This window comes from Aspergillus costaricaensis (assembly GCF_003184835.1).
Source record: "Aspergillus costaricaensis CBS 115574 unplaced genomic scaffold BO79scaffold_5, whole genome shotgun sequence".
Classification (NCBI taxonomy): Eukaryota; Fungi; Ascomycota; class Eurotiomycetes; order Eurotiales; family Aspergillaceae; genus Aspergillus; species Aspergillus costaricensis.
The window spans coordinates 526497-654882 of NW_020291805.1; the positions used below are offsets into that span (position 1 = coordinate 526497).

At 50.1% G+C, this 128386-nt stretch overlaps 43 protein-coding genes across 43 annotated transcripts in view; 23 read left to right on the forward strand and 20 right to left on the reverse strand.

Annotated features, from left to right (window-relative positions):
- The first annotated feature begins 5756 nt into the window (after positions 1-5756).
- BO79DRAFT_188990 (mitochondrial import receptor subunit) lies at positions 5757-7353 on the forward strand. The gene is made up of 3 exons (XM_025680625.1): positions 5757-5919; positions 6027-6165; positions 6243-7353. Exons 1-3 carry the CDS (start codon positions 5769-5771, stop codon positions 7297-7299), a joined length of 1347 nt encoding a protein of 448 aa, XP_025543104.1. The 5' UTR covers positions 5757-5768; the 3' UTR covers positions 7300-7353.
- Positions 7354-9320: 1967 nt separating this feature from the next.
- BO79DRAFT_207402 (uncharacterized protein) lies at positions 9321-9879 on the forward strand. Its single transcript, XM_025682165.1, has 2 exons — positions 9321-9424; positions 9493-9879. The coding sequence occupies exon 2, from the start codon at positions 9538-9540 to the stop codon at positions 9802-9804; it is 267 nt and encodes an 88-aa protein (XP_025543105.1). The 5' UTR covers positions 9321-9424; positions 9493-9537; the 3' UTR covers positions 9805-9879.
- Positions 9880-10795: 916 nt separating this feature from the next.
- On the reverse strand, positions 10796-12341 carry aspf4 (allergen Asp F4). Its single transcript, XM_025682166.1, has one exon. The coding sequence runs from the start codon at positions 12083-12085 to the stop codon at positions 11099-11101; it is 987 nt and encodes a 328-aa protein (XP_025543106.1). The 5' UTR covers positions 12086-12341; the 3' UTR covers positions 10796-11098.
- A 1989-nt stretch (positions 12342-14330) lies between these two features.
- BO79DRAFT_285238 (isocitrate lyase/PEP mutase family protein) lies at positions 14331-15731 on the reverse strand. The gene is made up of 2 exons (XM_025688336.1): positions 15464-15731; positions 14331-15404 (listed from the first exon to the last, which is right to left on the reverse strand). The coding sequence occupies exons 1-2, from the start codon at positions 15596-15598 to the stop codon at positions 14628-14630; spliced, it is 912 nt and encodes a 303-aa protein (XP_025543107.1). The 5' UTR covers positions 15599-15731; the 3' UTR covers positions 14331-14627.
- Positions 15732-16211: 480 nt separating this feature from the next.
- On the forward strand, positions 16212-17938 carry hosA (histone deacetylase HOS2). Its single transcript, XM_025682167.1, has one exon. The coding sequence runs from the start codon at positions 16341-16343 to the stop codon at positions 17793-17795; it is 1455 nt and encodes a 484-aa protein (XP_025543108.1). The 5' UTR covers positions 16212-16340; the 3' UTR covers positions 17796-17938.
- Positions 17939-18334: 396 nt separating this feature from the next.
- On the reverse strand, positions 18335-19816 carry ssuA (RNA polymerase II subunit A C-terminal domain phosphatase). The gene is made up of 2 exons (XM_025685267.1): positions 19726-19816; positions 18335-19521 (listed from the first exon to the last, which is right to left on the reverse strand). The coding sequence occupies exon 2, from the start codon at positions 19382-19384 to the stop codon at positions 18485-18487; it is 900 nt and encodes a 299-aa protein (XP_025543109.1). The 5' UTR covers positions 19385-19521; positions 19726-19816; the 3' UTR covers positions 18335-18484.
- A 166-nt stretch (positions 19817-19982) lies between these two features.
- On the forward strand, positions 19983-21037 carry BO79DRAFT_189004 (nicotinamidase; the record flags this gene model as incomplete). The annotated part of the gene is made up of 2 exons (XM_025680626.1): positions 19983-20318; positions 20375-21037. The coding sequence occupies exons 1-2, from the start codon at positions 20268-20270 to the stop codon at positions 21035-21037; spliced, it is 714 nt and encodes a 237-aa protein (XP_025543110.1). The 5' UTR covers positions 19983-20267.
- A 655-nt stretch (positions 21038-21692) lies between these two features.
- On the forward strand, positions 21693-23134 carry BO79DRAFT_167255 (GIG1 family protein). The gene is made up of 4 exons (XM_025679370.1): positions 21693-22158; positions 22216-22398; positions 22494-22678; positions 22772-23134. The coding sequence occupies exons 1-4, from the start codon at positions 21867-21869 to the stop codon at positions 22910-22912; spliced, it is 801 nt and encodes a 266-aa protein (XP_025543111.1). The 5' UTR covers positions 21693-21866; the 3' UTR covers positions 22913-23134.
- A 1083-nt stretch (positions 23135-24217) lies between these two features.
- On the forward strand, positions 24218-26021 carry BO79DRAFT_139015 (OSBP family protein; the record flags this gene model as incomplete). The annotated part of the gene is made up of 7 exons (XM_025678181.1): positions 24218-24332; positions 24436-24541; positions 24606-24716; positions 24784-25062; positions 25111-25360; positions 25409-25722; positions 25772-26021. 7 exons carry the CDS (start codon positions 24218-24220, stop codon positions 26019-26021), a joined length of 1425 nt encoding a protein of 474 aa, XP_025543112.1.
- Positions 26022-27316: 1295 nt separating this feature from the next.
- BO79DRAFT_243272 (putative DNA excision repair protein (Rad26L)) lies at positions 27317-30418 on the reverse strand (the record flags this gene model as incomplete). Its single annotated transcript, XM_025685268.1, has 2 exons — positions 27317-30240; positions 30304-30418. The coding sequence occupies 2 exons, from the start codon at positions 30416-30418 to the stop codon at positions 27317-27319; spliced, it is 3039 nt and encodes a 1012-aa protein (XP_025543113.1).
- Positions 30419-30615: 197 nt separating this feature from the next.
- On the forward strand, positions 30616-31790 carry BO79DRAFT_189014 (exosome non-catalytic core subunit SKI6). Its single transcript, XM_025680627.1, has 2 exons — positions 30616-31092; positions 31161-31790. The coding sequence occupies exons 1-2, from the start codon at positions 30794-30796 to the stop codon at positions 31669-31671; spliced, it is 810 nt and encodes a 269-aa protein (XP_025543114.1). The 5' UTR covers positions 30616-30793; the 3' UTR covers positions 31672-31790.
- A 634-nt stretch (positions 31791-32424) lies between these two features.
- Positions 32425-33341, forward strand: BO79DRAFT_277055 (high-affinity Cu transporter CTR3; the record flags this gene model as incomplete). The annotated part of the gene is made up of 2 exons (XM_025687793.1): positions 32425-32455; positions 32519-33341. 2 exons carry the CDS (start codon positions 32425-32427, stop codon positions 33064-33066), a joined length of 579 nt encoding a protein of 192 aa, XP_025543115.1. The 3' UTR covers positions 33067-33341.
- A 965-nt stretch (positions 33342-34306) lies between these two features.
- cyp4 (peptidyl-prolyl cis-trans isomerase) lies at positions 34307-35912 on the reverse strand. Its single transcript, XM_025679371.1, has 5 exons — positions 35826-35912; positions 35340-35559; positions 34939-35108; positions 34753-34859; positions 34307-34696 (listed from the first exon to the last, which is right to left on the reverse strand). The coding sequence occupies exons 2-5, from the start codon at positions 35533-35535 to the stop codon at positions 34510-34512; spliced, it is 660 nt and encodes a 219-aa protein (XP_025543116.1). The 5' UTR covers positions 35536-35559; positions 35826-35912; the 3' UTR covers positions 34307-34509.
- Positions 35913-36609: 697 nt separating this feature from the next.
- On the reverse strand, positions 36610-39881 carry BO79DRAFT_63545 (putative cell polarity protein). The gene is made up of 3 exons (XM_025689524.1): positions 38429-39881; positions 37277-38371; positions 36610-37224 (listed from the first exon to the last, which is right to left on the reverse strand). Exons 1-3 carry the CDS (start codon positions 39680-39682, stop codon positions 36826-36828), a joined length of 2748 nt encoding a protein of 915 aa, XP_025543117.1. The 5' UTR covers positions 39683-39881; the 3' UTR covers positions 36610-36825.
- A 2464-nt stretch (positions 39882-42345) lies between these two features.
- On the reverse strand, positions 42346-46208 carry hmg1 (HMG-CoA reductase). The gene is made up of 4 exons (XM_025689525.1): positions 45682-46208; positions 45242-45607; positions 42835-45182; positions 42346-42766 (listed from the first exon to the last, which is right to left on the reverse strand). The coding sequence occupies exons 1-4, from the start codon at positions 46021-46023 to the stop codon at positions 42427-42429; spliced, it is 3396 nt and encodes a 1131-aa protein (XP_025543118.1). The 5' UTR covers positions 46024-46208; the 3' UTR covers positions 42346-42426.
- Positions 46209-48267: 2059 nt separating this feature from the next.
- BO79DRAFT_285249 (uncharacterized protein) lies at positions 48268-48711 on the reverse strand (the record flags this gene model as incomplete). Its single annotated transcript, XM_025688337.1, has 1 exon — positions 48268-48711. The coding sequence occupies one exon, from the start codon at positions 48709-48711 to the stop codon at positions 48304-48306; it is 408 nt and encodes a 135-aa protein (XP_025543119.1). The 3' UTR covers positions 48268-48303.
- A 1247-nt stretch (positions 48712-49958) lies between these two features.
- Positions 49959-51017, forward strand: BO79DRAFT_189026 (uncharacterized protein; the record flags this gene model as incomplete). The annotated part of the gene is made up of 1 exon (XM_025680628.1): positions 49959-51017. One exon carries the CDS (start codon positions 49959-49961, stop codon positions 51015-51017), a length of 1059 nt encoding a protein of 352 aa, XP_025543120.1.
- A 1962-nt stretch (positions 51018-52979) lies between these two features.
- On the forward strand, positions 52980-54311 carry BO79DRAFT_139817 (adaptor protein NBP2; the record flags this gene model as incomplete). The annotated part of the gene is made up of 1 exon (XM_025678206.1): positions 52980-54311. The coding sequence occupies one exon, from the start codon at positions 52980-52982 to the stop codon at positions 54309-54311; it is 1332 nt and encodes a 443-aa protein (XP_025543121.1).
- A 945-nt stretch (positions 54312-55256) lies between these two features.
- Positions 55257-56360, forward strand: BO79DRAFT_235584 (glutathione S-transferase family protein; the record flags this gene model as incomplete). The annotated part of the gene is made up of 4 exons (XM_025684493.1): positions 55257-55375; positions 55436-55595; positions 55679-55939; positions 56017-56360. Exons 1-4 carry the CDS (start codon positions 55319-55321, stop codon positions 56358-56360), a joined length of 822 nt encoding a protein of 273 aa, XP_025543122.1. The 5' UTR covers positions 55257-55318.
- Positions 56361-56669: 309 nt separating this feature from the next.
- Positions 56670-58938, reverse strand: BO79DRAFT_167282 (ENTH-domain-containing protein). Its single transcript, XM_025679372.1, has 5 exons — positions 58774-58938; positions 58647-58678; positions 58466-58545; positions 58309-58390; positions 56670-58243 (listed from the first exon to the last, which is right to left on the reverse strand). Exons 1-5 carry the CDS (start codon positions 58853-58855, stop codon positions 56903-56905), a joined length of 1617 nt encoding a protein of 538 aa, XP_025543123.1. The 5' UTR covers positions 58856-58938; the 3' UTR covers positions 56670-56902.
- Positions 58939-59514: 576 nt separating this feature from the next.
- BO79DRAFT_139630 (putative Ras GTPase activating protein) lies at positions 59515-64799 on the reverse strand (the record flags this gene model as incomplete). Its single annotated transcript, XM_025678199.1, has 3 exons — positions 59515-60404; positions 60464-60742; positions 60794-64799. The coding sequence occupies 3 exons, from the start codon at positions 64797-64799 to the stop codon at positions 59515-59517; spliced, it is 5175 nt and encodes a 1724-aa protein (XP_025543124.1).
- Positions 64800-66327: 1528 nt separating this feature from the next.
- BO79DRAFT_189042 (DUF952 domain-containing protein) lies at positions 66328-67000 on the forward strand. The gene is made up of 2 exons (XM_025680629.1): positions 66328-66741; positions 66811-67000. The coding sequence occupies exons 1-2, from the start codon at positions 66457-66459 to the stop codon at positions 66925-66927; spliced, it is 402 nt and encodes a 133-aa protein (XP_025543125.1). The 5' UTR covers positions 66328-66456; the 3' UTR covers positions 66928-67000.
- Positions 67001-67131: 131 nt separating this feature from the next.
- Positions 67132-68428, reverse strand: BO79DRAFT_277061 (oxidoreductase, short-chain dehydrogenase/reductase family; the record flags this gene model as incomplete). Its single annotated transcript, XM_025687794.1, has 7 exons — positions 67132-67169; positions 67241-67395; positions 67453-67596; positions 67653-67817; positions 67876-68076; positions 68139-68258; positions 68358-68428. 7 exons carry the CDS (start codon positions 68426-68428, stop codon positions 67132-67134), a joined length of 894 nt encoding a protein of 297 aa, XP_025543126.1.
- A 1614-nt stretch (positions 68429-70042) lies between these two features.
- On the forward strand, positions 70043-72330 carry BO79DRAFT_207416 (putative IMP dehydrogenase). The gene is made up of 3 exons (XM_025682168.1): positions 70043-70348; positions 70417-70725; positions 70931-72330. The coding sequence occupies exons 1-3, from the start codon at positions 70162-70164 to the stop codon at positions 72070-72072; spliced, it is 1638 nt and encodes a 545-aa protein (XP_025543127.1). The 5' UTR covers positions 70043-70161; the 3' UTR covers positions 72073-72330.
- Positions 72331-72494: 164 nt separating this feature from the next.
- BO79DRAFT_243283 (NUDIX hydrolase) lies at positions 72495-73802 on the forward strand (the record flags this gene model as incomplete). Its single annotated transcript, XM_025685269.1, has 2 exons — positions 72495-72822; positions 72944-73802. Coding segments are annotated over exons 1-2 (1104 nt in total), but the record flags the coding sequence as incomplete, so codon positions are not given.
- A 672-nt stretch (positions 73803-74474) lies between these two features.
- On the forward strand, positions 74475-75123 carry rps21 (40S ribosomal protein eS21; the record flags this gene model as incomplete). Its single annotated transcript, XM_025683728.1, has 2 exons — positions 74475-74506; positions 74889-75123. The coding sequence occupies 2 exons, from the start codon at positions 74475-74477 to the stop codon at positions 75121-75123; spliced, it is 267 nt and encodes an 88-aa protein (XP_025543129.1).
- Positions 75124-75847: 724 nt separating this feature from the next.
- On the reverse strand, positions 75848-77741 carry BO79DRAFT_167299 (phenylalanine--tRNA ligase subunit alpha). The gene is made up of 2 exons (XM_025679373.1): positions 76208-77741; positions 75848-76151 (listed from the first exon to the last, which is right to left on the reverse strand). The coding sequence occupies exons 1-2, from the start codon at positions 77668-77670 to the stop codon at positions 76058-76060; spliced, it is 1557 nt and encodes a 518-aa protein (XP_025543130.1). The 5' UTR covers positions 77671-77741; the 3' UTR covers positions 75848-76057.
- Positions 77742-84001: 6260 nt separating this feature from the next.
- On the forward strand, positions 84002-88106 carry tcsC (putative two-component osmosensing histidine kinase (Bos1); the record flags this gene model as incomplete). Its single annotated transcript, XM_025683233.1, has 2 exons — positions 84002-88018; positions 88080-88106. The coding sequence occupies 2 exons, from the start codon at positions 84002-84004 to the stop codon at positions 88104-88106; spliced, it is 4044 nt and encodes a 1347-aa protein (XP_025543131.1).
- Positions 88107-89445: 1339 nt separating this feature from the next.
- On the reverse strand, positions 89446-90513 carry BO79DRAFT_277063 (uncharacterized protein; the record flags this gene model as incomplete). The annotated part of the gene is made up of 1 exon (XM_025687795.1): positions 89446-90513. One exon carries the CDS (start codon positions 90511-90513, stop codon positions 89446-89448), a length of 1068 nt encoding a protein of 355 aa, XP_025543132.1.
- A 593-nt stretch (positions 90514-91106) lies between these two features.
- BO79DRAFT_139344 (MCT family MFS transporter) lies at positions 91107-92411 on the reverse strand (the record flags this gene model as incomplete). The annotated part of the gene is made up of 2 exons (XM_025678190.1): positions 91107-91272; positions 91330-92411. The coding sequence occupies 2 exons, from the start codon at positions 92409-92411 to the stop codon at positions 91107-91109; spliced, it is 1248 nt and encodes a 415-aa protein (XP_025543133.1).
- Positions 92412-94259: 1848 nt separating this feature from the next.
- Positions 94260-95443, reverse strand: BO79DRAFT_277068 (uncharacterized protein; the record flags this gene model as incomplete). Its single annotated transcript, XM_025687796.1, has 3 exons — positions 95193-95443; positions 95051-95143; positions 94260-94994 (listed from the first exon to the last, which is right to left on the reverse strand). Exons 1-3 carry the CDS (start codon positions 95232-95234, stop codon positions 94260-94262), a joined length of 870 nt encoding a protein of 289 aa, XP_025543134.1. The 5' UTR covers positions 95235-95443.
- Positions 95444-97881: 2438 nt separating this feature from the next.
- Positions 97882-98491, forward strand: BO79DRAFT_251594 (uncharacterized protein; the record flags this gene model as incomplete). Its single annotated transcript, XM_025685865.1, has 2 exons — positions 97882-97940; positions 98008-98491. 2 exons carry the CDS (start codon positions 97882-97884, stop codon positions 98489-98491), a joined length of 543 nt encoding a protein of 180 aa, XP_025543135.1.
- A 47-nt stretch (positions 98492-98538) lies between these two features.
- Positions 98539-99881, reverse strand: BO79DRAFT_277071 (esterase/lipase family protein; the record flags this gene model as incomplete). Its single annotated transcript, XM_025687797.1, has 5 exons — positions 98539-98831; positions 98880-99042; positions 99099-99380; positions 99473-99773; positions 99829-99881. 5 exons carry the CDS (start codon positions 99879-99881, stop codon positions 98539-98541), a joined length of 1092 nt encoding a protein of 363 aa, XP_025543136.1.
- A 480-nt stretch (positions 99882-100361) lies between these two features.
- Positions 100362-100751, forward strand: BO79DRAFT_251596 (uncharacterized protein; the record flags this gene model as incomplete). Its single annotated transcript, XM_025685866.1, has 1 exon — positions 100362-100751. One exon carries the CDS (start codon positions 100362-100364, stop codon positions 100749-100751), a length of 390 nt encoding a protein of 129 aa, XP_025543137.1.
- Positions 100752-102883: 2132 nt separating this feature from the next.
- On the reverse strand, positions 102884-104956 carry BO79DRAFT_277072 (uncharacterized protein; the record flags this gene model as incomplete). The annotated part of the gene is made up of 4 exons (XM_025687798.1): positions 102884-104209; positions 104269-104617; positions 104665-104790; positions 104862-104956. The coding sequence occupies 4 exons, from the start codon at positions 104954-104956 to the stop codon at positions 102884-102886; spliced, it is 1896 nt and encodes a 631-aa protein (XP_025543138.1).
- A 2659-nt stretch (positions 104957-107615) lies between these two features.
- On the forward strand, positions 107616-108845 carry BO79DRAFT_225373 (P-loop containing nucleoside triphosphate hydrolase protein; the record flags this gene model as incomplete). The annotated part of the gene is made up of 5 exons (XM_025683729.1): positions 107616-107649; positions 107707-107889; positions 107964-107996; positions 108111-108257; positions 108325-108845. 5 exons carry the CDS (start codon positions 107616-107618, stop codon positions 108843-108845), a joined length of 918 nt encoding a protein of 305 aa, XP_025543139.1.
- A 1264-nt stretch (positions 108846-110109) lies between these two features.
- On the forward strand, positions 110110-112035 carry sxa2 (putative pheromone processing carboxypeptidase (Sxa2)). The gene is made up of 4 exons (XM_025688338.1): positions 110110-110361; positions 110412-110694; positions 110766-110992; positions 111059-112035. Exons 1-4 carry the CDS (start codon positions 110163-110165, stop codon positions 111943-111945), a joined length of 1596 nt encoding a protein of 531 aa, XP_025543140.1. The 5' UTR covers positions 110110-110162; the 3' UTR covers positions 111946-112035.
- An 881-nt stretch (positions 112036-112916) lies between these two features.
- Positions 112917-114828, reverse strand: BO79DRAFT_189064 (WD40 repeat domain-containing protein). Its single transcript, XM_025680630.1, has 4 exons — positions 114615-114828; positions 114390-114555; positions 113164-114299; positions 112917-113111 (listed from the first exon to the last, which is right to left on the reverse strand). The coding sequence occupies exons 1-3, from the start codon at positions 114650-114652 to the stop codon at positions 113172-113174; spliced, it is 1332 nt and encodes a 443-aa protein (XP_025543141.1). The 5' UTR covers positions 114653-114828; the 3' UTR covers positions 112917-113111; positions 113164-113171.
- Positions 114829-118595: 3767 nt separating this feature from the next.
- Positions 118596-121131, forward strand: BO79DRAFT_63717 (putative sugar transporter). The gene is made up of 7 exons (XM_025689527.1): positions 118596-119048; positions 119193-119292; positions 119350-119362; positions 119430-119647; positions 119700-119849; positions 119904-120337; positions 120398-121131. Exons 1-7 carry the CDS (start codon positions 118772-118774, stop codon positions 120961-120963), a joined length of 1758 nt encoding a protein of 585 aa, XP_025543142.1. The 5' UTR covers positions 118596-118771; the 3' UTR covers positions 120964-121131.
- Positions 121132-122120: 989 nt separating this feature from the next.
- On the reverse strand, positions 122121-122678 carry BO79DRAFT_63749 (uncharacterized protein). The gene has a single exon (XM_025689528.1). It carries the CDS (start codon positions 122554-122556, stop codon positions 122254-122256), a length of 303 nt encoding a protein of 100 aa, XP_025543143.1. The 5' UTR covers positions 122557-122678; the 3' UTR covers positions 122121-122253.
- A 123-nt stretch (positions 122679-122801) lies between these two features.
- On the reverse strand, positions 122802-125096 carry BO79DRAFT_214493 (serine/threonine-protein kinase; the record flags this gene model as incomplete). The annotated part of the gene is made up of 4 exons (XM_025683234.1): positions 122802-123969; positions 124031-124275; positions 124432-124482; positions 124659-125096. The coding sequence occupies 4 exons, from the start codon at positions 125094-125096 to the stop codon at positions 122802-122804; spliced, it is 1902 nt and encodes a 633-aa protein (XP_025543144.1).
- A 1434-nt stretch (positions 125097-126530) lies between these two features.
- On the forward strand, positions 126531-127082 carry BO79DRAFT_207426 (uncharacterized protein). Its single transcript, XM_025682169.1, has 2 exons — positions 126531-126555; positions 126614-127082. Exon 2 carries the CDS (start codon positions 126677-126679, stop codon positions 126938-126940), a length of 264 nt encoding a protein of 87 aa, XP_025543145.1. The 5' UTR covers positions 126531-126555; positions 126614-126676; the 3' UTR covers positions 126941-127082.
- Positions 127083-127771: 689 nt separating this feature from the next.
- The window catches only part of BO79DRAFT_63773 (uncharacterized protein), a 3273-nt gene continuing 2658 nt past the window's right edge, over positions 127772-128386 (forward strand). Inside the window, exon 1 of the mRNA XM_025689529.1 lies at positions 127772-128386. This exon is cut by the window's right edge and continues 2658 nt beyond it. Within this exon, the coding sequence (XP_025543146.1) occupies positions 128093-128386 (294 nt within the window). The 5' untranslated portion in view covers positions 127772-128092.

Consider the following 128386-nt stretch of genomic DNA (forward strand, 5'->3'; position numbering starts at 1 on the left):
TCAATTAGTTCTCTCAAGCTGCAGGGACGGACGGGAAGATGGCGAGCCAGTCAGTGACCATTAATTGGGTGTATGGTACATGTACGGAGTTATTAGGATATGTGTAATAAGTAATAAGTAATTATGAAATTGTGAAGTCTAATAGTTATTGATCAGGGATGATAGGAGGGCAGCCTTACAGCAAGCAACAGTAGCAAACCGCAACCTAACAGCCAAGACTAGGCAAGGGACATCAGCCACAATGAATGGAATGGATGGTTGTCAGCCGAGATGTCCGTCAAATGGAGGAGCCCGGAATTAGCAGATTCCAATCGCTTCCCGAGGCTCCCGTTCCTTGGGAAAAGGATAGATGGATGACAGACAGCTCCTTGAACTCAAACCGTTCAGGGCAGCACCCAAAAGTCTGAGAGCTCGGACAATACGAACGCAGGTACTTTTCCTATTCCTGACTTTCCTGCAAGGAGAAACGGGGTTTTCGTTGGCGGACGTAAACCCCGAAGATGAGATCCAATTGTGGGTGAGAGCGATGATGATCAACCCCTGAAACATCACTCCGGCGGCGGCCTGAGGACACGCCATCAAAGCTCTTTTCTTCTCAGTTTGTGTCTGTGTGGGTGTGTGTATCTTTAGGTTGCGGCTACCCCGTTGGCTGCGACAAACTTGCCGCCCTGTACAGATGAAACGACCTGTCATTCTTCCGTTATGATCGGATCACCACTGCCCTCCTTCCTTCCCTCCCTCCCTCCCTCCTGAACAAGGCTGTAAGGGAAGGAAAGAGAAGAATGTTTCTTCCAATCCCAATCATGGATCATGGCTCCTCAGCTGTCTACTGCCTGTCTCACCACTCTCAGCTATCCATGCTCGCAAAAAAGGACCGACTCACGGCTGAAACGGGAAGGCTGAAGGATGCAGGCGTCACTTGGGCTTGAGAACTACGGGATGTGTGGTGGCTTGGACAGGATGGATACAGGAAGAGGATAGGCCCGCAGGTCCCGACAATCTGGCTGGAGCTAGGATCTTCCCTCTTTTGGGGGGTGGGAAGGAAGTAAGTACATACAGGAGGAGGGTGTCTGTGTGGTGGTCGTGAGGAATCAAATCACACGCATCCGAGTTTCAGACGGGCAGCGCAACAGCCGCGCATTTGACTTCGGATCATCCTGGAGGGTTCCTTATCGAACTTGCTAGACCTTGTCCCCTCTGGTGCTCTTCTCACGCTCTTAGCTCTCTTTCCCCCCCTCAAAGGATCTACGAACTGGCACGTGTAGGCATGGCTGGACTAGCCCCTATCAAACGCAGCTGCACATACTCAGGGATGAGGTTGCCTGGACACCATCCTGGTCGGGATGCGGAGTAAGCGCATCCTCTAACGGTGGCATTGATCCCTTCGATTGAGTCATAGATAGTAATGTTAACTCACTCACCATTACAAAGTGGTTAACTCATGCTTCTTCGTCAGTGTCCTCGTCCTCCCCCATGGTAATTTACGTAACCAAGCGAAATGGCACTAGCGTTTAGCTACAGTTGTAGTCACATGGGCGGCGTCTCGCCCAGAGGATTTTCCGTTTTCTTTTCTTTGCTGAAAAAGATGGACTGTCTTGCCCAGAAAGCAAAATCGGGAATGGTGAGAAAAGAAGCCGCCAGAACGGGGTGTGTAGAGACGACTCCGTAGAGAGTCAAGATAGAGAGAGCGACCGCGAGAGCGAAAGAAAGAGAACGATAAACGCTGGAGTGGGTCAGGAATGCTTGCTTGCCTTGTTCAATTTCGTGTTCACTTGTTCCCTCTCATTTTTCGCTCTGTGTCTTTCGTTTGTTCTTGTTCTTGTTCTTGTTCCTCTTCTTTCCTTCGATCCTGTTTCTCCTTCACTGTGAACTAAGTAGACTAACTTTTTTCCCCTCCCATTTTCTTCCCGTCCATTTGTTCGGCTGTGACATTTTATCGCCCTTACAGACAACCCTTTGTTTCTGATTGAGACGCCCACCTAGCACCACCATCAGTCCACACCCCATCAAATAAGCTCCGATAATGCGCATGTTAATTAGACCTGCGGAACCCAAGAAAAAAAAGGGGGAGGCAAAAAGTCTCAGCGGTGAAGGCCAGTCCCCGGCCGGAGTGGGACAACAGGAGCTTCTAGAAAATTTCCCTGGGATTTCCCATTGGGGCCTCAACAGCAAAGGCATCCATCGAGAATCCATCTGGCAGCCCACCCGTACCGCACTAGTGTAAGGACGCGGTCAGATTCTGACGTAGTTCGTTTCCTCCTGTCCGGCCGGTGGAGCTCAGCTGTTTCCCGACAGGGGAAAGGGAAGTGGAAAAAAAAAAAAATTATGATTCTATAATTTATGATTTAATTTTAATTTTTTCTTTTTCCTTCTGATTATTCTGTCCCCATTATTATTTTTCATTATTATTATTCTACTTCTGGTTCAGCGCCAATCACCCCGGTTGGTCTTTTCTTCAAAAAATAAAAATAAAAATAAGGGCACAGAAAATTGAGGGAAGCTCTCAAGTATATATTAGACGCCCATCTGACCTCGTCTTCTTCAATCCTCTTGGTTTATTCAACTTCAATCCTCTCAAACAACTCGCGTGCTACACTACACTACATCAACCACCACACTACTATTACTACTACTTCATTCACACCACTACTACCATCACCACGCACACCACCCATTACCATCATCCACAACTACATCATCATCATGCCTTCCATCGGTGGCTCTACCTCTCAGTTCCCTCCTTGCCCTGGTCCCCCGCCAAAGGGTCCTCTTCCTCCGCTCCCCAAGTAAACACAACGGGCAATTCACTTGATATGAACTTGACGACCGACAGACTCAGCCGGTTCAACCACAGCTCTTCCCACCAACTCCGCCAGGAACAGTGACAATGTGGGCCGGTTCGAGTCTCTCATGACATGGGAGTTGCACCTTTCGGCATATGGTTATCACGATTTCGTTTTTGGGACATTACACTATGGCTCTGCTCCTTTCCACTTATACCTTTTATTCGCATTCCTCAACAACCTTCGATTCGCCATCTTTCGGACTTTTCGACTACCACCGCCACACGGAAGCCTCTCCTGGGCCGGTCTTTAATTCTCCATACTATTCTCCGGGACCACGCGCAGGCGCTCTCTGCTCCCAATCTACAATGACGTTTTGACATTGCGACATCGAATCGTTGCACTGCATCAGCTCACGCGGCTGTCGAGTGATCGGCAGATCCTATCGCACTGCAGGGGGGCCCGATTCGACAAGACTACTAGGGACCATGATGCTGTGACTCGCTATTGGTTCCCCACTCTCGGGCCATTTATCTCCAACCAGCCTTGTCAGCAACCGGACCCTGCAACACCAAGTGATGACGACAAGACTCGCGAGCATACGAGTTTCATGTGCAAGTTCGGGTATTGCTCATCGACCAACCCAATTGCAGCATGGATCGCACGATCCCCACCGATGTCAATGCGTTGTTCGGAAACCTTGGATTCCATTCGCACACGGGGTTCAACAATTACTTAATCCCTTTTATTTCCTTTTCCAGTCATGTGTACCATCTTGATTGTTATCATCCACATTTGGGATTTGAGCTTTATCTGAAATCGACGGCATGTATAATAGACTTAATATACCCAGCGGCATTTCGCATTCTTGGCTGCGCTTTGACATTGCTAATGAGACTATCAAATTCTTTGACCATTTACTTCCTATCTTGCAATCTTAAAACAACGCATACTGTAGTACTGTAAGCATCTCATGATAACTGCATTGCAGCATTGCATGGTGCATTGCTTGAGTAACCTGTGTGACCGCGGGGAACTCCCCCTCCCTAAAGAAGATCGACAGGAAGCACACACAGATACACAGGGCAACGTCCAGCAGCGGAGTAACAACAGCGCAGCCCAGCAGGGATTCTGAATCAATAGCGCTGCGATTCCCCCCTCCCCCTCTTGTAGTACGGAGAACCCCCATTCACCTTTAGCGTCAGTCCCAGTCCCTCTTTTGGCGCATGTACCGCACTGAATTGAGTAATCAGATAGCGGCATTTGACAAGATTATGACTCGATCATACGGTGATCCAAGCGAGGGGAAAAAAAGAAACACAAGTCTTCCGCCTCTCCCGCAATTCCTTATCAGTTGTACTGCAATATTGCTTTTTTTCTTACTTGATGCAATAGTTTCTGCGAGGTACGCACCCTGGCCTGCGCGGCCCGGGTGGCGCACCTGATACGACGGGCTCTACCGCAGGACTTAGTACTACTAAACAGGAACCGACTCGACTATCTATCTATCTATGCCAATAAGTGGTTATTGGTTGGATAGTTTGTGTGTCAAAGACCGGTTCTAAGGACCCCTCTTCCTCCTCTTCACCCTCCCACCCAACTTGTGGAATCTAATCTCGTAACCGCCAAGCAAACCACATGCCACCTGCATTGCATATGTAGGAAGCCAAGCGCATGCCATGGATGAATGGATAATTGGATGCGGGTAAGTAGCCTGACGATAAACAGAATGCTGATCAATGATAAGCTGATAATTTATTCCCTCTCTCTATAGGTAGATTACTATGTGTATGTATGTATGAGGTACTTACTATCTACATACCTCATCCGGTTCAAGGACCGGCCCACCTGTATGTGTGTGTCTGCCTAGTAGGACCGAGAAACCCGTGCCTTGATTGCCCGCTTTTCGATATAACGGGTATACGTGGCGGGGTGGAGGGTAGAGGTACGACCTAAGCTCCATAATCCTGCCCTGTTTCTGTTATTGTCTTCCACGTTCTCTGAACCTTAGATGGGTTTAGCACGAATGTCCGATCGCAGGTCAACTGACCCCGGATGTACCTGGAGCCCGTTATTACTATTTAGTTATTTTTATTTATTTTGCTCACCATTAACCCGTATTGTAAGCAGGGACTGAGCGTTAGTTCATTAGGCCGATGTCAAATCCCGGGATTGAACATGTCATGCCATGTGCTGGATTGGATGGCAGAGATGGATGCGGTAAAATTAAATCTTACTTTCTTGTTGTAGTTATGGCGCTAAGTGGGTGTCATTCAACTTCTGCAGACATCTCTTGATTAATTCTGCGGGAGCCGGTAGATACTACTACACCACTAACTACTAATTTGGTCGTTGACTACCTCTACTAGTAACGGAGTAGGTAGGTGTGGCTTGAGTATCGCATACACTCCTGTCAGTCAGTTTACTTGGCTGAATAGCTACCAACTAGCTAGCTAGTTATCTGACTACTTCCCTAGCTTCAAACTCCCAGGCCCTTCTCCTATCATCAATTACGATCGGGACGCGGATGCGAAGAAAATCACTCATACTTAGACCGATTAGTAGACTGATTACCTCGCCTAAAAGGAGGGGTTAATGACACAAAGTGAAACCAAAACCCCTATGGATTTAATTTACTCAATGCCATCTCAACATACCCGATGACCCTACTTTGCTGCTTGTACTGTATCTGTTGCACTGGCCAGTCGCACCAACCACTTACTAGATCAGGCAGGATGATATCTACGTCCTGGCATACGTGGGATCGATCCACATCATGCTTCTTTCTTCCCCGCTCTATATCGTGTATACTCCGTAGCAAGTAGATACTCCGAAAGATACGGAGTAGTTAGTTGATGCTGGAATGGTTGCCTGTCAGCCTCAGGCGACCAGTCTCGCCGCCCGGCGACGGAATCTCCACGTGATAGCACCGGTCCAACAACGCAACCTCCATCTGTCTGGCCATCGCCGCAACGACCGGAAAAGATGGTTCTGGAACTTCATATTTGGGGTCCGGCATTTTCATTGCCGTCTATTGATGCGCAATGTCTCGCCGCTATTACGTATCTGTCCCTGACCGTGCCCAAGGACGCCTGGGTGCTCGTCGCAAGCAGTGATCCTTCCGTGTCGCCGACTTGTATGTTTATCTGAGTGGTTTATTCTCCGAATGCTAGTTTCTGGAGGGCCCCTGCTCTACACTTGTGGGATTAATGACGCATTTGACTAATAAATACAATCTCATAGGCGAACTACCGGCTCTCAAAAATGGCTCAACATGGGTGAGCAGGTTCCGCAATATCGTCGATTACCTCCGTCAGTATTCGAACGGCGACTGGGACCTGGATCAGGGTCTCGATGGACTCGAAAAAGCAGATAACATTGCGTATGCTTTCCCACGTCCCAGTAATTTGAGATTATAATCCGTCAGGAGAAGAGATAGTTCTAACTGATCATTAACAGCTTCTCCGCCTTCCTTGAATCCCGCGCTCAATCCCTCCTCGACCTCTCCCTCTACGTCACCAGCCAAAACTACTACAACTGCACCTCTCCCTCCTACGGCGCCATCCTCCAATGGCCCAACCAATGGATCCTCCCCCCGAAACTTCACAGCGCCGCCAAAACCCGCACCGAACATCTCGGCCTCTCCTCCCTGGACATACAAGCCATCGAAGACCAACGGAAACGTGACCACTCCGCCGCCGTCGCAGCAGGCCAGATCCCCAAGAACCTCATCCCCCAGCCGCGCGACACCGTTTCATCCCTAATCGGCAAGACGGCGCAGCAGAACCAGTTCAAGCTGGAGGCGTTGACCGCGGAACTGTTCGAGCCGCTCGAGGAAATCCTCAACGGGAAGGGATACTTTCTGCACACCCGCGAGGACGGACCTACAAGCCTGGACTGTCTGGCGCTGGGATACCTGAGTCTGGCGCTTGTGCCGGAGCTACCTAACTCCTGGCTGAGGGATGCGATGCGCAGCAAGGCACCCCAGGTGACGGCGTATACGGAGCGAATGGTAAAGGAGATCTTCGGTGTGGTTGAGCTCGAACATGCTCTTCCTTCGGATGATACTAAGAGGTCACGATCATCGATCCTGCCATGGCAGGCACCGCAACGGGCCCGGTTGGCTACGATTGGAAGCACCCTTTACAATACCCTTGCGGATGCGACACCTATCTGGAAGGATATCCGCTTGAATAACCGGATGAAGGAGGCGATTGATGACAACGGGGAGCTGAGTGGGATTGAGCGTAGGACGATGTCGGCGTTTGCCGCCGCACAGTCGAAGGATGTGTGGTTGTCGGTTGGGTATGCGGTTGTGAGTGTTGCGGCGTTTGTTGGGTATCTTACGTTCCAACCGTCGATTCGGAAGGGTTGGACACAGACTGTTCAACCTGTACACGAGGAGGGAGAGTTCGAGGTGGTAGATGACGAGGAAGGTGAAGGGGAAGGGAAAAAGGAAGAGGAACTAGATCTTGAAATGGACGCGATGAAGGTTTTGCGTGATCTTGATCTATAGTGTTTATTAGATAGATTGTTTATTAAGAATTTCCCATCAAGGGTGATGTAAGAGTAGCCAAACAGTTTCTTCTGAGTCTTATATCAACATTTCCAGCGGAGTGTATTGTTTCCCTACTTCCTACATAGAATGTTTCTTGCTTGGTCTTGAACTTGCAAACTGCACCCATAGTTCTTCTATCTTGGATATAGATAAACATCGACAGATCGCACACGTCATAGGTAGGAATAAAATTATTTGGGGCACCCTAATCAACTTATAAAGGAAGTACAAGTGCGTATTACATACCTTCAATGTGTTCTTAATCCTTCAGTTACTTACCTGTGCTACTACCCTCAAATTCCACGACAAGATTAATAATGTTAGGACAGAACCAAATGCTAAATACGAAGTTCGTTTGACTATAAACCAGTGAAACAAACAGGAGGTAGTAAGGCTGCCACGTATAGTGTCCATAGATCCCAGGGAAGAACTTATGTAAACAGGATGATGTGGATGGAACAAAGAATGGAAGATACAGCAGAGTATTTTTCAAATACGACAAGATTCGAAGTATTTGTTATTCTCTGATACAGAGCAGTATTGCGAGAAACCTTGGGATTTATCTCCTTCTCCTACCTCCGACCTCCTACTACCTCTCACTCATTTGTATTATGAAAAGCCTTGCCCGTCTCCAGCGAGGTACGTGTTTGCGGAGCGCCCCAAGCCCACAATATACACTACTGCAGAGGCGTGCTTTCTTTCTGAGACAGGGATACTACTGTGCTCTGTTGACTGGAAAGGGATCCCTAACATGTGTGGAGGTATTGAAATAAATAGTTCCTCTTTGGTACATTCATATCAACATTGGACAGCACCAATACAAACTGAAGCCTCCTGATACAAAGCAGACAGACGCAAAAGTCGCCTAGTATAAGAACTTATTCATCTCACACCCAGTCCCACCCAACAAGATCTTAGACGCCTCAGCCGGTATATGCCCACTATCAACTCCAACACCGACACCCACACGCCCTGGGAAGAACGTTAGTATCCACCCATACCACAAGTATCGGCATCGGAAAGACAGCATAAAGAAAGAGAAGGGCTTTGATCTTCCTCAATCGGAGCTGGAATGGCTGATTCAGGATGACGCATTGCATCCGCACAATACAAGCCGCGACCATCGCCTGGAGAGCGAGGACATACGCCTGGCCAAAGGGAAGGCAGCGGACAGTTTGAGGGATCGGAGTGAGGTGCATTATTATGAGGTATATATTCGAGACGACCACCCCGCTGAACAGGGAGGTGATGATTTCTGCTGGGGAGATCATTGTTATGTAGGGGTGATAGAGGAGATTGGGAGGGACTGGCTCTTAAGAGATGAGAGAAGAATACCTGTGGGGTCCCTGTTATCCAAATATCTCGACTATCTAACTAGCGCTTGCTCGGGCCTCCAGCCTTACAGGGAATATGTTCCGGGTGCGAGCAGGGTGCATACTCGCGCCACTTGTCAGATGGTGGTATTTGGATGGTGAACATCAAGGTAGACATGTAACATTTACTAATCTATTGGGTGTTGGTTAGTGTCCCATTTCTATTGACAGTTGGATATATTGCGATGGTGAGATAGATGCCTTCTTCCACATACGTTACTGAATGTAGTCAAGGATGAAGGATAGATCTGCTGAAGGCTTAAGTTACCGAACCATCCATAAGGCACCATCGCACTGGGATGAAAGCGTTAGACTATTTGAGTTCCAGCTTGCTTCGACAAAGATATTCTCCCTGGTTGCACGCGCAGGTCTCTCAGCCTGCCTGCCTCATGTGAGCCCTGACTAGCGCTTCGGCGAACGGCTTTAGTGTGCAATGCAATACTACGCAGGTGAGACACTGGCAGGGTTAGATTCTCGCCTGCAGTCTGTATCAGGCCTAAACGTCTTGGCTAACGTCTGTGTGGGTAGGTGAGGGGCACAGTATCGCTACAGCAGTTTGATGATTGCAATTCATCGTCTCCTCACTAAGAAGTATAACACCCTGTAGGCAGGTCAAGCATCTGTCAAATTTGATTCTACCATCGTGTCTGGTGGATATGACCCAGTCACAGTGCAGGGTAAAGGAAATCACTTCCACAGTTCTCGTATAAGTAAGAGACAAGCAAGCACCATAACCATCTTCACTTACTTCATCAACTAACCTGCAGTGCCAACCCAGCTATAAACACCCTACTTCCTCCTCGACCGGCACTCATCCGCCGAAATGAAGCCCTCGGCATCCATCCCACTCCTCTTGACCATCTTATCTTCATTCTCATTGAGTGTGAATTCCTATCAAATCTTCGAATACCCGGAGTACCAATATATTAGCCCACAGCTCAATGCGCATCGACAACTACCGAACGCCGGGACGAACTTCACCGATAATGTGATAAAGTTCTGCTCCCACGACCAGGAATGTTTTGCTTTTGCAGCTTACCTCTATACTCAGCGTGGAATGCGCGAAGGAGGAAAGTGTCCGGGTCTTTGATTATGTCATTCGCAACTTGATCTTCAGATGGTTTAAGTGCTGTGCCGAGTATAGTTACAAACACCTGCTGCGATGGTAAATACATGCAAGTGTATAGCTGTAGTCTTTTTGTTCCTCGGGTTGAAATACAGGATATATGTTATATTGACCAACTTTGGACATGTTATCCTTCAGCTATGACAATCTGGTAGACGTGGAGCCGTGCCATCTTGCCTGTGAAGGAGATTCGTATGAAGATTAAATAGTAGTACATTCGACTCACCGGGAACAGCTTCCCAAGAGCATACCAGTCCTAATATTCTTATGCTAGACCTCCAGGACATACATACAATACGGACGTTAGAATAAAGTAAGTAAGTAAAGTAACCAAGCAGTGATCTCAACACCATACCTTGACCTTAAGCTAACCGGCGTTGAACCTGACAAATCGGCAATAACCTCCAAAACGTTGCAATGATTTTGCTTGGTAGTCAGTCATTTCAAGTAGTTAGTTGGGCTGTATACTTACTTAGCCAAGGTCAGCGAACTAGCTTATAGCTACTCCAGCTCCTATTTTTCAATGCCCAAGGGGTCTTCTATATCCATTGTGGAGTGTTACAATGCAGCTTTAGCACGGTTTAATCCCATACATGAAGAGAAAGGGGAATGGAAATGCTTATCAGTCTAGATGAATGTATTTTTGAGCTGATGAGCGGGTATAACTACTTAATAGATTGGATATAACTAAATACTAGGTAGTTATTACATTTCATGCTTAGAGTATGTTCGTTAGCTGTGAGGTGAACTCAGTTGTTATGGTTATTGTCATGTATCCATCTGATTGCAAGCCGGGTCTGGAATACTAGATAGGCATGGGGAAAGGTGTATAGATAAGGGAGATGGCTATTGCATAGCAAGATGCAGCTTACCAATCAGAGTAACAGTTGAGAGAATATGCAGAACTGAGGATACTATACAAGTTTAGATATAAAGTATAAATACTAATCATATGGTCACTTATGTAAAAACATGATTAAAGGATTGAAACTTAGAGTATAAAGTTACTCATAACTCAATAATCACGGTGGTATATGGATGTATGTACAATCGAACGTATCAAGCAAGCAGATCCTGGCAGCACGGCAAGGGTCGGACGTGCAATGTAACCCTCACTTCCAGCTGCGAGGGTCAGACCCCGAAGGACCCGGTGCAGGCCTGCACACACACAAAAACACCCTAACCCCAAGCCAAGTTTACCGAAGGGAATATTTGAAAAGAAATAAAGAAATCTGAACAAATTAATGACAAGACACATCTACTCGAAGTCGATGGTGACCTGGAGACGGACGGGGCCGGAGGCCAGGGAACCACCGATGCCATCGGCAGCAGCAAGGGCAGCCGTGTAGGCATTGATGACGCTGCTGGCCGACTTGGAGATACTGGAGCATCCACTGCCCTGGTGGTCGCAGATCTTCATACCCTGCACCTCCTGCTTGGAGTTCTGGGCCTGGATGGCAGACACGTCCCAGCCGGACCAGCCTTCGTTGCTAGTGTTACCGAAGTCGAATTCACCCCAGGTGCAGGAGTAACCGCCATACTCGTCGGTGGGGAGCTTGTCACCCTTGGCAGCACCCCAGCCACCCTGAGAGTCATCGTCGAAGGCAACGTAGCGAGAGGTACCGGGCTTGATGGTCAGGGTCAGAGCAGAGTTGCCGTACCAGCCGTTCAGACCTCCATCGGGTCCGATCTTGTTCCAGAAGACGACGGTCCAGTCGTCAGTCTCACTGCCGTCAATGCGGACGACGTGCTTGTACTGGCAGGCGTTCGAGGCGTCGACTTCGATGATGTTGCTACCCCAAGGGCTGCCGACATTGCCGGTGTAGTAGATGGCGTTGGTGGTGCGCTTGCTGACTGTGGACTTGCCAAAGCCGGCACGAGAGTAATCGCCGGACGAGAGGGTGTCGGTCCAGCTCGAGCAGGATCCACTAGCAGTGGCTGCGCCGGAAGAGCTGGAAGCAGAAGGAACCGCCGAGACGGAAGCAACGACGGAGGCGGCCACGGAGACAGTAGCGGCAGCTTCGACAGACACCTGAGTAGTGGCAGCCTCAGAGACGGTGGTAGCGGCGACACCGGACCACTCGTTGATCCAGGAGACCTTTTGACCGTCGATAGTAGCGACGACGACATCGCCGACGTCACGCTTGTCGTTGTGGTGGTGACGGCGTTCATGGCCGTGCAGGCGAGCAGTAGCGGAGCCAGCCGTCAGAGCGGCCAGCAGGAGCATGGAGTTCTTGAGCTGCATGATGTTGGGTTGATGAACAATGAACTGAATGGGTATCACAGGTGTTGTATTGGAACAAAGCAACCGGGTTCAGGGTACACGATTGATGAAAGAGAGTGAGTAGATTGGGAGTAATGAATGACGCGAGCAACACCAATAGGGACGCTCAGCCTTGAAACAAACACACACAAAGGAGTGAGATGTGTACCCGAGAAGGAGAGCAAAGCAGTTGCAGAGCAGAGAGGGAGAGAGAGAGGAAGAGGAAGGGAAGAGCCGGGGGGAAAGAGGAGATAATAATAAGAAAAGCCAGAGGGGGGGGAGGAGATGGAAAGGCCAGGCCCAGATCGTGGAAGGGGAGTTTCCCATTCAGTTCGTTACCATCGTTCCTTTCTTTCACTCTGCATGGGTTTTTCACTTTTTCCCGCATCAAACGGTCCTCTTCGTATCAAGTTGGACCTGTAATTGGATTTCATTAAATTAAAAGGGGGTCGATCAGGGGAGTCACTTGGCTTTGGGGGCGACTGATTGGTTGAAGACGAGCATCGGTTCCTGAGCTTGCCGTTCGAATGCTGCAACATGGCGTGTCATTGGTGGGATGAGCCCCCACTTGGGGTCTAAACCCAAATCCTTCTTTCGTCTGCAAATACAGAGTACAGCATAGTTACCTCGATATAGCATGGTTGGAACTCGATTTATTGACCCAGTAAACACAATAATTACCCACTTATATTCTACGTTCGGATAAGGTCCGACTGTTAGCATACCCATTTAGCAGGTAGTATAATGAATAACATCAACAGTCAATGGTAGATAGGATATGCTTTGTAGGTCGAGACTCGCAATCCCTGGAACCGCCCCGCCGATCGCGCCTGCCGTTGTACAATACCGTACGGTGCCTGGTACCTTACAGATGCACTCAGCACTTTGTGCTGCATCGTGTTCAGGTACACACTTCAACAAGTCTACACCGTCTCTTGAGTTAGTACTAGTGATGCTGAGAATCCCAGCATGTCAGCAATCCAGAGGAAGTGAATTCCGTGGATCTCATCGCCTAACGATCGATCAGTGGACGCCTCACGATAGGGCGGGGTTTGATTAGATGCATGGAATCCAGTTGGAATGCTGCCCGATCGCAAGAATCCGACAGAGTAAATCGCACTGCTTATTGATACGTCATTCGCACCATTATTCTGCTGTCCAATCTAATTTCACCCATGAACAAGTCACTTCAACTTCAGTCATTGTTGCTTGGTCGAATCCCGACCTTGCTGCCGGTTACCCAGGAACGAGCCAGCCCATCGCCACGTCAAGACCCACGTTGGACAGTGATTTGATCCGATGGACTGACAGTGGATGAATACAGGCCAGACCGTGAGATTGCACACCGTAAGACTGGAGCCTGCGTTCGGGTGGAAAGGCAAGGCAGGCAGTGACTTTTGCTCTCACTGCATCCACCTTGAATCGTTACGGTAATATTGGTATTTTGGTATAGCTTCAGGTAAAAAAGGGCTTGCAGGACCCCTAAGGGTCCGGCTGTTTTGCCCACCAAGTGACCCTGAATGCCACGGCTTAACCCCAATTTGACCCTGGCGCGGACCCTGATCAAGACCCCCAAAATCCAGGGACGGCGGCAAGCGGAATTCCAAACATCCTGCGCAGCCATGGTCAGCATCCCCAAACAACAACACCAACAATCGAGTTTTGCTGTCTGTATCGAAATCACTGGTCATCCCATGGACCATCTGGCCAGCGGGCCACTAGAGTTTAGCACAGCGACAACTCGGTAATCTTCAGCCCGTGTCCGAGTCCACCCCAACTGTCATTGCCTGTTGTTGGCCCGTGACCGGCAAGTCTGGGTAACGATAGTCGCTTAATCCACCGAGGGGGTGCGACCTGCCAAGTTCTGGCCACCGAAAACTGGCTGGACTATCGAACGTTGTCTTGGATTTTATGGGAACTAGCTCTTGCACTCATAGGAGAGCGTTGTTCTATACCTCTCTATCTATACTACTTTTTTCACATGTAAATAAATAGTGTTTCCCTGGGTCTCTGTCCCATGGATGCCGACGGAACCCCCTTCTCGGTTGGCAGGAATTGCTGACTTTCCAACAGTAAGCCACGTTCGGCCCTCAATATCAGCCGACCACTTCCTGGATGGGCTGAGAATCTCCTTTTCGGCCTGGGGGCCCTCTAAAATTAGAGGCCAGCTGCCCTGTTCGAGACGAGGAGCGGATACTATTCCTGTCGCGGAGAGCGACTCGTCAGCTTCAATTTGGGGCCCGATGATCCGGCGTGACTAAGCACCTCCTTTCGAATTCCGTGTCGTTGGCCTAATTAGGGTTAGACGATTGCCTATTCGGTGCTCAGTCAGCACCATTCAGTTGCAACAATCAGTCCTAAGTTACCTACATTCTCATTTTATGGCTATACCCTCGAGACGAACAGCCTCCATGTCTTACTGCTCTCCGGGATCAGATCAAATGAAATGTATTTACATCTATACAATTATATTCTAAGCCTCAAGTAGGCCCCAAGGTATGTACTGCGCAAAGAAATCATCAAACTACTTCAGGTCCACGCCTCCGTCGAAAGCAGCACCCCCCGCCTGCGCATCCACCTTCATGCTCTCATCCAATCCACACACACGGAAGAGCATCTGTGGTGTCATCTCCTTGTCCAACCCCGGGATGCCGTCCCTCTTCAGCTTCTCCATTGCGTCGCGCATCGCTGCAACGGCAGGTCCCAATGCCGCGAATGGGAAGATGATGATGCGGAAGCCCATCTCCTTGGCCTCGGCCGCTGAGATCGACGGCGTGGCCCCGTGCTCCACCATGTTCAGTAGCAACGGCCACCCCGCCAGGTCCTGAATCACTTGCCGGGCCATCTCCCTGGACGTGATTCCCTCGAGGAATCCTACGTCCGCGCCTGCATCGCGCGCGGCCCGCAGTCTTGCGACGCTCTCCTCATAGCCGTGGGTTTGAAGGGAATCCGTCCGGGCGATCACAACAATATCACTACCAATCCGCTGGCGGGCCTGCACTGCTGCCCGGATCCGTGTTACGTAGGTGTCCCTGTCCACGAGAATCTTGCCGGCAAGATGTCCGCAGCGCTTCGTCTGAACCTGGTCCTCGAGGTGGAAGGCGGCGACTCCAGACCGCGAGTATTGCTCGGTCGTGCGCGCGACCATGATGGGGCCGCCGTAGCCGGTATCAGCGTCGGCAATTACGGGAGTGCTAGGGGAGATGTTGGAGATCATTTCGGCGTTGGCGCGCATGTCGTTGAGAGTGCAGATGCCCAAGTCTGCTTGGCCGTGAACCGAGGCAGCGGTACCAGCACCGGTCTGTAAGGATTGATGAGCCGGTTGACCAGCATGTAAAGATAGTGACATTCGCCACTTACCATGTACAGAGCGTCGAAGCCCGCGGAAAGGGCGACACGAGCCGACAGTCCATCGTAGACCCCGGGGGCGACAATGAAGGAGTCAGGGTTCTCCAAAGCCCGTCGCAGGCTGGTAGCTGCAGTTACCATAGGCATGATGGCGGTTTGTAGAAGAAATGTCGGTTAAGAATGACAACGTTCTATGAAGTTATGAAGGGTGTACCGATGACGTTGAGACTCGTTGCTGTCGAGAGGTAGGTGCTGGTGACTTTATAGACTTGAACTCGCGTGGGCTGACAGTTATCGCCTCCCGCAATCGCTGCAAGTAGTGATTTATCTGTGATCTAGACGTCTTCTTTCGCCTCCGAGTCTGCGATGGAAGAAGAATTTAAAGGTGAAGCCATGGGAGCCCACCCGACATCGGCGGAGGTTAGGTAATCCCTCGGGGATGATTCGGGATTTGAGCATGACTCGGAAGTAGCCGATCCTGTCAAGTTTGCTGCAGATCGTTGAATCATCTATGCTACATAGTATGCGAATAGTTAATTATCACGAATTGGTGCTATCCTTTTAGATAGCTAAAAGTATTCTTCCGAGCCCTGTTACTATATCATATTCTTCCGTACTCCGTAGTGCTGAGCTTATATCGCGGGCTGCAGGGATTCCAATCCGTGGCCAACCAGCGCAGGTGATCGTCGGCTTTTTCTGCCGCGAACTCGAACTCCAAACTGCACTTCCGTTTCTCTTCGGCTCTTCTTCTCCCCGCCACGTCCATTTCGCCTCCACATCCGCTCTCCGCGCATGCCAGCATGATCTGAACTCTGACGCGCCTATTCTTCGTCTCCGATCGGTCCCCCTCGACTCTATTTCCTTACATAGCCCTCCGATATCGATCCTCATGGCCCGCTCCGCCATTGTCCAAGAATACGCCCCTCCGTCCTCCGCACCCACCTTCTCCGTCGACCGCAAAGTCACCCACGAACGCCAACAAAATGGCATCTCTCGCCCCAATGGATATCGCGTCTCCTGGCACGCCAATCCCGCCGTCGAACCACACCACTTTGGCCAGTCTCATCCCATGAAGCCATGGCGTCTGACCCTCACCAAGCAGCTGGTCATGGCCTACGGCATGCACCATGCGATGGACCTCTACCTGGCGCGCGCAGCCACCTACGAAGAGCTGGCCGACTTCCACAAATCAGACTACCTCGATTTCCTCAAGCAAGTCGTCCCGGGCGACATGGAGAACCCTGAACAGAGTGAAAACATCGCGCGCTTCAACTTCGGTGACGACTGCCCTATCTTCGACGGCCTCTACAACTACTGCTCCCTCTACGCCGGCGGCACCATCGACGCAGCCCGCAAGCTCTGCAACAACCAGTCGGAGATCGCAGTCAACTGGTCCGGTGGTCTACATCACGCCAAAAAGGCCGAAGCCAGCGGCTTCTGCTACATCAACGACATCGTCCTCGGTATCCTGCAGCTCCTCCGCCTGCACCCGCGCGTCATGTACATCGACATCGACGTCCACCACGGCGACGGCGTCGAGCAAGCCTTCTGGTCCACCGACCGCGTCCTTACCGTCTCTTTCCACAAATACGACAAGGATAACTTCTTCCCCGGCACCGGTGGCCTCGACAGCACAGGGCCCACCCATCCCCTCAACCCAGGCGCCCACCACTCCGTCAACGTCCCCCTCCACGACGGCATCGACGACGAATCCTACATCCAACTCTTCCGCGACGTCGTCGGCTCCTGCGTCGAAGTCTACCGCCCCGGCGCCATCGTCCTCCAATGCGGTGCCGACTCCCTCGGCTGCGACCGTCTCGGCTGCTTCAACCTGAACGTCGCCGCCCACGGCGCCTGCGTCGCCTTCGTCAAAACCTTCAACCTCCCACTCCTCGTCGTTGGCGGTGGCGGTTACACCCCGCGCAACGTCTCCCGCGCCTGGGCCCACGAAACCTCCATCCTCATCGACGCCCAAGATACCATCGACCCTCACATCCCCGAAACCGTCACCTTCCGCAACCACTTCGGCCCTGACTTCTCTCTCTTCCCACCCCTCTCGGAAATGCGCAAGCTCGAGAACAAGAACCCTCGCACTTACCTCGCCGGCTTGCTCCAATCCATCCGCGAACAACTCCGATATATCCAAGGTGCTCCGAGCGTGCAAATGAGCTTCATTCCTCCCGATATCCTCGGTCTTCGTGAAGATACAGAGAAGGAAATCGAAGAAGAAACGGCCATGATGGATGAGGAGCGCGAAGAACGATCTGGCGGTGGTAGTTTAGGAAAGTCGAGTCGACGGAGAGATTTGGAGAGAGGTGCTGGACAGCGGGGGGAGCTTTTCTGATACCCACCTTCATACCCTCTCTCTTTACTTTGGGTGTCTGTCTCGCATTTTCTTCGTCGGGTTTGTTTTTTGGAGTTGGTGGGGAACTGGAATCTATTGGGCCGGATGATGGCGTTGTCTTTTTTTTTTTTTTTTTTTTTTTTACCTTTGTCTAAAATTCATTATAATCGCGTCGTTTACTTGTATCTTTGGGTGGTGTGTGCTGCTTATAGAGAGTATACATTTGTATTGGAGGGGAGGAGGAAGGGGTGGTGGTATGATATTGTCCTGTATAATATATATGTTAGGCATATCTTTAGAAAGGAAAAGAAATATCAGGACATATCATGGGTATTTTTGTTTGGTCGTAATTGAATGATGTAAGTGGAGATATTCAAGATACTAAGTACTACTACCTTCTATCTCCAATTATTACTTTCGGGATGTCTTGCTTGTTGCCCAATCAGTCGAGAACGGGGGCGACGATCTAGAACTAGAAGCAGCAGGTAGACTACAAGGTGCAGGAAATAGTTATTACAAAGGAGGACAGATATTAAGTGGTTGAAGGTCATTGATAGTATTCAATTACTTTAAGGATGATGAAACATTATTTGCATCTGATATAGATCTAACAGATCTAGGATTCAATCATATCAAACCCGACGCCCCACTGAATGCATACGCATTGTCTAAACTCAAGCCTAAGCTGACTATAGCCAAGCGAGCGTCCACAAAGCCGGCAAATGAGGCCATTTCTCCTGCCACTCGGCAAGAATATCAGGCACGCGAGCATCGAAATTCCGTCTCGCCTCACCGACTCCATTTTCCCATCCATCGGCACCACTGGCCTTTCTCTCCTGCGAAGCAGCCTCATTTAACCGATTTGCTAGATCCAAGATAGCCTTGCCTCCTACTAGTGCCTCTTCATGATTATCCTTGATATCCACGTTGAAGACATGCACGGGACGGTTCAAAGGTGACCCCTTATTCATGAGATCGTCTACCACGGCATCCCAGCACCGCTCTTCACAGGTGATGATTACATCGACGACGCCGCCTTCAGTACCTAGGGCGCCCTTATCGCCCTTCGAGACGTGCTCGACGCGCGGCTGTCCCGGCACCCAGTCCTGGAAGCGCTCCGGGCCCCATTTCAGGTTACGGTTGCGCTCGAGCATGTTCAGGAGACCGTTGTTGCGGTACAGACGCTCGTCTTTGGAGAGCAGCTCGTCGTACATTTGGGAGTAGGAGGTTGTGTTGAAGTTGTAGACGTTGGGTTGGGTGATTGAGGGCCCGGGCAGGCGGACTAGAGAGCCCGTCCCGAAGGAGATTACAGGGAAGGGGCTCGACGCTGTGGAGAGCCGGAGGTGGGCTTCCATGGAGCGGTTTTGGTTGGAGGCACATACGGTGCAGAATCGGAGTTTATATGAGGAGGATGATAAGGACTCCGATTCTGCGACCGTGTTGTTGTTGGCCTCGTTTGGCGTGGAGGTGGGTTGAGGTTGGGTTGTTGTTGTTGGTGTACCCATGGCTTCTGGGGGTGGTGGGGGTGGAGGTGGAGGGGAGGGAGCGGTCGCAGTGCCTGCACTGGACAGTCGGGGGTCGTAGGCCATGATGATGAGTGTTATAGCCGCGTTTGGTGTGACCGTAGGTTAGGTTTAGGTGGTGTGTGATGAATTCGGTAAGTGATCGTTGGGGGGTATCAAGGAGGCTGGAAGGTGTGTTGTTCACTAGTTAGGCCCTGTAATGACTACTGACAATTAGAATCCGCGGCAGAAACAAATTCAATGGCAGTGACAAAGAAGTATAGTGTAAGGGGTGCAGGATTCAGTAAAAAGTTGCGTAATTAAGTTTGTCCGCATAATGTGCTAAGACAGCTCCAATATATAAAAGATTTCATCATGCTGCGGGAGGAATTGGGATTGGACTAGATGGATGCATTGCATATACATACCTTAGAAAAGCTTCGCATCATCTGCAATTCATTTACGCTGGTTCTACTGGGTGTGGGATGGATGTTGTTGATGAAGGGCCGCAGCCCTGAGTTGACAAGGTGAAGAAGTTTGCGTCGGCGGATTTCGCGCGCCTTTTGTGGTCATGTGCGCTGACTAAGCCGCGTGCTGCTCACTATGCCCGATTAGGACAGCTCGAGCATCTGGGCATTTCTCTTGACTGAGAGTCGGGCTTGGCTTTTGTTACTGCGGAGTGAATTGCATCCTATCTGAATTCCGAGGTTTGCTAGGCTGTTCGAGATGAGTACCAACATAGTATCTATCGACATGATCCTTCCCAGATGAATACTTCGTACCATCGAGCGGGGTCTAAGAACTAGTCCGGCCGTATGATACGATAGTAGCTGCCTACAGTTCCTCTCGCTTCCCTTAAAGCGACACTACCTACCTGTCTGCATACATATCGAACAAGACAGACCTAACCATTTCAAACGGTGCTCGAAACTGACAAAGACCACGTTAGCGTTAACAACCACCATCCAATATGAGAGCAGCCTTGATAGTTGTCGACATGCAGGAGGACTTCTGCCCTCCGGTCCGTACCCTCCCCATCCCTCAACCACACAACTCTGTACTAACGACTTCAACCAGAACGGCTCCCTCGCCGTCAACGAAGCCCGCACCCTCGCCCCAACAATCAACACCCTCCTCTCGAACCCAGGCTTCACCCTGCGCATCGCATCCCAAGACAGCCACCCACCGAACCACATCTCCTTTGCGCCGAACCACCCCCCACCCAACAACCTCCCCTTCGAGCACTTCATCGAGATGAGCAATCCCGCAACAGGCAAAGAAACCGAGACCAAGCCCCAACGGCTCTGGCCCGTCCACTGCGTAGAGGGCACCAAGGGTGCGGAAATCATCCCGGAAATCGACACCAAGAACATCGACCTCTACGTGCGAAAGGGCATGGATGCGCGAGTGGAGATGTACTCGGCGTTTGCGGATGCGTTTGGGAACCTCGATGCGGAGGTGAATCGGTCGTCGGTGGATGTGCATTTGAAGGGGGCGTTGGAGGAAAAGGGCATCACGGATGTGTTTTGTGTAGGTGTTGCTGGGGATTATTGTGTTAAGTGTACGGCGATTGATGCTGCGAGGGCTGGGCTGAGGAGTTATCTTGTTGAGGATGCGGTTAGTTGTGTTGATCCGGGGGTGGGGTGGGAGGAGGCCAAGAGGGAGTTGAGGGAGGCTGGGGTGCTGGTTGTTAGGTCGGATGGGCCGGAGGTTAGGGGGTTGTTAAGTGGGATGGTATAGGGGTTGTTGGTAGGTGATGATTATGTGTATATGTGTATATGGATGTGTTGGTAGTTGTGAGATGGGTGGGATGCTTGACGTGCATGCTGTATGTATGTGGTGTGCTTGTGCAGGTGTTTACTGCCCTCGAATGAGTGTCCATAGTACGTAGTAGGGGACTGGGCTATAGATAGATCGAGATATCCCAAGTCGTACTATAAATGATATAGTGGATCTAGATACATGGCCTATAATAGTGACTCTAAGACATGTTTCATCTGTAGCTATACGAGACAAGGAATAAGAAAGGACCGTGGATAGCGACAAGTTCAACCCTGGCAGAACAATCTGACAGGTCTCCACAGTGGAGTTGGGGCGGACGTTTGCAACGGCTTCCAGAGATCACCGGCTGCTCAGAACGCAGAAAAGTAAAAGGGAGTAGATAGATAGCTACGATGAATGGGACATCTGACGATACTCGCGTTGGGTTATATTATTCCATCGCGTTCGATCTAATTAGCTAGATATCCTTCTCCCCCTCTCCTTAATAACATGACCGTCAATCCCTTCTGGAATGGGCAGCGGGGCGTCGCGGCATCCCCATACTTTCAATAATCAATAACTCATCGCCACCGCATCCGGAACCAGTCACCGTTTATAATATCAGCTCTTACAGCTCGATTCGGTCGGTGCTTTTTCTGTTCGTTCTTGCTTGCTTCTTTTTTCCTTTTCACCGGTTCGTTTTGTCTTACCTGTTGTCTGCCTTATACATTAGATGCTGTTCGCTTCATAGACTCGGACGTTCTTCCTCCTGCCACCGCTCGTCTATCGATAGAGTCAGACCGTCGCTATGTCGTCCGCTGCAACCTACACAACCTTTCACGAGGGAATTCACTCTCCGGATGTGAAAGCCTCGACCAAGATACTCAGTCCGACAACCAGCCTTGCTCCAAAGACCTTACCGTACTGGCTTGTCAATGTTCCCCGCTCGCAATGGACAGCAGAATGTCCCAGCTACCTACGCGACATGTCGCAGAAAAACATCGAGGTGCTTTCGACCCCTGACGAGCAGTACCGGAGACAGGGGTGGGAGCTAGTCAAGGAGATCGTTCGTATGTTTCACCGACCAAATGAAACCGTGCGTCAGGGGGGAAGGACGTGGTCCGTGAGTGAGTGGTCCGCTAATAGATGATGGACAGGGTCCAACCAGATCGATCGGTTTCAGCGTCTTCCTAGCGATTTGAGACGGTATCTTGAGTTCAAGGAGCAGATTGTCGCGGAGTATGGATCGGTCATGCGGTTTGTCGTGAAGGAACGGCTTCGCTGGGGAGAAGGGACGGCGGATGATTTGAAGCCGAAGGGGCGGCCGTTTGAATATGATGGTTCGTATTCATTGTCCTCTTCCTTTTCGTTCCTTGAATGAGTCTTGGGCTGTCTGCGAGATGAGATGAGTGCTAAGCATGGTTGTGGTGGTTAGAGGATATTTGCATTCTTTACAATGACTGGCCATATGGAGTCGAGGAAGGCATTGTTCACTTGGTGGTGTGGACAAAGTTCGAGCTGGAGGATGATCCGGTCACGGATGACCTGACGCCACGCGCACGACAGGAGATTGAGGAGTATGTGCAACGGACGTTTCTCTCACGGATGCCAGCCGATCAGGTATGTATTGGCTAGAATGTTGGAAGGAATGCGCCAGGGGGCGGTGGTGGTGATGGGAAATGCTTCTTTTCAAGATACTAATACGAAGGGTAGGTCATCTGGTTCAAGAACTGGAAGTCATTAAAGTCAGTGCATGCCGTGGAGCACTTCCATGTCATGCTGCACCATCCCGATGCGGAATTCCTACGGGAGATCACAGGAGGGGATGCTCCGCTGAAACGACAGTCGGCATGAGTAGATACTAGAGATGGATTGATTTAGTTGATGGTTAAGGGTTAATCCGGGCATAGAGATAGACGAGATGGGTAGATGGGTCCCCCAGACTAGGATCTGAAGAAAATAGTAATAATCACCAACCATTATAGGAGGCCAAGGAAGTGATCATCGGCATTGCTTGATGCTTGAAACATGAGAAGAAAAGAAAAAGAAAAGCAAAGCGATGGGCTGTCATCCGTCATCCCCACTGCCAAGCCTGTGAGCCCCTCTTGATCGCGAGTCCAGTGGGAAATTTTGGACGGCGATCGGGAGGTGGAAGGTGGTTGCGGTCTGTAGCATAAGAACCGGCGAGGAAAGAGTAGATATCATATACTTATAAGCCTTCAAGGAAGATGCCGTGTCACCAACCAAGAGTATATTACATATACAGTTATACACTGGAGGCGAGAAGAGCCACCGTGGAAAGAAAAGCCCTCAGAAAAATCCGAATCAAGGCAGTTTCCCATCAACGTCATTCAGCTCCAGTTTCAGTAGCAATCATCCATCCGGATTCCCTCACACTCACCGTCTCTTGTGTCCCCCAGAGTAGAGTGAGTTAGTATTTATTAATAGAGAGAACTTCCCGACACTACGGCTTTCCCTCCTACTTTTCTGCAGAATTGATTGTTGGTTTCAGGAACTTGATCCCGACGCTGTCCGTCCATCCCGACATTGAAAGGCATTCTTTGGAGTGACTGATTGTCTCTTCTGCCACTTATCCACATCCATTGTTTTAATTAATTAATTAATTCAAGAACCCCCAAGTGACACCACAATTCAAATTCCTTATACGCCGCAGTCTGGTTGCATCGGTGTCTCCCTCTTCATCCCCCCCGTGTTGTACTTTCTCCCACCAGCAAAGTTAAAAGGAAAAACAAGAAGTACAAGATCAACCACAATTACCACCACCACCACCATCACCACCAGAGAATCATTATTAGATCAAATAAATACAACAGTACCACGGAACGCCATGCCCATCTCCGTCCCGCACATCCGCCGACGGTCATCGCTTGCCAGTGAGTGAAGTTTGTTGCCGTCATCCGGTCGAGACTCTCCCCTCTTTTTTTTTTTTTCTGTTGCTGCTACTGCTGCTCCTCCCACGTCATTCCTGTCTGGCTGCCTCAGTCACTTTCTGTCTACTGCAGCTGGCTGCCTCAACATCCCCCTCTCCGCCGCCCTTTTCTCTCTCTTCCCCTCCTTGGCTCTCTCTCTCTCTCTCCTCCGACCGGCTGTCTTTTCACCACCTCTCTTTCATCTCGCGCATTTCTGCTGCCCACCATCATGTCCGCTGACTGGGGCTCTTTTTTCCATGTTTCAGGTAATCGTTCACACGATGAGCCCAAAGCTGAGCCCGCGAGCGGGGACGACGAGATCGTCGAGCCCGACCAGGGAAATGGTACGTAGCTATCCCCCTCACTATGACCAAAAAAAAAGACAAACAAAAGAAAATACCACTGCAAATACCTAGTCTTTTCCCATTTCCACTGACCTATTTGTAGTTCTTTCCCACATTATCTCGCAGCTCCGACCGGGAGCTGACCTGAGTCGGGTCGTCCTGCCCACTTTTATTCTCGAACCCCGATCTATGCTGGAGCGCATCACCAAGTATGTCGGAGTATCCGCATCGCATGTGAAGAAGTAGCAGCTAACTGATTTCCTCTACATCCAGCTTCATGGCGCACCCCGAAACACTGCTTCCTATGCCAACCATAGATGACCCCCTAGAACGATTCGTTTCCGTCGTCAAGTTCTATCTCAGCGGATGGCACATCAAACCTCCGTATGTTGTCGCTCCCCTTGAGATTGGTTTATTTCACCAGTTCCGGTCTTGCTGACACCCGTCCCAGAGGAGTGAAGAAGCCGCTGAACCCGATCCTCGGAGAGACTTTCACCTGTTACTGGGACTATCCCGACGGTACCCGTGGGTACTATATCGCCGAGCAGACCTCTCACCACCCGCCCAAATCGAGCTACTTCTTCATGGCACCCGAGCACAATATCCGGATAGATGGCACCTTGAAACCCCGCAGTAAATTCCTCGGAAACTCGGCCGCTAGTATGATGGAGGGTATTGCGATTCTGCGGTTCTTGAACCGCGGACAGGACAAGGAGAAGGGCGAACGATAGTAGGTGGTCCTGCGTCCGCGCATGAGGACAACTCTAATCTGGCCTAGCATCTTGACGCAACCGAACATGTACGCCCGCGGCATTCTTTTCGGAAAGATGAAATACGAGTTGGGCGACCACAGCTACGTCCGGTGCCCAGAGAACAACCTCGTTGCCGACATCGAATTCAAGACCAAGGGCTACTTCTCTGGTACTTACAACGCTATCGGTGGGACAATTAAGAACGAAAAGACCGGCGAGGTATACTATGAACTGTCCGGTCTCTGGAATGGTGAGATGCACATCAAGGATGTTCACGTAAGTTCTCCTCCCTTACACGGAGGACTGTCAACCTAACTCGAGCAGACTCACAAGAAGGACTTGCTCTTCAACGCTACGCATGCGAAGCACACCCCTCCCTTGACCAGACCTATTGAACAGCAGGGCGAGCGCGAGTCGCAGCGACTGTGGCAACCCACCGTGAAGGCGATCATTGCCAGGAACCACGAGGCAGCTACCGATGAGAAGACCAAGATTGAGGACCGCCAAAGAGAAGAGGCAGCGAAGCGTGCCGATGATGGCGTCGAATGGCACCCCCGGCTGTTCCGACGGGTGCAGGGCGGGCCCCACGGCCCCGATGAGGGAGAAGAGGACCTAGACTGGATCATCAATGCACACGTGTAAGTTTCTGTGTTTACATCGGAAGTATAACAGGACTGACGACCCCAGCGACTCGCACAACCCCGAGCTCGCTGCCAAACAAATTCTGGCCATTGCCCCGATCCTCGAAGGTCAGACAGAACCCACCCAGTTCCAGATTCCCGCACACAAGGGTAAGGAGTCTGCTGCGACAGCCGATCCAGCCGATGGCGCTGACTCCGCTCAGAGCGAGCCTAAGAAAGAAGCAGAAGAAGCCGTCGAACGCAAGGACTCACGGACATCGGATGTCGATGCCTACGTCGATGCCAAGGAGACATAGGTGTAACTGACTTCCTGGATGGCTCCAGTTGACGATGACAAGTCGTTGAATGAGCTGAATATCCGGAGGGCAATTGACCTATAAGTGAGGCACAATACAGAAGAGCGAAAACCATGAACATTCAAAGAACCGAAAAGCAAGGAAATGGTAGGTCGAGCCGTCATTCAGATCAACATTATTGACCTGCTCGAGGATTCCAACGCGAGAAACAAGGGAAAGAGTCCGGCCAACCACAAACATTCAACACACATCACTCAACATACCCACCATTTCCATCAGATTACTATACTGGATACCCGATTGATTTAATATGCAGAGACTGCGACAAAAGTTGAAAAATAACGGACAGGAGAAGGCCTCCAGACGGACCGGAGCACGGGTGATGGGCAAATTCTTGCTTACTATATGTGGATATACATATCATCATCTGGGACACCATGACGTGGGATGGGCATTGATACAGCTAGCGTTTAGGTGATTGATTCTTAGCATTAATATAGACTATGGTTGTGGATAATGCATAATTTTGACTTTAGTAACTTTATCTCTATGCCCAGTTGGCCAGTCATTAGTTGGGAGTCTCAGCGTCCAACCAGCCATCCTGTATGCAATCCAAAACCATTACACGCACCTTGGGCTACCCCCCTGAAAAAGAAAAGGGTAGAAATAAACACACGAACCAGTAACTAAACAACTATAAATAGCCTTCCCGCCGGACAAGCAGACCTCTCCCACATATGATGCAATGCAACTCCGCATTCTGGATTTCACCTCCTACCAGTGAGATTCATCCGTTGAGAAAGAAAGCAAGAGAAGGAAGGAAAGTCAGATTATACAGTAGCCTTAATGTAACAGTGAGGCTGGATGACGTAGGAGTTATGTATGTTTGTTATGTTTACTTTTCATTGTATCCATTCATGGATATCTTTACATTGACTTTCTTGACTTGTTTTGGGGTTGTAGACTAAAGTATGTGTGGATGGATGGTATCAATAGTAACTGAAGTATGGTAGGTAGAGTGAGGAAGGAATCTAGATCGATTTGTAGGTTGGTCTGTGGGTGAGTAAGTTGTATGCGCGTAGGGGGATACTTATTACAAGGAAAAAAAGATAGATACTCTGGTATTAAATCGTCACTCATTGCTGATTTTAAACTAACGAATTAGTAGTTAACTTGGGTATATAGGTAGTAAAACTAGACAAAACAGTTCCAAAACCCCGTCTCTAGCGACCTTGTAACCAATACTCCAAAAAAAAAAAAGATAGATAATAATAATGATTATACCAACTGAAAGTTTAAGATGATTGAGTCAGTTTCTCCCGTCGCTCGGTATACCAACGCTCCAAGCATGCGCGTCTCTGCGCCTGCGTCATGCCCTCGACGACAAGGGCGAACTCGGTTGCGTTTGGGAAGCCGTATCGCCTCGCCATGCTGCAGAATTGGCGTTTCATGACACGCTTTGGTGGATGGAATTTGTATTTGATTGGTTGATTGGTAGTAGATGATGATGACTTTTTATGGGACTGAGACTGCGACTGCGATCCTGCAAATACTTGCATGTCTAGGTTCTTGGTATTCTCGTCGGCTAATTCTGCGCGACGGCTGAGTCGTTCCTCGACTTTGGATGACCCGATGACTTCGTTGTTGAGGTGGGTGTATTCGACCCCTGCGCCGGCGAGGATGGCTTGGATGGGGTCATGTTTGGTGTTGATGGGGGTTTTGGGGTTGGTGGGTTCTTCGTCGTCCTCGCCGCGAATCATGGCTGCTAGCTGGCTCATGACTTCGTTGGTGTCGTCGGATTTGCCGGTGAAGGTTGTGTCGGAGACGTTGGGGTCGAACTCTACGTCGATATCCATGACCTGGACGCCGGCTTTGCTTTCAGCGACGTTGGTTTTGTTGACGATGTCGCGGAGAAGGATGTTCTGGTTCTTGTATTCGAATAGATTGTCGAGACCGAAGAGCTCACCCTTTTGGTCTTTCTTCTCCTGGACACCCTTGAAGTAACGTCGTTCCGAGCTCGCGTTGTAGCCGATGTTGGCCTGTTGTTGTTTGTAGATCTGACGGGCATAGACGATCTCTTCGATGGTGCCGGCGCTGATTAGCCGGAAGACTTCGACATCGCGAGATTGGCCGATACGGTAGGCACGATCTTGTGCTTGAAGGTCATGCGAGGGATTCCAGTTGGGATCGACAATGACAACCTTGTTGGCGGAAGTTATGTTGAGTCCGACACCGCCAGAGCGGGTGGAGATGAGAAAGACGAACTGGCGTGGGTTGGAGTTGAAGTCGTCAACAACTTTAGTGCGCTCTTCATAGCTCATAGACCCATCGAGGTAGCTGACGTTGTAGCTGGTGTAGTGAAAGAGCATCTGGAGCATCTTGAGGAGGCGCACACTGTGGCTGAAGACAAGCACCTTGTCGCCATTGGCGTGCCACCACTTCAGCAGTCGGCGGAGGACCTTCCATTTACCACAAAACTCAGGGTTTGCGTAGTTGACAATAGAGTCCCGGGAACGGTAAAGCTTTTCCCATTGCTCGGGGACAGCCAGTTCCAGCATCTCTTTGTCCTTTTCTTGCTTCTCGTTAGAGTCGATTCCCTGCGGGATGAGGATTGCTAGGTGGTTGCTGAGTTTCTGCAGCACTGCTATCGCGGGAAAGACATAGCTTCGCCAGGTGAGCCCAGATGGTAGAAACTGACGACAGCACCAGCCGGCTTTCTGCCGGGAACCACAGTCGCAAGGGTCGCTGGAGTGTTTGATATAGCTGACCATGTCGCTTCCCAGAATGTTCACGTAGGCGTCAGCCTGAGTATCAGTGAGCGGACAGAAGACGACCCGGTCAACCTTCTTGGGGAGCTGGTCTGCAATCAGTGTCTTCATCCGGCGAAGGAAGAACTGCGGCAAGAGGTTCTCCACCAATTTCTTTGCCGTCTTTCGCGCTCTACGCAGCTGATGCACGGTGGCGTCGTGTGACTGACCAATTTTCAAAGGTTCAGAAATGGTCTTCTTCCAGACAGTTACCGGGCCGAGCATCCCCGGGTTCGTCCAGTTCAGAAGGGTCCAAAGCTCCTCGTATTTGTTCTGAATGGCAGTTCCGGTCAAGCCAATTCGGCAAAGAGCGTTGATCATGTTCATGGCTTTAGTCGTTTCCGACTTGCGCTCCTTGATGACATGACACTCATCCGCTATCACACAATCCCAGTCGACCATGTTGATAGCATCCTTGTTGTGGAGATAGGTACTATAGGTGGTGATCAGGATTTCCAGTCTTCCGGACCGCGCAGCTTGGAGCGCAAGCTCCTTATTCTCTCCATGGTAGGTGTCAAAATGCCACCAGCCCCAACGCGAAAGCTCGGCCATCCAGTTCTTAAGAAGAGTCCCTGGGCAGACAATCAACGTTCGGGGATACCACTGATCGTGCCCGCTTCTCCGCATCTTTCTCATTCGCTTGGCGTCTCTCTCATCGCCTGTCTTCCCATACGCCGCTGTGAGGAAAGCAATAACCTGCACCGTCTTTCCCAGACCCATGTCGTCTCCGAGAATTCCACCCTTCTGGTAAACGAATAGCTCATGGAGAAAGGCAGCTCCATCGACCTGATACTGGCGCAACCATTGTGCGATCGGGGCTGGTATGAGTCCCAACGAATAAGGAAGAGTGATGTCCTTGTACTGATTGCATGGCTTCATATTCTCAAAAGTAGGCTTTTCCGCCAAAGATTCCAATCTCTCATCGTCGGAAAATTCAACATCGTCGTAACCCGGAGGCAGTTTCAGTCCGGATTGCTTCAGATACTCTGTCCTCCGGTCAAATTGCGATCGCCGTTTCTGGAGATAATCCGGTAAAGTATATTCCATCAGATCATCCTCGGATGACACTTCCTCTCCGTAGACTCGTAATGGCCGTCTCGGGCGGGCTTTCCCCTCGGAAGTTGGGAGTCGGCCGACGATGGAGTTTGAGTTTGCGACTCTCGTCACCTTCGCAGCTCTATTCTTCAGATTTGCGGTGCTCCGTTTCCGTTTCGTGGCCTTTCGATTCTTGAACTCCTTGTAAGCGGCCTCGCCCTCATTGAAGGAGTCATCTCCGCTGTCGGTGTCGACCACCTCCACGACTGCGTGGCTCTTCTTCTCGAGTGGCGAAGAGGATTGCTTGACCGTAGTTGGAATAGTATTTGTTGGCCGGCGTGGAGTCGTCACTTCAGACTTTGGGGCATAGTCCCTATCTATGATCATCGAGGAGTCAGATATGTCTTGTTACTAGGTATAGATAAGGTGCGGGGACAAACCAGCGACAGAAAGCGAAGTAGGCTGTAAAACCAACGGGCGTGTCCCGTCGAGATCATCGTCATCTGATCCGACCGTAGTCGCATCCGTATCCTCGATCTCCACGTGTGAGCCCATGTCCGCCTGAGCTCTGGCAGAAGCTATCTAGACCGACCGTTGAGGGGAAGGCTGAAGCAAGTGTAAGAGAGATGGAGATGCGGAGACGCGATGGAGTCAAACGGGCTTCCCGATTGGGCAAGCAGCTGACTGAAGAATTCCGCGCCGAAAAGTCAAACTCCGCAACCAATTCCCCTCTTCTCCGCCCATTGCTCGCCCTCGACTTGAAGCTGAGCCTGCATACTGCGTCGCTTTGTACCCGTGCTCGAACTGAATTCTCCGATCCGGCTTCTTTATCCCTTTGACAAAATTTGACAGCGCATGGTGCGGGGAACCACGCCAAAACTTCCTCCATCTTGATTTCGGCATACCGATTGACGCACCTCCCAGTTCACAATGCCTCTCGACACATCCACAACATATCCCCTCACCAAGCTTCGCCTTGATGGCCGTCGCTGGAATGAGCTTCGATTGCTCCAAGCCCAGATCTCTACGAACCCCGCCAGTTCGGGCTCATCCTACTTGGCCATGGGCAACACCGCGATCCTGTGCTCCGTCCACGGTCCCGCAGAGGGACGTCGCGGTGATGCCACGGGTGGTGCTGCGGGATCAGCAGGTGCGGTAGTAGAGGTGGATGTCAATGTTGCAGGATTTGCTGGAGTGGATCGCAAGCGCAGAGCCGGCGGAAGTGACAAGTACGTTTCTCACTATCGTCATGTCTGTAGTGTCTGCTATGACTGGTACTGACTGAATTCTTGAACAGACAATCTTCGCGCGTCGCAACGATACTACGCTCTGCTTTCCAGTCGCATCTTCATACCCACCTCTACCCCCACAGTACAATCAGCATCCACGTCTCAGTTTTGTCGTCAGACGGATCGCTCCTCGCCGCGGCGGTCAATGCCTGTACGCTGGCGCTTGTGGATGCCGGTATTCCTATGCCAGGACTCCTCTGCGGGTGTACGTCAGGAATGAGCGGCAGTGCGTCTACGCCGCGGGATCCGAATAATGACACATTGGATCCGCTGCTGGACTTGTCTCTGCCGGAGGAGCAGGAGCTTCCGTTCCTTACGGTGGGGACGACGACGGCTGTACCGGTGGGAGAGGCGGCTATGATTAACGAAGACGAGGACGAGATGAAGGTAGCGATGCTGACGATGGACTCCAAGGTGCATTGCACATACGTTGAGACAATGCTGGCGGTGGGAATTGACGGGTGCAAGCAGATCCGGGAGATCTTGGAAGGGGTGATCAAGAAGTCGGCACGCCGGTGATGACTTGGATTTGAATTCTGTTTCTTTATATCTGCTATCTGGGATCTTCTACAGGGCAGCGCGATAGGGCGAGTTCTGTTTATACCCAGTGATTGCCATGAGGTGTTGGGCGCGGCGGGATGGATCGTTTCAATGTGATATTTGAATATTCCAGCGAATACAGCCAAGTTGCTAATCATGATGTCTGTAGATGCTACCTTAGATGCTACCGTAGATATCTGCTGTAGATGTCTGCAGTTCACTTGATTCACTGTGTGCTCGTGGGCCCACTGGTCAGAGCTACCTGCATAGTGTGCTCAAATCTAGAGACCGTCTCCCTTGACGCGGCATGGACTCTTTCTACTGATGAGCGCGTTATTACTGATTCATACTGAAATAGATGAGGGAGATTGATGTTTGTACAAGAACACGCTTCTGACATACACGTATCCAAAGTCAGAAACCTAGTCCCTAACCTCTGCTATCTCTTCCTCACTGCTGGTTCTTCTTTTCTCCAGAATACTCTTGATCTGTCTCTACAGTCCTTACCAACTACCCTTCCCATCCTTCCATCCATTCACCTCAGTCATCAACCCCCAAACACCATAAACAACATGAACATGACCACAGAAACCACCGCATCAGCCATCACGAGCACGAGCACCACTACCACCATGGCCATGGCCATGGCCTCTACCAACTGCAAGATCTCAGTACACCCCCCTCCCCACCACCTCCATCCCAAACCTGTACCTCCCTACTAACCATACCCAGATGCTCTGGAACTGGAACACCATGGACGCTTGTAAGTCATCCAACACTGCCCAAAACCAAACCACCCACCCAAGACACTAACCCCAAGCAAAAGGCTTCATCTCCTCATCCTGGCACATCACCTCCCCAAGCATGTTCGCCGGCTCCTGCATCGGAGTCATCCTCCTCGTCATCTGTCTAGAACTTCTCCGTCGAGTTGCCAGCGAATACGACGCGTTCATCATCAACCGCGCCAGACTCAAAGCACAATCTCTAGATACTGATCAACCCAACATCACAGTCCCTAATGACCTTTCCACAGACACACCTGTCAAAAGACCCATCCCATGGACGCAATCAGGCTCACTTTCAGCTCTACCTCCTGTTCCGGAGTTAGTAGAGGAGGATGAACCAATACCTATTGTGCCAGCTACTACATCACATAGTAGTATACACCCCGAGAACCAGTCAAAATTCATATTCAGACCCAGCAAGTTTGAGCAACTCATCCGAGCCACATTGCATGTGTTGCAATTTGCAGTGGCGTATTTTGTGATGCTGCTGGGGATGTACTACAATGGGTATTTTGTGATTTGTATCTTTGTTGGGACGTTCGTGGGGTTTTTGCTCTTTTCGTGGGGGGATCTTGGTACTAGGGAGTGAGTGATTACCTTATTATTACTGGATTGTGCTTATGCTGTCTGCTGGTATTGGTAGCTGACGATGAGTGTGTATGTATGTATGTTCAGGATCAGGAACGACGCCACATCCGTGACTAGATGGTGCGGCTAGGTGGGTGGGTGTTGGAGCTTAGTTTGACGTGATGCCTTTCTGGTGATATTGAGATGTTGCGGTGGGTATGTTGGAGAAGGGTGTGGTTTTTTTCAAAGTGTTTGAAGGGTGGATAGGGTAGGAGATGGTGTATATGTATGTTGGAGTCTTTCTTCGGGGTGAGATACTACTTGTCGACTGTGAGTACTATCAAGGGATAGCACCAGTGGTGATAGATCAATACATCTATCATGCATAAGACACAATGTTACTAAGAGTCTGGATACAATATGCCTGTTATAGAGACTACACGTCATGACTATTCTCTCATTAGAAAGGAGAAAGAAATACTACCGGATAATATGACGATATCATAAACTATCTCCTAGATAAGATAATGCCTGAGAATCAATCTATATCACAACTTATAGAGATACCTTACTACATAAACATCAGGAGAAGTGTGTTTCTCACTGACTGAATGAAATAAATGGGACTCTTGAAACTAACACAACTACGCCATACTCCCTCTCCGATCACATCATACTTTAGCTTAGCTTAGCCCAGCTGAGCCCCCAGCCTTGGCCAGCTCTCAACCCCTCACTTTCACCTTACTAACCAACTTCCAAGGTAGTTAGTTAACTTACGTATACATACCCATCCATCTAACTATGGAACACTATGCAGACAGACAAAATACTATATTTAAGTTCCAGTCATATGGCCAGAAAAGAAGGAACAGGATAAATGAATGAACAAAACACAGACCTGCTCACAACTGCCCTATAATACCAATAGTAGTCTCATTAAAGCCTCCTGCATGCAACACAGCAGCAAGCAAGCAAGGAATGGAATGGAATGGGGATGCGAGCCGGCCGTATTCGGAACCGGGAAACCAATCCGAGGTTCGAATTGCACTGCTTTGCCCCCCTCCCCTCCCCACCGGAGAAAAAAAGAGGGTTGAAGTGTGTTGGAGCGGGGTTGAGTTGTTAGTAGGACGGGTTTAGTGCTAGTCTAGGTTGCCACGTTCGGTGGGATGTTTGGCTGATTTTAGAGGTAGGTTATGTAGGGATTTCGTCACTGTGTGGTTATTTACGAGGTGGTATTACTTGGATCTTTTCTATCAATACTGTGAGAATTGTAGAGAAATGCATATAGTTACTGCAATACGATGGTACAAGCTTGAAGGAAACTTATCGACAATTGGTATGGACACTCTAGATTACACCGGGTAGGGAGAAAGAGAATTGTCCACCATTAATCCTCACAATGCTGGTCTACACCAGCTCGTGGGATGATATCCCAATTTTGCCATCTGTTATCCTTGAGAACCGCTTACAACTCACCGCAGCCGACGATGGTGGGCTTGACGTTGGAGCGGATGGAGCCGGAGGAGGAGCCGAGAGCCTCGATCTCCTTCACGACCTGCATGGACTCGGCATCGGCAACCTCACCGAAGACGACGTGCTTGCCATCGAGCCAAGAGGTGACAACGGTGGTGATGAAGAACTGGGAGCCGTTGCTGCAGATGCTGTTAGCTGTCTGAAATGTAATTTTACGAGTGACAGTAGAACTTACGTGTTGGGACCAGCGTTGGCCATGGAGAGGAGACCGGGCTTGTTGTGCTTGTAGATGAAGTTCTCATCGGCGAACTTCTCACCGTAGATGGAGCGACCACCGGTACCCTGGAGGTTGATATCAGTCAAATCGTTCTCTCCCACACAGCCGCCCACGGAGGCGGATCAAAATGGCAGGATTACTCACGTTGTGGCGGGTGAAGTCACCACCCTGGAGCATGAACTGGGGGATGACACGGTGGAAGGTAGAGCCCTTGTAACCCTCACCCTGGGGCTTGGTGCAGAGCTCACGGAAGTTGCGGGCGGTCTTGGGGACGTCCTTCTCGAAGAGGTTGAAGTTGATACGGCCCGTCTTGGCTAGAGAGCAGGGGAAACGTTCAAAGTCAGCCAAAAAATTCCAGCAACCATTGAGAGAATGAATGTCAATCCAAGGAATGATAAGGAGATCGCTATTGTGGGAGAGTGCCTTCCATAGAAGGCAACCCAGCAACCCCCATTTTCTTCACAAGGAGGGGTAAAAGCATCCATGAAGGAAAAAGGGCGACGACAGCAGCGAAAAACGACGAGAAGGAGAAGAGAACAACTTACGGGCACTGGAGCCCACGGGGGCGTACTGAACGTCAAAGTAGGCCTTGGTGTTTCCAGACATGGCTGCGGATGATTGATGGAAAGGACGAAGAGAGAGGAAGGAAGATTGCTTGCAATTGGGGATGGAGAAGAGGGGACGAGAAGCGAAGGGCGAGCAAGGTGGGGTTATTGTTGACCTCAGGCTTCGGGAGAACATTGTTGCTGGAGGGGCACTGGCTGGCTAACCGCTTCCGTCCTGTGCGTCAGCCCATGCGCGCCAATCATGCAACTTGCCAGGCCATCCGCCGTGGGCCTCAGGCCGCTCCGTGGAAGAACATGGAAGTCCTCCGACCGTCCAGTAGTGAAGTGAGTAGCTACCAGCTACTCTAGTAGTAACTTAAGTAGCTTGCTCACTCCAAAGCAACCGGACCAGGGGGGGGGGGATAACTGCCATTGGTCCCCTTATATCATCGGGGACGGCCAATGCAATCGGGATGCATCACTTACAGTACTATCTAAAGAAAAGAATTGAGGTAGAAAAGAATAATATCTCGTCTCACGAATTGCGGTAGCTGGTTGCTTGCTGCTTTGCTGGCGTGGAGAGCAAAAAGAACTGGAGAAACCGCGTCGGACAGCGGAGGAAAATATTCCTGCTACTGCCCCAACCGGGGATAGCTCATGATTAGCTAAGACCCGGTTCGGTCGGAAGCTTTCCAGAACCAGAAATGGTTCTCACCTTTACAACAGCGCTAAGACAGCTGATCGTACACGTGATTGACCACTCACCACCTGTTTACTATGTAGTAAGGCGATTCTTAATAGTTTCTCTGATATCTACCAGGGAAGCTGTCAACATTTACTACTCCATTCATCGCGGAAAGCTATGGCCGCAGCCAATCGTATACCACCATCACCAAATCTATCTATCGAGCCATCTAAAAGGACTCCAGGAAAACAATAACCACGGCACACAGGAGAAAGAAGACCCCCGTATGGTCAATTCGAACGTCAGAAAAGAAGAAGCAATTCCGGGGGAGGTTGAACATATAAAGAAAATGCCGCAGTATAAATTCTGAAAGAAACACGAAATCAGTCCAGTCCTACAAGGACCATCATGCAGAAAGGAAGAAAAAAGCGCTAATCAAATAGAAGCAGAGAAAAATATCAACCGCAAATCCAAAATAAATCAACAGAAGATAAAGAAAGGGAGAAGCTGAATAAAAGTACATCGCTCCTGAAATCAGGGTGCGTCTGGGAGAAAACAAAATCTGTCGTAAAGCTCCACCAGATTACAACACGTCGTTCCACATGGTTGCTCGTTGTCATGCGTGATAACTGCAAAAGTAAGGAAAGCGAGATTGTAAGGTCCAGCAGTTCGGTTGGTATCATGGTGCCAAATCAGCATGCTAGAAAGAGATAGAAGTGAAAAGAGAATAACGCCACTGCGATTCTCGGGCTGAAGAAGCCTAGAAAGAAACAATATCATGATGACCCTCAGGCGGATAGACTATCGGAAATCGTCCTCCTCCTCAAGGCTCGCCGGGTCCAATTGATGAGCAAGCTCCTTGGTTACCCGGGGAATCTCAAACGCAATGGGTGGAAGCTTGTTGGTTACTTCCCGAAGCCCCTCAGGACTGCTAGAAGCCTCGCCCTCGGCCGCAGCGCCTACGAGGCGGTGCTTGTGGTATTCCAGCATCTCGAGGACAGGATCAATGCGTTGTCGAAGAGCCGGGCTAGCCTCTGGTCTCTTGACAAAGTGCTGAACCGACGAGGTAACATTCGTCACCACAGAAGAGATAGCAGAGACGTGGGTGCTAATCGTGGTCAAATCACGATCGGCTCGGATGCTGTCGATGAGGGCTTGGATTGACTGAACCAGTCCATTCGTCTGATCCTCAACGTAAAGCTGTCGCCTCGGTTAGCACACATTACCAGTATCTAGAGATATTATAACATACCTTCATCTCCTGAAGTTCGTGGTTCTCGGCTTGCGCGCTGTAGTCTTGCACTGCCACCGAAATTCCGTGGGGAGCGTCGGGCGGGGGGCTCATGGCACTGTAGACGGAATCATTGCGACTGTGTCGGCTTTGACTAGGAGCCACGCTGAAGTAGTCCGGGGACTTCATCTGACTAAACTGAACATCGTCGTCGTCCTCATGGGACTCATCAGGTGGAGTGGATCGGATCTTGACGAGGCGTATGAGTTCAATAACAGCAGCCGACAGATGAGAAGCAGCGGCATCCAAAAGGGAGACAGGTGAAAGCCCGTTGGACTTCACGAAATTCTTGGCTGCCGTGATCAGATTGTTCGCGGTGGTAGAAAGCTTGCTTATAGCCTTCGAACGCAGTGCCGATGACCCATCGCTAGGATCTTGACTTTCTTGCACGTCCTGCAGCATATGCCGTACCGCCATAACAACAGCATTGATCTGGCGTGTCACGACATGGTAATCTTCGTGGCGTGCAGTGTGTAGTAATTCGTCAATAGATATCTGGAACTTGGCGACATGAACATCCTTGACCAAGCCATTTTCATGGAAGATGTCACGATCCCTCGTAAGAGTTGCGGCATCGGAACGGATTTCTGTCCCGATAGATGATGTGCGAAGGTGTCCTGCCTGCGCCTTTGCCTTCTCATAGCGGGTCTTCCATTGTTTGACTTGTTCCTCCAATCTGTGAACCTCGGTCGTAAGTTGCTCCTCGTGTTCCCACCGAGACTGGCTTTGCTCGGACAACTCCCTCATCTCCCTCAGGAAGCCAGCTGCCTCCCGTCTGACCTCTTCTGTCACTGACCGCTGCTCTTGCAGCTCAGTCTGCAGGCTTTGATGCTTGATCTCAAGATCAGCAAAACGGGCTTGCAGCTCTGGATCACCAGTGCTTTGGCGTGATGCTTCTTCCAACTGGCTCCGGAGGTCCTTTTCAATGGCCTCATGCTCGGCCCGAACCTTGTCCAATTCCAGCTGCAGATTGCTGTTCAGATCCTCAGCCTGGGAGATTTTGCTCTCCAGATCCGACTTCAGATCCTCCCATTCTTGCCGTTCGCTGCTAGTGACCTGTGAATCCGGTTAGCAAGCGCAATCAATGGGAGTCGAGAAAAATCGTCTGCCTACATCTGACGTTGTTTGACTCTCTCGGTATTTAATGAGCTCCTCATCCTTGGACTTGACCAAGTCCTCCAAGGTCTCAACCTTGCTCTGATCTTCCTGGTACTTGGATATCTCCTCATCCTTAGACTTCAACAGATCCTCGAGCTTGTTCACCTTATCCTGCAAAGCAGAAACCTGGGATTGAGTTTCCGCCAAAGCCTTTCTGTCGGCGTCTGCTAGAGTAGCCCCTGTCCCCCGCCGACTTTGCAGAACCGCATCTAGAGCAAATGCATCGCTCCGCGCATCATAATCGTCCTCCGTACCTGCTCCATCATCATCGTCCTCGACCATAGTACTCTTGTTCGGGACAATAGTGTTACTTTGGAATGATTTGGCCATTGGACCATCACCGTTCATGCCTGGCGGCGGCCCACCAAGTGACCCTTGGCGTGGGGGATACATCGGACTTGCTGGAGGTCCACCAGAGGGATAGCCCATTCGAGACGGAGGGCCACGAGACTGCGAACGCGGCCCTCCCGGCGTCGGGGGGTATCCGTTCGGTGGATAGCCATTGGATGGCCGTCCGCGGTAGCTGGGAGCCGGACTCAACCGACGAGATTCCCTAGAAGGAAACTGAGGAAACCGTCGCTCTAACTCGGTATAGACATCCGTCGCGAGATCTCGAAAACGCTGGTGCTGAAGGGAAGCAAGCTTTTGGCGCGCCTGGTTGCGCTTTTCATGGAAATCCTTGCGTGGTGGCAGGAATGGGGGAATATCAGGACGAGGGGGTCGATTCGGAGCCGGCATGGCTGCTTGTCGCCGGAGCAGTTCATCATAAACGTCGGTACTTAGTTCGTGAAATTGAGTGGCGGAGAGTCGTAGCAGCTTGTCGCGGGCTTTGCTTGACTTGCTTGCTCGATCATCACGATGGGACGCATGAAGGAACCTCCTGAGGGCAACGTAGTGCTGGCCTAGGACCTCCTCCATCCGCTTGTGTCGCTTGCTGCGTTGATCCGACAAAGTACCATCACTCGATCGCGCTGCCACCGAGCTCGGGGGAGAGGGATTCCCGGCATCGCTGACCGTGCCCGATGAACCGTTTGTCAGTCCTGCGCCATTTGAACCGCTGGGTACACCGGAGGTAGGAGGTGTGGCAAGGGCGCTGCGAGTCGAGAAGGTCGGGGAGAAAGGCGGATCCGATTTCTGATACTGATTGATGCCGGACCAGTCACTCCCGTCCACGGAGACAGGCGACATAGTCCCGGAGGGAGCGTTCATAGGGGGGTTTGCTGTCGGTAGGCCCGGGGGCTCCGTGCTCGCTAACAGGAAGGGGAGATATGGGTCGGTCCAAAGCCAATATGCTTATCAGTATGCATCCGAGGTAGGGTGAAGTTGCGACTCCAAGGCCATTGATGAGGACTGAGTATAGGTATCTGAAAATCGGAGGATTTCGCTCGTGGCGGGTGATAAGGAATGGACGGCCGCTGCGACTGGGAGGGGGCTAATGCTTCCTCCGAACAGAATGAAAACAAAGGAAGGAGGAATCCGATGCGGAATGTAGAATAGAACGTGCCGGAGGCACCGTTGTCAACAGAAGTCGGCACGGAGATACGACCGGTCACCAACAGGCATACCAAATTAAATAAATTAAATTGTAGCGACCACGAAAAAAAGACCTAAAGCGGCGGCCTTTGGGGAAGGGGAAAGGAAAATAGATCAGTAGGGATTGGACCCAGGCAGAAACAAGCAGCGGGAGAAGCAGCAGCCACCGCCGAAGTTGACCTGGGTTTGGCGACGCCCCAAGGAGTGGAGTTTGGAAAAAGGGCCGGACTAGGGAGTGGCCGAACTTCTTTTGGGGGGAGAGGAGGAGGAGGAGGACTTGGAACCCAAGGGGGAAAAGGTTGAATGAATGACTGACTGACTGAATGAATGGAGATGGATGAGAGATGGACTAGGCTAGAAAGATGGAGCCTGGGGGGGAGAGACGGGCGGACACGATGGTGAGTGAGCAAGTGAGAGAGCCAACGACCACTTTCTTCCTCTTGGAACGGGAAATTATTTGGCGGCTGATGGAAGATACATCCACAATACCTACTCAGGTACCTTACTAGAAACCTTGGAAAGAACTCCGTTCATACCATACATACCTGGAAGGTATGGTACGGTATGTTCGTACGACCTCAACCTCCATGCCAGAAGCGCCTGTCGCGGACAAGTTCTTTTTCAACTTACCTTCACTTTTTTTCTCCACGGATCTTTGCGATCTTGGATGTGCGATCAGCTGGAGTTATCATTCTTATCCATGATCCATCCTTACTTATCGCGAGTAAACCTGAGACATTTTCCATCATGACATCGGGCACTAGAACTTTGAGTGGGTTGCTACAACTACAATTCTGAGACAACAAACAACCACCTTCTTCAACCCTACCTACCAGAAGCCAAAGAACGCCTGGGATAAAGACAGTACCGTGAATGGCTCATTCTGCCTCAACCTTTGGGTGCTAAAGTAGGTTGTGTATGGTACGGGACCAGACAAGACAAGTTGCAAAAATAATACTCCACCGCCCATCCGCCAGGAACCGATCGAGCCTCGCCCGGTGTGGCGGTGATGCTTTGTGGCCCCCCCCCCATTTCTCTTTAGTGAGTTGAGTTAGTACCAACTCTCCCTTTTCCCCGACCGCGGAACCGACAGAACTGACACAAACACTCACTCTCCCCTTCCTCCATTCTTCAGTACAGCATGCTTCTCCTTCCTTACCTTCCACATGGATTGTGATTCGCTAGAAGGTGTATAAATAAAGTAACATGCAAGTAAAATGAAGTCATCAAGCATGTTTCGATGCTGCATGTTACATGCACACAATCGCTGAAACGGCTTTGCTGGATGTACTCTTGAGTCGAATGAGTTTCCCATTCTGGCCCAGCCCCCAACGCTCGCTCCATTTCCTCACCCAGTGCGCGCCTCCACATAGTTCGAGGCTAGTTCAGGAGGTGCTCAAATTACTGCCTGCTTCGGCCATCCTCCAATCCTCTGATCTTTGGGGTCCAGACCTTCCCTTCATCTTCCTTGTCGCTTCTTCTCTGCTTTCTTTCCCGTGCGTTCGAGCTAGATTCGCTCGTCTCGTTGCCTGGGCTATAATTATACTTTTACTTACCCCAACACTGCCCGGCATCCCGGAGACTAGATGTATTAAGTGTATTGCATGTCTATCAGGGGCAAGGAAGCAATTGAAGCTGCCCAGTCCGGCCAGAAGTGAGTATGTTAGTTACTTTCAGCGGAGATCCCGTGCCTCCGACTCCACATTTCTGGGAAGGTCACGGTCACGCCTTTCTCTCTCTCTCCCCCCGTCTAGATACTATTCCTCGCACGGTGGACAAGACAAGAAACATGTAATGTCTGCCGCGGAGGACATTGCTCAATGTTATGGAATGGCTCAGAGTCTAAGAGCATAGACAATCCCAAGAAGAGAATGAACCCCAAATCAAAAGAAGAAAAAAGAATAGAAGAAAAATAAAATAATGAACAGAAAAATAACTTGAATCAAAACCCCTGGATATCTTACTCCATACATAATCCGATTAACATCATGACCGAATCTTTCAAACAGCGAATCTTCCTGCTCTCGAAGAACTCGGTTTTGATAATCTCCGGGTCTTTTGCGATTTCCCGCCGCCAATCGATCCGCAGTCTGGTCGATTCATATCAAGCACATCAGAGGTTCCATGCTCCACCCACGGTCCAGCATGAGATGCGCAGGCCACATAACAAGCCAAACCACGAAATATGTATATGCTATAAAATGTACAATACAGGTTGCCGCACTGCTAAGACAAACGGCAGATGCCATCCCAAGTAGCGACGGGCCAAAAAATGCCAGAAAAGGTATCTTGGAGGTCAGGAAGAAGTGGGCGGAGAGAGGTTCGGGGAAGGGAATCTGCTAGTAGCAGTATTATCGGTGTACATAATCTCATCACGTAGCGGGTCGGCGAGGCGATTGCAAATGCATTAATCGCCCCGTTCATTTCGAGGAGGTCATAGCAAGGCCACGAGCTGCGCCGACGGCGGCAGACACAGGCGTTGCTGAGCGCGTAGGAGCAGCGCTGCGGTTGTGGGCCATGTGTGCCCGGACAAGGTGACCTGCCGCAAGAGCAGAGCACAGACTCAGCTCACCTGCAAGGACTGCAGCAGCCACGATCCGTGCAAGCTGACGGGCATTGTCACCAGGGTTGGTGGGGTGAGAGCCGCGCACCCCCAGGAATTCAAGCATGGCAGATTGTCCTTCCAGGATCGTGCCACCGCCGATGGTTCCGACTTCGATAGACGGCATCGACACAGCGATCTGGAGATTGCCGTTAAGGCTAGAAGTAATCGCAATCAGTATATAGTTCCCCTGTCATAAGCTTTGTAATGGACAGGAATGACTTACTTTCTCATAGTAGTAATACAACTGCTGCTTTCCACGTTCTGGGCAGGATCTTGACCAGTGGCAAGGAAAACAGCAGTGACAATATTGGACGCATGTGCATTGAAACCACCCAAGCTTCCTGCCATGGCACTACCAATCAGGTTCTTACTGGTGTTCAGCTCAACGAGGGCATTGACATCACTCTTGAGGACGTTGCGAACGATCTCGCCAGGAATGATAGCTTCCGCCACAACTGACTTGCCACGTCCGTCAATCCAGTTCACTGCGGCAGATTTCTTATCAGTACAGAAGTTACCGGAAACCGAGATGGTGGCCATGTCATCAAAGCCGCACTCAGTAGCCATCACGTTGAGCGCCTTTTCGACACCCTTGGAGATCATGTTCATGCCCATAGCATCACCAGTGGTGGTCTTGAATCGGATGTACAAGTAGGTACCAGCAAGAGCGGTCTTCATGTGTTGAAGTCGGGCGAAGCGGCTGGTAGAGTTGAATGCAGCCATCATGATGCTTTGGCCCTCTTCCGAGTCAAGCCAAACCTTGGCAGCAGCAGCTCGTGCAAGCGTAGGGAAGCCGACACAAGGACCACGCGTCATGCCGTCACCAGTCAGAACTGTAATCGCACCACCACCGGCATTGATGGCTTTAGCACCACGGCTGGTACTAGCCACCAAGACACCTTCAGTAGTAGCCATAGGGATGAAATAGCTTTGACCGTCAATCGTGAGGGGACCGGCAACACCAACAGGCAGAGGCAGATAACCAATGACATTCTCGCAGCAGGCACCGTGGACCAGAGTGTAGTTGTAATCCTTGTAAGGAAGCTTGGAAGTTTCCAGGGAGCTCGTGAACTCAGAAGTGGCCGGAGTCCGGGCCACGACAGATCGGCGGATCTTGACGGCGCGCGTGAATGCATCGAGGCGGCTCATTAGGTCCTCATTTTCCATGGTCTTCTCGAGAGCATATCCCGGGATCTTGCCTCGCAATGACAGGTCAACCAATTCCTCGTCTGACAAGTAGGCAGCCCGCTTCTCCTTCAGGAGCAGTTCGCATTCACCAGCAGACCGCTTGGGGCTATCTTGGTTGTTCAGATCAATTGTGGGATAAACCTTGGGCTCCGGGGGTTCCACCTTAGGGGCGGCGGCCTCAGGCTCCTTGATGCTCCACCTGGCTGCGTTGAAAAGATAACCGTTCAAGACGATGCTCAGGGTCAGAGCTGCGATAATCCATTTGCTGATAATCGGGTCTTCAATACTCTTCAGCAAGCTTTCGATGACACGGCCACCAACAGCGTCCAAGAATTGGTCGCTGTACTCGATGTCAAAGGACTGACCCTCCCCAAAGGCAGCGTAGTGCACAGAGGGGTACTCGAGTTTATACTTGATCGGGGGAATGACGGTCACAATCGTCTCCATCATCTGGCTCTTCGCGGAAACATAGATCGAGTCGAGTCCATTCTCGGCCACCTTAAAAGGATCAATCGGCGTGGGAGCGAGTAGATTGGAGACGCGCGACAACAGGGGAAGACCAGTTGATTTGCGGAAAGGAATCGCGGAGAGATTCACAACGTTGACCAGGATAAAGCCTCCAACCATGAGGATCTTGAAGCGGCGGACATTGCTAGACTTGATCTTCTTTCCGAAAAGGCTGGCGTCGCTTGTTCCATCATTCTCCGACCCTGCTTGGGGCCAATCATTGTTCGCGGCGACGTTCTCCGCAACACGCTGGGTAATCCCATCCTCCTCGAGGGCTTTGCGAAGTGCGACATGGCGTTTGATGCGAGTAATTTCGAGCTTGATACAGAGGATAGTGGTGTAGAAAGTGAACAGCAAGAGGCAGTCGAAAAACAGGATCCATGCTGCAAGGAAGCAGAACTGCCTCAAACCGCCTTGAACTCCAGAAGCTGCACCGGCCACAAGAATGGCGATCTCGATACAATAGTCCCGAACGATCTCAAAACCTTGCTTCTTGATGGCAGTCTGAATGGAATCCTGGATGGACCGGGGAGTGCTGGGAGCCACCGGGCCACCAGTCTTACCAGCCCGGGCACCTTGGCGCTTATCAACTGAAGCGCTCAGGACAGCTCTGGTGAGAATGATCGGCTTCTCGAACCCAATGGTTACGACCAGGAACGGAAGACCTTCCGACAGAAGCAGCATATTGATGGGAACGCCAAGCTTGGTGGTCACCAGAAGACCAAAGAGGAAGGCAAAGCATCCAGAGAAAAGAACCGTGGTAGCAAGCCAGAAGTTCGAGCCCAAACGCCGCATCGAGAAGAAGAGCGAGACAAAGCTGAGATGCATCGAAAGGTATCCCAGAGTCATGATGACGATGTCGATCGTTTCAGCGTGCTGCATCGGGTTAGCATGGACTAGGCCATATAAAATTTAGAACTAAAGGGCATAAGTACCTTGACCAAATCCACGAAGGAACCCCATGCGTCTGCCAGCCAAAGCTTGAGAGCTCCGCTGGATCCGTAAGCCGGACCGCGAGCAGCCCGCATAATCCATTTCTTCTGCTCTCCTTCATCCTCGTCGACAGAGGGTTCGGGGATCTCCTGAACTGCCTTCAAAAACTGAGGGACCTGTTCGAAAGGAAGTGTGAACACGAGAGACGCGTCATGGGAGAAAGGCGAGAAGAGATTGGGCGTGTGAGGCACCCGTTGTGCGGAGGTATTGGCAGGAATCGGGACACCATCGGCAAGAGGACCGGTGGAAGCTGACTTCGACAGGGAATCCGGGAAAATAAAGGTCGTCAATGCCATATGTTGAGCAGTCTGCTTGAACGGCGGTTGTTAGAAAAAGAACATTGATCTGATGTTTAACATTAATAGACCAGTTATCGACTTACATCATAGTCTTGGGCAGTCAGAGTGTCTTCCACCTGCCATTTCCAGGAGGTACTCTCCCCGAGACGCAGGTTTCTGCTACCCTGAAGAAGGGTGTCCACATCCACTTGGCCGGCAACATCTTTAGGATTTCTAAAAGAGTCGAATAAACTACCTTCAAGGAGACCGACGTAGGTAGTGCTGGCAAGAAGAGCGAATACGACGATCGTGTGAATGGGATGAAGACAGGCACGGCGAGAGAGGAATTGCAAGCCACTGGTGACTTGACGCTTGAGCCATCCAGGCTCAGCATCTTCCTCCACGTCCGTAGACCGGAACTTCCTTGGGATCAAAGTCGCGGCCATGATTGTTGTCGACAGACGAGAAATTCGAAGGAAAGGAGCGGTGTAGACCACGTCTTGGAGGGGGAAAGCGCTCTGGAAGAACGGTGGGTGAACGCGGTGAAACCCTGCGAGGAAAAAAAAAGACTGGCGTGCACCGTCCCACGCTTCACACGGAAGACTCTCCTAGGTATCAGAACCTTATGGGTACCTCCTCCAATGTCAATGGCATGAGGCGAAAGCGATAAACCAGCTGTTGCTTATCGGGACTGTAGGGATGATAGCAGGCGTGCGATCAGTACATCAGACCGTTGGAATGCCGACGGGGGCGAAAGAGGAGGGAAGCGCGGGAAGAAACCTACCTGGCAGCGGAGAAGATGTCGCACGTCTTCTTGCTATGCCTTGGAGCCAAGTTCCCAGCAAAGGCTTCTGACTGAATACACCCCTTTAAGGATTTCCAGGTCGATTCCTGCCCCTGAGGAACGAAATGTGGAAGCACTTCCACGGCGTGGCACACAGGCGGTGGGATTATCGTAAATCCGTGAATTTCGCCGCTTGAACCACAAGACCGCCCAAAGAGCGCGACCAATTACAGGCAAGCGCGGATATGCGGTCCGCTGATAGTCCGTGGGTAGTGTCGGTAGCAGGTTCCCAACAATCCTGGTAAGTAAGGCAGATGTTATGCAGGACCCTAGGATCGACTCTTCAAGCCGTCGATCAGACCTTTGGGTGTGAAGGTAATGGGAGAAGAAAAAGAAGAGGAAGAAGGAAGGAAATGAGTGGAGAGAGAGGAGGGGGGAGCGGCCGACAATAAAGAATTCAAATAGGAAGCAGAGTCGAGGTAGCGAGGACCGGACCAGCCCAAACGGGAATTACTTGGGATGGTTTTAGTAGCCTGGAAACGGTACCATTGTTCTTTTGCCTGGTGGGTATTATTCCCTTACCAGCCAATCCGTACTTTTACCAACCTGACCGTACTCCGCTTATCGGGAAGCTGCCAGCCTCAGGCCACCCATCCACCCACTCCAAATAACCACCTTCATACCACTTGGGATGATGTGAGCTGTATTGAAACCACCGCCGCCGCCCTCAGCTCAAACGCAATCAAGTGACACAAAAGTCCGTCGAACCAGATCGCAGATTACGTTGTACACAGGATTCCAAAGGTGTCTAGTGTCACCATTTGCATAATTCCCGGCCCTACCCCCTGAAGCCCGGGCAAACCAAGACGGGCAAACAGAAACTTCAGCCTCCCGGCAAGCAGCGCGATTGGTACATCTACTACATCGTGACAGGGTCTGCCTTACTAGCGTCCCAGGTCATCTAGATGTTGTTTGCGGACTAACTTAAACGGAGTTTTTCTTCGATGACATGCCAGAGCGTTATCAAAGCACTCTTTCATCTGTCATCAACCTTGCTTCAAATGGATTGGACTGACTCGGCAGTATCATCCAAGTCTTCAGTAGACCGCTTCTTTTGAATAATTGCCCAGGAGTCTGCTCAAAAGCAAGGGATTTGCAGGAAAAATGGCTCTTTAATAGGGTCTCCAAACATGTACTATCCGTCGTAGCATCGTCATTACATCCAAGTTGATGGCATATTTCAGTCATAGTATAGACACAGTTAGTCACGCTCCTCGGTGAAGAAGACTGTCTCGTATGGCTGCAGGTCGCAAACAAATCAGCAACCAATGACTTTCTATAATTAAAAGAAGATGACCATCAGCGCCCGGAGAGCTGTTAAGAAAGCGCGTCTTTCGACTTCGTACGCAGCTTGTATTTGATATGCAAGGCGTAATGGCTTTGAATGCGTTAGGTAATCTAAAGTAAGTTACCATCGCCAGTTCTATCATAGTGTCCAATCTGGGTTGAAGCTGCATCCACATCGGACTCCAACCTGCAGCCCAAGGTCCTGAATATTCCCTCATCCTTTCGGGGATGGGTGGGACGGTGGACACCGGGACAAGGAGACCATGGCCACTGAAGAGTCGTGATTCATCGGAGATAACGCACGATACCCACCTATTTTCATCTAATCAATCTTTTCATCTCTGCCACAAAAGGGCTCCATCGGGTCGTTGCTGTTTCGCTTCGAAATATGTTTCTGAAATCAGTGTGTATACCGACGGATGAGCGGAAGCTCTGGTGTCCAAACCTTGACAAGTTGCTGGCCCATAAGACCTGAACGTACTTTGTAAACCAGCATCCCTACCGAGCGACCAGCAGATCTCGGAAACCCAAAAGAAAAACCAGATTTCGCTTGCGGGCCAAAGCGCGTACGCAACCCAGTGCGATCAGAGTGATATCACAGAGAGCACACGAAGGTTAACTGCCTCGAATGTGTAAATCGCATTACGGCATCGAATTTGCCTGTCTTATTTTGTTCGATGGCTTCTGCGTAGTCGGACAACGGTCGCGGGATCAGAGGTTGCCTGAGTCTGGATATGATTGGTACTGATGGGACCGTCGACGGTCGGAGACGCTGGATTTTACTTGATTCAGCAATGGGGACGGTGGGGATCGCGTAGTTGCCAAGGAAGTGCAAAATGAGCGTGGAAGAAACATTCAGGTGCGACAGGTTCAGCTCTTTGCTTTGGCTGAGTCTGCTAACGGACAAGGCCGCTGAGAAGCTGCAGTGGCCATTGCGGATGTGTCCCTGGATAATGTGGTTATAATGTGGTACCCGAGAAGACCTGTCACCCATCTCATGCATGGTATGCGACAGGCACTAGAAGGACTGACGGAAAGCTTGATATCTGACAGATCACATTGTAAGTTTCTGCTCTATTCAGATGCAGCTTCATTATTCCAGGACCATCTGAATCACTACTGACCGACCACCTATTTAGCTTGTCTGGGAATTCAGTCTTGTCAGCGCGCTTTGTTTGCTCAGGCTAGAGAGAGCGGGGCGCCCGTGTTTCAGCGATCCCCAACACGGCGCCTCTACACCCAATATCAACAGAAGTCTGCGCGGTAGGCGACAGAGAATTCTGAAGCCTTGATGCAAGTCATAGAGCAAAATTAGACACACATGTCTCTCGTGTGTCACCTGTATTAGTTCTGCACGACGGAGCGCTACTGAGGACACCCAAGCCAATTAGCGCCCTCGATGGTCTTCAACGTCTTCACATCTGCAACACGGGAGATCGTCTATAACACACTTTCTGTCATGAGATTTTGCTTCCAACCAGATTAAGCGCTGTTGCTAATTTCAGATTCTGATACCCAGGATACCTTGCTATGCACGTTTGACTCAATCAGCTTTGTAGTACGGCTCAATCCAGCAGCTACTACCAATGACTCAAGGTCTTTATCTGTGACATATCGGGAACCAGAAAAGCTTGGTAGGACGAGCATGGCGATCGATTGGATATGAATAGACCGTGACGATGACTTCAATCGTTTCTGGCATCATCCTTAGCGCCTGCAAAGAATAATCTCTCTTGGCGCTGGTTTATTCACTTGCCAGGATGGGCGTGTTTCAAATGACCTGATCACATTGGGCATTGTGGTCGATCCCCATATGTTTTCTTTCGGGCTGCGAGCAAACACGGGCTATAGAGAAGAAGATAAAGATGGAGAGCGGGACATTCAGATAAATACTTATTGCGGGTTCGTCCTATTGTCAACTTGCTGGGTCTCTGCCTTTTTGTGACCAGACAATCGCTTTGTTTGCCAAAATCTTCTTTGTCCCTCCTATTGTTGTTGTACCGCCTATTGAGGTACTTCGATAACACAGAGGATCGAATAGGGAAGCTTAGAAGTGTTCTTGGGCATGAGTATATAGTTTGTGCGTATCCTTTCTCACTCAATATATTGCCCCGGTCAACCTTCTTCTAAACACTAATACTACAAACAGACTGCCACCTTTATAGACACCACTGGTTGGTGCACTATCCGAGTAAAGATACTGTGTATCTTGATTTGCGATTCAAAGAAAACATACAGTGGCTATATAAGATGGGGCTCACAAGCCAACCTCGCAGCAGCGCTCTGAGGTTGCTCTTGCTGGTCCTCCTCTTCTCGACGGCAAACGCACATTCGTGGATCGAACAGCTGCTTGCCATTGCGGCGAATGGAACTTTCATCGGATCTCCAGGCTACGCTCGAGGCAATGTTCATCGCACTACTCCCGGGTTCAGCGACACCACCATGACTTACCTGATTCCACCAAATGATCGAGCCAACCAGAGTCTAATTCTTCCCACCGACAAGATGTGCAAAAGCACACAGCGAACACGAAACCAGACCGAGGGTAGCCCGCGGCTGCAGGCATCTGCCGGCTCCCCCATCGCTCTTCGTTACCAAGAGAACGGCCATGTGACTCTACCTTGGAATCAACCGGGAAAGCCGAAGAATCGAGGGACAATCTACGTCTACGGAACCACCGAGCCGAAGGAGGAGGAGAACTTCCTGGACGTTTTCAATTCCTGGAATCGCGACGGTACGGGAGGGGATCGACGCGGTGTTCTCTTGTCGAAGCAGAACTTTGATGACGGCCGTTGCTACCAGATCAACAATGGCAATATCTCCGAACATCGTCAAGCCGTGTACCCCCACGTGGCGGACCAATTGATGGGCGCAGACTTGTGGTGTCAACAGGACATCGCGCTACCATCGAATGCACCTACAGGCAAGCCGTATACGCTCTACTGGGTTTGGAATTGGCCCACGGCTCCTGGCGTGGACCCGTCACTCCCCAACGGCAAGCAGGAAATCTATACCACTTGCATTGATGTAGATGTGGTCGATAGCCCTACAACTCATACGCACGTCCAGGAGGGATATGTGGAGGGCCAGTCCCTGGACAGCGCAGCCATTCCGTCTGAGTTTGCCGAGGTGATGGGATCTAGCACTGATAGTACGGAGGCTGGAGGTAGTTCTGCGCCAAGTTCGACGACGCCGGCTCCGACGCCAACACCAACCTCAGTGGCGCCTTTTAGAGTTCTCACATTGACGACAGTCATCACGACACATATACCTTGGACTAGCAGTGCTGCCTTGGCTGGGAGCACTTGATCGAAAAGACCTTGCTTTGGATGTGGATCCCTTGCGTTCCCAATAGCTGGGGATTTGGAATGCATTGTATACCCTCCGAAGAGAGCGGGTTAGCTTTTACATTCTCTTCTCCCGCTCGAGCTAGGCGGGCCTAGCCGGGATTGATAACAGTCACTCTTTTGACCTTTGATTGACTAGACCCTTTTGATCAATAGACAATTGAAATGCCGGATCTCATCCCATTGTGCTTTTCCTAGGGTAATACATGGTAGATAGGTTCGTGGAAGATAAACTGAATAGAAATAGATCCACCGCAGGACCACGAGGAGTAGATGCGGATCCTATATCCGGAACAAATAGATATAATTAGAGTGGCTGGTTATTGTCTAGTGGCTGGGGCGTGGTGGGTAAATAGTAGCTACTATGAGCCATGCAAGGCAGAAAGGCATGTGGAGAGACAAGAGCAGAGCATGAGCATTTCTATGCCTGACTTCTAAGGCATCGAGTGGCCCGTTCGGCGATGGCCCGAGGCATCCACACCTGAAACACGCTAAGCCACGCGTGGGCAGTCACGTGGAGAGGGTGAATCTTCAAACTTCCCAGACAAAAAAGAAAACGAGCTTGAAGGAGTGGAAGATGTCGGTTTAGAGTCAGGAAAGACCCCGGACTATTCACCCTGATCAACTGCGTCTACTCCCCTCCCTTTTTCTGCCCTGGAGAAAACCTCAATTGCCTGACTGCCCGGCCTCGATAAACAGTGACCCTGCATGCCAGCGGGTTTCTGAATCCTTGAACTCCACCGCATCGGTGACTGCGCCTCGTTGATCCTTAACGCTTCAGTCGGAGCCTTCACGGCAGGTAAGTTAGCAGTAATCTCCGGCACTGGCAAGCCTCTTGTCGCACCCTCTCGCCCCTACCATTCATTCATTCCCTCTCGCTCTCGCTCTTTCGCTCTCTCTGCCTTTCTCGCTCCACCGTCCCTTATCCTGTGTGTCATCTTTCTCCTGCTTCCTGCAGCTGAGTGTCTTGTCCTCTCCTCTCCTGGCGCTCATCCCCTCTTTCTTATTTCCCCCCCCCCTCAATATTCAATCAATCAATCAATCAATCAATCAATCAATCTCCTCCCTTCCTGCCTCCCCTCTTTTTATCTCCCGTTTGTCATTGGGTTCGGTAGTCGCCGTCCTCTCAGAGTGGCGCTTTTTTGGCCCTGCCCTCGTTGCTAATTTTAGCATCCCCAGTTTTGCCTTCGACCATCCCGAACTCCCAAGCGCGGGACCAAAACGCTCTCGAAACAACCTCCTCTTGTTTTTTTCCACCTGCTTCGCTGCAAACCTCTCCTCCCCCGGGCATTGGCTGTCGCTCATCAAATCTTGCCTGCCACCCCTGCAGCCGCCTGGTCGGTGCAGTCAACGTCGTTGTGTTTAATATTTCTTGGCCCGAGAAAGAGAGAGGGGAACAGCTGCCCGTCATCGAAGATCCCCGCGGTGCTTGCTCTTGAGGTCGATAGCCGCGCTGTACCTGTCCGTTCGCTGTCGATTATACCCGGACCTGTCAGACATCCCATTGCGGCCACCTCGCTTCTTTGGCGTCTAGCCGCAGTCCATTAACTTGTCGCCGGTCGTCTAGTGCCCTCTCCGGTTGATTCAGACTTGTTTCGGCGCGCAGCGTCCTCCCAGTCCCAGATCTGCATCGTGCTGTACGCAAGGAGCTCACGAGACATCCCTCCGATTTGATTCGCATGCTTTCGCATACATATTCTTGGTGCGAGAGTTTCCTTGAAATAACCTTCGGGCGGGATCTGGCAGTAGAGTTTCGTGGAAGAACGATCGCGATGCGAAACTAGGGCGGACCGGTTTTCCAGCTTTTCTATCCCCTCTCAAGCGACAAACATCCGACCCGACATTACCTCACACGACATCTTCGACACGTAATCATTTTTTCTTCCGCTCTGATCATTACCTTTGAGGACTCATGACCATCATCATGGCTTCCACAACCTCGGCCCCCTCATCGCAGCCCACGGCTTCCTCGAACCTAACGGTTTTGCCTCCTATAATCACAGACTCCCCAGTTAAGCGGCAGGGCCGTCAGCGATCCTCCTCGTACGCAAAGGATCGTCTCTCCACGCACTCTAATGTTTCCTTAGCTTCTCAGAATCGGTCGCGGCCGGGATCCCACGTCTTTCCTGTCTTTCATTCCAGCTTACCGTATGCGCTGGTTCGCGACTTTGCGTATCCTCCTATTCATCCTCTTCACTATGGCCCATTGCCGCCTCGTGCATCGGTGGTGTCCACCCCGGCAAGTGAGCAACGGCGCCTGTCCGATCCTCCGGCCCCGTGGGATAGTTCTCGTGGCCAATGGTCCGTGGGACCGTGGACTACCGACCATAGCTATGGGCACCAGCAACTTCCCGCCATGTCCTTTGGCGATGGACCGCCGTATAGCGAGGATGAAGACTTGCACAGCCCAGTCTTTTCCGCCCCGCGTCACCGGAAAAACAAGTCCACCGGAACTGACCTTAATGGACGGAAAGCCAGGGGCCCTGGTGGCCGCGAGCATCAAGGCATGGGCTATGAGGCAGATACCGATCGGGGTACGCTTGTCAGTATGAACGCGGACGGCAGTGAGACGTACTATGTGAACGATGACGACGCTTTGGAGGATGGACCGGGCGGCGAGTATGTCACCTATCCGGCGAACGAGAGCCGGTATTCTCATGTAGGCTCATACGACTATCACGCCTATGGACATGAGGCGGACTTTGATTCTGAAGACGACTATGCCGGGGATCATCGGTACTCGCGTGACTTCCAGTTTGCTGTGGGGTGCCCTGATGAGGAGATGCACGGAAAAGCGGTTGCACTGTTCGATTTCACGAGAGAGCATGAGAATGAGCTGCCTCTTACTGAAGGGCAGGTGATCTTTGTCTCGTACCGGCACGGTCAGGGCTGGCTTGTTGCGGAGGATCCCAAGACTGGAGAGAGCGGGCTGGTACCAGAGGAGTTTGTACGTCTGCTTCGAGATATCGAGGGAGGGCTGACGTCGTTGAACGGCGAGCCTGATGCGGACGAGGAGAACAACACGTATCTGAGCCCGGAGTCGACAGATTCCCAGCAAGCTATCACACCCACGCAAGACGAACAGCTCCCACTGGAGTCGACCTACGTGAACGTCGAGCATGTCTCCAACGGGGCAAAGAGGGAGTCTTCGCAGCTGGCTAGCGGTGGCAAGACGGATTCGAACATGTCACATTTCCCGGCAGAAGATCAGGGGCTCGAAGCCCCGCAAGACCTTCCTGAAAAGAAGGCAGCCTAGTTTCATACCTGCAATACTGGGACATTATGTCCTGCTAAGGGGGTACATATGATCTCAGCTTCTGATGAATCTGTGACCTAGTATAATAGCTGCTGGCCATGTTACTCTCCTGAGGGCCGATGAACCTCGACCCAAACATGATTGCATCATCCTATTTCTTTTCATTTCTTCTTATTATATTTCCTTACTGTTCTTGTTGTTCCCCGGCTGGAACTGCTATTGTTGGAATACCACCATTTGAACGGGACGGCTGTTTGTGAATGCATGCATGCATGATATGATCATTTCATGACGAGGGAGAGGGGTAGCAGAGATGTGGAGAGACTGTGAGTGAGGGTGGGGGTGAGGGTGAGGGTGACTGTTTCAAATGTGGGAAAGGGGAGGGCAAATGTGCCTGTATATATGTTTCTGTACTTGAGCGATGGCGTCAATGCATTAGATTATGGTTGTAGGCTGGCTTGCTTGCTTTTCTGTGAAAACAAAAGCATTCCCTAGCATACAGCGTGTGATCGAAGTATTCATATACCTCCAACAGCGTTAGTTATGTTTATCCATCTATATATATGTGATTTATGAGCAATGGTTACAATCTTAGTATTTATTATACATTTGACTTTCAAACCCTTGTTTGGGGAAGTATTTAGCTAGTAGTGTATATAGTATGACCACTGCCAACCTCAACCTTAATAACCACCAATTCACAAAGTCAAATGTACCGAAAAAACTACTATGACAGGGATGAGTCTAAGCCGCACTTCCTCTAGTTCAAAACTAAGATCATCATCCTAGTAGCTGGTGCCTAAACTTCCGAGACAGACGTCAAGAGGCTTACTATCAAATCAATCCGGACATCCGTCGGACAAGGATTAGATGATGCCATCATGCTATGGTGAGATTGACATATAAATAATACTACTACCACCACTACCACTACCACCACTACCACTACAATCAACTAACCAATCTAACGAAACCTGACCCTACAACACCCAATACCCAACACCACAATGACAAGCCCAAGCCCATTCACACCAACGACACCACCAAGAATCAAAAACACAAAGGTAACCCCCTCACCCTTCCTCCTTCTACATATACCATACCATACTGAGAATAAAGATTAGGGCCTCCACCTCCTAACAACCAGCACCCCCAACGGCAAAAAAGTCCAAATCCTCCTCGAAGAACTCTCCGCAAAATACGGCTTACAATGGACCACAACCCTAATCGACCTCGACACGGACGAGCAGAAGCAGCCGTGGTTTCTGGCGCTGAATCCTAACGGTCAGACCCCAACCCTTCTTTTCTTTGACTTTTGAAACCCACCTGGGCAGGAAGATATGTTACTGAAGTTAAAGGGATTGTAGGCAAAATCCCCCTCCTCATCGACACCAACAACAACAACAACAACAACAACAACAACTCCTCCATCCCAATAACGGTAATGGAATCCTCCGCTATACTCCTCTACCTTGTCGAAACATACGACCCAGATCAGCACTTCCACTTTTCTTCAGCGGTGCTCAAATCTCAACTTATCCAGTGGTTATTCTTCTGGTCTGCGTCGGGGCAGCCGCAGCAGGCGGGGTTGAATTATTTTAAGAGGTTCGCGGGGGTGGTGGATTCTTGTAAGTTACCTTTTTCCCATCCCCATTCTATAGGAGATATCATATAGGTGAAATGTGCTTATAATCCTGGGTGAAAGATGCCATTGAGAAATTCAAAGCCGAGACGCTTCGGATTTACAACGTGCTGGAACTACATCTATCTAATAGCTTGGCTGGTTGTGATGGTGGTGGTGGTGAAGCGAGGGAGTACTTGGTGGGCGAGGGACGAGGGAAGTATAGTATTGCTGATATCAATGCGTATGCGTGGATAAGGGCGTGGAAGAGGATGACGATTACGGAGGAGGAAATGGGTAGGTTTCCGCTGCTGAGGAGGTGGATTGAGAGGATTGAGGAGAGGCCGGCGGTGGAGAGGGGGGTGGGGGAGGGGTATGATGAGGAGGTTCATCCTGAGTTGTTGCTTAGTAGTACTGGAAGGGATTGAAGGGACTTAGTTGGGTCTATATCAGTAGTCGAGGGTATATCATGATTAGGGTAGGATTGTATAAGAGATAGTTACTTAATTGGATCCTACATATATCAAGTTGGTAAGTCAATTCTAATTAAATTGCATCCTATAGAACTTTTCTGCTTTTCGATAGAGAAAAGAGTACAGCATAGGTTCAAGGGTACCCTTGAGTTATCAAGTAACGTACCATACCATATCATACCAGGGAATAGGGGTAGCCGAGCTATTATGCCACGGGAGAACGAGAATATATCTGGAGTAGTCACACGAAGAATCGGCTAGGGGCAATAGGTAGATAGCAGAATAGATGAAAGGAAAAAAAAAAAAAAAAAGTGAGTTAGGGTAGGCCTGCTATTTTAGATCTTGCACGCAAGCAAACAAAATAAGAGAAGAAATATTCGTACTACGGTATACACACAGTCACTCGAACAGTGCCAAAAAGGAAAAGAGAACATTCAGCTAAGCGGGGTAAAAGAAGGAGACAACGATATAAAGGTCGAGCTGAGATAGTCATCAACCTAGCCCAGTAGGTCGTCTAGGCCAGAGCTTCCCGTTGTCTTCGGCGCCCCGCTGCTGCTGCTGCTCTGGTTGAATGCAGGACTGCCTGAAGCAGCGGGAGCGCCCCAGATGCCGGCGCTGGCCTTTTGCTTGGCCATGCTGGCTAGGTTAGGACCCTTGTTTCCGCCCGTATTGTTCTTCTGAATACCGGCGCTGGCGCTGGCGGTGGACCAGAGAGATCCAAAGACGTCACCGGATGCCTTGGGGGCAGCGGGCTTGTTGGCGGCAGAGGGGGTAGAGGGCGTGGTGGAAGTGAAAGAGGAGGTGGAAGGCATGTTGGGGCGGTGACCCATAGCAGGTTGCTGAGTCGTGTTGGAGAGGGTGGAAACAGAGGTGAAGTAGTTGGGAGTGGCGGCCTGGAAGCCACTAGGCTTGGGTTGCGCGGGTTTCTGGGCCTGTGCCAGGGAGCTCTGAGAGAGAGTGGGAGACGCCATCGTGCTCGAGGTCGGGGTAGGGGTCATCGAGGTGAAGCCTACAATGCCGTTCAGGTTCGAGCCCTGGGTGGCCGAGACAGGCTTGGGGGCAGCGAACTGCGTGCTGGAGGTCGTGCTGACGGTGGAGGCCGGCGGGGGAATGGCAAACTGGGCTGACGATGCCGGCGCAGGCGCAGGCGTGGCGGATTGGAAATCGTCAAAGTCGTCGTCGTCAGCAGGCTGGGTGTCGAGGATATCTAGACCATTGCCTGTGGCAGGCTTCTTGGAAGCGCTGACAGATGTCGCGACAGTCTCCTCCTCTCCAAAGTCGAACAAGTCTTGCTCGGGTTCCTTAGGAGCAGGAGCGGCCGGCTGTTTGGCCTGGCGAGTAGCACTAGCACGGGGAGGACTGGGCCCGCGCCGGCGCGGGGGACTAGCATCACCCTCATCATACTCGTCATATTCCTCGAAGCGATTGGAACGTCTCCCGGAGTCCCCGAAATCGCCTGTGTTGCCTCCGAATCCACCACCGTCACCGTAGACACCTCCACTGTATCCACCAAACGAGAGGCTGTCACTGCCAAAGCCGCCATACCTGCCGGAGCTAGAGCTGGACATGCCACCGCCAATGTGCGAGCCACCCTCGAATCCACCAAACTTGTTGCGGTTGGCCCTGGCCTTCTTCCTCTCCGAGCGGATCAAGTCGACGTCACCGAGCAGCTTAACCAACTCCGAGGACCTGTTGCGCACGTTGATACCCTGGTCTTTTCCGTTCTGATCGATGTAGTGGAATTGGCGAAGCATCCGAATCAAGGACATGTGAGAGCGGGCATCGTCGACAACTCGTTCGGATCCGTTCTTGACAAGGAACTCTAGAAGTTGGAGCGCCTGTCGCGCATCGTAAGCCGTGGTCCACATGTGTCGCGGAGAGAATAGGAGAAAACAGGACTCACCTTGTAGATCTGTCGCCATTCCTCCGATGTCTTGTCTGTGAAGCGCTTGTAAATCATAGGCATGATCTCGTTGAGCAATTGACTGTATGTTGCGACACGTCATTAGTACTCCAGGGGAGTCCTTGCTAGGCCATGCGACGGGGACGGAAACACTGACTAGCTGTGGGTTCCACTGGCAATCTCATGCATAAGTGTGTTCGAAGCACCCCAAGGTTCATTGTTTGTAGCTTCTCGGACCTGTCTAATGTGAGTGTTGTGCTTCGAGGGATACAACCACACGGGGTGCGGAGGCCCGGGGCTCGTGGCGGGACGGAACTGGCGGGATAGTAGGAACGGACCTTGGCCTCCATCTCGGTATAGTTCATGACCGCTATAAGAATCAGTGAATCGCCTGCATCGAAGGAACAGAATCCGAGGCCATCCAAAATGACAGGAAAGCGTTCTGGGGTCACCGCGGGGACGTACCATTCTGGACCTTGCGGACTCCCGCCTTGAGATCATACAAGGTCAGGTTGCTGACCTGTTCTTTGAGGTTAGAGAAATCCATGGCGCACACAGCACAGATGGAGAATCTAGCACAGAATCAATTGAAACCGTAACAGGAAAGACCTGCGGGAACAAGGACAGGAGGGCAAGCAGCAGTGGAGGAAGAGGCGGAAGTTGAGATGCCATCGCCTCCAGCTGGCATCGATCGCCGTTGGGCCCCAAGCCGTCACGTGGCGACCCCTGACCCGTCCATGGCTCGTCCTCCCTCCCTTCATTGAAACAACTTATTCACAGATGACACTCAATCATGACAGAATGATGATGGTTATTATTATTTTCTCTTACTACTGGCTACTACAAAGGCTCTCACTTTTAGGATACGTACACTTATGGTATTCATTCAATCATCGTCGAGGCAGGCTTAGGTCATACATACATAACATGCGGGCGGTTGCGCTCAAGCATCCAAAGACACCTTGCATAGCAAACCTGAGGGATACAGGAAAACATATTCAGTAGGTATAAGAGTTCGAAGGCTCATCTCCACCATGCCCACTCCAGGCATCTTTCCAGATGAGCTCTTTTTCATCGTCAACATGATAGCAAGAGGAAGGGATATCTCAAAGAAATGCAGACAACAAAAACATAAACAGAAGAAAACATCAACACATGAAACGTAATAGACGGAATAAGATCATGATCCAGCATCAAACCGCTCCATCACTCATTATAGAACTTTCTCATTATCAGGTGCAAGAAAAGATTGACGTTGACTCGTAAGTGCCCATCGAAGAAGTCCAGGAACTGCATGTTATTGAACTGGGCTTGTAGTAGGTCGTCCAACGGAACCTGCGCGTTGGCTCCCGGGATCATCATCGGTCCACTGCTTCCATCAATGGTGAAAACTCCGACTTCGTTACTCGAGATGGTAAGGTCGACCCGATCCCACTGTCGTTCAGTGTATCCCTTCCAGTGAACGAGAACACCCCGGTCCGCCAGATTGCGGGCCGAGTACTTGTAGGATCCAAACTTGAAGACCTTGCCAGACTTCTGTAGTTCTCGTTGGTGATCCCACTGCTTGGTGAAGGGCATAAGGAACCGCTTCTTTCCCTTCTTGTTCTGCAAGGTCACCATGGCCTGCTCGATGTAGTCGTTGTAAGTCTTGAGTTGTTGATCCAGCCAAATAGCTTGGTCGTTGAGGCGAGCAAGCGTCATCCGAGCGCTGTCCAATTCCCGCTCTCGCTGGATTCTCCGGCGATGCTTTGTGCGGATATCGATGGCAATCGCATTCAGAAGATCCTGGTAGTAATTATCGCGCCGGATTTTACCGGTTTGTTCGAGTTGAAGAATGTTTTCCAGAGCCGTTTGCTTCAACTCCGTGTAACTCATAGAGGCAAGGTCTACCATGGTGGTGGCTTCCGAGTAAGGGCTCCGTCGTGTGTTGTTTGCACTCAACTCGTCACGAACCAGCGTCATCCATTTGGCTTCGTCCTCTTCGGTGGGTGGTTTAACCATGATGTCCATCAGATTGGCGCCTGTTTGGACGCGAATAATGTAGAGGATGCATCTCTTGGTTTCCATAAACAAAGCCTTCACATCCGCTTCTGGGTCTAGTTTGAAATGTCAGTCTCCAGGCATATTTGTGAGTGGTGAAAGTGCTCGGGCTTACCTTCAACTTGTGCCAGCTTGGGGTTCAAGGTGAGATTGATCTCAGAGGAGTTGACGCTCATTAGCTCACTCTCGTTGGACTTGACGTTACCCAGGTCGCGAATGACCTCCTTCAGGATATCATCCGGGTTCTGGCAGATGTAATGAATTTCGCTGGCGATAAGCTGATGGATAGAGAAGATATCAGACATTTTGATATACAAAGTAGGCTTTGTCTTGGCATAAAGGTCGTTGAATTCATCGATGTCGAAATAGCTTTCAGCGTCCTGAACGGAGACCACTACGAAAAGGTCAGCATCATCCCAAGGATTATAAGTTATGAAATACTCACTGTCACCCCAGATCTGACCAAGCCGCTGGATAGAATCTCCGATATAGCTATTTAGTGGCTGGAGATAGACATTCTCTGCGCCGAAGAGTCGACCGGATGCTACCTGCGCGATCACCTTCGAGATCTCTGAAAGATTGCGCTTTTGCTCCTGGGTCAAGCCACGGTCTATCACACCATACTTCTCGGGCTCGACCATTGCAGGCTGGAAGTAGTTTCTCCACACCCAATGGCCCGCTGTCTGGAGGATGAAGCCGGGGTTCTCCTTGGGGAATCGAGCGAGAAGGCTCTCGTACATCTGTTTCGCGATGTACCGAATACCGAAGGGCATCCTGTACAGTAGTTCCTCAAAAGCAGAAAAGAATTGGTCAGCAATATCGCGGAGGTCTTGAAGATGCTGAATAAACGTCGCTCTCGTCTCTGGATCTCTGATTGCCTCTTCTCTTGGGATGTCCAGTCGGCGTCGGCTCCGCTTGCCGGTCCGGAGTTCTTCGTTGTTGATGGCCGAGCGATAGATCTGTATGGGATCGCTCTCCAAGTCCAACTCTGGATTCTCAACCACATTCTCCCTCACAACAGTTCCAAGAATATCACGCATAAACTTTCGATCCCGTGGGGATTTGATGTAGGATGCGAAAAGTTTACTCCAGAAAGAATTGCACCGCAGATACTCATGGAGCGAGTCGAAGCTTTCGATTTCTTCCCTGGCGGAACGTGCAAGAAGCTTGATGAGGTAGTACTCTTCACGTCTCTTCTGCGAGTATCCAAAGAGACCCATCATCAGATGCCTTATCCGATCATACTCCTTCTCGGGCGTGTTGAGCTCACGCAGGCGTCGGAATAACCGCGCCAAATATTGCGACTGGGTTTGAAGAAGGAAGAACAAAACCTGGTACTGCTCTAGCTTTCTTCTAGATGTCTTATTCAGAGCTTTCAGGTCAAAAGGATCCTTGGAAGAAATCTCCCGGTTTGGAAGAAGGCTTCCAACGTGGCCACCAAAATGCTTCTGGTGTTTTACGACTTCATCCAGCGTGATCTTGTTCCTGACCAGGAGCGCAATCTTGATATCGAGCTGGCCGATGTATTGCTCTGCCAGTTCGTTCTGTCGGACCTGTTGGACAACCAATTTCCGTGTTCGCTCAAACTCAATTTCCTCGTCGAAATCAAACTCGCTATCATTTAGCAGGTGCACAAAGCCCTTGACAGTTCCTACAGGCGGGTTCTTTCCACTTGTGAGGCTCTTGTAGGCTTGACCCTGAATTCGACCGCGGATGTAGCTTTGCGCCTTAATCACCTTATCCATGTTTTCACGGTAATGGCGGCGTTTCTCTTCGAATCTGGAACGAACAAGATGTCCACGGATGTGTGACTGAAGGTCCATAACGACGTCTTCGGCAGCTGCCAGATCTGCAAGAGTCTGGCCAACGTCAACCCGAACAAGCATGGCTCTTATCTGTGCTTGGAACTGGCTAATTTCATACTCGCAGTCATCGAGCTCCTCCAAGATGCCGCCCACGTCGATGCGGAGAATTGCGGCACGGATAAGAGCTTGAAGATTGGTTATGGCCGGTGCTTCCTGCTGTAGAGCTTGCGCATCTGCTTCGAGCCTTCTCCTGAGTATGACTGCCCGAGCCATAGACTGCAGGGCCAAAATGGACGTCTCCTCTTCCTCAAGAGACTCGCGTTGAGAGTTCAGGAAGGATCGTACAGCATTTGCACGAGAGATGCTTTGGATGTCGATAACGGATGGCACATGCTCGCTCAGATCTTGTCGAAGACGGTCAAGCTCGGCTCGAAGAGCGTTACCGCGAACAATTGACTGGAGAGAGGCGCACTCATTTGCTGTCTTTGCGAGCGCTTCTGCTTGCTGCGATAGGAATTTTCTGGCTGCAAGGGCCCGCGCGCCTGCTTGAACGGAGGTAATTGAAGGTACTTCCTGCAAGAGCAACGATTTTGTCTCTTCGATACCTTTCCGGGTCAGCATTCCTCGGATGATTCCTTGCAGAGACGTGCTGCTTGCTGTCGTCGCATTCATGGCCTCGTTCTGTGTGCTCATCTGCTGACGGACAGAGGCACCCCGGATCAAAGCTTGAAGCACTGTCACATCTTCCTCTCTCGCACGTGTTGCTTCATATTGTTCTGCAAGCCGATTGCGCTGAAGGACACCGCGGATTTGGGCCTGGAGCTCGACCACTTCAGGTTCCGCAGACTGCACTGCATCGTACTGCTTTGCCAGCTGACTGCGTTGAAGCGCACCTCGGATAAGGGCTTGGAGCTCAGTTACGTCTGTCTCAGCCGAGTGAGTTTCTTCGTATTGCGCTGCGAGTTGCTTGCGCTGCAGAGCACCCCGGATAGCAGCCTGCAGCAGTTGAACATCCTCCTCCGCACCTCTTGTGCCCTCGCAAAGATCGTACACTTTCTGTCGTTGCAATGCGCCTCGTAGTGCTGCCTGAATCAATTTGATGCCCGATTCCTCTTTCCGCATACAACTTCGAACACGGTCCACTTGAGCCCTTGCCTTGGCTCCCCGGATCAGGGTCTGCAGCCGCAGTACATCAATTTCCTGGGCCTGGTAATTTTCCTTATCACCTCTCTGCCGCTGTCGGACCAGAAAAGCTCGGCAGATCGCTTGTAATTGAACAGCGAATTTTCGCATATCCAGTCGGTATTGAACAATTTGTCGAGCCCAGTCTCCGCGTATCCTGGACTGCAGTTCTACCAAAAACGGTTCGAAATCCCATAGATCGTTCATCAAGTTGCCAAGCTTCAGTCGCAGCATCGCTCCTTTAAGCTGAGCTTGGAAATCAACGATCGAGGCTTCGCTTTCATGTAATTCACGGTGAATGCGATCTTCCTCGGATTCCGGCTCAGGCTCCGGTTCTGGCTCTGGTTCCGCTCCAAAGTTGGCAGCCATCCCTGAGAAACTAGGCATGCTGACGCCCGCCTTATCGAGGCCTTTTTGTGTTTGCTCGAGTTCATGATGTTCGAACTCCAGTTGGCCCACCAAATTACCCATCCGGAAATCGACGAGGCCTTTCTTGAACATCAGCCATGACAAGGCGTGGACGCAGTGAATGACCTTCGGGAGGTTTTTCTTTTCGTAAAGATCAATAAGCTCGAACCGGAACAGCTCTGGCAACTCGACTTCATCTAAGAACCGGAAAAACAATGCGATGTTGTCAGAGTGACGGTACTGAAGTCGTGGGTGTCTGAAGATTCGAAAGGTTCGGTTTGGGTACATAGCTTGTACCACCTCAGCCAGCGTTACTCCGTCACGCAGGCCTTCTTCCAACTGAACAATCGGCGGGATTTGTTTCTGAATAACTTCTTCGATCCATTCCTTTGCTTCTCCGATATGGCAAAGGTACTCGTAAGCCTGGAGGAACTGACGCTGCTTATCCATCCAGCTCCCAGCCGTCCATGCTGATGCTGCCGGTTTCTTTCGTGCTATGGGGCTATTGTTTCCGGTCACCGTATCAGCGCGCTTTAGGCGTCGTCGTCCCTGTAATCCCACCACAGATGCCCCATAACTATCAAGCGCAAATTCTTCAGTCTCACCCGATTTCGCAAACTTTGAGAGGGTCCGCAGGTGGCCGGTTGACGATTTTTGGAACGTCTCTAGCTCGGGGGCCGACAAGGTATGGGTGAACGGCGGCGGGTTGGACAAACTATGTGCATGGTGCGCTTTTACTTGTGACTTGGCATGAGGTGAGACAGCATGCGGCGAACCGGTTTTCGTGGGGCTTTGATCAATGTATGAGGGCTTCTCCTTTAATGTGTCAACATCCTGAGGCTGCGCAGGACGTGATTCGGGGGTCTGTGGGCGATTTTCCTTCCAGTATTGAGGATTGTCGACAGTCTGGCTTCGAGAATGACGAAATGCTGCTTGCTTGGCAGCTACAGGAGACGAGTTGGGGGCTTGGGAAAGTGGTCGCAATGAGCGGCGGATGTTCTCATAGGTCGCGCCCGCATTGGCCCAGCTTTTCCCCTCGGAAGCGCCTCCAGCCATTGCTTCGGAGATTGGTGTGTTTACCTCACTCTTGCCCCGTCTATGGCCGGGTAGGGACCCAGATGACGCGGTGGAGGAGACGGTGCTCGTGCGACTGGGAGCAAATGAACTTGATGAGACGGTGTATATCGACGAGCTCGTGGAAGCGGTTGATCCATGGCGCAGTGGATTGGATGTTTGGTCTGGCAAATCCGTCTGTGTGCGTCGGGACGATGCTAAATTGCTTGACATCACGGGTGCCGATTTGAGAGAAAGAATGCGATAACCAATGGAGATGGAAGAGTCTCTACTTCAATTGGCCGCATACCTGCCTCCCGGACCGAAGCAGCAAACCGACCAGAGTCGTGCGGTTGCGTGGGATATCACTGGGATGGAATGTTCATCCAAGGGAGAGGCGGCATAACCCTGTGGTAACGGAAAGAATTGGGCCGGGAAGAATCGGTTGATGTAGAAACGGCAGGGCTTGTGCCTGAAATGGCCTGATAAGGCAAGGATCAGAAATGGGAGAGATAAGACAAGACGGGCACGAGGAACACCGAGATTGTCGGAAGAGTCGAGTGAATTGAGGGATCGCAACCGGCGGGCAGGTTTTCGATAGCCCGAATTGCGTGCAGATGGATTGAAACTTGAACACAGACGATGGATGCTGCAGCAACAGAAATAAACAAGAGAGGGAGAGTGAAAGAGGGCCGTCAGCGCTAAAGCGGGGGGTTCAGCTACCAAGTAAATCGGAGGCAGGAACGATCCCCAGCCCCCCAGCAAGGGCAAAAACAAATCTCCCGATTTGGTATGGCGTGCACGGGCATGTGACTGTTACTCTCCGATACCTGGTCCAGTGACGTCGATCCCTATCTCAGCCACAGATCTCTGTGGCTTGAGTACTGTGGTTACTAGCTTGAATGTGTCTGATCGATCGATATAGGAGACAGACAAGTTTCTCGTTGCAGAAACATGTGCAGAGAATATATTGTTACTCCCGCTGAGTAAGTACATAGAAGATGTCGCAAGTCCACGGAACTAGTACTCTGGAGGCTGCATGTAAACCCGAAAATTGTTTAATCTTGTGGAGATTGTGTGCGCCCACGATCAGCTTCAATTCTTCATTAGTCTATCCATGTATGTTGAAGTATGGTATCGAGTTATCCATAGTATGGATATTGAGCCGATTTGTATCTGTCAGACGTGGCCGAACCCCTCAGTCCCGCTAGTACTAACGTTAATATATATTGACCAACATATATTCCACTACTACTATCTTATCGGAAACGCATGCGGGGACTTGGTCAAAACGCCAGGATCAAAAATATTCTTTTACTCCTTCAGTAAATTTGCAGCAGATGACAAACCATCTACACATTAGCCCACCAATCACCAAAGAAAAGTAGACACATTCCGTGTGGTTGAAGAAAGCTCGGATACTACTTACTCACACCCCCGGTCACGGGAGTCTTGGAGGACAAAGAGTCCGACGCGATCGACGAACAACTCATGGAGGGGTCAAGGATGACCAGTCCCACCACCCACTCAACTAGCGTCGATATATCGCCTACCTATATGACTAGGATACAGACCTACAACACAATCAACTACCACTAAATCCTTTATAACCCCTTCTACAAGTCCCAACGGGAAATTACATCATCGAACAAAAGAGAAAATGGCAGACGCCGAGCCCCTCTACGTCTACAAGCTGATTCCCTCGACGTCTCCGGTACGGGAACCTCTCCCCGATCGGCTGCCGGTTAGCGAGCTGGATGAGAAATCGGGATTCGTACACCTCTCCACAGCATTCCAAGTACCCAATACCCTCAAAATGTTCTTTAAAGACGAGCCGCTGGTCTACGTGCTCCGGATTCCCTTTGAGGGCATAGCCGGCCAGGTCCGGTGGGAGAATCCTGACGGGACAGTCTGCGGACCGCGACCGAAAGAGGGCTTGTTTCCGGTATGTTGTCTCGTCCCCATGTATGGTTACAGAGAAGAGGGTTTAAAACTAATCGGAAACTCTGGATAGCATCTGTACAATGATCTCAAGTTGGGCAAGGATGAGGTAGAGACTGTTGCTATCTGGAAGAATGATGAGGGCTGGGATAAAGCCCTCCTGCAGGCGAAACCATGGCTGTTGTATTGATCGCATTACAAATTACTCAACTCCCATGAACTATCATAACATGTACATATTTTCACATCAAATGGTTTTAGAGGCACGGGGACACTCTGGAGCTAACTTTAGAACTGTAACGATTGCCAAGTTGCATTCGTTCATGGAGCTTGACACTGTACTTTTTCCCTCGTGTGGCTTCATAGACAATTCGTCCTCGGCTTCAAGCTTTGTTTAATCCCCTAGAGGATAGCAGTGCAGAACCTGGCCATCTTTTTCAGAGTCAGAAAACGTCAGAGGTTGGTTGGCAGCCTTTGTCGCCAGGGGGCGAAGATTTACTCACAGAACAGTGCAGCATCTGCACTAGCCAGGAAAATGAAGCTTGTTGCGACTTCACTCGGTTGACCAGGTCGGCCGATGGAAGATTCAGCGCCGAAGTTCTCCATCTGCTCAGGCGCTCGAGTATCGACCTGAATTGGAGTATAAACCGGACCAGGACTACCGAATTAACAGTGAGCATTTGGTTTAACAGTCAACACGGACCCTCGAACTTACGCCACTGCATTAACGCGGATACCCTTCGTCTTCAGCTGTGCCGCCAATGATCTTGTAAAGCTAACAATAGCACCTTTAGTCGCACTATAGTCCACCATACCGCTTGTACCTCGGAATGCCACGGTAGATGTGGTATTGATGATGCTGCAGACCAAATTAGCCACAGGCAGCTGGTTCCAAAGCAAAATAGAGAAACTGACGAGTCGCCCTTGGATAGATGTGGAAGGGCAAATTTCGTGATAGCAAACATCTGAATGATATTGCTCTCGAAGGTGCTGGTAACATTGTCGAGATCAATTTGCGCGAAATCCTTGCACATGAACTGCTTGGAGGCGTTGTTGACGAGAATGTTCAGTTTTTTATACCTGGGCTTAGTATGAGATAGAGCTTCGTAAGTAGACTAATCATAATAAGGCCACGCACGTGTTCATGTGCTCTTCAACAGCTTTGCGACACGTTTCGCGACTTCTCAAATCTCCGCTGAAGAGGTGGCATGATTTGCCCTCGGCTTCAACCATCTTCTTGGTATCCTGAGCATCCTCTTCTTCTTCGGGTAGGTAGACAATGGTGACGTCGGCCCCTTCGCGGGCCATCAAGACCGCGACCGATCGGCCAATTCCGGAACTACGAGGACGTGAGCTTTTCGGTTTTGGCCTTCCTATATCATGCCAGTATAGGAGACATACTCGCCGCCAGTGATAAGAGCTTTCTTGTCCTTCAGTTTTCCAGAACCGACATACTCGACGAAAGTGCCGCTGGATTCCAGCTTGGTCGCTTCACTTGCTGGTGCCATTTTCTTCTCTAACCTGAGATTGTCTCTTAGCTTCGCTAATTTCTTCTAAGAATACTCATAGAGAGAAAGCGAATTTAAAACAACGAGGAGAAACACTGTGAAGGGGAATTACCCTGGCGTATTCTGGGATTGAGCTGCCTGTGGCGGCTGGAAAACGCCTTCTTTTCCCATTGCGGATGCCATTGTGACTATTAGTCGTGCGATATGATTGCTATGAGAAGTTATTGTTTGAACAGTAAGAAATCCATGGCTTTGGCGCTACCTATATAGGTCGGGCAGCTTTCTTTGCCTTTTGTCACCCTGGCGTCATAGTTGTACTACGTAACCAAGTCCGCGAACCGCATCTCCGCATTTCACCTCTCGATCTGTATCGTAGCACACCAAAGAATTCGCCAAATCGATTTAATTGAATGCTTAAATGTCTTTGATATATTGCTAGAGAAATATGTATCATCGCTATTCTCAATTTATATTTCAAGCTTATAGTCGCCGCCTGGCCGGGCTAGTGCTACAATTCAGATACCATGCTCAATAAGATAGCAGGGAGTAGACAGATAAGCATTTACAATCGCATAAAGTTCAATGAAGCCTAATTCAATAGGAAAAGCCAATGCCAACGGAAGATTGGTTAAATTCAGCAGCAAATACCGATAAGCCACATGGAGAGTCGTAAGTGTAACCCTCTCCTCAAAGTTATTGAAACAGTCACACTGCGCCCTGCAACAACCTCAGAATTATCAGGTGGAAAAATGACATAGCCGTAACACTCCCCGCAAACACTATCATTTGGGCCCCCAGCTATACACATCTGTAAACAGTATTTGCTTCTCAATTGGACGTCATCTGCCCTACAGTATATGTGTTCCGTCTCTAGGGCTCCATGGGCCCGCGGAGGTACTCACAAGGAGCAAAGGACAAGATTAAGATCGTTATTTGAATCCAAGAATAAAAGAGACAGTACTCCTCGCATGTCAACTGATCATTTAAGTACACTTGCTAGTACACCTTAATATGCCTTGACCAGTGCACCTAGATGGTGATTCATATATAAATCCGGGGTTCTTGGACTACACTGCGGGGAAAGAATTAATCTGGTCCGAGCATATAGCCTATGCAGCACCACTTGGACCAATACGTTACTGTTGAGAATTACAGTGGTATCTGGACCAAAAGCGTCACCAATGCGAATAATCCAGTTAGATTCAACAACGTCCTCAGCAAGCTCAATGTATCGTTACATGCATTCAAGACAAGACCGTGGGCATCTTAGTTATCTTATCAACGAGACTAGGAGCCGCTAACCCCATCTTGGCGTATGCGCGAAGTGGAAAATAAACTAAAGACAAAGTTGATAGAGGAGAGAACTTATATAAAATGTATCGTGAAAAGTAATCCCTCACATGACCAGTCAGTAACAGTGCTGCTAAGTATCCAAGTCATTGCAATTGCCGCAAGCAGCGATTAGGCATCACTCCATGGGAAGTTTAACCCCGAACCCCGCGACGGTTCCTTAAAAAATTGATAAGCGGGACTGCAAAAATTTTCAGCAGAACTATTATTAACCATCAGTCAGGATGGAAAAATAATCTGGTTCTTTCAATGTCACCCCCTCCTCACTCACCGCCTGGCCTGATTTCGTTTAGCAGCCAATCACAGCATTGAACAGCCAGCGGGAAGGCGAACCATACCCGTTGCGGCATGAATTCTGCAGGGATCGCTAGCGTGTGCGGCAGAAGTCAAAAGCCAATTTTTTTCTCCTCCGATTTTTCTTCCTTTTTCTTTCTTTCTTTTCTTTGGGAAAGGAAGACTTTCTCCATCAACAGAACGTTTCTATCGTCGATCTGTTGATTATTTTATATTCTTGACTCTTATCATTCTTTTTGACGAGTTACGATAGAACTGGTAGAGTCTTCACCATGCCTATCTCCAACGGTGACTCTCTTGGCCGCGCCATGCAGGCTGAGATCCAGGACCACACCAAGGCCCTGGAGGTCCTGAAGACCTACACTACTCAGGATGGTCTGGACGTTGACACTCTGCTTGACTCGGACAAGCACGGAGCGTTGACCTACAACGACTTCCTGATCTTGCCCGGATACATCGGTAAGACGAACACCTTGAGTTTCTGGTGATTCTTGTTCGTGCTCGGTTGCTTATACGCCCCATCACAGGCTTCCCTGCCTCCGATGTCACTCTGGACACTCCCGTCACCAAGCGTGTCTCTCTGAAGGTCCCCCTTCTGTCCTCTCCCATGGATACCGTTACCGAGCACAACATGGCCATCCACATGGCTCTGTTGGGTGGTCTGGGTGTTATCCACCACAACTGCGCTCCTGAGGAGCAGGCCGAGATGGTCCGCAAGGTCAAGAGATACGAGAACGGTTTCATCTCCGACCCCGTTGTCCTTTCTCCCAAGGCCACTGTCCGCGAGGCCAAGGAGCTGAAGGCCAAGTGGGGCTTCGGTGGTTTCCCTGTTACTGGTAAGTCTTTACTTTTCTTACCTCCTTCCAGTTTCCCATTCACAGTGATGATTATCCTCTTTTCTATTATAACTTTCGTTCCACTGGAGCAGCGAGAGCAGCACTGTAGAGAAACAGATTTTATCTGACCCTTGTGTTTTATCATAACATGTTCTTCTATTCTGTCTCGAGTCAGACTTGATTCTAACAGCATTTGTTTGAACAGAGAACGGAACCCTCCGCTCCAAGCTTGTTGGTATCGTCACTTCCCGTGACATCCAGTTCCACCGCGACCTTGATGACTCCGTCACCGCCATCATGTCCACTGACCTCATCACTGCCCCCGCTGGCACCACCCTCGCCGAGGCTAACGAGGTCCTCCGTTCCTCCAAGAAGGGCAAGCTCCCCATTGTTGACGAGAACGGCCACCTTGTCTCCCTGCTGTCCCGCAGCGATTTGATGAAGAACCTCCACTACCCCCTTGCCTCCAAGCTCCCCCAGTCCAAGCAGCTCATCGCCGCTGCTGCAATTGGTACCCGTGAGCAGGACAAGACCAGACTCAAGCTCCTTGTTGATGCTGGTCTCGACATCGTTATCCTGGACAGCAGCCAGGGTAACAGCATGTACCAGATTGAGATGATCAAGTGGATCAAGCAGAACTTCCCCGAGATCGACGTTATCGGTGGTAACGTTGTTACTCGTGAGCAAGCCGCGGCTCTGATTGCTGCTGGTGTCGATGGCCTGAGAATTGGCATGGGCAGCGGCAGTGCTTGCATCACCCAGGAGGTCATGGCTGTTGGCCGTCCCCAGGCCATTGCTGTCCGCAGCGTCACCGCTTTCGCCGCTCGCTTCGGTGTTCCTTGCATTGCTGACGGTGGTGTCCAGAACGTTGGTCACATCGTCAAGGGTCTGGCTATGGGTGCCTCCACTGTCATGATGGGAGGTCTCCTTGCCGGTACCACCGAGTCTCCTGGCGAGTACTTCATGAGCAAGGAGGGTCAGCTTGTCAAGTCCTACCGTGGTATGGGCAGTATCGCCGCCATGGAGGACAAGAAGGCTGGCGCTGGCTCCAAGGACAGCAAGGCCAGCAACGCTGGTACTGCCCGTTACTTCTCTGAGAAGGACGGTGTCCTGGTTGCTCAGGGTGTCGCTGGTTCCGTTCTTGACCGTGGCTCCGTCACCAAGTTCGTTCCCTACCTCGTTGCGGGTGTCCAGCACTCCCTGCAGGATATCGGTGTTCCCAGCCTTAAGGCTCTCCACGAGGGTGTGAACAACGGAACTGTCCGCTTCGAGATGAGAAGTGCCAGCGCCATGGCCGAGGGTAACGTCCACGGTCTCCACAGCTACGACAAGAAGCTCTACTCTTAAGCGGTAAAAGCTTGAGTGCCAAAGTTTCTTTGCTTATTTCCTTCTCGTTTAATTGATATCAAGAGCCTTTCTGTTGATACGTTTTGTTACATGATGATATGTGGCTGTTACGAAAACAAAAGCTCGGGCATGGGGAACAGGAGTTCGACTTGCGGTGACGCACCGACTTGGTTAGGGTTATTCAATGCATTATGCCTTTTTCAATGATTCTATACATGATCCTAGACTTCCAATGACAGTCATCAATACCAATCTATCTGTCACAAAATTTATTTTTCCAAAGTTGTAGATCCATCAGCCGTAGATACTGTCAGTGATTGGTGAGAGGCGGTCTGTTGCCGAAAACGCGGGGTCGCAGTAAGCCTTGCCGCAGAACTGCTGCAGGTCGGCTTCTGCCATCTGCACCCTGGGCTCCAATAATCTTTCTCTGTCATTGCAATCCCTCACCTATCTCATTAGCACAGGGATCTGCTGACACTAATGTCTGCGCTCCTTTGGATGGACTATGATGATAGCCTGTGAATCCCTCCTACCCCGGCTGCAAGTTGCCCCAGGTAGCCGGCTGTTAGTTTCAAACCTACCATTTAGACCTACGCAGCCCCGGATACCACTTAGAACCCTCAGTCATCCTATACAACGATGCAATTTTTCTGTTTCCAAGTCCCAGCAGACATCTACAGATCAGATTATGGCGTCTCGAAAGATCCCACAATCCAAGTCTACGCCCGCCGAGCCTCGGCCCAGTTCCAGGTTCGTCATATGCCAAGCTTCGTCGTCTTTCCCGACATACATCCCTACCATTTTCACTCCCTTGCTACTACCTCTTATGTAGCGTCAGAACCTAGTAGACTCAAGGCTAATTATATCCCAGCGTGATCATCATCTCTCCACATAATGAGGTCCTTCTCCTCCACCGTGTCAAGACATCAACGTCATACCCATCAGCACATGTCTTTCCGGGAGGGAACCTCTCCAGCCAGGACGGGCCATGTCCACCGGTAGATGATATCTCCCGACACGATGACGGACCCTGGTATCGAAATGCCGCCATCCGAGAACTATTTGAGGAAAGCGGCATTCTCCTGGCCAAGGACCGTGACTCGGGCAAGATGCTCGCTGTGCCACAGGAGCAGCGCGAAGCCGGTCGACGCGCGATCCATCAGAATAAGATGACATTCGCAGAATGGTTAAGAGAACAGCATCCCACAGCAGTACCAGATACGGAAGGACTGATACCATTTACGCGCTGGCTCACGCCCATCAGACTTCCGAGACGGTATACGACCCAGATGTACCTGTATTTCTTACCCTTGCCGATGGAGATCGAGAAGCCTGTTCTGGATGAGATCCCACATGAGGGTGAAAAAGAGGAGATTCAGGTGCCGACGAGTGATGGCGGAGTGGAGATTTCCGAGGCGAGGTTCTTGCCTGCATCGGAGTGGGTTCGCATGGCGCAGAAAGGCGAGGCTATTTTGTTTCCGCCTCAGTTCATGCTGCTTCATTTGATGGCGGAGTTTCTGAACCAAGGAACACCAGGTATGGAGTCTGTTGAGGAGTTGAAGAAGCAGCGAGAGGAATTGCTGCAGTTCATTCATTCGGGACAGCCGCCGTGGACGGACAAGTGTATTTGTCCAAAGGCGCTGCAGATTGGCTCTGATGGTCTGACTGTGATGAAGTTGGATCATCCTGGACCGGAGCTGGAGGGTACTGATCGGAGGGGAGAAGCGGAGCGGGTCGTACAGCTAAAGTTCATCAAGGGTGTTCCTCGAGAGGTTGTGGTGCGGTGGAAGAAGGATGTATTTGAGGAGAGCCGCCTATAGTAGAAGATGGGTAGATCTGTCAGTAGCCGGCTTGTTGTGTAGTATTATATACAGCGTGTAGATGCCAAACTATACTACCTCAGCAATTATAACTCGTCAATGACTTATGTCCGTCATATTAATGTATCAATTTTCTTATCGAATTTTGTCAATCTCTAAGGATGCTCACTATGTGTGAGAACAAGACAAAGAACGATATATTAAATATACTGAGTAAGAACCTACGAACCGACTAAATCATCGTTTATAAATCTCTCTTCTTGAGCATCACCGTACCTACCCTACAACCATACTACAATCACTCACCAACCATCTCACCAGCCACATTCCAATCATGAAGTTCTCTACACCGCCACACCAGGCAACACACCTTCACCGCCCACCAATCCAACCAAGCCCAACCCACCCGGCAAAAAAGCCTTAGTCATCAGCCCTCGACAAACAATCACATGACCCACAACCCGCGTTCGCCAGAAAGATTCAAGTGGAATTTCACACGCACCGTCCGCCGCCAGTTTAACCCGCCAGCGCAAAACCTCTCACCGTCGTCAACCTCAACCACCCCCCCAAACAACCGTCAAAATGGAGAACGAGAAGGGAGAGATCGTCGATCTGTATGTATCCATTCATTCCAAATTTATTGCTTCGAGTTGTGATGGTTGCGTGAGATGGATATGGAGATATGGATGCGATTCGGTGCTCGATATACGATGATATGATATGGATTGGGCGATCACTATCGCGAATATGTGCGGTGGATGGGGGGATATTATTGTCGATCGACAAGGAAGGACATGATCCGATCTGGATTGAATTGGATCTACGATATGGAAAGAGACGGGCCTGAACTTGAAATATACGGAGAAGGGCAAGCAAGAGAAAGAGGAGGAAATACCGAACACCGATCGCATCGCATATCTCCATGACCATGACCATCACCCACCAACACACATGCGCAATCGCCAAAAGACAGAAATGCTAATAATGCAATTACAGCTACGTCCCCCGCAAGTGCAGCGCCACCAACCGCATCATCAAGGCCAACGACCACGCCTCCGTCCAGATCTCCATCGCCAAGGTTGACGAGAACGGCCGCTACACCGGTGAGAACCACACCTACGCTCTGTGCGGTTTCATCCGTGCCCGTGGTGAGAGCGATGACTCCCTGAACCGCCTTGCCCAGCGTGACGGCTACGTCCGCAACGTCTGGACCGCTGCCCGTCAGCGCTAAGCTCTTTTCTCCTCCTTTTGTTTGAGAGAGTGACGTGCGGTGTTGGGATGAATTTGGAAGTGGGTGGTTATTGATGATGGTACGTTCACCACCAATTTATACAATGTCTTCCACTATGTGGAATTCTTCAGGGCGGCAAGGCTAATGATATTGATGGTATAGGATGAAGATATTTAACTATATCTCCAACAACAAAAAGGGAATCCTTTTCACAAATGAAATGAAAAAACTTTTTTTAACTTTTCCATCAACAATTCAATTTCCATCCTGCTTTCATTTTTATTTCCTTCTTATTATCTCGGTTGGAGCAGCCTTCATCTCTCTTCTGGGGTGCCCTTTCCTTTTCCTTTCTCGTCTGGTACGGAGTACTGTTGTAGCAAGCACACTAGATATCATCTCTTATCATCATCGGCACATCAAGGCTTCCTCACTCCCCCCAATAAACCCCCGGAGAAGAGAAAGCAGAAGAAGGAAACCGTCATCTGGATTCCTCTTTTGTTCTCTTCTCTAGGTCAGGGGACATCCCATGAGTCAGGAGGTAGACAAGTAAACACGCACATCCACCGCCGAATATTACGCTTTACCGCCTGCTGAAGAGCCACTTTGCTGAGACTTGCATCGGGGCACAGATACGGGTGGGACATATCTATCTATCTAGTTAAATCTCCTTAGGTAGTTAGTAGAAGGAAAAGGAAAAGGAAATTGAAGTTTCAAAAACTGAATGCTTTTCATTTCTACTCGTAACCGTGGTCCTTCGTTTCGTAGTTCTCTCTTTCTTTTTTTTATCTCTGTTTCGGGGTTCCTGTTTTGTGTGGTTTATATCACGTAGATCTATGTGGGAGTCATGATATCAAGGGTGGTGGTTCCAACATAAAAATAAGTAAGAAAGAGATTCTGCCAATTTTTTTCTCTAGTCATTCGTTGCCTTCTAAATCTAGTCCTTCTCAAGTCTGACAGCAGGGTTGGACTCGATGAAGCCGAGATCGACCTTGTGACCCAGGAGTTCTCGGATGTTGCTGACGCCGTATCTGGTACATTGTTAGTATCGAAGATCCATTCTGTATCGTGTTTGTTTCTGACTTACTTGATCATGGTAGGTCTCTCCAGACTCAATCCCCATCCGTAGACCTGCATGCCCTTGGGGATACCCATGGGTTCTAACATCTCCGGACGGAACATACCACTGTTTCCGATCTCCACCCACTTACCAAGGCCAGCGTGGTAACCGAAGATCTCCATACTGGGCTCGGTGTAGGGGTTGTAGGCCGGCTTGAAGCGGAGCTGGTGGATGCCCATCTTGGCGAAGAAGACCTCCATGAAGCCAATCAAACCACCAAGGGTGAGACCAAAGTCGGCAATGACACCCTCAATCTGGTGGAACTCGGCCAAGTGGGTGGCGTCGACCGCCTCGTTACGGAACACTCGGTCGATACTGAAGTATCTCGCCGGGCGGGGGTTGGCCGCCAGCTTGTGCAGAACATATGTCGAAACCGAGGTGGTGTGTGTGCGGAGAACCAGCCGCAGCGCCTCGTCGGCATCCCAGGGGTAGCGGTAGCCAATGGATCCGTACTTGCCATTCTCGTGTACCTGGCGGACGTCCTCCCAGTACTGCTTGTAGTCGAGGGGCTTCTCCTGGGCGGCGTTCGAGGCCGGCTGGATGGACTTGATACGGTGAGGGTCGTTCTCTGGGTCCTCGCGGGGCGGGTCGGCCTTGACCGGGTCGGCGATGTAGAAGGTATCTTGAAGGTCACGGGCGGGGTGTTGCTGAGGGACGAAGAGGGCGTCGAAGTTCCAGAAGCCCGTCTCGACGAAACGGTTGGTAGGCATCTCCTCGAAACCCATTTCGAAGAAGATGTTGCGGAATTCCTGGCGCACCTTGTTCAGGGGGTGGAAAGCACCAGCGGGCGTGGGGGCACCCTTGGCCTTGAAGTTGTAGGGCTTCAGCTGGGCCGTCTTCCAGGAGCCATTCATGAGCATCTCCGCGGTCAGGTCGGTCTCCTCCTTGACGAATTCGCGCGCGAACTTGGGACCCTTGGAGATCTTGAAGGAGATGACCTTCTGCAGGGCGACCAGCTTGCGCCGCTTCAGATCTGTGAGGGCCTTCTGGTCGTTCAGAGTCTGAGTGTTTTTGACCGTCAGCAACAACTCGCGGGTCTCGTCCACGATGGAGTCGGTCGTCGCCCGCAGAAGATCTTTGTCCTTCTTGATCCAGCCCTTCTTGAAAGCATTGCCCTGACCGATCTTGGCGTTGTCCTTTCCAACGACTCCGGGCAATTCGGCGATCTTCAATCCGTCCATGGCAGCCAACACGGCCTGGAACACTTTGGCTTCGTGACTGCCATTTGTGGCGATTTCATCACCTTCGGGGGTCAAGACAGCAACCTCTTTATCGAAGGTCTCATACTCGACCATCTGTCGGGAGGCTAGACGGTCGAGGGCGGCCTTGACGTTTAGTGAGGGGGTGGAGGGGAAGGCTTCGCTGGAGAGGATGGAGGCGTCGGACGCGGACAGGGCGTCCAGGATGGGGCTCGTCATATCGGTCGCCATGATTGCGAGTCGTGAACCCCGAGGCACGGATCTAAGGGGCGTAAAAGGGTGCTGAGAAGACCGACTGTGCGATTGGGGACTTCAATCAGATACTTGCCCACTTTCCGAAATTGTGACTCTTTCGGGCACCTCGTCGATTACGGCGAACGTCAAAGACCAGCTGTGCCGTCCCGTGACCAGCCGGTGGTTTTTACCCCGCCATCCCGTTTGGCTGCTTTTCTCTTACTGATAGTTTAGTTGGAGTATAGAATTATAACACTAATTATCGACATGTCATGACTCTTCAGATCGATCCTCCGCAGTTTGTATGCATGCAGATGTGTATGTATCCTGGACGATCTCAGAATGAGGGGTCACCAGTCTGTCTCTCTTGTGCCAATGCAATACCCTATGGTCTTTGCTGCTTAATTCCTGGCCACACACCCCCCCCGGGGACCGGTTCTGCAGCTGAGCAGAAGATGTTCGCATGATCTTGCTTGAAGATCAAGCGATCAGATCAACTGCAACTACTGAGGTGGTGGTGTCGCTAGTAACACTCGGTTGCCTCCCGACTTGCATTGGGAGGAGGGGGGTATTCAGAACCAAGAAATGCGTGACAGAAACTGGAAAATGCAGCAGTCTGTGCAATGTAAATATAGCACAGGAGGACTTGATGATGCCGCTGGTGGAATAATTAGTACACATCACAGGCCGAAACCTGAAGAATATATACTACTACCACCAGCGACTTATTCATTTCCTGCCATACTCACGCTAAACATCAGGGCGAGCACTGCATTTATTCTTAATTATTACTCCCAGCCATGCCAATGATTGCGGATAGTTCCATACGTGCACCCTGCCCAGTAGTAGTTGTGTAGTGACTATGCCTCTGCCGTTCGACGAGCTGCAGCCTGCCACAATCCGAGATAGTAGCAAGTCCTAGAGGCTATCTCATGCAGCCACACTACCCAATATGGAGGAGTGTACTCCGCATCGACTATAACTCACCACGAAACACGAGCAAGAGCAAGATTTTGAGAATATTTACCTGGCTGACGGAGATTGCATCAGCGCTAGTGACCTTTTTTGTCTCTCGTGAGTCCCCAAGCGCAACGGCTCCGACCATAATCCGGGGACTCCGTAACTAAGTGACCTGAACGAAGGTTTGTCTAAACCATGCAGCTTTATTGCTATCAGTCGTGGCTGTTGGCAGATGGGCTAGATACCGCGCCTTTTAGTCCGATAGCCTTGGCCAATTTAGCTCCTCATCCGACAGTTAGGCGAGGCTTAAGGCGAGTTAGTCGCCCATTTAATTGCAGTAATTGGTGGCCAGGGCTATTCCACGTACTCATTCAGCACATCGATGTCACCGGATCATGACTGGCCCGCGTTTCTGGGAAATCTTGCTTTACAGATTTTGAGCGGATCTCGAACAGTCGGGTTTTCCATGAAGTCATTTTTCAAAGCAAGCTTCAGCGATTTGGTACTTTGATGGTCCAGACGTGGCCCGAGACTGCTAATAGGTCGACCAGAATCTTAAGGATGTACTATGTATGTATGCATGCATGGTAGGGCGCAACCCACCTCGGTCGCCTGGGGAAGAAATTGATAGCACCCCATGATGGATCAAAGTCTGATACATCTCGCATGTCGCCGGACAAGAACAGCAGCACCGCCTCGATGAGTAGAAAAGACGATACACACATACATACTGATAACCTGTATGTATGTATCGGGGATCCTTACAGTAACAACCTTGAACCTCGCATGAGAGTCCCAGACGGGCCTAGCTCGTGGGGCTAAAGAAGGCCCTCCGAATTTGGCTGGGTCTGATTGGCCATTCCGTGGAACAGATGGGTCTCGCACGCGACCGTTGGGTCTGGACTGGGCGCCGTCGACGCCTCGGGGATCTTGTCGATACACATTCCCCGTATGAAGATTACCTCACCCTCTCATTCTCGGCCATTCTTCCTGGAAACTCGCTGGCACTGCCCTCTACCATGTGTGTTCTCCCATACTTGGAACCTCTCTTGCTTCGCTTTCACCATTCTTCCCCCCCACCATGACGCTGAGGACCGACGCCTCCGGTTCGGAGCGAGAGCCCAACTCAGGTCTCAAACCCGGATGGGAAGTCTAAAATTCAGAGTTGACCGACGAACCTTGGTCTTGGGGCCTTGCTACTTCGCATACTAGCATTTAGGGGATCCGTAAGGTATCCGACGACCCGGGAATTTTCCAGACTGAACTTATCCGACGAACGCGAGGGCTGATTCATGCAGTCAAATAGGCAGCAGCTCGGTAGTTAAAAAGCCAAATCCACAGAGGATCTTCACGCAAGGTCAACTATCCGGTTAGGCATGGGACGGAGTACGGAGTACCACTACTGACTTGCCTATACCGTGTGCCCTCGTCGTTCCTGAATAGACTTGGGTTGGTTGATCTACTCCCTGATCATCCCCGATCAACGGTTAACGAGATTGATGGACCACTTCCCGTGGTATGGAAAGCGGCAGGTTTGTTTCCTGTTCCTGCACCTCCTTGTTCAGTAGTGTTTAGACCAGGGGGGGCTGTGGAATTTTGCTCGCCCTGTCATCCTGTCATGGCCTCTCCCGCGGGCATTTCCCTTCCCAAACCCAGCAAGCCATGAAATTGTCAGGCGTGTGATAGGTAATCTTAACCGGGGCCGACTCAAGCCAGCTAACTTGCTGGAGCCACGGAAAATCGATCGCCACTAGTCTTGGAGCCGATCAGCTGCGTTCCAATCATGACACGCTGGGTATGGAGCATAGCGAAAAGGTCAACCATCAACACGCGCGCATGGCGGACTGACCGTAAAATTGGCGTATTGGGGCTGTCTCTTCGATGAATTTTAGCAGGGCGTGTGAGTGAGTGTGGCTTTGCTGATTCTGGAGGAGCCAAATCTCTTTTTATCTTTCCATCCCCAAAAGAACTATCGACTAGCGTTGATTGCCCCGGAAGGTATAAAGTGACTTTGGGCCTTTGATGAAGAGGAAGACGCAGCAAAAGTACATCCGTACCTGCCTGACTTCTTCGAGCCAAAAGCAGGAATGCCAGTGCGTTACAGGGAACCAAGCCTGCAGAGGGTTGTGGAATTTGTGGAGGTAGAACACGGTGTCGACGGGTTCTTTCCCGGAGGTTTCTTATGCCCACGCACCCACGTTTCAAAGACGCACACACACCGAGGGCACACAGGATATTGAGGTGAGACACCCAAGGGACCACTTGCTATAATTATTCTCTTGAGACATGGTAGTCGCTTTAGTGATTTCCTTTCTTGGTGATAGTGGCAGTTCGATAGGTTCAAAAAAAGCGAAGAAAAGTTGTGGTCAAATATCCACCTTGAATAGGCGCCTGTTGAATTTCGAGACCGGATCCCAAGGGTCCTATCATATCTCGCTGCGTACCTGCTAGTGCTTCTGTAGTGAGAAGGGGAGAGAGATGAGACCCAAGGTCGCACATACAGGCGAAAATTGCAGGCGAAAGAAATCATCAAAGAGAAGGAGAAAAAAAAAAAAAGAAAAAAAGTAAGCAAGGAATCTGGAATTCTGTGACAGATAGATAAAATAGATAGATAGAGCCGATCATCGATCACCGACCAGATAGATTCTTATTATTTTTCTTTTCTTTTCCTAACTTAACTTGCCGTATACATACAGTAGTAGGAATTCTGCGGGGAAATAAACACCACACATTTAAGGCGGCAGGCAGACAGAGGATGTGGCGGATTAGACGGCATCGGGGGACGGTTTCGGAGGGGGGACCCAGGCACGCCTCGCTGAAGGCCGCTAAACTCTACCCAACTAGTGGTCCCTGGTGCCTGCCTGACCAGTCAGTACATAGTATGGTGCCTATGAGTTTAGTACAGTATCTAGTAGTTGGTTTGAAATCATGTATTTACCCAAGCAGGAAAAGTTCCGGTCCTGTTCACTAACAATGATGTTTTTGGGGGAAAAAAATAAGAAAAGGTTCCTCAGGCATCTATCTACTGGGTTGGGTTTGTTGCCAGCTTTGCCAGGCCAGTTACTCAAGTAAAAGTAGATTCTTTCCCGACTGAGCGATTCGCCATCGGCTTCTCCTTGGGAATCGCCGCCTTAGGGCGGTGTTTCTTTCTGTTGTGTGGGCTATTTTATTTGATTTTACTTAGCTCTTTTGTTGATTGATATTTTATTATATTTCAGATTTAATTAATCCTTTCTGTCTAATTGTATTGAATACTCCGTAAATGCGAACGATATGTACTACTACCACTGCTGTGAAATTGTAGTGGAAGTGACAGAAGATCTTAAAACTGAGAATTAATTCCTGGGGGGGGGGGGAAGACAAGAATTAGCGATAGTGGGAAATAAGAACTACTAAATGGCCCAAAAGGTTTAAAATTAAATAAAAAAGTAAAATAGGGGAAAAAGGCCCAAAGAAAAGGTAAGGAAAAAGGGAAGACAGAGCCACCGATGGCAGAGGTTTAACTAGTGTACCTTGAAGTGTAAGTAGCAGCTACCAGCTTCGCAAGTAGCGACCAGCAGCCAGCCAGAAGGCCACAAACCGACTCTTGACTTTAACCAACAAAACCAGACCCAAACCAAAGCGAAGCCAAACCAAACCAGACCAGACCAAACCTATCCGGCCATCCATTCATTCCTATTCCTTATTCTCCATCCATCCATTTCATCCCATCCCATCAAATCGGTCCAACCCCTCTCCTCCCCCCATCTCGTTACTGCTGCTGCTGCTACTGCTGCTTGCTTTGATCTCTTCCCTTTCTCGCCCACATCTCTTCCCGTCCACTGAAAGTTCGCTTTCTGCTTCATGCGAACATAATTATCCTCCCTTATCCTTAACACCCATTATTATTATTTTATTATTATTTTTTATTTATCCTCGCTGTTATTATTATTATTTGCTGCAGTTTAGACTTTCCTGGCTTTTCGCCTCTTTTCCCACCTTTCTCTCTCTCTCTCTCACCCTCCACACCCCCCCTTCTTCCTCAGCAGCAGAGGAAAGAAGCAGCATCGACACAAACAACCAAATCCTGCTTGCTTCTTCATTTTTCCTTTCCTCACACTTTCGTCTTCCTCTTACTCACAACTCCCACTCTTTTCCATTCTCACGCTCTCCCTTCGCCTTCTCGCTGACTGATCGAATCCCTCACTCCGCTCCAGTCCAAACCGAACTTTGCCCCCTTTCGGTGCTCTTTTCGTGTGCCCATTCTATCTCCCCTTCTCTCTTTCTCTCTCTCTCTCTCTCTCTCTCTCCCTCCCTCTCCCTCCTCCCCGCCCGACCTTTCAGCTGCTCACGCACTCTTCCCTCTTTGTCTGCAACTGTCCTGCCCGCTTGAATCTTATCCGTCCGTCAGGTTTCTTGGTCCTGTTCCCAAGGCCTTTCCCGACCACCACCAACAACCACACTTCCCCCCCCCCCCCCCCTTGCCCACACCACAAACCCACCGATCTTGAACCTCTTCGACCTTTCGCCCTCTCCACAAGACACCCCATGTCGTCCTAGCAGTGTCGCCCGATCATTCGTGTGTCAGTAACACGGCTTCCCGTCAGGTAAGCTAATCCATAGCCCGCCCGTTCGAATACCATTCTTGTTGCTTTCCCACTTTACTTCCGTTTTCCCTCACTCTCTCCTCTTCCCCCCCCCATCCTCATCCATCCATTTCGATTTTCATCGCCTTTCCCTTCCTCCTCCCCTGCCGTCCTTTTCCCTCCTCTTTCTTCCCTCCTCCCCCCCTTCAGCGTTCGACTCCTCCGAACCTCTCTCTTTTTTTTCTATTTCCCTTTTCTTTCTTTCCTTTTTATTACCCGTCCAATCATTGTCCAACATCCACATTTTTCCACTTTTCCTTTTTCTCATTCCCATCTATTCTCCATTGATGGCTTTCCCCTCATTCCCCTTCTTCGCCCTTTTTTGACCTCCGCTTCTCGATAATTCTGTTTTACCTTTTGGATCTTTCCCAAAAATCTTTTTCTTGGATTTTTCCTGGGGGTTTACCGTTTGCCCTTTTCTTACATCTCTCCCCTCTTTTGAGGTGTCTCCAAATCTTATTATTTTCGGAGTCGACTCCCGTCACCTCTCGATAGACTTTCGCCCTTCCTCCTATCTCCCCTCCCATCTCCATCTCCATCTCATGTCCTTCATCCTACGCGCTTTCTGAATTTTTTCATCTTCCATTTTTTTGCTACCATTTTCATTATCACCTCTCTATTACCTTGAATATTTCTCACATGCGGTGTGGCAATTTTTAGACGCATCGGGGATCGAACAGAAATTTCTTCACGACCTGCATATGTACTTATGTCCGTTATTTACTGAGACGTCCTAGGGCACAATGGCTGGCGCGGACGAAACGCTCGCGGCCGCTGCTGCCATCCTGAGAGGTCTTGCGAAAGAAACTCCTTCCTCCAGCGCTCCTCCCTTCGACTTCGAATTCTCCCACCCTCCCGCCAATGGCTACGACACAAAACTCGCAAAACTCCCGGGGGAATCGAGTTCGGCAAAGGCAGCTTTTGAACAGGAGTTGGAAGCTTTGGTCCGACGAGTCCGTCATCTGGAATTCCAAAATGTCAGTCACCACCAGTCAACCCCCAAATCCTCCCAGTCCTGTCTCACTCCCGGCGAGGAGGACGCTGATTTCCTCTGGTCCTTTGGTCTCTCTCGTGTTTCGTCCCGTGACGGTTCTGACTCTTGCCTCTCACAGCATCAAAAAACACAACAACCACCCCATGGATCCAGGCGATCGGCCATCGAACCGGAAGACCACGAAGTGGAGGAAGACATCGATGATGAGGAGAGTGATGAAGATGAGGAACTGAACTCAAGGACACGTTTGGTACGCGAGGAGGATATCAGCTACCTACGGAATCATGTCCAGAAACAAGCGGAGGAAATAAGTTTTCAGAAGGATATCATTGCTCAGGTCCGTGATGAATTACAACAACAGGAGGAGCAAACACGACGGGCTTTGACCAAGGTCGAAAACGAAGATGTAGTCTTGCTGGAGCGGGAGCTACGCAAGCACCAGCAGGCCAACGAAGCGTTCCAAAAGGCCCTCCGGGAAATCGGCGGCATCATTACCCAGGTCGCAAATGGTGACCTGTCCATGAAGGTGCAGATCCACCCGTTGGAGATGGACCCCGAAATTGCCACTTTCAAGCGTACAATCAACACCATGATGGACCAACTACAAGTCTTCGGTAGCGAGGTGTCGCGAGTCGCACGAGAGGTCGGAACAGAGGGCATACTCGGTGGTCAGGCTCAGATCACTGGGGTGCATGGTATCTGGAAAGAGTTGACGGAGAACGTCAACATAATGGCCAAGAATCTCACCGATCAGGTCCGTGAAATCGCTGCGGTCACGACAGCGGTCGCCCACGGTGACCTGAGCCAGAAGATCGAAAGCCGGGCCCAGGGTGAAATTTTGGAACTGCAACAGACGATCAACACCATGGTGGACCAACTAAGAACATTTGCAACGGAAGTCACCCGCGTCGCGCGTGACGTCGGTACGGAGGGTGTGCTTGGTGGACAGGCCCAAATCGAAGGGGTACAAGGCATGTGGAACGAACTCACGGTGAATGTCAACGCCATGGCGAACAATCTTACGACACAAGTGCGAGATATCGCCACGGTTACCAAGGCTGTGGCGAAGGGTGACTTGACGCAGAAGGTTCAGGCGAACTGCAAGGGGGAGATCGCAGAGTTGAAGAATATCATCAATTCCATGGTTGACCAACTACGGCAGTTCGCACAAGAAGTCACCAAGATCGCCAAGGAGGTCGGTACGGATGGTGTCCTGGGTGGTCAAGCCACCGTCAACGATGTGGAGGGCACATGGAAGGATCTAACCGAAAATGTCAACCGTATGGCCAACAACCTGACCACCCAGGTCAGGGAGATCGCCGACGTGACCACCGCCGTCGCCAAGGGTGATTTGACTAAGAAGGTGACGGCGAATGTCCAAGGTGAAATCTTGGATTTGAAGAGCACGATCAACGGCATGGTGGACCGGCTAAATACCTTTGCCTTCGAAGTCAGCAAGGTCGCACGTGAAGTCGGCACGGATGGTACACTGGGCGGTCAAGCCAAGGTTGATAATGTGGAAGGCAAATGGAAGGATCTAACCGACAACGTGAACACCATGGCCCAGAATCTGACATCCCAAGTGCGGAGTATATCAGACGTTACGCAAGCCATTGCAAAGGGTGACCTTAGCAAGAAGATCGAGGTCCATGCACAAGGAGAAATACTTACGTTGAAGGTCACCATCAACCACATGGTTGACCGACTGGCCAAATTCGCAACTGAACTGAAGAAGGTGGCCCGCGATGTCGGCGTGGATGGCAAGATGGGTGGTCAAGCTAACGTTGAAGGAATCGCTGGAACATGGAAGGAGATTACAGAAGACGTCAATACCATGGCGGAAAACTTGACGTCGCAGGTGCGTGCATTCGGTGAGATTACGGATGCCGCCACGGACGGCGATTTCACCAAGCTCATCACGGTCAACGCATCCGGCGAAATGGATGAGTTGAAGCGGAAGATCAACAAGATGGTTTCCAACCTCCGAGACAGTATTCAACGTAACACGGCTGCCAGGGAAGCTGCAGAATTGGCCAACCGCACCAAGTCCGAGTTCCTTGCGAACATGAGTCACGAGATTCGGACGCCCATGAACGGTATCATCGGGATGACGCAGTTGACCTTGGACACTGATGATCTCAAGCCGTATACTCGAGAGATGTTGAATGTCGTGCACAACCTGGCAAACAGCTTGCTCACCATTATTGATGACATACTCGATATCTCCAAGATCGAAGCGAACCGTATGGTGATCGAGAGCATCCCGTTCACCGTGAGGGGAACCGTCTTCAACGCCCTGAAGACGTTAGCCGTCAAGGCCAACGAGAAGTTCCTGAGTTTGACGTACCAGGTGGACAACACCGTTCCTGACTATGTCATCGGTGATCCCTTCCGTCTGCGGCAGATCATCCTCAATCTTGTCGGCAACGCCATCAAGTTCACCGAGCACGGCGAGGTCAAGCTCACCATCTGCAAATCTGATCGAGAGCAGTGCGCGGCAGATGAGTATGCGTTCGAATTCTCCGTCTCCGACACAGGTATCGGTATTGAGGAGGACAAGCTAGACCTCATCTTCGACACCTTCCAGCAGGCCGACGGATCGACTACCAGGAGGTTTGGTGGAACAGGTCTTGGTCTGTCCATCTCCAAGCGCCTAGTGAACCTGATGGGTGGTGATGTTTGGGTCACTTCGGAATATGGCCATGGCAGTACCTTCCACTTCACCTGCGTTGTCAAACTGGCGGACCAGTCTTTGAGCGTCATCGCCTCGCAGCTGATGCCGTACAAGAACCACCGTGTCCTTTTCATCGACAAGGGCGAGAATGGTGGCCAGGCCGAGAATGTGATGAAGATGCTCAAACAGATCGACCTGGAGCCGTTAGTGGTGCGGAACGAGGATCATGTCCCGCCGCCTGAGATCCAGGACCCGTCCGGCAAAGAATCCGGCCATGCCTATGATGTGATAATCGTGGACTCGGTGGCCACTGCTCGGCTGCTGCGGACGTTCGATGACTTCAAGTACGTTCCTATTGTCTTGGTATGCCCGCTGGTCTGCGTCAGTTTGAAGTCTGCCCTCGACCTTGGTATCAGCTCCTATATGACCACGCCCTGTCAGCCGATTGATCTCGGTAATGGTATGCTGCCTGCTCTTGAGGGACGGTCTACACCCATCACTACGGACCACTCCCGGTCGTTCGACATTCTTCTGGCGGAGGACAACGACGTCAATCAGAAGTTGGCTGTGAAGATACTCGAGAAACACAACCACAACGTTTCTGTCGTCAGCAACGGTCTCGAGGCTGTAGAAGCCGTAAAGCAACGGCGCTACGATGTTATTCTGATGGATGTCCAGATGCCAGTCATGGGTGGCTTCGAAGCCACTGGCAAGATCCGGGAGTATGAGAGGGAAAGTGGTCTCAGCCGGACACCGATCATCGCGCTAACTGCACACGCCATGTTGGGTGATCGAGAGAAGTGTATCCAGGCCCAGATGGATGAGTACCTGTCGAAACCTCTGAAGCAGAACCAGATGATGCAGACCATCCTCAAATGTGCTACGTTAGGTGGTTCCCTTTTGGAGAAGAGCAAGGAGTCGCGCATCTCAAGTAGTGGTGAAATGCACCCGGTCCATCACAGTGGGCCTGATGGCAAGAGCCAACAGCGCCCGGGTTTGGAACCTCGATCCGTGACCGCAACCAGTACCATTAATCGTGGTGGTGGCCTCGCAAGCCCAAATGACCGAGCGGATGAGCTTGCCGTCGAAAGGGTGAGTCTTGCACCTGCACAGTTGCGAAAAGGACCTTTGTCATACTAACGGGTTCTACCAGGCACTGCTGCGGTCCAACAGCTCGTGAGACGCTCTCAAGATATCCTTTCGCTTGTTTTCCTTTCATCTTTCCGAATGGCTTCGATGCAAACCTTATACCCTATCTCTTTATGCTGCGCCTGTAAGAAATGTTCTTTGGCCTGGTGACCTATTCTTGGCACCCCATCTCGTTTTATTCCTCTCAGTTTCCCTTCGGGAAAACTTACATCTTATGTCCCACCGCATACGCCTTCCGCTTTTGCTTCGTTTCCCCAGCTTCTCGGTCGATTTTCCTGCTTTTGCATACGTTTGTCGCTGGTCACATTGTCGACAGCCGAGCCATGGCATTTCTCATTTTGCCTCTCTCTTCTTCCCTTTCTCATCTGCCTATACTATAGTGTGTTTTGATTTCGGTTGTTACTGTTTATGCCAGTAAACCTCTGGTGTAAGGTGTTTGGCGCAAGGAACCACAGGCGGGGTTTCTCCATATAAACCTGCGGCATGGAATGAAGACAAATACGGGCGAGTCAAGCAATGGTCAAGGGAGCCAGCATCCTTCTGCTTTTGCTTGCGGAAACTCTCTTGCATATGTTCCAGTTATTTGCCCGGCAGCTCTTTTTTCTCTTCTCATCTAAACTCGTTCCCCCTTCTAACGCATGCTTTTTGCGACCCGAGTCATCTTCTCCTTCCTATTTGTATTGTATTTAATCTTTTCACACTAGCAGATGAGCCCCTTGGTTGGGGATCAGGAAGACCTGAATCAGCCATAACTTTTCCTTTTCTTCTACATTTTCATTTTCACACTGTCGGCGTATGCCGACACTCTTCCCTTGTAGTAGGGACGTTGGTTTAAGGAAGTTATACTTTCTCGTGGTATCTGTTAGAGCAAAAGCAATCAGGTAGCTAGGTAGCTAAGTAGGTAGAATCAGGCGCAATTCGAATCTGAAGTAAAACAGCATACATCTTATCTACACTCTTCACCACCAATCAAATCACACACACACACATAGAGAGAGAGAGAGAGAGAGAGAGAGACAGAGAGAAATGTGAGAGTGAGAAATTTACCAACCTACTACAAAATAATCCAAGAACGACTGCCTACGTACCTACCTTCTATACCCACCATGCCTCCCCCAGAAGAACGAAAGAATGAATGAAGTCGAACCAATAAAAGAAAACTAAGACCACTTACATCTAGCTAGCTAGACATAGAAAAGAATGAGAGATAGTATACCAAGCAACCAACAAACAAGTTTTGATTTTATCCCTACTGTCTCCAAACTTTCAAATGATGTTAACTAAACTACCAACTTAGCAAATACTTCACCCCCTTTTCGTCGTCCCCATCTTCCTTTAACTAATTCAAATACCCATTTTCGTCCCCCCGCTCAACGCCCACCAGTAGGCTTCGGCTTCAACGGCGGAACCTCAATAATCCCTGTCGCGTTTGCTGCGAATCCGCGCTTGATTTTGGATTTCTTGGTTGTGGTGGTGGTGGTGGTGGGGGTAGTCTTGGATTCGGTCGTGGATGTAGAAGTGATGCTTGGGTCCTGAGAAGACTTTGTGGTGGCTTGTTTCTTGGTTTTGGTTTCAGAGGTGGATGTGGAGTCACTAGCTGTAGCAGTAGCTGTAGTTGATGGGTCCTGGGATGGGTTCTCTGTGGTGCTGCTGCTGGTCTTGTCTGCTGCTGAAGAGGAAGACGAAGATGAAGGGGAAGGTAGAGTGAGAAATGTGGATGATGAATCGGTGTCGGTCTTTGTCTTGGATGTGGCATCTGTAGTAGTGCTATCGCCTCCCTTTGAAGAGGTCTCAGTTGGAGAGGGGAGTAGGATGGCAGGGGTAGATGTAGCAGTTGCAGTTGCAGATGGGTCTGCGGAGTCAGTGGTCTTCTGTGAGGTTGTCGAAGTAGCAGTAGGGACTGAAGTCACGGATGTCTTAGTGGAAGTAGTGGTTTGAATGGGCTTTCGGATGAACGAGGGGCCATTTCCATTCCCATTGCCGTTTCCATTGTCAGTATCATCATCGTCGTCGTCGTCGTCATTGTCATCGTCATCATCGTCATCGTCGTCAGCACAGCCAGACACTACGGCGCCAGTGGAAGAAGGAGAGGCCACGCAGGTAGACAGGGCTCTGATGCTGCTGCTGGTAGGCCTGATCACAGAGGCAGAGGCACTAGAGCTAGGAACTGCATCTGTAGCGCGAGCCTCGAGGCCCTTGTCGGCGGGGCCGATGGTTGCGGTGACGCCGGCGCAGGGCAGCGAGATAGTGATGGTCACGGTGGCTGTGATGCCGGGGAAGCCGGGGATGCTGGCGGCGCTGACGTCCCCGGGTTGGCCAGGGGCTGCGGTGGGAGCGGGCACGCTGGCTGCGGCGTTGCCATTGTCGACGGTGTCGACGGGGGCGGAGAGGGCGGCGGAGGCGAGGGCCAGGGCGAGGAGGGAGGTGCGGAGGTACATGATGGATTGCTTTCTTTGATGTATGGGTTGAGTATAGAAGAAAGAAACAAGAGAAGGAGAGGGGTCTGTGAAGGAAGAGAACAGAATGCAATTGACCTGGCTTGAAGCGTCGCAGATGAAGAGGAGATTGAAGAGGGCTTATATAGTCATGTGAAAGGTAACGGCATGATGCTTGATAGATGTCATGGGGGTTCTAGACGATGATGTCGCTATCATGGTGACGCCGCACACCAGAGATTTAGGGTCTATGGTCACCGCACAAATGGTCTTGGTGGTTGTTCTAGTCGGCTTATTTTCTGGGCTAGAAGGTAATATGCTACTCGATTTGATGGGTCCATTGAGTGATTTTGTAAGGATTAGACATTGAAGTGCGGCAGATAGCCACAGGCCAGGGCTTAAGCTAAGAGTTTTGACGGTACCATGTTTGGACCGCTCTAGATTCCATGTCTTGACATGTCATGGGGATCTTAGGTTCGTGAGTCTATTAGACAATAGTGGGTAAGTTTTTGTTGTTTCTTCCGTCAGTAGCGGCAGGTAAATTGCTCATTTTGTCGCATAGATGGTCATGGATGCCCGAATCGGATGCTATTCCCTCAATATATCGCTAGTGGGTGACGCCAGCCAACGTGAATTACTTTGACCAATGTGACGCAGACGAGGCCAAGAGCGTAGCAGCAAGTCGTGAAGGTAATCAAGCCCCAATACTCGCCATTACATCGCGACAAGATCTCTCCGGCGATTGGAATGCCCGTAAGGGTGCTGTAGAAGGTTGTTAGCTCATACTTGTGGAACCCTGACAGGTACATGATAACCTACCCGAAACTCACAATCGTGTACGCAGTAGCATAGTACCTGCCGTAATTCTCGATCTTACACAGCTGAGAAATGCAAACAGGGGTCAGACTGATGTTGCTGCCGCTTGCAAAACCAAAAATAACGCAGTACACAACCATGACAGGTACACTGTTGCCGGCCGGAAGCCAGAGACACGCGTTGCAGACGAGGCATAACGCAACCGTGGCGATGAGCGTATTGAACCGTCCCAAATAATCGGCCACAAACCCAGGGATCCCTCTACCGAAGAATGAACCCGCATTGAGGATCGCCAGGATCTGGTACGAAAATTTGGAGGAAACGCCATGAGCCAAGGCATAGGAAGAGATGTAACTGATCGGAATGAAGAGGCCCCATTCGATGAAGAAGACGCCAGCTGTGGTAAGAGCGAATTTTGGTTCCCGGAAAATACGAAAATCGGGCAGCATGTTCTCCTTTACAGCGGGCTTTTTGGGCAACCGAGACTTGATCAACAAACACGCAATGGCCACTGAGATGAGGCAAAGAAGCGCAACCACCCGGGTTGCCCATGCGAAACCTATCTTGGGGAACAAGGCCTCTAAGGTAAGAGGGAAGACAACACCTCCTACGGAGCCACCTGTGGCAGCAATGCCAGTTGCAACGCCACGTTTCTCGTTGAAGAAATGGCCGATCGCGGCTATTGCGGGGGTGAAGATGAGCGAGGCTCCAATACCTCCAGCGACACCGATGACCAGCATGAAATGCCAATACTGGGTGCAGAAACCCAGAGCTACCATCATGATGATGACCAGTACGGCACCCGAAAAGACCAAGAATCGAGGACCCTTGGCATCGAAGACTGGACCTATCTGTACACCGCAGAAGAAGGTCAAAAAGGCGTACATGCCAAAAATCCAGCCCGTGGTTCCAGAGCTGTATTCTTTCAGCTGGTGATCCTCAATGTAGGCCTGGAAAGTTCCAATGGTGTTCACCAAGCCAAGGGAGCCAAAGAGACCCATGAAACTACCAAAGACAACTAGCCAGGCCTCCAAACCGCCTTCAGGATAAGTGTTTCCATCTGCATCCGTTGTGACTCGAGTCATCGGGGCGCTGTGTGCGGAGCTGTCTGAGCCAGACGCTCCAGACGAGGGTCTCTGGAGGCCATCTTCAAGCGTTGTCTCTGCCTGCGGTAGGCTGCAATCGTGTTGGACCCCTGTATGAGACTGTTCCTCCATCACGTTGATGGCTGGACTTTCATCATGAGATTCACGATACTCACGAGTGTCGGTTGTACCATCCAGGACCTTTTCTCCAAACTGGGGAGAATCTGTACAATGAGAAACAGGCAAGGCTGGAATGTTGTTGCTTTCACGGTTTCCGTCCGTCTTTTCTATGTCTAAATCGGCGGAAGACCTCATTTTATCGCCGTTCCGACGATAGAAAAGGTATCGAGCTACCGCAGACCGTTCGGCTATAAGGGGCCTAACCGTATGTGCGTGATATCACCCCTCTATTTGCAATGCAGGATGAGCGGGGGGTTGCCGGCTAATGAGAAACACACAGAAAGAATTTTAAGCCCAAGTTGCCCACAACCAGGATATATTGTAGAGGTCAGACGAGGAATGAGGAACTAATTTGAGCATACGGCTACCCCCATGAGCCCAAGTCTGACTGGATGCCAATGTGGCGATGAGGAAGTGCTCTGATATGGTCGGGGAAAAAGGTTGAAAAAGCACAATTGGAACCACAGGGTCTTTAGCAGCCCTGTTAGCTCCGCAGTGGAGGCTTTTCCCTTCCGGTGCGTTTCCCTCGGCTGCTCCCAGTAGCGGGAATCTTTCCCATTGGCGAACCGTCGGCCGGCGGGTGGACACTCTGAACAGATTGTATTTAGGGCTGGTGTTTGTTCGTGTAAACCTTGATGAACGTGAAATGTTGCGTAGTCACCGAAATTCTGGAAAGCCATTTCATAAATAAGAACACTTTCGTAGACATTATCGCGGCGTCGACAAGTCAGTGTTCGGATGTAAAGGGGAAGTTGCTCTGTGAACCTTTTTTCCCTCTCTTGCTCACAGCCATTTTGCAAACATGTATAGGTATGTATCCTTTACAATAGAATCATATAGGGTGTCAGTGCTGGTCAGCCAGAGAATGTCTGTAGGCATTGTTCAGTTGAGGGAGATAGAACTCAACTCGGCAGAGCAATCCGAGGTCGTTTCCTTCAATTTCCACTTTTGGAACCCTAACGATTTGCTGCCGTGGGACAAGACCTGACAGATTCAGTTACCGTAGGGCACAGGACATCGAAAGCCTGTGGGAAGCGTCAGTTCTTTTTCTAAATTGAATGGCCGGTACCATGTGAATAGTCTTTTGTTTCTCTTAATACACTCCATGGCTGCAGACAGACTTTCACGGCATGAGTAGTGTGAAAAGTTTTGCTGAGTGTTTATTAATCGCAGCTTTATCCAATTCGAAATCCCATCATTATTCATTCCTATCTAGTATTGGTATCCCTGCATTGTCACCCTATAGACAGGTAAAGTAGAATATCCTGTCAGTGACTATATTGCTGTAGACTTCACGTACCCGGCTCGGTAGCTCACGATAATCAGTTAAGCATCCACAACGTGATAAAATTCTTGATCTTTTTCTTGTTTTTCACACATGAGGCTATAGATGGTCGGCTGATGTCCAGCTATAGAGGGTACTATGTTAAAGTAAGTAAGCCTTGCGTTGTATCACGTGCGACAACACCTTGCACATCCAGCCTTGTCGCATCCCGCTTGTACATGTGCCCTGCCTAGACAAAGGTCGGAGCGTTCGGTGATACGGCCCACACTAGGATTCATTGTTTGAATCTAGAATATCATCATTTGGATACAAAGTATGTATTTGTTGTGCATATTGAAGCTAAAATATTTGTATTCCAGATGATCCCATTGAGTCAAATTCTCCTACTCAGAGGGTTTTCCGCTCTTTTCTTCCAATCTATAGGGAGGCCCTAAGGGTGCACCCCACTTATAGGATTCGCCAATTTCCGCATTATTCCAGCACGCACGTTCCTTGAGATAACAAGGGTCGAGATTCGCAATTTCGGCTGCGTGCATCGCTTTCTCTCGATAGTAACGGATTGCTCGTCCACACTCGTCGTACCAGATGATGAGGACAGTCCCTGCGTCAGCGCCTTCGGAGGCCAACGTTTTGTCATCAACGACGTAGATGTATCCCGCCGCTAAACGGAAGAGGTACTCTGAATAAAAGCAAATCCAAGGGTTGCCATCTTCCTCTGGGTCATAGCCGCTTTCCTCGGCACGCTGGGGATCCGTCTCGTCGGATTCAATTCCCTCTTCTAGGGCCTCCTGAACATTCTCTTTGTATTCTTCGAACAAACAAGTATTATCCAGTAACTGTGGGACACGAAGAAATATCTTCTCCCAGTTGGAACCAAAGTTATACAAAGATGAGTCGTTGAAAACTGTGGCTGAGCCGCCGACCTTGGTATCGATGTAATCTTGGATCTGGGCCCACGAGCTTTCTGTAGAAGGGCCGTAGCAGGTGCGGAGCCAGCATGGATCGTCATTCAAGTCACGTTCAGCAGGTAGGCGGATACGATCTAATAGCTCTTGACTAGGTACTGGAAGGTCTCGAACAGACCTCTTCCCTAGTCTTCGCTGCTGGTTTCGATACGGCTAATCCGATAGGTTAGTTTTCTGGTTGGAGCAATGAGAGGTCAAAATCAAATTACCTCGCGGCCGCAGACTCCAAGTGCCACATATTTGGCGAATAGTTCCTCGCGTTGGGCATCATCGGATAGCGGCGAGTCTTCTTGCCAATGCTCCTAGAATATTGTCAAAACATGCATTTAGTCGCTGAGTAATAAGTCTTACCAGAAGGAACAGGTCAGCCTGCCAGGCCGTAAAGGTTGACATCTTGCAGACTATTCTGAAGGATGCTGGTGGAACAATTTGAGAGATTTATCCAAAATCTTCTCGGTACTTAAGCCCTGGAGATGAGATGGCTTTCTTGGCAAGGGCTTATCCAAGGTGAAGTTGGGAATACCTTAGAATTGATAAAGGACTTAGGCAGGCAAAGCGGAGTTTGATATAAAATTGGGAAATCGGATATGAGTGGAAAGAAGAGAAAAGAAGTAAGGGTGTGCAAAAAAAAAGGAGCTGAAGATAGGATAAGCTTATCCCGTAATAAGGATCCGCCCCATTATAAAATGCGGTCCGCTAACATTAGCTTCATTAGTAACCTACTCCAAGCTTGGTTATATAGTTAGTATCTAGACTGCCATAACAATTATCTTGTTTATTCATTTTACTCTATACTCTAGATAGCCAATAAAATATACTTTTACTGTATTCTATCACTTTATTTTGCTGTTTTGCTTGCTTTCACTATAGAGCGCGCCTCAACATAATACATTATTCTCTGTGAATAGTTATCGAGAAATGAATTGATCTTCATGGGTTTAAGAATGTGATTGTCCCTGCAACGGTTTGAAGACTATCCTTGCCCTCAAGTTAGATAGAAATAAATCTTGGCCGAAAATTAAATCCAGTTTGATCTACCTGATGGATCGTGTTTCCTCTGAATCGCTAGCAAATAAGATGAGTCTATCAAACGAACTCTTTTACATCCACACACAAAGTACTACTCTATGTGTAAAAACCCTTCTAGGCGCTCTATGCATTGGGACTTGCAGTTCGAACTACCAAGACCTGCCATTGACAAGACTGCATGGCGGGAATGCGGTGTGACATACGGACGCATAAAAGCATGGCACAGGTCGTATTGAGAGGGCAAGTTCAAGAGACACACTCAATCTCTTGTATAAGAAGGGGCGTTTCCCTGCCCGTTTGATCCTCTAGACAATCGTTCTACACCTATATCCGTCTCGCTGACTTGCTTGTTCGCCTACTCATTTCTACACTTGAATTGATTTTGTCTTACAATATGTCGAAACCGTATTATACTTCGAGCTCTGCGAGAAACAACTCGGGCAACACAAATCCATGGGCTTGGACCAACGCGCCTTGGGCCCCAAGCAGGAACGGGAACAGCTTCTCTTGGAGCAATAACTGTGGCAACACGACGTCGAACAATTGTGGAAACACCACCAACACAAACTGCGGAAACACAGTGACCTACCATAATAACGGCACTAAGAGCTTCCATACCGGAGACATCACAAGCAACGGCAGCGGTGGGAGTGCTACCTCAACAACCACAACTACGGCGGGCCGGAATAATTCATCGACTGTATCGGGAGGAAATGGTTCGGGGGGATCCATATCTTTGGGCTGATTGTTGAGGAGGGAATCAGTCGACTGATCGCTGAGGGGATGGGGCGGGATACGACAGCGACACTTGTGCTTAGGGTGGTGCGGCTGAGTTGCTGTTGATTCCCGCAGTGAGACTGGTCCAAAATTTGTGATTCTGTAGCTAAATTTGAGTATACAATTCCTACTCAGACTTCGGATATTGCCTGTTGTTCATTGCCTGTTCAACAGGTCGGCCTGTGAGACGGTGCCTACATATGTGCCTTATCAGCCAGCTCTGTAAATCATTTTCCTGATCACATACGCAGTATACACAAGAGTAGGCTACTGCGGGGTTATATGTGAGAAGGAGGCCATCGCATTGCATATGAATGAGACTGTAGATCACTTGGAGTGTATCGGACATCTATCTCTCCTTTGAGTAATTCGGAAAAAGAAATCAACGGTTTAGGATTGCCTGGCAACCCACCGACAGGTCGGCCTTTGAGACGGTGCCTAGTATGCACATTATTCGCCAGCTCAGCAAATCATTACTGATCACATATACTACACACGAGTCAGGTACTGCTGCGGGGTCGAATCGTCTACATATGCCAAAAAAGAAATGATGGCAGGACGTCGGGATTTCATCGGTCAATTGAATTGTACTTTGCAGTTGATCATTCTAGCCCGAGATATGGTGATGGTGGGTTGCCATGCGACACATCACCTACAGTAGGGTTAATTTTAGACCCTACTTTCTTTCTTCTTCGGGATTACCCAAAGAAGAAATAGACTCCCAGTGCAGGAGAGCTTTTGTATGCATGATGTAGATAAAGTCAGTAATAACAGTATCACCATGTAATTTACAGACATGTACCATGTCTCTGCATTGTGAAGTCCTTCTTAGGCATCTGCACTCTAACATGTTACACGGGTCAGACTGTTATTGGTGTTTACGCCACCCTCCAACTGCATGTCAGAGCCTACTGGAAAGGCATGTCAGGCCGAAATAGAGCCTTAGATGGGGCGCAGATTGCAGATACCGACACGGTGGCTATGGAAAGAGTAAGTATAGTATGTACGTTCTTGGAGGATATGTTGAGCTCCGATTGTAGTTTAGGATAGGGTAGGTAAGGCAATGGAATCCATTCTTGGCTATAAAAGCTTACTCTCTCCCCAGCCATGTCCGTGGAATATAGAAGCAACTCTACCTCAAAAGAAAGAAATCGCAACACAACACATCTCACTCATTTCTTCTCTGGATCTGAACCGAGATTCACGGACGCCATTCAACGCTACCTCAGCCAAAATGGGGAAGTACGACGAAGCCAATGAGATCGAATTCAACTGCGTCATCAAAGGCGGCAAGTGCAGATTCCCTATCTAGTTACTCAAGTTCAAATAATAATGGCCCAACAGCCGACGATACCGACAGACACGTTAAGGTGGAGCAAGAGGATGACATGACACTCCGACAGTTGCAGGCCTATATACAGACCACTCAAAAACTCATGGGAGAACTGACTCTTTACTACGGCAACAAAAAGCTCACCAACCTGTTCGTCCCCATTGGAGAGGTTCTGAGACCCGGAGACACTCTGGTCATCCAAAACAACACCAAGGCGATCGTCGCCACTGGCGGCTTTGGTATGGGAGGCGAGGCGACTTCCAACAGCAGAAAGCAGGCCATCGCCCAGGGGGGCCACGCTACCGGCGGCATGTTCTACCCGTCGGGGAGATCCAAGGGAGGCAGTGGAACTGGAGGAGATGCCTGGGGGGATTATGGGGCGGGCGGGGATGGCTTTGGGGGAGGTGCGAACAACGTAGATGGAAAAGCGAGGGCGGGCCTAGCGGTATCGGGGAATTTTCATAAACATGAGGAGCACCGATCGATGAAGGAGAGGCTCTTTAGGCGTTAAATAGGGCAAGATTTAAGATTTAGTCAAACTCAATTGTGGCTTGGCTTCTATTTAGCCAGTGTAGCCTTTCCTCCCCTTGCATTTCCTCCCCGAGCATTCTTTCCACACGCTGAACCTCCCTCAGCGCCCCCTGCAATGGCGTGGCGGTATCCATTGGCACTTCCTCCAAATCCGTGGCCCCCGAGAGACTCTTCCAGGCTGACCGAAGCCTCCGTAATCCTGCCTCCCGTGCTATCCCCGTAGTCTGCGTAGCCTCCGTCACCAGATCCGGCATTGGCCTCGTAGGTCGAGGGGTCTGGGCCTGGCAAATCATTAGGAACTATATCTATGGAATAGTTAGCTACACATCAGCGTCTATCGCACGGAGATCTCTGGAGGTAAAACATACTCGGTTTTTCGAATGAGATGATTTCAACCAACGCAGCCCATACCTCTCCGTACCGTACATCGTCGTCTCCGCAGAATTTGCAAATCGTACGGTGGTCGGATCCTTGTAACATCGTCGCAACCTCGCTTAGCTGATTCATTTGCGCAGAATATGGTTGAACCACCTGAATCCGCGATGTCAGCTACCGGTGGTTTCATCTGCCCGGGGAGAGCGTCTCACAAGTAAACCATTCAGCCGCCGGTCTTCGTAAAATGTCCTAATCTTCAAGTCTTTGGACGTTTGAACAAAGTCCTCACTGATTTCCTGGCAGGCCGGGGAGTCTTTACGAAGGTCTTCTACGTAACTGGACCTCTTGAGGGGGCCCAGAAGCCTGGACCCCCAGCCTGCCACGGATGCTAGACCCGCGCCATGGTGCGGTACGCCCAGGAAGAGACATCCTCGTACGCTGCTGGAAAGATGCTCATACCGTTTATTGTGAATCGAAGAGGCAATATTCAATGCCTATGCAGAAGCCGGTATTCAAGTCAGAATGTCTATATAGGCCCTTTGTGGATAGATGGGAATTCTGGGGGAATCAAACAAGGAGAAAATACCTTCTTCACAACCAAGCCACCCAAACTATGAGCGATGAAAACAATACCGAGGGATTTGTGCTTCATTTCGTTCATTTTCACGTACAGTCCTTCCAACAAGACCTTTGCCACTTGTCTGATATTCTCGGTCGACTCGGTGGACACCAATTTTGCGGCATACGAAAATGATAGGACTCGTGCTTTGATGCCTTTTTCTTGTCGGAGCCTCGGTTCGATCGATGATCGAATCCAGTTCCATCCGTTCGTCTCACACTCCCATGTCTTGAGATAGTCCCCGCCAAGTCCATGTACAGCAACGATGCTTCGACTCCATTAGCCTGGTCCGGATGGAAGTCGAGTGTTTCTCGCAAACCTACACAGTATCTGCCTCCTTATCTCCACCCATATCATAAAGTCCAGGTAACGACATTTTGCAAATTCCGTCGATTCTCCCACCAGCTTGTGAGTATGGGCTTGATCAGCGACGCGGCTGAGTTTAAGACAAGACATTTTCATGAGAGAAAATCATCAACCCCGCGAGGTACATAACATCGGGCAGCCTTGCGTTGAGGTCGACATTTCCGTCGTTCGAAGAAAAAGATACACTTGATCGGAGACCCCGAGCCAATGATCCCCCGCAGAATACCTTGTCCAACCGGAATATCGCCATGAACAAGGCGCAATATGACCCCCCTCCTCCTGAAGCAGACGCTGCGTAAGATTGCATATGAGAAGCATATTTGCTTATTTCCTTTTCCTTTTTCTTTTTCTATCTTGTATAGAAATATCTTTTCTTTTCTCAACTCTTCCTTTTCTTTTCTTTTTTTTTACACCCACGCTAGATCCGAGGTGCAGATCACGTAGTCTAGATGTTGATCCAAGCGAAGTACGTTTTTTCCTCCTACGAAACATGCCTACGATAGCTGGAACCGATAATGCCCCGAAGCAACATAAATACTTCTTCTTTCCCTGCCTTCACAGAAGTTTCCCAAATCAAACCAACTATCTACTGCTACCTATCGCTACGCGAAAAATCCTAGCTACCATGGCCGCTCCCAACCGCAGACCCGAATACGATACTTCTGGCACCGGTGGTAATGCTGATGCACATTATGGATACTGGAGAGGAAGCGGCCAAGCTGTCACCGGCGGTAACGGCACCGGTGGTAACATTCAGATGCCGGCAAGCCGTGCGGATGCCAACATCAAGATGACAGGGACGGGAGGCAATGCCAGAGCGAATGCCGGGGGCGCTGCAAAGGGTGGCGATGCAAGGGGTGGCAACCTCACAATCACTTGATTTGTTTTGAAGATGACTGCAGGTAATAGGATATTGTCTGTCTGTCTCTTGGGAGACGCTTATATTAATGGCATATAGGGCTATCTCATTTTCCACTATTTGAGCCGAACTTCTTGCTTTGTCGCGGCACAAGAGTACACAGGATCATGGGTCTGATTCTATAATCATGTAGGGACAGTGCGCGAGGAAACAGTATCGAGAAGCTGTGACAATCTCTTTTATTCGAGTAGCATGATATAAGAAAACCGAAACATTACCTTTGCTCCACTCTGCCTACACAGTACCTGCCTTATTATCTCTACTCTACCGTAAAGTCCAGCTGAGGACATTATGAAAATCTTGTCGATTATTTTACCTGTGCCTAAAGATAGGCTTGGTCAGAGATATGACTAGGGCTAAGATGAGACAAATCCACAGCTTCATGCGGGTGTCATCAAACCCCGCTATATTCATAGCAATTCTGTCACATCTCATGCGTCGGGCAGCCTTGCGTTCGGGAACGACTTGCCCCCATTGAAAAAGAGATACACTCGGGCAGTTTTCCTTAACTGATGATTTCCCCTTGAATACCTTGACTCCGTGGTGATATTTCTCCAAGCCCTAAGGTATCCTGCGAGACATTAGTTGGGGTGTAAGAAAAAATATTAAGGAAGGAGGGATTTTCTCTACCAAAAAGACGTGTCCATGGTTGGATGTAATTGCACTCTCAATGATATGCGTCAGATGCAAGACGCCGCCGCCAGTGCGAGGCAGCCCAGCTAGTGCACGCTAGGTAGTAGCTCCGTCACACGCAGTGCAGTGTACCCCTCTTTGATAAGTACAGCTGAGTTGGCACGACCTTCAGCCTCTGAATCATATTTCTGGGATTGACGGGAGTCCAAATGGGGTATTCCGCATCGGCCTTATTCAACTGAATGTAATGCAAAATACTATTCTTAGATGCTATTAGCTATCCATGACATCTTGTGTGGAGATAGCCACACTTACATACGCCAGTACGTATGCGCATGAACAACAAGTCATTCCTGCATGACGCTAGATAGGCTAGATACCCACGGGTATCACCCTCGGTGAATACCCTCGGGAAAACCCTAAAGGGCACAGAGTAGTACAAACAGTGAATATGTCTGTACCACGACCAGGAACTTTCTTGAAGAGTTGTTTCCATGTCGCCCTTGGGCTTCCAGGAATCCAAGAGCTATCAATTTCAACTGCTGGCGTAGACGCGTTTACTTCACACATAGAGAATAGCTAGTTACACCCTTGTTTTCATACAATTTGTAGAGTCTCATAACTTCTGTCCATGGTGGCGGGGTCATAAGCTGTTAAGTCGGTTTACAGTAAACGCTTCCGCTAGTTCTAGGGTCTATAAGACTGCGATGACTGAAAACATACAATGAATGTTGATGGCGCTTGTGCTCGAGGGTAAGCTACAGCGCAAGTTTTCAACCCTCAATCATCGCAAAGACACCTCCTAGAAGCCATTTGATTGATGAAAATAAAGATGGCACGCTTAACTACTAAACTGATATTGCTCAAGAGTGTACAAGATAAGAGGTGACGTCTTTGACTGGAGGCTTTCGTTGCTGGGACTTTGGGCTTAGTTGTATTACTGGAGCCGCTGAAGCCCTGAAGTAGAAATTGGTTGTCGGCCTTCAGATGTTAGTTCTGAAATTTTAGGGTGGTGGCATGAAGGCGCTAGTGTTTCGGGCATTCCAAGACGTCAGCGGACAAAATCGCCCCAGCTAGAGCGGCTGATTGTTTTGTTTTTCGCTTGAGTCTAGAGTCTAACCTAGAATTTCCAGGAAGTCCGAGTAATATTCCGAGCCAATCAGCAGGTTTAGAATGAAGAACATTTGCCTAAACTGCTCTAGCTTTGAGTGGTTTACTTATAGAGCTTCGTGGTTCATTGCTTTGCTTTCTCTCTACTGGATCAGTGTACAAAGTGTAAATAGCTACTACCCTCTGCCGCAAATGTGAGTAGGGGTTAACCCACAGGTCTGTGTAATATTGCTTGACCGAATAAGTCTGCTCCGACTCTATCAACACTAATTCCAGTAGAGGCTCTTACAAGCCAGGTTGTGTTTGATATGTGCGATATGAATACAAAAGAAAGGACTAAATACCCCCGGCTACATCCACTGATCTATCTCGAGAGGCTCTGTGTCGTCCTCGCTGTTTGTAATATCGGCTTCAATCCAGCCGGCGTTAACGGCAACCTGAAGGGCCTCGCAGTATCCATCAGTGGAAAGCCATACCTTCATAATGCGCGGATGAGGGGGTTTTGTGGTTCCTATAACTTCAATGAAGGACTTCAAACAATCTTGATACCAGTGTGACTGTTCCGAATAATCTAAGACCTGGAGTCCATCAATGCAGCAGGCTAATATTGGCGGTCCCAAAGGAATTATATCCTTCAAGAAATCAATTGCGTCGGGCAGCGAGTTAGGATCCGTAGTAAGGCGACGTATTCGAGCGGGCGAGAAATCCGGCAAATCCTCAGAATCATAGACAGAGGATAGATTATCTTGAATGAAGGCTAACATTTGAGATGTCAAAGAGTACACCATATTCAAGAGCTCTTCTGGACAGGAGAATGTTTTGTACTGTCCCGAGTCATACTCACAGAAAAATGAAATGATAGGGACACGAAGCCTTCGGAATGTTTCGACAATGCGCGCTGTTATCAGTGTGTTTGGGGTCGTGCCACCCATTGTTGCCGGGCCTTCAAGCCATAGCGCCTCGGATGACCTCGATTGAGTCCATTGCACTAGACGAGAGTATACCTGGGGGTTTGTGGATCCATAGCAGCTTTCCTCAAGCAGGCTCTCCTCCTTTTTGAAACAGACATATCTTTTCATCCACGCTGTGCCATCCAAGATGGTCTGAGTGGTCCAGTGATGACCATTGTGTTCGTCTTGTATTCCTGGCGCCACGCTTGCTGCTAATTTAGGTTCATGGATATTAGGCAGACCACGAATGACATATGGAGCGCCAGACGGGCTCTCAGAAGCGGCCTGAAATTGACCAGGCGTCCTAAACTGGTTACTGGCATTGGTGGCAGTCGGCCATGACTCACTATACCCGCCAACGAGAAGTGCCTGAAGCAACTGTCCCAATTGTCCCAAATCATAACACATATTTTCCATCATTACGGAGTTCTTCTCATCACTCAATTCCTTCACATGATAGTCAAGATCGTTCATCGAGCATTGGAGCTGATTTTGAAAACTGCTCCCGAGACTATTCTTGAAGCGCTCAGCTCGTGAGAGTAACCAGTGGTCGAGTATAGAAACCAAGAGCCCAAATAACGTCTTATAGAACTTCACAATATGGGTTCTAATGTAATCGTTTTGCTTCGAGATTCGAATAGCATGGGACAGCTTGTAGGTCTTATCAGAGAGTTTTTCAAGGCAGTCGGCGATTAACTCTGCAATTGCTTCGTGCTCCAGTGTAGCCTTGATTGGGAGTGTCAGTCTCGCGATTTTCGGGTTTAACAAGGAGGGTAATTAAAGACCTTAATACAAGCAGTTAAGCCCCCGATTAAGACTGATGTGTACTTGTCTCCGGAAGGAAGCATATCAAGGAGGTACTTATGGTTGTTAATCCGTCCGGCCACTTTATTGATCCATCCCTTCACCCTCCCCACTTTTGTATGCGTCTTTGCCTCCAATTCATTTTGCGCTCTGCGCACAATCGCCTCGAGCCTCTCTGGAGTGGGATCGTTGATGAGTTTAGCGAGATCTTTACTATCATCACCACGCTTCTCGATAAGATCTTCGATCGCCTTTTTCCACATTTCTTCGAGCTCCTTGGTTATTTCTTTGAGTTCATCAGATTCAGCAAATGCGATGGACGAAGAGGATCTTGATGAGAGTCAGAAGTGGGCACTAGAAAACGATTGCTCTCTTACAAAGCGTATTTGGACGGTGATCCATCCCGATATAAGCGAATTGTCTGGTCGGTAGATTCACTAAACAGCCTCCTTCCTTCACTCTCCTCCTTAACCTCCCACTTGACATGCTCATCAAGGCTTTTCCTATCAGGCCATCCGTCAGCATGTCCTCGCTCCTAAGATGTAGATTTCTCGATCTTGGTTTGGTCACTCACACCCATGGCTCCTCGGGCTGTTCATTTTTGGCTTTGGAGCTGAACTGTCGGACATGTGTTAGGGCCTCGCCTGCTCTACGCTTGAAGTGATTCATGGTAGCACAGGTGTAGTGTTGGCGTCTATATTTGATGACTGGATATCAGAAAAGACTGAGCTAGGTCATGGGTAAGTCAGATGGCAGAATAGATTAATATGACAGACTAGATCACCTGGCCAGACAGGTTACCAGTTCATCGAGGTTCGAACTCCCCTAATGCCTATCCTGATACCCAATTCCCGCTCAGAGATTATGTTGTCCTAGACACTACTCCGTACTGACTTGGACTAGCCAAAAAAGCAATACTCTCGCTTTTCGGTGGTTCTCAGCCGTATGGTGTCTTCTTCCCCACTCGTGCGAGGATTGATCCCCGATCCCCGATCCCCGAGAGGTATCAGCTGAAGGTAAGGTTCCATACCAGTTCACTACTGCCCTATCAAAGGTTTGCTCATGTCTAAATCCGGAGTTCCCGGGATCTGGACTCGCTCGAGCGCAGGCATGAGGACTGATAGGTATGGTCAGCCACTGACATTTTTTCAAAATGACCCCTAGCTCCTCGGAGTGACTCCGGTTATCGCTGCATGACACGTAGTATGATGTGCTTATTGCTATCAAGCACGGGATAAAACTTACCTACGCATGGGGTAGATGTCAGAATCAATTGATCCGAGCTTGCAGGGAGCTGAAAGGTGGAACAGAGGGCCGACAAATCGACATTCAGGTCTCGCCAAATAGCAGGTTGAGTTTTGGTCCCCGACCCTGAACACCGCCAATCTGGGTGAAAAACGATAATTTTTTCGGAAGTATCATGATAATTTCTACTGTATGCTCAGTAATAATTCATTTGTATTTCCCTGACCTATGAGTTTTCCGGGTAACTCAGGAGTACCCGAAGAAAGAAAAAAAGCAATATGGGGAGGTGTGTGGACAACCATCGGTAATTGGGTGCTCTGCTGTTAATTCTGATAGTGGCTTTTTGGTGAACATACGCCGTACTTAGTCCTAGCTGACACGTCGAGAATGGCGATGCACTCTTCAGCTCCTTTTGGCCATCCGGGGGACGCCGATCGTAATACGGCCACATCATCACATATTTTCTTTGGTCAATCAATCATCCCAGCGCCAGGGTACGTACCGCTTTAGAAAATACACTCTAGATGCGGCGTACATCAAATAGACCACATTTTCCGCAGGTCTGTAATCCTGAACCAGCACCCAGTGCTTTGGAATCTGCTCATCTATCGTTTTCTCGTCCCCAAACTCGTCACTCCATAGAAGCAGCTTCTGTCCAGAGTTATTCTACCATACAAGTTTGTCTAACTTTGTCTTTTTACCATGACTCTCACAGGTGTTGAGACCTCACACGTTGTTGAGGTTGTTGACGATGCGAAACATTCTACACCAGGAGATGGCGCAACGTTGCCCGATGCGGAGCAGAACGAACAGTCGGAAGAATTGTTCATGCCCATCAAGTATACCTATGATTGCTACAATCATGATGGTTCAAACTTCACAGAGATCCATGATACCCCCTTGCAGTTAAAAGTTGTGAATGAGCCCAAACAGCCCTCCCCTACAGGGGAGCCCTCCTGTGTGTTTGAGATAGTGACAAATATTGCGGTCGAACTTCCTCGTGATGGTATGCCAGAAGAGGCTGAGGCGCCTTCATTGGATTTCATGAAGGTGAAAGACGTGAAGAAGGCCAGAATGGTCATTTACTCGCTGTCGCTCCTAGAAGCCATTCGAGAAGTCGTCAAGTACTACCCGAGGTAAGTCGTGAATGCGGTGCATGGGACATGGAGGCTAATGAATAGCAGTCAAAACCTGATCGGGGACGAGGTGACAGTCCATGAGCCTTATAGGGTGCTAATTCATCACAACCGGGAGCTGAGAGAATTGAGGGACCGACTAGACACCAACACTGCCGCAAAGCCCGACGCTCATCTCTTAGAGAAGTGCCGTCACCTCGAGGTGCTGCTACAATTTTTGGATCCAGTAGTCCAGCGTATGGTACTTCCGGCTGACAAGCGACTACTGAAAGAAACCCCTACGGTAATCTTCGAGGACATATGGTATCTTCTGAAACCGGGATCATTGTGCTACTTCCTCAACGATAATATATGGCTTGGTGGAATCATCGAAAACGTGCAGTATTCAGAAAAGTCCGATGATGAAGAGGAAGCCTGGATAGTGAGCGTTATGTTTCAGGACAGTGATTTTCACCAACATGTTTTTGGTCCTGCACCTCGACCTATCTCCATAGAGGCTTTTGACGGTGAGAAGGTTGTGACCACATTGCCCGTCTTTCCATGTCAGTTCCATGATAGGCAGGATAATGGCAGTAGGCGGGCTGCCTTTCAGCGAAGGGGCGCCTTAGTCCGAGACATCGTATGGAGTGGCTATAAGTACATGAGATATAGTGGCACGTTCATGGACAAAAAGAAAAGAAAGGTGACTTATCTTTAAAACCGTCCGGAGTGACGAAAGTGCTGATCGCTTGCAGTATGATGGTCCAGTTATAATCGGGCCATGTGATCTCCAAGTTGATTTTCCCGAATGCGACTGGATATTCAGTTGGAAACCAGGCAGCATCAAGAACGCAAAGGTCGAAGATGATCAAAATCCGATAAGTTCGATGCTTCCGCTGGATTTGAATGCCAGCGAGTGTTCAAAATCACTACTCTCCGATGACCACCTATTCATGACATGTCCTGTCATGGCTGCTTTTGCATTGTCGACCAAAACTTGGGGTAATATTAACCTTGAGATACAGGAAAAAGGGTTTACTTACTAACTATGATTCGCAGAGATTGTGAACGTTGACTATGCAGAGCAATTGGAGGAGGCGACTACCATACCGGATGCAAATATAAAACCCGAAAGCCTTCAGATCATTAAGGCCCTGTCAGATCGTCAAATCAAAACGCAAAATCTCTGGTCCGCAGACTTCATCAAGGATAAAGGCGAAGGCGTTGTGGTACTACTTCACGGTCAGTTGTGTGCTCAATGGTAATTCTTCACGCTGTTTTTGGCCCTCCCAGCTGATGTTGTAGCTACACTACAGGGCCCCCTGGAGTCGGGAAGACGTATACCGTTGGTGAGTTGGACCGCTAAGGCCCTCGAAATGATCACTATAATACTGACAACCACTTAGAATCGATTGCAATGAATACTGGCCGTCCCTTGATCAGTCTGACAATAGCAGACCTAGGCACGAAGGAAGAATCAATCGAAACTCAACTTACCAGTTGGTTTGCACTTGCTCAAAGATGGCGAGCAATTTTACTCCTCGATGAGGCCGACATTTTTCTTGAACGTCGAGAACACAAAGATATTGCCCGGAATGGAATAGTTTCTGGTATGTCGATCTCCTCTCCCGCTCGATCAAACGTTGAATAGACAGTCACTGATTGCATTCCTGAAAGCTTTCCTCCGAAAGATGGAGTTCTTCAAAGGCTTGCTGTTCCTGACCACCAATCGGGTCGGCCACATCGATGAAGCATTTATCTCTCGGGTTCACGTCATCATTGGCTTCGAAAAGCTTGATCCGGAAAAGCGGAAAAAGATCTGGAAGAACTTTCTCGATAAGCTTCACAGGGAACAGAGAGGCAAGATTCGTGTCACCCCGGCCTGCGCTCAATTCCTTATGGGGAATGAGATGAGCGCGATGGACTGGAATGGGCGTGAGATCCGGAACGCTCTCCAGACTGCCATCGCGCTGGCCGAATACGATATGCGTCGGAGCGAATACTACCACGAGGGGGATGAGATCACCGTTGAGAGCGACCATTTCAAAAAGGTGATGGAAATGAACCGGTCGTTCCGCAGTTATATGAACAGCATTAAGAATAATACTGAAGAGAAACGCGCCCAGATGTTCTATGGGCGCAATGATGCTTTTACCCAGGATGGTGCTGCAACTGCAACTGCCCCGTCTGGTACATGACACTTGCCATGAAAATGTTGCCCTACATGGATGTGCTTTCATATAGACAACCCATCAATCTGTTCCTTTTCTGTCCCTGAACCGCAGAATATTTCTTACTCGGTATGATCTGGAGAAAATTAACCATCGAAGACCAGAGTAGATAAATACAACGAGGTCCATATCAGATGATCATCATCTAATAGAAGTGATCTAGTAGCATTATGTAGTAGGCTAATCATCATACCCTATTCCAATACTCTCGAGGCAACCCACACAAGCGTAGAATATTGTCACAGATTTTACACTACCGACCTCACTTGGCCCGCCCCTTTACCAATTGAATAGCGTATACTTTCACAATCTCGCAATAAGGATAGCCATAGTCGAATGTTCCACAGCAAGACCTATGGAATACCGCCCTATCTCAATAGCCGCGTTCTGGCAGCTCGCACGGACCATTAGCTCTCTGTAGTCTGCAGACTCCAGCCGGAGTATTTGCACACAACTCGAGCTTAACAGGCAGACAATCGGTGCTCATAAAAAGCAATCCAGTTCTAATGACAACGGTATTCTCGGTTTATCGGCTAGCTGCGCGTGCTACCGTTCTGCAGGACTGCAGTTCTGCCCTTGGGCCCATTGCCGTTCGGACGACCGACGGACTCCCGCGAGACCTTGAGACATGGCGGGACCATCCATCGTATCACAGCCATCCAGCAAGACCGAGTGGAGGTGTTCAGGGCTCTGTTCATCACAATATCGGCTGATTAATGCCTCTTATCACTAGCGAATGCCGAAGCTTAGCTTGATACCCCATCAAGATATCGTCACCGACAATCGTTATCATCACACTACAGGCCCGCAGTTTCCGCCTGTATTCCCGCATTAGGAAATGAGCATCGCATTCATCTTCCCACGAGGCCTCTTCCGAGGACAGTCGCTCCAACTTTCTTGCGGTCATGCTTGTTTCTCCTCTCACATAGCTGCCGCAAGCTTCTTATTGGTACCTTCGTGGATCCCTCGTTGCATCCTATTCGCGCAACGCCCCGCCAGAGATGTTTCTGCAAGGTCCCATCACCTTGTTGCGTTGCCTATGCCCCGCCCTCCAGTTTCCGACAAGTTAATTTGTACCAGTGGTTGCGAATCCTGAATCTGTGAGCGCGCTCCGACAATCAGATGGTTTCCTACGTGGGCATTGTCGCCTTAGCGTCGCTGCACTACATCATCGTTAGGCAGCATGGAACTGGCACCCGCATATAAATGCCCCGGCACCCCCATGGACAGGCTCGGTGTTCGTGCACGCCTATCCACTGGCCCGTCCCCCAAATATCTCTCAGTATGCTGTTTCGCAGTCTGCTGTCGACGGCTGTTCTAGCCGTCTCGTTGTGCACGGATAATGCTTTCGCTGCTAAGCATGGTCGATTTGGCCAAAAAGCTCGCGACGCCATGAACATCGGGAAGCGTTCCGCTAACGCTGTGAAACATTCAGTGAAAATTCCTGTCGAGGACTATCAGTTCTTGAACAACAAGACTCAGCGTATGTATCTTGACTCGACATTGAACGATAACTGATTTCATACCGGACAGCCTACCGCGTGGAAAGCCTGCCTGATGTTCACTTCGATTTGGGCGAGATGTACTCCGGCTTGGTCCCTATTGAGAAGGGCAACCTGTCACGGTCCCTTTTCTTCGTCTTTCAGCCCACTATCGGCGAACCTGTGGATGAGATCACCATCTGGCTGAATGGTGGCCCTGGTTGCAGTTCCCTTGAAGCCTTCCTCCAGGAGAATGGTCGATTCGTGTGGCAGCCCGGAACCTACCAACCTGTAGAGAACCCATACTCCTGGGTGAATCTCACTAACGTTCTGTGGTAAGTGTGTGATATCATTGTATCGCTGGTTGAGTTTGTGTGAGGAGCGTCGACCTAATTTGTTCTTATAGGGTTGACCAACCTGTGGGAACGGGATTCTCTTTGGGCGTCCCAACCGCCACGTCCGAGGAGGAGATTGCTGAAGACTTTGTGAAGTTTTTCAAGAACTGGCAGCAGATCTTCGGTATCAAGAACTTCAAAATCTATGTTACTGGAGAAAGTTATGCGGGCCGCTATGTTCCTTACATCTCCGCGGCCTTCCTGGATCAGAACGATACAGAACACTTCAACCTGAAAGGTAATCAATCCTCTACCAACCACCCTAGAATTCCATTTCGAGTCCTCGACTAATCTTACTACTCAGGTGCACTGGCCTATGACCCCTGTATCGGCCAATTCGACTACGTGCAGGAAGAAGCACCCGTTGTCCCCTTCGTCCAGAAGAACAACGCCCTCTTCAACTTCAATGCAAGCTTCCTAGCAGAGCTAGAAACCCTCCACGAGCAATGCGGATACAAGGATTTCATCGACCAGTATCTAGTCTTCCCCGCATCCGGAGTCCAACCGCCGAAGGCTATGAACTGGAGCGACCCCACCTGCGATGTATACGACATCGTCAACGACGCCGTCCTAGACCCCAACCCCTGCTTCAACCCCTACGGAATCAACGAAATGTGCCCCCTCCTCTGGGACGTCCTCGGCTTCCCCACCGAACTCGACTACCTCCCCGCAGGGGCCACCATCTACTTCGACCGCGCAGACGTCAAGCGTGCCATGCACGCCCCCAACATCACCTGGTCCGAGTGCTCCGTGGAAAGCGTCTTCGTCGGAGGTGACGGCGGGCCCGAGCAGGAGGGTGATTTCTCAGCCAACCCTATCGAACATGTCCTGCCGCAGGTCATCGAAGGCACTAACCGGGTTCTGATCGGTAACGGTGACTATGACATGGTCATCCTCACCAATGGAACTCTTCTTTCGATCCAGAATATGACATGGAATGGAAAGCTTGGGTTTGATACTGCCCCAAGCACCCCCATCAACATTGATATCCCGGACCTCATGTACAATGAGGTCTTCATTGAGAATGGCTATGACCCGCAAGGTGGTCAGGGCGTCATGGGCATCCAGCACTATGAGCGTGGTCTTATGTGGGCTGAGACCTTCCAGAGTGGTCACATGCAGCCTCAGTTTCAACCCAGAGTGTCCTACCGTCACCTTGAGTGGCTGCTTGGTCGGCGGGATACCCTGTAAGGCCGGGTAGGATATGAAGGGGGGATGATGTTGTGATGATAGTAAAGACTTTAAGTTATGATCTGTAGATACGTTGTGCGAATGTACATGAGCAGCTTTCACTGGCATTTTCAAAAGTATTGGTAGAAGTAAAGTCGAGTTTATTCTGAAGCTGCAGTCCAATCGCATAGAATTGCACAATGTGCCTTATCCGAGACACCTACTGCTAACGTAAATGTTCTGAGGATGAAGGATAGTCCAAGAGAGTGAGTGAGTGAGTGGTAAGAAATAAGTCTGTCACACAGCATCTTCCACTAATGCTGTAACACAAAAAGAGAACAATCAACTGACTCGACGCCGTGCACACTCTGCTGATAGTGTATGTAGGTAAATAAGCAATTGGCACTAAGGCTAGCTAGATAGAGAAGCTATTTACAGTCAAGATAGTAGTAAGTATGATGGCCAAACAAACAAAAAAGCCGCAGAGTCTCTCTAAGTAGTCTAGACCGTGCGCCTTTGTTGCGAAGAGAAAAATCCCGTTCCACGAAATGCTTCCTGTAAGGGGAGACGGACGCCTTATTGGAACCGGCTCTCTTTAGTCGAACGAAAGATGAAGGGGGAAAAAGGTCAAATACAGCAAGGGGTGCGGGTGCCCTGCTCAATAGATGGGGGTTATGCAAAAATAGACAAATAGACAGGGATGATGCGATGCGTGAAGAAATTGCTCGTCTCCATCTCTGTCTGGGCGGTGGTGGGATAAGGTCGCACTGCGTTGTGCTTTTTGCTTCGCAAGCGCTGCATGTCTGGAATCTTATCCCGACATGACTCTGTGGTGTGTGTGTGTGTGTGTGTGTGTGTAACAGGTTCCCCCTCTTAAGACCTCTCCTTTTCCTACTTCAGACATCGTCATGTTATTTCTAGACAACCAACGTGTGTGTATCAGATTCAGCTTCAGTCATAATCTCATTCATCATTTCATCAATCAATTCTTCCTGGTCGGGGGCCGTCATAAGCAGCAGTGTGTTTGTGTTTGTTTGTGTACAGGAAAAAAGGGTTCTGCGGCTGGAGACATCGACCTTGACCTCGAGCTCGGAATGTCGGGCCTTGTTTGTTTCTCCTGGGATTGCATTTACATGGATGTGTGTATGTGTCTTGCGGATGGGAGGAGGGAGCTTCATGATCTGAGTCTTCGTATTGGTATTAGTCTTTGAAAAGGTTAGGATATTTGCAATCATTTACCTCTGAATCTACGTGAAAATCCGTACACTTGAATCGGCGCTCCCTGTTGCAATGACGCATTGAAACCCAGGCTTGACAGAGTCCGTCTTGGAACTTTTAGTCGATTCAGAAGTCTCCACTGGAACATCGCTCACAGGTACTGGGCCCCAACGAATGCAACTAACAAAATGCCCGTGGGCGTTGATCGTCTTCACCAATCTTCCCCCTTGAGACAGATCCCAACAACGTATTGTTTTGTCGTCCGCAACACTGATTAAGTACTTTCCGCCAGGATGGAACAATAGGCCTCGTACCCAGTTGTCGTGTCCAACTAATGTCTTGATCAGGCGGCCCCGGGATTCCCAGAGCTTGATCGTCTTGTCACGGGCTCCCGTCGCAATGAATTCGGAGGAGCTACTCGCAGGTGGTGCTGTCTTTAGTCCCGCAATAGCAGCCAAGTGCTTATAGCTTGAGGGAGGCGCAAAGACGCAGCACTCGATAAAATTCTCGTGACCTATTAATGACGCAACCGATTTGGCTGATGCAACTTCCCAAACCATCGCGGCTTGATCACGGCCTCCCGTCACCAACCACTTTCCATCGAAGGAAGGAGACACGTCGTTGATCCAGGAGCCCTGCGAGTCGATCACCTTAACACAGTATCCGGTCGACACATCCCATATCCGGATCGTCGCATCCCGACTGGCCGAGATAAGGATGTTATCTGTCTGTCGCAAAAAGCGCACAGCCGAAACTGAATGGTCGTGTCCAGAAAGTGTCCGAACATTGGCATAATCCTTATTCGGATCCCACAGTTTGATCTGGAGATCACTCGAACACGATGCTAGTATGGTATGTCCCTTCTGACCGCCAAAATCGAGATCGGAGACCGGCCTCATGTGACCCTTGAGTGTCCGCTCTAGTTCGCCGAGTTCCCAATCCCATATTTTGATTGTGCAGTCCTCGGAACCGGAGGCGAGAGAGGTGAAGACAGGATGGAATGCGATGCAAGTGACAGCATCTCGGTGCGATTCGAATGTATGTCGGGAAGAAGTGGGAAGCCAGTTTATCGGATCTTTCCCGGTGGAGCGGGCTGTAGGTGATATAGTGTCAAGCTCGGTTTGGAGGCCAGCGAGTTTAGATTCTAAGTCCAAGATCTGTACAGTGATTAGTTACCGGGCTCTCCAGCGACGATGGAAAGAAGAAACAACTCCAAGCGACCAACCCTGTCAAGCACATGCACCTACCTTTTTCTGCAGCCGAGCAATTCCGGTCCATTTCTTCTCTAATAGCCCCTCGTATTTCCGGCACAGCGCATCGTCGAAACTACTGTCCACTTGGAGTTCCTCCCGCAGCACTTCACAACTCCGCGAGGCATTTATTGATGAGAGGTATGCGATTATCGACTTATGCCTGGGTTGCGTATAAGCGCGCAAGCAAGGTACGGCAGGCCATGGCATAAATATACTCACAGTTCCTCAGCTTGGCTGGAGGTCAAGATCTTGGTCATGGTGGTGGTGTATGAACTGTGAGAACCGACACGAGCGACTCTGGTGCCGGACGAGGACCTGAAAGATTGCCAGAGAGACAGAGAAATTCAAAATAAGTGATGTCTACCCCCCACATTGGCATGTGGCGCAGTACATAGCCAGGAGGTGATCAGAGTTATGATGCGGAGTATTGTTTTGGCATATTGGCCTTAAAGGGAGCGCGCACCAAAGGCTCAGGCGCGCACTGCGCAGCCCCTCGATGCTCGGTCGCCGATCACGTGTCGCTGGCCGCCGGCGCTATCCATTCTCCGGTTCCGAAGGCCATTCATTACCCTCCTCCATCTGTGGCGGTGTCAAAGGGTATCTATCTCCCCAACTACAACACCAGTCGGCTAGGGGGAGCGTTTACCCCGAAGTTGGAGCTGGCCAAAACGACTGCGGACATGCCATGCTTTGTGACAAGATGAGATAATGTACTCTCATGCTCCAAGACCCGGCTAGTGTTCGACTGACGTCAACTAATTCTCCTCAAGTCCAGAAGCTCATGGCTCTGCGGAGAGCGCGCAGCTGCTCGGGGCCATTGTTCTGATCAATACCTGATTGCTCCAAGTCCGCTAAACTTGTGACAGAACACTAGTTTTCAAAGAAATGGCTCACGGGAGTCCCAACGTTTTGCGTCCGAGGAAGAAGCGGAGGGGATAAGTCCACGAACAACCATTCGAAGAGCATGTCCTCGCTCGCCTCCTTCCGGATTGCGTTGGAAGTGGCGCCGAGAGATTTCGATATGAAGCTGGATAATATGTCCCAATAGAGAAAAACTGTCCCGACACCGTCTCCGCATTTTGATAGTCTTTCCATAAGCTACTGATACATGAGATCTCTACGAACTGGATCTTCATTAGCGACTCAACTCGTCTGCAGTCCGCTTAGTTCGGAAACTTTCCCGTCTTGTTTTGTCGAACGCAGTGCTCAAGCCATCGTCTGTCGCCGCCGCGTGTGTTGGAGATACATTCATCAGCCGGAGATGGAGGGAAATGAGGGGTTCGATCTGGGCGGCTATCTGTTCAGTGGATATCCTGGTGCAGTCGATATGATTTCATGGTCCAGCCCAGCCATGAAGTGAGGCAACCAGGACTGAAGCATAAGCATGAACTTGGCCTGCGGCCTCTCTCTAGTCCTCCAGCTTATGGCGCGAGCGTACCACCGGCGTACCTTCCCGCGGAAAACAAGATGGCCCGAAAACTGACCATGACCAAAAGGGCAATAGTGAGCGGAGTTTGACGGCAGAGAAATCGCTTGTAAGTGGACAGCCGTAGGTTGTATTTTACGACATGCTGGTCTTGGCCCCCATTTAGCAGGTCACCCTTTTGTTGAGAGGGAACTGCCTGTGGTTGGCCCGGTAGGTAAATTAGGGAGCCATTTGCATGACTACAAGTACGTACTTAGTAGTAGTATTACAACCACTCTGCCTCTGAGCCAAAGCCATTGGTGGCCCGTGGCCCCATTAGGGATGCCCGTCTGTAGGAAATTAGGACTTGCTTGCTGGGTGATGATTGGACGACCAGGGAAACGGGTACTATCTGAGAAACGGTTGCGGAAGTAGTGACGGACCAGTGTAACGATGATCCCTGCTGGGATTGGACTGGCGACCTCAGGCTCAGGCCTCTGCCGTGCCATTCCCGTCTGGGAAAGGCCGGTCGTCTTGGGACTCTAACCCTACTTCATCATGGTGTCTCGTGTCGGCGACTCCTAGTACGTTCCTACATGCATGCTGGACGGGTAAGTTTTCAGGTGCGGCTGCGCTCGTGGCTGACGGTTACCATCTTCAGAGTGCAGATCGGATGTAAGATACTACTCGTGTCTGTTGAACATGAACTTCTGGCCGTTATCCTTATGGTACGACGAAGTCCACCAGTCCCTAGTAGTTTCGAATTATGGGAGACCCGGAAGGCGGATTCTCACATACCAAATCAGGTTTCAGCTGCGCCAACGGAGTGCCTTCAGGTTAGTGGCCATGGCATCCTAAATTGTAAGATCTCTCTGCCCGGTACCGATGTTGTCAGGTAACTTTGACTAGTCCCAGTTGGGAATAGCGTCATACAGAAGTATGGCGATGACGTAGAAGAATATCGGGCAAATCTGGCACGTGGACCGAGTCGTTTGTGCTCATGTGAGGATATTCTAGTGCCGGAAAGACTTGTTCTCTACAAACAGTCCTGAGCCATTCGAAGGACATGTTTACTGATGACGCCGAGTTAAGCTTCTTCGGATGGCATCATTACCCCAAATTCTGACCATGCGCCTCGGCCGGCACCATGGAGAGCCTCCCTTGCGTTGGGATGAACCAACGCACGTTGCGGAGATGAATGCCAGCCGAGCTGTCTTATTGCTCGGAAGATCTGGCACCTCCCGAGGAATCCTCGATTCTAGCATCCAGTCAACGTTGCTGGCAACCGCCGAGAAGTGGGTTAAGGTAAAAGTGGCTTTCCTAGTGCACCCTTTCCCGGTGGTGAAGAGAAAAAAAATGTGTTGTGCAGCATTTATTGCATACCGAGAAGTCAGAGCTATGGGTTTGCCGCTTCAGAACATCCTTCTTCCCGCTCTCCTTTGTGGCAATCGAGTACTCCTATCTCTATGAGTTCTTCGAAAGATAAGCCCTACATATTCCCTATCATATCATCTCTTTTGGTAAGACGTTGCTCCAATCGTCAAGTCGATTGTCGCCGGGGTATCGCTGCAGTCTGCATCTGCCAAGGGCCATGGCGTCCGCCTTCAATGCCAAGACGCCCTACCAAGGTATGGACGGTCCAATCAGCATTGTTGAGATTGGACTTCGGTTTCGGCCGGTGTGGTTCCATCGCCCCGCGCTAGCCTGAGTCCGGCCAAAGTATGGGGGGCCGTACGGGATCAGTACGCGTATCACGGTATTTGCATATGGAGAGTCATGCGAAAGCCTATCTACGCCCCTCCGAAGATAATTTTATGCCAGCGTTTCGATATACTCGGAGGAGGGGTGAAGAGAAAATATGCATTAATTTTACAGCTGCCAAGGTATTGAACAAAGTTTTGCCGACCAGTTGCATTACATCTCTTCTAGGAGACTAAGTCGTGGGCACTTGCCACTTCCCGGCGTTTGCAAAAAGCACTAATTTAATTTACAGGGACGGACCCATACCACCCCATGTATCGTAGTAGCAGACAGAAAAAGTAAAAAGGAAAAATAGGAAAGAGGGAAGAAACAGTGATTTGCGATGGGAATTTCTGCGATGCAGTCTTTTTTTCCTTTTTCATGTTAGCTTTCAGTCCAAAGCTGGATGCGTATATAGACCTCAGCTTCCCTCTCCTCATCCCCCAAATCTTGGTTCTTTCCTGTGCTTACCCTCACTCTTCTCTACCACCTCATATACTACCCACCCCCTCCCCGCATCTCTTTCCCCCCTCTACCGTTGCATTTCTTAAAAGAGTCGGCTTGAAGACGACAGCGAGTGCAGTCGATTGATCCTCTACTCCGTGCGCCATCTCATCGCTCTGGGAAGAAGGTTCGATCCATTCGACCTGTCAGTCGGAACCATCACTGTTCCTTGCCCTCTTATACCTCTTCATTCTCCGTCCCTGTCGTCTATAGGTCGACTGAGCTGCAGTTCTCAGCGTCCCTAGCTTTTTTACCCCTGGCATTACTTTATATACCATTGACTCCTTTTGGATATATTTGAGACCTGCTCCAGCAAAGGCGAAAACCGTCTGCTCGATTTCAGCTGTACGACGTGCGCTCAATAGCCTCGACATAAGACCCACGAATATCCGGCCACTGAAATCCCTGAGCACCTTTTTATCGGCCCTCGAGTATCGGTCCCTGTTCAGCCTGTCCCTAGCACCAACCTGTTACGGTTATACAGCCATTGCGCCTACTGTATCTGACCCTAGCGACAATTGCGAAGCCATCGGTGGCCCCTAGCTTTCTGAGCATCCCGGATATCGATAGAGAAATACCCTTGCAGACCATAGCGACAAGTAGTTCGGCTCACGTTGAAGCCCGCCAAAGCAGACCATCGATCCTACTCCCCCAATTTGCCCCCGGTGCCACAGCCCATATCGAAAGTTGCCCTCGCATGCGACATCGTCACTAAAGTCCAACAACCATGCCTTTCGGAGTCAACCCTTTCCGGAAAAATGACCACGACTTCCCTGGGGTCGTGGTCCCCCTGTCCGAAGCCCCTCCGCATCACAAGCCGAACCCTGAACTAGAAAAAACCGACCGCCCTGATGAGAAGACTGACAATAGGAGCTTGGATAGGGCTCCCTCCTCGGAAGCCGGCGTAGGGTCTGTCCACAATTACAACACCCTGACCATTGAGGCCCTTCGCGCTGAAGTTGAGGCGGATGTTGCGACATCAGGCAAAGACACTGCGTATGACCGTATGTTCTGATGTTGCCCCATGGGGCGGCTACTGTCCTTTTCCCTGCTCTGCTTCCTTGCTTTATTGAAACTTCCAAAGAATGATTAGCCCTGTGCCTGGGCACCTTCGAAAGTCCGAGATCTGATTGTGATTTTCCATATAGGCAAGGCAAAGCTCATCAATAGAGCCATCCAGGATATTGGCATGGGCCGTTATCAGTGGCAACTTTTTGCGCTCTGTGGTTTTGGTTGGCTAGCAGACAAGTAAGTGGTTCCCTCGTGCGCATTACTTATATATCAGCTAACGTTGGTCTACTCTAGTCTCTGGTTGCAGGTGAGATAGATAATTTGGTTTCGGCAAAGTTGTCGTCTTGTATGGCTGATTCACTAACCGCTAAAAGGGCGTTGCATTGACACTAACCCCGATTGCCTCGGAGTTTGGGGTTTCTACTACATGGGTCCGTTTCACAACATGCTCCTTGTTCTTGGGTCTTTGCATTGGTGCATCGTTCTGGGGTATCGCGTCCGATATCATCGGCCGTCGCCCGGCTTTCAATATGACACTATTAATTTGCGGTGTCTTTGGCATCGCCGCCGGTGGTGCCCCAACTTGGATCGGGTGGGTCCCCTTGGTATCTGCGAAGTCGACGCTTGCTAATGTCCCATGCTAGAGCCTGTGCCCTGTATGCTTGTTTGGGTCTTGGTGTAGGCGGTAACCTGCCTGTCGACGGGGCTCTATTTTTGGAATTCCTGCCTTTTGCTTCGGGAAACCTTCTGACAATGCTGAGTGTCTGGTGGCCTCTCGGCCAATTAGTCTCCAGGTATGTCATCCTCATCTATTATTTTGGGTCCATGGCTAATAAGTAATCAATCAGTCTACTCGCATGGGCGTTCATTCCGAACTACAGCTGTAGCAGCGATCTGCCTGCTTGTAGTAACGTTGCCAGCGGAGAGGCGTGCTGCACTAAGCAAAGCAACATGGGGTGGCGCTACTTGTGCTTCACGCTGGGTGCCCTTACTTTCGTCATGTTCATTTGCCGCTTCTTCCTCTTCCATCTATACGAGTCGCCCAAGTATTTGCTTGCACGCGGCCGTCAGAGCGATGCCGTTGCTTCCGTTCACGGCATTGCCCACAAGAACCGAACCAAGACGTGGCTGACTGAGGAAATCCTCAACGAAATTGGTGGTTATCCTGAGGAGGTGGCAGAGGAAAAGCTCAGCTTTGCTGAAATCGTGCGGAGGAATCTGTCCAAATTTTCCTTGGAGCGCATTGGACCCCTCTTTTCCTCCAAGAAGCTTGGTTTCTCCAGTATGTGGTCAACACAACACTCCATTGTCCTTAATCTAGGCTAACTAGTCAACTTTTTAGCCGTTCTCCTCTGGTTCTGCTGGGCCACGATTGGAATGGGATATCCCTTGTTCAATGCCTTCCTCCCCCAGTACCTCGAACGTGCAGGTGGCTCCAGCTCCAGCTCTACATACATTGCCTACCGGAACTATGCCATCACTTCGATTGTCGGTGTCCCGGGGTCGATCCTGGCCTGCTACACTGTTGAGATCAAGTATGTTGGCCGTAAGGGTACGATGGTTATCTCCACCTTGATTACCGGAGTTCTGCTCTTCTGCTTCACGGCCTCGACCAACTCCAACATCCAACTGCTTTGCTCCTGCCTCGAGGCTTTCTTCCAGAACATCATGTACGGGGTCTTGTACGCCTACACTCCCGAGGTCTTTCCGGCTCCGAACCGTGGCACAGCCACTGGCATTTCCAGCTGCCTAAACCGCATTGCGGGACTGTGCGCGCCTCTCGTGGCCATCTACGGCGGAAGTTCCAACCCAGATGCTCCTATCTACGCATCTGGTGGACTTATCCTGGCCGCATTCGTGGCCATGTGTCTTCTCCCTATTGAAACCCGGGGAAAGCAGACGCTGTAAATGATAACAATACAAAACAGAAAAAGGGAAGGCACATATTTATAGATACTTTTCATCATTATCTCTACCATCACGGCTGGTTATGTTTATACGCTCATGTCTCAACTTCTTGGGTAAGCGAGCATGTTGGAATGATGCATGATACCCATGTTTTAAATGGCTTGCATGGACGACGGGATTGCACATAGTACCTGGTGGATATATGTATACATGCCCGCTTGATTGATTAATTCCGTCTACTGGCTTGTTCGGTTGTACTACTCTTCGTGTGTTGATATACTTATGTTGTATGACGTGGATGCATGACGTTTTTCTTTTGGTTAGCCGTATATAGGATCAAAAGAGACAAAAAAAAGGAGTACGATAGCATAGGAAGTGAAATAAAAATTCATTATTAACCACATGTTTATAGTAATCTTGTATTCCTTACATTCAACCATAAAGGAGCACTCCTCCACAGTATAGCCATCCTCAACCAGCGTAGCACACACCTTAAGCAGTGATCAATAGTACTATACTACTAATGTTCATCCCCGACCACTCCTCTCCACTCACTCTCATCATCACTCTCATTCTTCGTACATACTACATACTACATACTATATACTACATCTACAGACAACATACCAATCAGATAAACTAATGTCCTTTTCCTCTCCTCAATCGGTAATACAAGTCCTGAGTAAGGGACTAGATAGATAGATAGATAGATAGACAGATACTTGCTAGTTAGTTCAGACTGGAGGTAAGAAATATCAACACTACATAGATAAGAGTCTTGATTAGATAGATGGTAATGACGGATGGGGGATATATACCCGATAAGTGGGTTGGGTACAAGAGTGATGGTGATATTAGATTGAGGTGTGTTGCTACTAGTGCTACTACTACCTCTACTTACTGCAAAACTAGAAACCATGAGCATTACTTTGAGCACTGTTGTAGATGGGATATGTAATTTTTTTTTTCTTTTCTATTTAGACAAAAGGGTGATACTGCACACTGTATGGAATACTAGTTGTATTATCTAGGGCATAGGGAGTCATGTCTGTATGGATATACATGCAGGCATCTTGGTTCTTCGGAGAGTCTTCCAAGGCAGTAAGTATGCACTACTATACTTGTATAAAAGAGCTACGCGGAATGCACCAATTAGGCTCAAGGCATAATTCTACAGACATGAACTATGATCATGTTCATCCGTTTCGGCCATCTAGAGATACTAACATAGATCGACCAGGATTCGCTTTTAGTTACGAAAGAAAGAGAGCAAAACGTACATACGCCGGACTACCCCGAAGAGAAAAAGGAAGCAGTTGCAGTGATATCCATAGATATAGCCCACCACGCATCGTGAAAATCCATGCCACGAATGTGCTCCTTTCGCAAATGTGTATGTATGTGCATCTGAAGCATCAAAGCATGTAAATGTATAGCCCCGGAGGAAAATGGCACGCGCGTAATGACATTCATCGAACAAAACAGCCCAGCGACAATCAGTACAAATGTGAGAAGAAAAGGGACCATACCATATGCTGTGCCCAGAACCCGAATACAGCTAAAACATGAGCAGAAAAAAAAATTACCAGCCATGAAATGAAGAGGTAAAAGAAAAAGAAAAAAAAGAAACACCCAGAATAAATGCGACCGATCGAGTTCGTGTGTAGCCACCCGGGATCCTGTCCAACGTTCGAATAAGGGGAAGGGGGAATAAGGGTTAGGTCATCAGATCAAGAAACTCATAAGCAAGGGGAGTTCGTAGCCTGTGGCTCTCGAGTTGTCAGGTAGTGTTGTGGATCTTGGCAGATGGAGAGAGAGAGTTTGGGAAAGGGAGAGGCTTAAGCAACCTGGCCCTGTTGTCGTCGACCTCTCTTTTCTAATAAGGTGGCGTTGTCGAGACTCAGCTCGAAGGGCTCCCGCGCACCCCGCGCAATGCTCTGCTTCGCAGCGGCTGCCACCTTGGCGCTGTGCTGGCCGTATCCTTGCTGCTGTCGTGGCTGGTGCGCCTGGCGCGCTTGCGCGGCGTGGCTGGGCGCGCCCAGGTTCGTCGATCGAAGTTTTGCCTCCATGGCCGCTACGTCACTGGCTTGCTGGGAGGCTTTGGGAATCTTAGCCGGAGGGAAATCTTCCCGAGGAAGAGGTTGGTAGGTGATCTCTTCAGCCTCGTCGTAGTCTTCGTTCAACGGATTAAGCGCAGACTGGAATGCTGTAGACGGGTTCGCACCACGATACCCTTGGCGGAAGTTCTTGCGCCGCTTGCCTTCTTCTTCCTGCCGGTGAACGGCATAACCCACGTCGAAGACCTCGCGCAAGTTGATCGCACCAGGAGAGCGGAAGTCCATGGGACGCTCGAGGCCGGCAGAAGCTGGGTCCAAGAGACGGGCGCTGGCCGGGGCATAGGGCGCTTGATCGGCCGCGAAGGCGTCCAGTTGTTGTGTCTTGCGGGTGGTTAGCGGGGTTGCCAGAGGCGGAGCATCTGCAGCTGCTTCGGTTGCTTCGTCGGTCTGACGAATCCACGGATGCTCCAAAAATTGCTTGATCGTGTACCGCTTCTCCGGGTCAACCGTCAAAAGATGGGAGATCAAATCCTGCGCCGACTTGGAGATATCGTCCCACCACGGCGACAAGAAAGTATATTGGCCACGCGCGACCTTCTCGGTGAGAACTTGGATGCTCTCGTCATAGAAAGGCGGGAAGCCACAGAGGAGGGTGTAGAGAACGCAGCCCAGAGCCCACATATCAACACTCTTCGAGTATCTCTCATCCTTGACAATCTCGGGCGCGGTGTAGCCGACAGTTCCACAGGGCGTCATAGTTTGGCTGTCCCAGATGACCTTGGACAGACCAAAATCGGCGATCTTAATCACACCAATGCCGCCGGCGCCTTTTCCGGGAATGAATTCGCCTTCATCGACCTTGTCCTCGTCCCCAGGTTGACGAGGTTTGGGGTTTTTGCTCGGGATGAAGTCGATGGGGTAGAAGAGAAGGTTTTCGGGTTTAATGTCACTGTCGCAAAAGTCAGCAAAGCCAGGGGGCGGACAAGAGCACGTAGGAGGTCAGGCCTTACCGATGCACGACACCGGATGTCTCATGAAGATACTCAATGGCCTTGGCAACTTGAAGAATGACGTGGCGACTAAGGTCTTCGCTGAAGTAGGTCAATCGCACGATCTGATGGAACAACTCGCCACCAGGGCAGAGTTCCAGCACGATGTAGTAATATTGGCGCGACTCGGAAAACTGGACCAGTTTGACGATATTCGGGTGATCTAGCTGGCGCATAATCTGGACTTCTTTCAGGATATTGGCGCGCTAAGAAAGAAATGAGTCATTAGCACGAGCAAACACTTTTGGAGTCATTGGTAGCAAAGGGAGGCGAAAAGAAGACATTGCAAGGGCAGGGTATAAGGCGACCCATGCGACTTGGATGGGTGACTCATGATAGATCATCCCAGAGGGATTGCGCACCTCTGTAGCTTTGGGTTTCTTCTTCAACCCGGGATGTAGATGGGCGGATGACTATTGACAAGAGATTGGCGAAATGACTCAGAAAGAGAAAAAGAGAGATGTAAAGAGGAAACAAGGCAAACCAGCAAATCAGAAAACACAGAGAGCAGCATAAAGAGGAATAACCAGAATGCGCATATAAACCATGACACAACCAAGGGAAACGAGTGTGTGGTTGCAGTTCCTACCTGATTACTATTCATTTCAAACTTCCGGACGACTTTGATGGCCACGTCGCCATATTCGCCGGTGCTATCCCTGGCGCGATAGACGTTACTGAAAGCGCCATCGCCCATCTTCTCGACGAGGGTATAACGTTCGAGGCCGGGGTATCGGGGCATCTTGTTGCGACTGCTCTTTTCCTCTGCGATAATCTGCTCGAGTTCGGCCTCGCGCGCGCGGCGGGTCTGGTCGGAATTCTTCTGGGACGGCTGAGCCTGGCCGTTGCCCATTCTGCTGTCAATGGCATCCAGGTTGCCAGCAGCGGGAGGGTAGGAGCCCTGGGGTTGACGTTGTTGTTCGGCATGAATGGGAGAGACATTGGTGGTGGGTTCGGCATGCGGCGTCACCAGGCGGGCTTGTTTGCCATGACGTATGAAATTCTTGAGACTTTGTATGGTACTCATAGTGTGTGTGCTGAGTAAGGGGGGGGGGGGGGAGGGAGGGAAGGGGAAGTGGGGGATTACAATGGAAGAAAAGGGAAAGAAAGGGACAGGGAATGAGGAAAAAGGAAAGTGAAGAGAAGTAAGTAGTAAGGGGGGGGAGGAAAAAGGGAGGGAAGAAAGAGGCCAGACAGTAAGTAGTAGTAGGAAATAGTAGGAGTCAGGCAAGGTCAGTAGGACGAGGAAGAAGAAATGAAAGCCAGATGATGAAATGTGATTGGGAAGGAACCAAGATTCTCTGTGTCTCTGTTTTTTTCGTTTTTTGTCCTTTTTTGGGTTAAACTGTGTCTAATTTAGCTGCTGGTGCTTTTTTACCCCGCCAAGGCCTAAACTGTAATTGTCCGTTAGTGTCAGTTGGGAAATACAGTCACTTAAGGAAAGATGTGCGTGAGTAATGACAGAATAACTTCGAAAAGACAAAACCATGACGTTTCGGGAAGATGATCGATCGGGATTTGTCAAAATAAATTACAAGGTGGCAGGACCGAACAAAGAAAATGGACACACAAGAATGGGGAGGAGCAAAGAGGAGAGGGGAGGGTATTTTTGGGATGAGTATTTTATTACCTGTGAGTGAGATCACTGCTGCTTGCTGCACAGTCAAAAAAAGACACACCCCAGTAAAGAACCACAGTTGAAATTCTGGATGAAAGGATTGGAGAATGGACGGGACACCAGTCACAAAATAATCGTCGTAGAGTATTAATTTTAATTTAATCTTCTTTCCCTTTCTCTTTCAGCTGAAATGGAGACGGAGAGAAAGCGAGAGGACGGGATGGTGGGGAAATGCTGGCCGATGGGCAGATCGATGGATGGATGATGGATGGATGAGGGCAGCTGGACAGACTGCAGGCAGCACAACGTGAGGGAGCACCGTGGCAGGAATCAGAAAAAAAAATCAATGGCGGACGAAGACGGATGAGAGGCTATTAAGATTATAATTTCAAGAACACATGCCGATGCATGAGGAAGCGTAAGATCAAATAAAATAAAATAAATCTAAATCAAAAAAAAGAAAAGAGGAGGGAACTCGAATGAACGGCATGGAGCGTCATCGGCCAGCGGAGGTGGAATTGCAAGCAGCCATGACGTCGAAGGGGATCTTCGCCTAGGCTGACTTGCCGGTTCGGGTTAGTCTGGTTCCTTCTGTGGGTGATGACTCAGCCAGCCTCGCGTGCCGATTGTCTCTCTCTGTGTCAGTTAGTCTTTCTTTCTGGCATCATCGCCTTTTCGCCTTCTTCATCATCTATCATTGCTCCCACTAACTAACCCCATACTTAATCTCTCCCTCATCTCGCTTCATTACTCCCGAATTTCACTTCCATTTGGTGGCTGCTCACTGACCATCTCACACTGCGTCATATCCCGTCATGGCTTCTTCATATCCTCCCCCATGACTGATTTCAAATCGGAAATGACATTAGTACGTAGTAGATTAGATTAACGCGAGATACAAGCTCTGTCCTGATTATTCAACAAAGATCTGGGTCTAGCCCTTTATTCCGATTCGAGTTATCGTCAGACTCTTCTTCTCACTGGTCGTCATGTCATCATATGCGCAGTTTAATCCCTCGTTTGGGGGGGCCATCCCGTGCCTACTTAAGTGGCTGCTCTGCTCGCCTACCCATTCCGCTTCTCAGCAAAAGTCGGATCCGATTCAGCGCCGGCAAACAACAATCGCGGGTCCTCTGGCAGTTGTTACTGTGTTCCCGGTCTGGGGGATGGTTCAGCTGTGGTCGACCATGGATTACACACGCCACTCCCGAGATTTCCTGCCAACGTTGCAGGGGGACTCATGTCATCGATGATGCAATTCCTTGTTCAACGCGATCAGGAACCTACAGTAACCGGCGGTGTCGATATATACTTGGGAGAAGTTACTTAACCGTGTCGACACCGCAACGTCTGGTGTACTGTGTAGCAATAACCTTGATGCCTCGGGTACTTCCCGGTCCTATATGGCATTGTAGTAACCCCGTCTTATAGTAGTGTGAGCCTATAGCCATTTCGGAGCATCCCGTGACAACTGCAGGGCGAGTCACTGGATCGTCGCCGATTCTCCGAACAAATCAATCCCTCCATCCATTCATTCCCCCTCATCATCTCTCTCCCACTTCCATTCGGTCGCGCTTCTCCAGACCATCAATTAGCCAGCCCTGCCATACTTGGGCCTCATCCTTCCCCCTCTGCTTTCCTCCATGTAGTTTGCCAAGCCGACCCACGACTTTAATCGCGGTCATTATCCCGGATTGACCTGGGGCGGTCCGCTGAGTGCACCGCGCGCTGGATCCGCAACGTGGAATGTCTTTGCGACTCATCTCTGTCTTGCCTCGTCGTCGCGCTCCTCGGACCTTTTCTGTGCCAACGGGGTTTCCTCCTGCGTGTCACGCCTTGCCTGGCCCCAATTCTTAACTATATTCTCTATTTTTGGAATTGTCGATGCCCCTGGAGGAGGATAATCGCTGCTGACCGGAAGAATTGGCATCGGTCTGGTTTGTAAGACGCGCTGGGGTGGGCATTAATTCGTTAGTTTACCGTGTTCCTCCCCTTGCGCTGTCCATCCACTTCCCTCCCTTGCTGGCCGCCGCTCAGTCGCTTTTACAACAAACTTTGTCCCAGGGTTGGCAGGAAAGAAAAAGAAAAGATAAAGATAAAGATCCAGTGAATGTGTACAAGGTAGCCGTTATCCAAAACGGTCACCTCTTTTGGGGGTTTCTTATCCATTGTAGTAAACGTTATCTTCTTGTTTGAAACTCAACCTCACACTCCGAACTGCCGCGGTGAGCAGGCGATGCGACGTCGTCAGCTATTAGCTGGGACCAATCTCCATTGAAACAACTCAAGTGTCATGATTCTCCTGCCAATCACCCTCTGTGATCGCTTGTGACAAATATCAGTCCAAATTGCCGCGACCGTCGGGTCCGCCAATTGGGCATCCCAGACAGTTGGGCCATCTCACCATGCCCGGCCTGGAAGTCGTGAACACGTCTCTCGCCTCACCAGGACACCTGGACCCGCCCCAGTTGAGGGCCCACAAGTCTCTACGACGAAGGCCAAATGTCCTCTGGAGCCCTCCAGCCATCGAGGCAACGCCTCAACCTCAGCATGGCCGCCCTTCAAATGCCACCCCGTTGGCAGCCGCTCCCGTCCGTCCTTTAACGCCGCCTGGAGTTGCTCAGAGCGAAGACCTCATGAGCAGCGGAACAAGCACGCCTAAAGCTACTTCATCCTACTCCGTGAACGGGGCGGTGACC

Bases quoted from the DNA above. Each gene is read 5' to 3' on its own strand.
- BO79DRAFT_189064 (XM_025680630.1), bottom strand. From the start codon at position 114,652: ATGACCAAGATCTTGACCTCCAGCCAAGCTGAGGAACT. The intron at 114,556-114,614 runs GTGAGTATATTT...TACGCAACCCAG, and splicing joins TCCAGCCAAGCTGAGGAACT to GCATAAGTCGATAATCGCAT. The intron at 114,300-114,389 runs GTAGGTGCATGT...ATCACTGTACAG, and splicing joins TTGCTCGGCTGCAGAAAAAG to ATCTTGGACTTAGAATCTAA.
- BO79DRAFT_207402 (XM_025682165.1), top strand. From the start codon at position 9,538: ATGAAGCCCTCGGCATCCATCCCACTCCTCTTGACCATCTTATCTTCA.
- BO79DRAFT_207426 (XM_025682169.1), top strand. From the start codon at position 126,677: ATGTCATCATATGCGCAGTTTAATCCCTCGTTTGGGGGGGCCATCCCG.
- BO79DRAFT_207416 (XM_025682168.1), top strand. From the start codon at position 70,162: ATGCCTATCTCCAACGGTGACTCTCTTGGCCGCGCCATGCAGGCTGAG. The intron at 70,349-70,416 runs GTAAGACGAACA...GCCCCATCACAG, and splicing joins GATCTTGCCCGGATACATCG to GCTTCCCTGCCTCCGATGTC. The intron at 70,726-70,930 runs GTAAGTCTTTAC...TTGTTTGAACAG, and splicing joins CGGTGGTTTCCCTGTTACTG to AGAACGGAACCCTCCGCTCC.
- cyp4 (XM_025679371.1), bottom strand. From the start codon at position 35,535: ATGTTCTCCCGAAGCCTGAGGTCAACAATAACCCCACCTTGCTCGCCC. The intron at 35,109-35,339 runs GTAAGTTGTTCT...CCTGCTCTCTAG, and splicing joins CCCCGTGGGCTCCAGTGCCC to CCAAGACGGGCCGTATCAAC. The intron at 34,860-34,938 runs GTGAGTAATCCT...ATCAACCTCCAG, and splicing joins GTGACTTCACCCGCCACAAC to GGTACCGGTGGTCGCTCCAT.
- ssuA (XM_025685267.1), bottom strand. From the start codon at position 19,384: ATGGCCTACGACCCCCGACTGTCCAGTGCAGGCACTGCGACCGCTCCC.
- hmg1 (XM_025689525.1), bottom strand. From the start codon at position 46,023: ATGGCCGCGACTTTGATCCCAAGGAAGTTCCGGTCTACGGACGTGGAG. The intron at 45,608-45,681 runs GTAAGTCGATAA...CCGTTCAAGCAG, and splicing joins TGACTGCCCAAGACTATGAT to ACTGCTCAACATATGGCATT. The intron at 42,767-42,834 runs GTAAGTCATTCC...GATTACTTCTAG, and splicing joins TGTATTACTACTATGAGAAA to CCTTAACGGCAATCTCCAGA.
- sxa2 (XM_025688338.1), top strand. From the start codon at position 110,163: ATGCTGTTTCGCAGTCTGCTGTCGACGGCTGTTCTAGCCGTCTCGTTG. The intron at 110,695-110,765 runs GTAAGTGTGTGA...TTGTTCTTATAG, and splicing joins AATCTCACTAACGTTCTGTG to GGTTGACCAACCTGTGGGAA. The intron at 110,993-111,058 runs GTAATCAATCCT...CTTACTACTCAG, and splicing joins AGAACACTTCAACCTGAAAG to GTGCACTGGCCTATGACCCC.
- BO79DRAFT_63545 (XM_025689524.1), bottom strand. From the start codon at position 39,682: ATGAACGCTCCCTCCGGGACTATGTCGCCTGTCTCCGTGGACGGGAGT. The intron at 38,372-38,428 runs GTAGGCAGACGA...CCGGATTCACAG, and splicing joins AGAGTCAAACAACGTCAGAT to GTCACTAGCAGCGAACGGCA. The intron at 37,225-37,276 runs GTATGTTATAAT...CCGAGGCGACAG, and splicing joins ACGAACTTCAGGAGATGAAG to CTTTACGTTGAGGATCAGAC.
- BO79DRAFT_189014 (XM_025680627.1), top strand. From the start codon at position 30,794: ATGCCTCTCGACACATCCACAACATATCCCCTCACCAAGCTTCGCCTT. The intron at 31,093-31,160 runs GTACGTTTCTCA...ATTCTTGAACAG, and splicing joins AGAGCCGGCGGAAGTGACAA to ACAATCTTCGCGCGTCGCAA.
- BO79DRAFT_285238 (XM_025688336.1), bottom strand. From the start codon at position 15,598: ATGCCTATGGTAACTGCAGCTACCAGCCTGCGACGGGCTTTGGAGAAC. The intron at 15,405-15,463 runs GTAAGTGGCGAA...CAATCCTTACAG, and splicing joins GCTTCGACGCTCTGTACATG to ACCGGTGCTGGTACCGCTGC.
- hosA (XM_025682167.1), top strand. From the start codon at position 16,341: ATGGCCCGCTCCGCCATTGTCCAAGAATACGCCCCTCCGTCCTCCGCA.
- BO79DRAFT_63749 (XM_025689528.1), bottom strand. From the start codon at position 122,556: ATGGCTGGTAATTTTTTTTTCTGCTCATGTTTTAGCTGTATTCGGGTT.
- BO79DRAFT_167299 (XM_025679373.1), bottom strand. From the start codon at position 77,670: ATGGCGACCGATATGACGAGCCCCATCCTGGACGCCCTGTCCGCGTCC. The intron at 76,152-76,207 runs GTAAGTCAGAAA...ACAATGTACCAG, and splicing joins GAGAGACCTACCATGATCAA to ATACGGCGTCAGCAACATCC.
- BO79DRAFT_167282 (XM_025679372.1), bottom strand. From the start codon at position 58,855: ATGGATTTCTCTAACCTCAAAGAACAGGTCAGCAACCTGACCTTGTAT. The intron at 58,679-58,773 runs GTACGTCCCCGC...TGATTCTTATAG, and splicing joins AGTCCGCAAGGTCCAGAATG to CGGTCATGAACTATACCGAG. The intron at 58,546-58,646 runs GTCCGTTCCTAC...CACATTAGACAG, and splicing joins ATACCGAGATGGAGGCCAAG to GTCCGAGAAGCTACAAACAA.
- aspf4 (XM_025682166.1), bottom strand. From the start codon at position 12,085: ATGCAGCTCAAGAACTCCATGCTCCTGCTGGCCGCTCTGACGGCTGGC.
- BO79DRAFT_188990 (XM_025680625.1), top strand. From the start codon at position 5,769: ATGGTTCTGGAACTTCATATTTGGGGTCCGGCATTTTCATTGCCGTCT. The intron at 5,920-6,026 runs GTATGTTTATCT...ACAATCTCATAG, and splicing joins TCCTTCCGTGTCGCCGACTT to GCGAACTACCGGCTCTCAAA. The intron at 6,166-6,242 runs GTATGCTTTCCC...GATCATTAACAG, and splicing joins GAAAAAGCAGATAACATTGC to CTTCTCCGCCTTCCTTGAAT.
- BO79DRAFT_189042 (XM_025680629.1), top strand. From the start codon at position 66,457: ATGGCAGACGCCGAGCCCCTCTACGTCTACAAGCTGATTCCCTCGACG. The intron at 66,742-66,810 runs GTATGTTGTCTC...AACTCTGGATAG, and splicing joins CGAAAGAGGGCTTGTTTCCG to CATCTGTACAATGATCTCAA.
- BO79DRAFT_167255 (XM_025679370.1), top strand. From the start codon at position 21,867: ATGTCGTCCGCTGCAACCTACACAACCTTTCACGAGGGAATTCACTCT. The intron at 22,159-22,215 runs GTCAGGGGGGAA...GATGATGGACAG, and splicing joins CCGACCAAATGAAACCGTGC to GGTCCAACCAGATCGATCGG. The intron at 22,399-22,493 runs GTTCGTATTCAT...TGTGGTGGTTAG, and splicing joins GCGGCCGTTTGAATATGATG to AGGATATTTGCATTCTTTAC.
- BO79DRAFT_63717 (XM_025689527.1), top strand. From the start codon at position 118,772: ATGCCTTTCGGAGTCAACCCTTTCCGGAAAAATGACCACGACTTCCCT. The intron at 119,049-119,192 runs GTATGTTCTGAT...TTTTCCATATAG, and splicing joins CAAAGACACTGCGTATGACC to GCAAGGCAAAGCTCATCAAT. The intron at 120,338-120,397 runs GTATGTGGTCAA...TCAACTTTTTAG, and splicing joins CAAGAAGCTTGGTTTCTCCA to CCGTTCTCCTCTGGTTCTGC.